We start from the raw sequence: 144179 nt of genomic DNA on the forward strand, positions 1-144179 counted from the left end.
TTAACTTGGCACTCTTGGCAGTTTAGTACGTACTCTTGAACATCATGATGTAAGCCCGGCCAATAAAATTGCAGTTGAACTAAGGCATACGTCTTACGAATACATGGATGACCAGCACTTGGACTATCGTGACACTCAAAGAAGATTTGGCGCCTAGTGTCTGAGTCCTTTGGCACACATACTCTACCTTTGTGGAGTAAGTAGCCATCATCAATGGAAAAATTCTTCCATCGCTTAAGCTCTTCTTGAGTAGGGGTGGAGCTCTGTGTGTTGGAGTTTCTATCTGGGCGTGCAGAGACATGTTGATTTGTCTGTTTAGAGACATGTGAGTATGAGGGATCCCTTTTTAAAACTGCACTCCACACTTTAGCCTATGATTGATCTTGTGTACACTTGCCACGTAATGAGTCTAAAAATCCACTCTTTATTTTTGTGAAAGCAAGTAAATTAATCTGAGGCATCCGCTACTACATTATATCTCCCCTTGCGATATCGTAGCTTACAATCATAATCTTAAAGGATTTAGGCCCATCTAGCTTTAGGGCCCTTCAAGTCCGTTTGAGTAGTAAACCATTTGATACTCTCATGGTCAAGAACTACTTCAAACTCGACACCATATAAATAGTGTCGCCACTTTCGTAAAGCGTGAATTATGGCATAGAGCTCTCTCTCATAGACAGAATAATTCTGTTGAGCTCTATCTAACTTTTTACTTTCAAAGGCTATAGGTCTTCCCTCCAGGAGAAGTACCGCACCAATTGCTTTATCACTAGCATCAGTCTCTACCACAAACGGCTTAAGTGGGTCGACAATTGCTAGGATGGGAGCAGTGGCTATAGCTACCTTGAGCTGTTCGAAACTGTGTTTTTGGGCTTCTTCCCAAGAAAAGGTCTTACCTTTTGCTTTAAGTTGATCCGTCATAGGAACAACAATTTTGGCATAATCACGGGTATACTGTCGATAAAATCCAGCCATGCCTAAAAATATTTGAAGCTCCTCAACTGTGTTGGGATGTGGCCATCGAAGAATGGCAGTGACCTTGTCAGTGTCCATTTTGATGCCAGAATAAGAGATCACATGACCGAGGTAATGTATCTCTATTTTAAAGAAATCGCACTTGCTTTGCTTAGCATACAGCACATGAGCTCGTAGCTGTTCGAACACTAATCATTAGTGTTCTATGTGTTCATCTTCAGTCTTATTGTAAATGAGAATGTCATCAAGGAAAACCACAAAAAAATTTCCAAGATAGGAACGTAAGACACTATCCATGAGTGTCATAAATGTAGTTGGAGCATTGGTTAGACCAAAAGGCATAACCAAAAATTCAAAATGCCCGAACTGTGTTCTAAAGGCATTTTTAGAGATATCTTATAGTAGGATACGCACCTGGTGGTATCATGAACGACGATCTATCTTTGTATAGTATCTTGCCCCATGGAGTTGATCAAACAACTCATCCACTCGAGGCAGAGGATACTTGTTCTTGATGGTTATCGCATTTAATCCGTGATAATCTATGCACAAGCGCATAGTACCATCTTTCTTTTTTACCAATAGAATTGGTGATGCCCAAGGCGAAGTGCTAGGTCTAATGAAACCACAAGTGAGGTAGTCAGCCAACTGACTCTCAACCTCCTTGGCTTCTTTAGCACTCATACGATAAGGTGGTTTACTCATCGGTTTAGTGCCTAGCAAGACATCTATGCCATGCTGCACATCACGTGTAGGGGGTAAACCCGGTAGTAAATCACTTGAGAACAAATCACTATACTCCGTGAGTGAGTGAGTTAGCTTTTGCTGTGCAAAAGAAGAAAATAAACTAGAGTTATGATGGGATGGAGAATCTTGTAATTCCTATAATGTTTGTTTTACAACAGTTGCACGTTGCTCTATAGAATTAAAATTGAGAGCACTTTGCTCATTAGATTTGTTAACACTTTGTTTATCAGTAGAATACATTGCACTTTGCATACCATTGCTAGAATTCACCGCACTTTGCTCTTAAGAATTCACAAGACTTGGAGACAAGCAGTAACACAAAAAGAATTCATCTATTAAATCTGCTTTCTGCAAAATAGAAAGCTCGGCTGTACATATAAGAGGTGCAGATGGCATATTTTTCTCACCAATCAAAAGCACATGTTTACCATTGGCCATAAAGGATAAGGAGTTGTGTTCATAACTAGTGTGCAATGTGTTTCCTAACCCATGCAGCCATTCCTGTCCTAAAACTACATCAGCACGGTCCATGCTCATAACTTGGAAGTCAAGGGTCATCGTATGATCTTGAACAATAAGCTCAGTCCCTTGAACTATTGTGTCCCATACTTCTTTATCATTCCTAGACATCTGCTCCACCACATACTTGTGAGAGCAGGGAGTCTGTGTAAGCTTCAATTTCTTGACTAGCTTATAGTTCAAGAAGTTATGAGTTGCACCATCATCCACTAAAATGCAAACACGTTGTCCGTTAATAGTGCCATGCATGTGAATTAAATCATGGGGGCCAAAGGTGGGCTGCCACATTGAAGTAGGCACACAACACTTGTGCTTTTCTTCCATATAAAGAACCTCTACAACACAATATTTAGGAGATGAATCTAATGTGAGGTGTTGCACCGTGTGCATGGCCTTTTCTTTGCCTTGCAAAAAAAGACAATCTTCCTTGTTATGTTGGTCCGAAAGACATCTAAAACACAAATTGTGTTTCTTTGCACGCTCAAAATCAGCAGTGCTGAGAGATCCACGTGGAGTATCTCGTGATTGCTTAGGCTTCTTAGCCTCTTCTGGGAGTGGAGAGGTAGATTGTCTCTTATTCCTCTTGGAACGTGTGGAAGATCTACCTCGCCATTAGCTCTTAGCCACATTGCTCTTAGCAAAAGTATTCTTAGAGTAGGGAACATTTCCTTTCCTCTCTTGGTCATCATCATATATGTGGGCATGACTGATGGCTTCTTCCAAAGTTTTTGGATGTTGGGTCTTGACATGAAGATGATAGTCTTTGTCAAGATCCCCATTAAAACCCCGTATCTTTTGGAATTCCTCTAGACCTTCTAGTTTTAATATGATTTCCCGATACTTCGAAAGGTACTGTGTGAGAGAGAGGCTAGACATGCGGCATGCATCCCATGCTAACCAATTCTTATCTTCTTCATTAGAGTCCAAAAACTCTTTGGAGAAAAAAGCTTGAAACGCAGCCCAAGACGGAGGATGAGCATCTATTGGAAATGTCATCCACCACTTATAGGCCTTGCCTTTAAGAGATAGACTTGTTTCCACAACCGTCTATATATCCGGGGTGTGTCTCAATCTATGAATATCACTCCATTTGTGTAAGAACGTATTGACACATCCTTGTTGCGATCACGCTCTTCCTCGTGAAACTCAGGAATGGTGATATTCTTAAGTAATGCATTGCTACCTTCTGCATCTTCTGCAGCACTTGTCTCTTGGACTCCTTGAGTCGTGCGAGCTTAGTTCCCTTGAACCGTGCCACTTGTGGCTCCTTGAGTCGTCTGTGAATTCATAAATTTCACAAGTAACTCCGTAAGATTGGTAACATTTCCATTGAGTGCAGAGAGGTTGCTTTCAAGTACGCTTTGGCGATGTTCCAAAGTCTTGAAAGAAGCCATATCTACAAGCCCATGATCTCCTAGATCATCATCATCATGCATATTAGTGTCAACAGCACCCGTGGTGCCCTGATTTTGATCTACGTGCTCAAAATCAAAAGTGTGTGTAGGTGAGATATCCTCAATGGCCATGGTAAACACACACTAATGTAAAGAGAGAGAAAACGTCAACTTGTACCTTGAGAAATTGAAGTCTTTGTGTTTTGTATGCTTCGCGATTTGCGTTGCATGCGAACCTTGCCTTGCGAGAATTGTAGCGCTTCACGTATCATTCGTCATAAGAACACCTTTGTTGCCTCTTCACAAAAACTCGTCGTTTTTGTGAAGGCTTTTGCTCACTTTGAAGCTACCCTCCTTGAGGAAAAAAGAATTTTTAGAGGAAAACTTGCCTTCCACCAAGAAGTTAAAAGGAAGGGTGAAACTACTTCCTTGAAGTTTGAAGCTTTCCCTTTCCTTCTAGCTTTCCTTTCAACACAAGTATGCTATCTTTCCTCGATGTGTATAACAAGGGTCAATATCTTGATGGTAAAGTGTTGGCCTCTTACCCTCATGGGGTGAGTTCAATCCTCCTTCATACAAGGGTTAAGCGGGTCTTCCTACGTGTGCAACCAACGGAAGCCTTCGGAGCCTCAGTGCTGTCGAGTTTGCCTTGGTTTCCCGCCTTGGGGGGCGTAGGTGGGGCGTCCACGATTGATTGTCGTTGTCTGTCTGCGCGCTTCGCACAAGAAATTGTGTTTGTCTTCTTTTTGCTGCACAGTGGAGACGTCCCTGTCTGTGGAACGTGGGAGAGAAGCAGTGCGTCGCACGCACATACAACCCACTTTTTGTCTCCTCCCAAAAATAGCTCGGATACTAGTGAAAGGGCGGTGGTAATGTGTGTGCTAGTCTCCACCCAACCGTGCTATCTTATAGCCTCCCCCTAACGTACACACTGTCCGGCTGTGCCGGTGGCTTTGCCCATAGGACCCATGTCCTTACACTTCAAAATAGCACTGGTGCACATACACAATCTGTCCTTACATATACCTGCACAATTTTTATTGTATCACAATCAAGCTTATTACATGAATCTATTGACTCTATACCAATGCCACATGCAAGCATTTACTAAAATTTTGTTCACACAAGATCTTCTCTTCCTCAATTCTAAAATCTGAATTCTTCTCTTATCATCAAAGCTATAAATAACAAAGTTACAATGCTAGAAAAAGAACCATTGACTCTATTGGCAACAAGCAAATGCATGCACAAAGGGTTAAGGTTAGAACTATTATATCCACAAACTAAGTATACCTCGATTAGTTATCTGTTAATGTTTTTGACATGTGTAGCCTCTACTTGGGGTGCAAGAGAACTACAAGAATGAAGAAAACACATTTATAGTACTTCGTTTTAAATCTCAGCAACTATCATGGATCAATTATGGATGCTCATTTACCCAAGGACCCCGGTCGGCCACTGTTTAGAATGTGTATGATATCATGTGATTTAGCCGGAGAGGATTATTAAAAGTTCAAAATGTGTACTTTTATGCATACATTAGAGGGGGTGGGGTTTTTTAAATATTCCAACAATGTAAGTATAGTATGTATATTGGGTTATTATTAATTACCTTTTTTTTAATGATCATTTGAGCTTGAATTGCATTAACTCAACAAAATACATCAAACCCTGCCACATCCTTTACACAGGGGTAATCCAGTGTGTATAAAGAAGACGCACTGGGCGTGAAGCCCCAAGGAATTTGACACCTCTACTTACCCTTACTCCATGTTACAAAATTTCTTACAACCGACCGAGGTACCCATGGAGTTCATATCTTCATCTTTTCAACAAGCCGTTTCCTCTTGCTAAAGAGAAACCGACCACAAGTTTCTAGCACTAGTGCTGCATGCAGTACTCCGTCCTTTTTTTGGAATAGTTGTTCATTCCTAGAAACACATATAGCTTCAAGACTATACATGTAGTGATACAAATTTTTGTCATTAGATATTCATTGACCAATCATCTAGATCCTAGCACCAGGTTTCTTCTAAAGAAGGGTGTGCCTAGTTGAATGAAGACCCATCTGCAGACTTTTCCAGTCCAAATGAGGTGGGATATGGTCTCGGTTTGTTGGTTACATCTGATGCAGGTGCCATCGCCAAGACCTCTTCGACAAAAAACCAAACAACATTCTCCACAAGAAAACCTTCTCAAAATATGATCCTCTTCGCACTTAGAGTGTCAAATGTTTTCCAGTTGTTGCTGGCTCCATTTGATCCCGCTCCACCTTCCGGACCAAGTTTTTTTGAGATGTCCAACCCACGGTGTTAGAAAGTTGTGCGCGCAAGCTGGAAAGACACCGGGTCTCTGGCTGAGGGAGCTCTTGACAAAGAGAAGAAGACTAAACTGCTCATAGCTATTTTGTATCGAAGGAAAAGCGCAAAGATAGATTTAACTTAAGGTCGTAGAGAGAATATCACCCTTCTTCATTCTGCTCTCGGAGTGAATTGTGTAGATTAGAAGTGGCAAGGTCTCTTGCCTCTCACGTCACTCCAGCTACCCAATCGCTCCACCATTTGGCCTGAAGTAACCATATTAGAATCGACACTAGGTAGTAGGTGACCTGAGCTCTTTGTATCTCCTTTTTCCCTTGCTTGATCTCCCTCCTTAAGTTTTTGCATTTTCCTCTCTAGCTCTCCATGCCGCTCACCAGTTCTCGCCAAACCAACCAGTCAATCCCTCTCATCATGTGCCCACACATGGGATGCCAATTATTGCACATACTATAGGAGAAGCTTAATGGCCAGCAACCTTGAAGCATTATAGACACGTACATTTTAGAAGCATTATCTATGGCATTAGAAGGAGAAAAGCAATAACATCCTTAGCTATAACATAAAAGCAAATATTTACATACTAGCAACCCTTGGCCAAACAAGGTTATGCATAGAACTTGCGCCACACATGGAAAATTATGAGGATGATATTGTGCCCCATATTCATGTTGTGAGCGGGATGGAAACACACAGAATGCCTCTATAATGACCCGACACACACTCTTGGAATGATACACACACACACACACACTATGGGGCACCACTCGGCTTACACAACCCACCTGGCCGAGACAGGGAACACATCGATGGAGTGAGAGGAGAGAGACTACCCATTTACCCACTCCACACAGAGAGAGACACACACACACACCCAAAAAACTGAACTCAAAAGAGGAGAATTTATGATGTTTAGATACAACTGAGCTTGTGCCAACACCAATGGGGCAAAAATAGCTCACACAATATGGGTAAAATAAGCCAGATACAATCACAAATTGGAGCAGAAGCTTCGCTCATAGGAGAAACTTACACAGCCAAAAAAAGCAAAAAAATAGTGAGGAATTTGGAAAAATGGACAGCACCATCGCGTCCGGAACGGCCCAAAACCTTAGACTGCAATGTCAAAGTGCTCAAATCCAACCTCGGATTAGCAATTTATGGCCAAACAGTCTCGAAAAACCCCAAAAAGACAGTTGCGGTTGTTCCTCCTCTCTTCCCCACATTTTTTCTGGTCTTCTCTCTATTTTTTCAGTTCCCACACTTAACTTTATTACTTGGGCACCCTTGGCCTTTTAGTTGACCTCAAACGAACCCCGAACAGGCCAAAAACTGACCTCGCAGTGCATAGTTGTCACTTTGTTGCATCCATCCGCACACCTGGCACTCAACTTTTTCCAATAACTCATCCCGCCACTACGTGAAGTGGACCCAAAATATGGTCCTCATGATGACCTTTATGCATAATTATCACAAGAAAACACCCACGTTGTGTCCGTACTCATCCACGTGCAAATATTGACCCCATTCGACCTCTTGACGCCACTAGATGCCATCTGACGCACCTGCTTACCTCATGTCGTCGGCCCGCGGATAGATTTTCTCGAGAATTTTTACACGCTACCAACTCCTCATTATTATATAGAAAACACACTGGTACTGGTAATAGTGAAAATCGATGCACTATGTACACCCTGTCCTACCTATACACACATGGGCCGCACATAACCACCTGGCTCTGGAAAATGGGCAATTCTGTATTTTATGCACCATGCATGTGTATATACATATGTGCAATCCCTTGATCCAAAAAACTCCTGACATAAGTTGCCCATCCCCTAGCCTGCTAGATCATTCATGATCAGCAGCAGCAAAAAGAGATATGAGACTCGCCTCATCACAGGTCTCCTCATCCCTCTCAGACATTAGTTGCTCCACAGACAGCTCATCTTTCTCCACCATCATTAACCTGGCATGATATAATTTAAGACGCAATCCATTTACCCTTGACTTATGTAGAACACCATCCAGGTTAGCCAGCTGATATGTACCATTCGAAAAACACTCCACTACCTTGAAAGGACCTTCCCACTTAATTTGGAACTTCTTTTGGAAGGTGTTGTCCATCTTAATGTTGTAGCGCAAAACCAAGCCATGCTTCTTGATACCCTTACTTTTGACCTTTTCATTTATCTTTGCCAAAGCCCTATCCTGCATATGCCCATAATGTTCCAATGCACTCATTCTATCCAGCTGAACCTCTTGTAACTGTAAGAGCCTCTCTTTGAATGCATCACTAGGCGGCCCAAGCAACTTCTCTAGCATCTTTACTACAGGCAACTCTACTTCCACAGGCAATAGTGCTTCCTTTCCATACACCAAATGATATGGAGTAAACCCTGTACCTGTCTTCACCGAAGTACGGTAAGCCCATAATGCACTAGGCAGTTCCAAGTCCCAATTCTTTCTTTGGTGCTCTGTCACTTTTGAAAGAATTTGCACCAACTCACCATTGAATCTTTCATTCAAACCATTACACTGCGGGTAGTAAGGAGTGGTATGCTGGTGCCTAATCTTCATCTTTGCGCATAAAAAGTCTAGTAGTTTAGCTCTAAATCCTGGCTGCTTATCTGAAAGTAGCTCCAGTGGCACCCCAAACTTGCAACAGATTTCATCGTACACAAATTTTGCCACATCCTTTGCAGTGATTTGTTTTACTGCTATAGCCTCTGGCCATCTATAGAGATAGTCCACTGCAGTCAAAATACAGCTTTTGCCCCTGCTTGTGATAGGTAACGGGCCTATTGCATCAATTCCCCACTTTTCAAACACATCAAATGCCATACTGGCTTTTCGTAGCTCTGGCTTCAACACTCTCTTCCCAAATGCTTGACACCTATTGCAAGACCTACACCAATGGTGAACATCCTTGTGCAAACTAGGCCATACATAACCTTCTGCAAAATCTTATGCAAGGTGATCTTTAAAGCAAAATGGCCGCCACATGCGCCTTCATGATTCTCTTCCAACAGTCTGTAAAGCTCCTCTCACCAAGGTACACATCTCAACACGAGATCAACCCCTTTCATGTATAAGACATCACCAATCAATTTGTACCTGGCTGCTCTACACACAAAGCCATACTTCTTAGACTTATGAATGTCCTTCGGAATGCTTCCTGTTAGCGAAAACTCCTCTTGTTGAGCCAAACTTTCCCGGCCATGATAAAGAGGTAAGGTGGTCCTCAACACAAATAGCTCCCCAATCATGCTTTGAGCTGCTTCATGTGCCTCTCCATTTAGAGCACGTTCAATGTGTCTGATGCTCCATGCCTCAAACTTTTTTAACAGGCCTTTAATTCTAAAACACATTTCCTTCAATGAGGTGCTCTTGCTCTTCCACACACCCAGCACTTGCTTCACAACTAACAAGGCATCACCTTTTATACTCAACCTTCTAATCCCATGCTTCAAACAAATGTGTAATCCGGCTTCCAACGTAGCATATTCAGCCTCATTGTTACTATGCGCATCCAATTTGAACCCTCTCTTGCATACTAGCTTTCCCTATGGATCATAAAGTGCTATACCCCCTGAAGCCGCATCATGGCTCTTCCTGTATGAGCCATCAAAGAACAAAACATGTGCATTGCTGATTTGTGGCACTTCTTCAACCACCTTTCTCACCACCTCTTCCTTAACAAGAAGGGGATTCTCCTTGTAAGTCAACAAATCAACTAGGGTAGCTCTTGTACTGTCTTTCACTAGAAAAGAGAACTCAAACTCTTGCAGCTCAATTACTCATTTCTTCACCACATTTGACATGTTAGTGCCATTAATTAGCTGTGGCAAAAAAGGCATAACTCGTCAAGAAAACAAAAGGTCGTGGTAGCAAGTAATGACAAAATTGTCTACAAGCAAATATTACACTGGCCATCACTAGCTCTACTTCCGAGAATTTCTCTCTGCTACCAACTTCACTCTGCTTGCACAATACACTGGCCTCATGTAATGGCTACCCTTCCCCTTTTGCAATAGCATGGCTCCAATGGCATCATCCCCTACTGATGGATTTACATAATACACTTTTTCCCAATCAGGAGCCTGCATGGCTGACAAACCCCCTAACACCTCCTTGACCTCTTGAAACACTTCTTCACACTTGTCATCCCATTGCAATGGATCATGCTTTGCCACTTGTTGTAATGGATAAAGAAGCTGAGAAGACAATGGAATAAACCTCGCCATGTACTTCACTTTGTGTATAAAGGTTGCCTATTGCTTTGTACTCGTAGGTGATGGAAGAAGAATAATAGACTTAACCTTGTCTGGATCAGCCTCAATGCCATTTTCTGACACCATGTGGCCCAATAACTTCACCCTTGGCTGTGCTAAATGACATTTCTTTGGATTTAGTTATCCTCCACATTCATCATATCGATCCAATACCATCTGCAACTTCTCATGGTGTTCAACCCTACTGCTGTAGACACAGAAGTCGTCCATAAAAGCTTTAACACAACTGCCAATGAATGGTGCCAATACCCAATTTTCTCTCTCTTGATAGAAAGATGGTCCATTTGACAACCCAAATGGCAATACCGTGTAGCAATAGCAACCCCATGGCGTAATGAAAGTTGTCTTTGTTCGGTCTTTAAGAGCAATCTTCAATTGAAAATAGCCTGAAAAACCATCACACACACTACACCTCTCATAACCTGCCAATGAATCCAAGATTTGATCGATGAATGGAAGAGCTTATGGGTTCTTCTTAGTGGCTGCGTTTAAGGGTTTAAAATCTACACAAATCCTCCACTTCCCATCCTTCTTTGGGTTGACTACTACTGGACTCACCCATTCTGTGGTTTCCACAGGGACTATGAACCCTGCCTTCAATAACTTGTCCACCTCTTCCCTCAAGGCTTTCATTTGCTCTTGACCCATCCTTCTTAACCTTTGTCGCACTGGCTTAGCACCTTCTTTCAGCTCTATATGCATATCTTCACCTTTGAACCCTCTAATCTCTTCATAGGAAGTAATGAACAAATCAGGGAAATTAGCCAGCATGTGCAAATATATCTCCTTCTCCGTAGCTGAGAGGTCTCCACTGATCATTTGTGTCATCAATTCTTGCTTCTTTGACAATTCAACCTTGGTTTGCATCAGTCCTTCAATCACTTCATAAGGTCCTTCACTTTCATCTTCAACCTCATTTGCAAATGCAACTAAACCAGACTCCTGGATTGCTTTGTCCATTAAAAAAAAATGCAACATCAGCATCCTCATCACTGCTGGTAGTACTATCATTGTCCTCATCGGTCACTGTGGAATAGTCTTCATCACTAGACTCATCCTCATCTTCATAAAGCTCTTCCAATCGTTTCCTTGTGTCCATATTATATAGCTTCTTGGCACCTGTCTTTCCATAGAGGCTAATCGTACCACGTCTCCAATCTTGAACAGCTCCCACTGCATGTAGCCATGGTCGGATATGCTCCCAATCCCACTGGCATCACATGAAAATCAACCACTGCCTTTGCATCATATGCTTCCACTTCTAAGATCTTTACAACACCCAAACATTTTACTTTTTGATTGTTTGCCAATCTAATCCAGAAGCCTGACACCCCAGTCACTGTAAGGACCATCTTCAATGTGTTATGACACATATTTGGGCTTCCACCATCCACATAGCCTTGTCCCATATTTTTTCTTTTGTGCCACACATCTACCATTGTGCAAATGTCTGGTAGCTCATCCATTGCCACCACCTTCACTGAACCTCTCTCTGGCTCTTTCTGCATTGGGTTAACCATCCTCTTCCACTATCGCTTTAACTTAGGCACCATCTCTATAAGCTGCCCAAAAGTAACATCTGCCTTCCTGCTTATCAAATCCTCCTTCAAGTCATAGCTTAATTGCCCATCCCCTAGTGGAAAATCTAAAACATGAAACTTGCGACGAGCTCTCCTTTTCCTCTTGGCCTTGACATCCTCGCCTTCGTGGCTCTTTCCCTTCTTCTTACTAGGACCTAGGGCACTTCTTCCTTCCCTTTCCTCTGTGGTCCTCTTCCCAATAGGCATCACTAATGTATCCTCTAGCTTTGATGCCTTCTCCAAGGTGACTACACTTATCACTTTTGTCTTTCCCTTTTCCTCCTGGGTTAATCCACTTGTTCCTTCTTCTCCTTTAATTTCGATGCCATAATCATTTGACCTAGTTAGAACGTGTCTTGGTAATGGATACATGTCTCCCCCCATCCTTGGTGGCTTATCACATTGTGGGCTGATGTGACCCAACTCTCCGCAATTACAACATGTGGGCCTCTGCCTCCAGAACCTACCATTGCTTTGTCCTACACCATTCCTAGGCCTTTCTTCACCTCCTGGCTGATTTGCAAACCTCCCTTGACCTCGATTATTTCCCACTTGACCTAGCATGTTTAGGTTGAGATTCTTCATTAAATCTACCACTTGCCTCATGTCTTGCCTTAGCCCATCATCTTGCACTATTGTAGTGACTACTGCTGGCATAACCTGAGAAGGAGTAACAGAAACCACTGGTTCATGATGAACCCCTGGCATACGACCTTGTGAAGAATCCATAGGCTGAAATTCAGACCTCATGGGCAAAGACTCTACTCCTAGCTGACTCATTTTCCTCAGCTTCCACTCTTTGTTCCTTGCTACCTCTAGTGCATCTTCATATGTCCTAGGCTTCTTTAGCTCCACTCTCCAACGTATATTCTCCCAAAGACCAGCCAAGAATCTGTCCTTCTTCATCATGTCAGGTGGGGGTACTTGTGGTGGTAAGGCCTTGCACATCCATTCCCATGCCAATGAAAACTTTCGTATGTACGCATCTACTGGCTCACCTTCCTTTTGCACCAAACCTTGTACTTCTTGCCACACTTTGTCAGGATCTTCTATCTTCACAAACTCCACTTCCAATCCATGCCTTAGATTGTCCCAACTCAATCTTACAGGTGGATCCGCAGCACGCAACTCCTCTTCAAATGCTTTGGACCAAACTCGTGCATCACTCTTCAAACAAATTTGGAGAAGACGTAACATCTGCGCAGGGTCATGAATCTGGTTGCTAATGCAGGCAACCTCCATCTTTTCCAAAAAGTCTTCCACATCTTCATCACTTCTTCCATGAAACTCCGGATAAGAGAAAGCCATGGCTACCCAAGTTACTATGCTTTGAGAACCCCTTCGAACACACGTGCAAGAACCCAAAACTTTTTACTGACTCAATTCCCAGAAATTTCAATGGAGCTCAACTTTAGATAAGGACAAACACATACACATCAAATGAGTTTTCATAGTTGATCATCGGAATGACAACAGGCAAAGGACATTCCAGTATCTCTCTTAATCTTCTTGGCCCGAACATAAAGACTATGCGCTGCTGGAAAAAAAATCTTCCTGGACACATGAACATTTATCTGGATTCTTTGAGTTAAATGAAAAGGAGTGAATTGAGGGCCATTTTGATCATCCATTAAAGTCCATCATGCAGCTCCCAAGAAAGCACACTTGTCTTATCCTCTGATTTTGCCAAAATTTCAGCAGCATAACAGCATAAATGGCTCAAAAGACCAAAAAAACAGCCATCACAACTTTGAAAAATTTTGGCAGAGTTTCCCCAGAAGTAGAGCAGTAAGAAACCAAAATATAGACTGTATATGTATGGATAAACTGCCAACAATAGAACCCGAGCATCAAGTAGGACTCACTAGGACATAGCCTATGGCGAGGTCACGAAAAGGGTGCTCCAGCTACTTGTATCACCGAAAGGATATCGACATTTGAGAATTCCCCAGCTCAATAAAACCTCACTCTATCAACCCTCACACGAAGGCTTATGCAAATCTCGTATAGTCAAGTCTCAGAAATGACTATCTTCCAGACCAAGTCTTAGAAATGGCTGGGACTGCCAAATAAAACCAAGTATGGCTCCACAAAGGCGTACAATGGCAGTTTCCACAAGTAACGTACAATCCAGCAGACAATGCGCTCAAACAAGCGCCAAATGATGCATACCCACAACAACTGCAAGTGACACCACTTCTAGTATATCACTGTACTCGAGCTACCTGTACTTGTGTGAATCACATGTACCTGTCCCTGTAACCTGTAACCTGTAACCTGTAATCCCGAATCTCGAAGCTTGAAGCTCGAAGCAGAAGGTACTCGAAGAAGATCCTCCATGGGGGCACCAAAAGAATGTGAGCGAGATGGAAACACACAGAACGCCTTTATAATGACCCGACACACACTCTTGGAATGATACACACACACACACACACACACACACACACACTATGGGGCACCACTCGGCTTACACAACCCACATGGCCGAGACAGGGAACACACCGATGGAGTGAGAGGAGAGAGACTACCCATTTACCCACTCCACAGAGAGAGAGAGACACACACACACACCCAAAAAACTCAGCTCAAAAGAGGAGAATTTATGATGTTTATATACAACTGAGCTTGGGCCAACACCAATGGGGCAAATAGCTCACACAATATGGGTAAAATAAGCCAGATACAATCACAAATTGGAGCAGAAGCTTCGCTCATAGGATAAACTTACACAGCAAAAAACCAATGAGGAATTTGGCAAAATGGACAGCGCCATCGCATCCGGAACGGCCCAAAACCCCAGTCTACAATGTCAAAGTGCTCAAATCCGACCTCGGATGAGCAGTTTACGGCCAAAACAGTCTCCAAAAACCCCAAAAACTCAGTTGCGGATGTTCCTCCTCTCTTCTCTATGTTTTTCCTGGTCTTCTCTCTATTTTTTTAGTTCCCACACTTAGCTTTATTACTTGGGCACCCTTGGCCTTTTAGTTGACCTGAAACGGAGAACCGGCCAAAAACTAACCTCGCAGTGCATAGTTGTCACCCTGCTGCATCCATCCGCACACTTGGCACTCAACTTTTGCCAATAATGCATCCCGCCACCTCGTGAAGTGGACCCAAAATATGGTCCTCATGATGAACTTTCTGCATAATTATCACAAGAAAACACCCACGTTGTGTCCGTACTCATCCACGTGCAAATATTGACCCCATTAGACCTCTTGACGCCCGCCACTAGATGCCATCTGACGTACGTGCTTAGCTCATGTCGTCGGCCCACGGATAGCTTCCTCGAGAAGTTTTACACGCTACCAACTCCTCAATATTATATAGAAAACACACTAGTACTGGTAATAGTGAAAATCGATGCACTATGTACACCCTGTCCTACCTATACACACGTGGGCCCCACATAACCACCTGGCTCTGAAAAATGGGCAATTCTTTATTTTATGCACCATGCATGTGTATATACATATGTGCAATCCCTTGATCCAAAAAACTCCTAACAATGTTGTGGACGTGCCACAACACGACATCCACCCCCTCAAAACCTGCACATCCTCCGGCATGTGCCATCCTCAACAAAATCTAGCATATACACCATCCTTTGTATGCCTCATCTTAACTTACGGCTCGTGCATAATGAGCGTCGTATACATTTGATCGATTGACAAACCTATCAAGGCTTGCTTTATGCCATGCTCAGTCTCTAGGCTTTTATCAAAGTGACGTCATTTGGAACACAATTATCTTCTTGTAGAGTTTGACCATTAACCAAGTCCATGGCATCGATACTTGTGGATTCTTTCTCTGTCTAAAAGATTGAATGTCTAGTGAGAGCACGTGCTCTACCAATTATTGGTAATATTCTTTAGGACCTGAATACATGGCAAATTTCGCAATGACTTCCCAGAATTTTGAAAGGTTCTCCTTGAAAGTTGAAGAAAACTCTTCACCCATTGTGGAGCTGTGGCATGTGGACCGATATCACAGAAAGGGACGTATGGTTTCACATCAAGCACTGGTGTGCCATGAATAAGGTCCACCCCTGAGATTAATAGCATGCATTCATGAATTTTGCTACGCATGATCATTGCAATTCATCAGCCGATTATTCTTGGCAATGGGATTTCGCCCCACTCTGCGTGCAGGTAGCACAATTGATTGTATAGATGTCACTCAACATCTGTAGCTTTCTGCACGTTTACATATGCGTCTCTAGAGACACAAGGAGATGCTATTTGAATCGCATGTTTTTCTGACACATTTTGACATATGCATAAGACCACTGCCAACTCAAGATAAGCTCAGCTAAACACTAAAAATTCCAAGAATTATCCTTTGATCACTCATACTCATGAATTGCCACCATTTGTCATCAATATAACCTAATGAATTGGCTCAAAACGACCACAATTTGCATGCATATCAACCAAAGATCGTCAAGCATGACAATTTTTACCAAAAATCCAATTCTACGAACGTTGTGGTATATTTTTATCCTTCCTGTGAGGTGCCCCAGTACTATCACAAGTTTTCAGTATGCTCAAAAAGTTCATTGCATCTGGAAAGTGTAACCTCATCTTTCTATAGTATCTGAATGCTTCCTCGTTATGCTTGTACTGCACGTACCCTGCATTCCCTGTAATCAAAGTTGTCCAAGAAACAATATCACTATTTGGCTCCATGCATAACTCTTGACTTTCCTCTATTGTCCCCAGCACCCTAGAGACTTTTAGGACATGAACAAATGTAATTTGGCTTATTTGTGTTGCATGCACAAAAGCAAACAAGCTCGTCAAAATGTGTTGCAATTTTAGAAGGATACCACAGTTCGCATACATATCAATCAATCAATGCATTCCTGATCGTAACCTCAGCCGCCGAAACCAAACCCCTTTGAAAATTTCAACATCCACTTTCTTTGCTTTTATGAGGCCCTTATATAACTACCCTTATGCTGCATTTTCACAGAAAGAAAAAGGGAACTCGGCCCAATCCCATGCTGACTACATCCAGCAAACAATGCGCCCCATGAAACCACGTTCTGATTAAGCTATTCACCAAGGACCTTGTATGTCTCATACCTCCCATATTTGATTGCTCACAAAAATTTCTGAGAACTTAATCTACATATGTCCCAAATTTCCCATAACCCGTCACGTTCCTTGAGATCGCCCCTCGAAGATACATATGGATCTTGCCCTTAGCTTGGGTTCCTGCACCCGGATCAAAAGGCTCCAAAAGATGATGTAGCACAAACCATTGACTTGCATCCTTTCAATGTAGCACCAGGCTTTTTCACCATGACTATGTTCAACATATCCTGCAATCAGTGTAGTCGACAAGACCACATTTTGAAATGGAATTGTTAAACACTCTCTATTAGCCTCTGAGCTTCTGCAAGGGCATTGCACTTTGCATACATGTCTATGAGGGAATTATACTTCTCTGGCAAGTCTTGTCTCTTAGTTTGAAGATGTATTTCTACACCTTGCTCTAAAGCTTGTATGCTGCCAAAAACTCCCATAACACATGTAAAAGTTACTGCATTTGAAGAGATGCCCCTCACTAGGCATTTTCTTGAAAATATGAAATGCTTGCCCGCCATGATCACCCTTGACAAACAAGGGAGCTGCCAATAAAGGCATCCACCTTAAGACACCCTGCATAAACTTCCAACATCCCCAAAAGCAACCCAGTAATTGACCAATTGTCATACGTTTAGGGCTCTTATCTTGGCATTGGATTCCACCTGGATCAAACGGCATTAGAAGAGTCTTCATTACATTATAACCCACATTGATTCCTCCTACATCAAAGGGAATATGCAGCAACCTGGCATCTCCTAACTTGCTTTCATCATTGCCCAAAAGTTTTATAGACTGCATGTCAACCTCAACCTCATATACACATTCTGCTGCATAAAAAATATGATTCATACCCTCCTGAACCTGGATTTGCAATCCATCATGGCTTAGCTCCCGAATTTTCTACACAGCTTGTAATTGCTTTTGATAATCCTCGACAACTTTCCCATTCTTGTACTCATATATATCCTTCTTCTCTTTGACCATGTCTACTTTATATGGCTCCTCGTATATGACATCAAGTATGCCCTTATCTACTGATTGCACTAGCTCACTCTTTTGCAGTAGACACTCACTTGTTTCAGTGTCAATTGTTACCAAAATGCATTTATGACTTGCACAGCTTGATACATCCTGCAAAGTTTGAGTACTATGATCATATTCTTCAGATTTTGATGCGGAAACTTCACTTATTACCAATAGATATGTACAACCAAGATCCTTTGATTGAAACTCGTATTCTTCCTCCAAAAAGTAATCCGTATACTCACATTTGAGAGCCGCTTCAAAGTCTTTCCAACTCTCTGCATGTTGTGTCTGAAGCTATCCACATGGTTTTCAAAATAGTCCAAATGAGAGCACTTTGTATGTCAAGTGAGTAGATGGTGTTGTTGTATTTATTTTTCTCTAGATTGATGACATTATGCTTATTGGTCTAAGGACATATTGCTGATTTTTAGGTGTATTTGAATTCCTCTTTTGAAATGTTTGATTTGAATCTTTCACATCATTATTTGGGCATACAATTTAAGTAAAGTGATGGAGATATTGTGACAAGGTATACTGAGACATTGGTGCACAGATTTGGCCTTGAGGAATGCATGCCTATTGCTAATCTATGGAAACAATTTTGAAGCTTAGAATTCATGATGCTGAAGAGAGTACTTTGATGTCACGTTCTATCAGCAAAGCATTGGTGGCCTGATTATGTATGCATTACAAGGCCAAAAGTTCAATAGCAATCTTGAAAGTCATCATATATATGGATAACCCAAAGTCAAAGCATTGGAATGTAGTTAAGCGTATCTTTCACTACTTGAGTGGTACTACACATATTTGGTTGAGGTTCATTGCCACTAGCTTTGCATGCTTTAATGGACTCGAATTGGGCTAGTTGCTACGACACACAAGTGGCCACTAGTGGTTCTTGTTTCATGCTTGGAAACTTATGTATATCTTGGTTGGGCAACATGCAATTACAATGGCCACTACTAGTTGTGAGGCTGAATACATAATAGCTTTGGTAGCTACATGTATTATGACTGACTTGGTTTTGGACAACATTCTTCCAAATCACTATCTTCACTAACAATCAGAGTGCTTTGCTGGTTGCAAAGAGCCCAATGTTCCATGTGTTAACCGACCACGGAGACCCTTGTTATGATGTGATTACAGGTCAGGCAGTGGAGTCAGCACCAAGGAAATATGAGACTTGGTGACTGCCCAACGCTCCCCATCGCTTGGTACTGACCTTGGTGTTAAAGTCATCACAAGCAGCAATGGAGTCAGCACCAGGTGAATAGGAGGCTTGGTGACTGCCCAATGCTCCTCATCGCTCGGTTCTGACCTTGGCAAATGGACGCCATATCACATTGTTGTGAGTCAGGAATCGGGCTTGTCAGTCCTATAGGTGCTTGGGTGATCGCCGATGAGAGGCACACACACATATCTCATTTGACACTATTTTTACTTTGACTGGCCAGTGTGGACGCCTATGTGTGAATGGGCCAGTCTCATATAAGAAGGCCATTGTAACCTAAATCTTGTATTCTGAAAGGGTGCATGCTAAAGAAGAGTGCTCTTGCCTTATCTCCATCCTCTTCTCCATCGTGTACGCATGAGTGTGTGTGTATGTGTCTGTGTGTATGCTTGAGAGAGGGGGATAGAGAGTGTATATGCAATTGAGCATTACGGCGGCATCGACAGTGGCAAAGCACGGTGGTGGCATCTCCCTCCTCTTCGCGGCCAGGAATCCTTCATGGCAACGAGTGTAGAGCGGTGAGTGACACACCCTTGCTCCCTTTGAGCTTGCTAGGTTAGCCTAGTTGAGTGCTTGGAGCCCTCTGTGGCTCGCACACGATGCTCGGCAAGTCCCTAGCTCCGACACGTGTGGCAAACATGCACATTTTTGGCACCGTTTTCGGGGAGTTTCCTTGCACCAAGCTTGAGAAGCACTCTGGGCTACCCCATGAAGTCATTTAGTGTATGTAGGAAAGGTAGAGAAATGTGGTGCATGTGTGTGTTTTTGGTGTAATTCTGTCAAAAATGCTATGTTCTATTGTTGTATCCTGTTAATTTCTGCCGTGTTTTGTTGTTCAATCAAGTTATATGTTTTGTTGTGCAGTCAAGCTCTTGTTTTAGTTTTGTCTCACACGATTCTGGAAACAGGTCCATTATCCCAAGGCAGTACCACTCAAGACCCTCCTATCGCATCTAGTGACTCTTCCTTTGACTTACAACATCATGGAGGGCAACATAAACCTGGGACATAAGTGGATTTTTGCAACCAAGTGTACTATCGATTGGGGAACGAGGAGTATCACGACACAGAAACAAACTCTCAGCTCTGCCACTCAAGCGATAGTCCCTGAGTTATCATCCTCCTGAGGGAACACAAAGTAGAACATTGCATATCCAAGAGGTTGAAACATCCGTCCCTATAGCACAACCCTCTAGAGCTTCAACTCTCCTGGTTGAAACAAAGAATGAAGCACCCAAGACTCCGCGTGAATTGTCAAGGGCAACATACAAATGGGTCCCTAAAGCTTTGTTGACAACCACTTTTGATGTTCAATTTGGTTAAAAACAGAAGCCTTGTAAGAGACGCCCCACTTGCCTCAAGAAATGTAAGGAAACGTTATGTTGGATTCCTAAGCGACTATTAGAAGCCCAAGGCTACTATGACAGGAATGATCAAATCTGGGTGTCTAAATGTAAATTGTGTCCTGCCTTGTCACCTATCGGCCCATGTGAGTCGGATCTTGTATCTATGGAGACGATTGAAGATAACGGGAAGGGAAAGATCACAGATACTACACACATCTTCCATAGCTAGCTTGGGTACCAAAGTGAAACGATTTGTATTACTTAGCTTAGGAATAGGGAACTCAAATGAAGATTCATGTAGTTCATCCACGGATATACAAGCTTCTACACAACCTTCACCTACTGCTGTAAATATCCAAAAAAACAAGAAAGAATTAGCACCTCCCATTGTGAGTTCACCACCTAAAGCAAAGTTACAAGTGAGATCGTGGGAGAGTACCTTACCACCCTTGCAACTTGATGAAGTTCTTAGGATGGTGGAAAACTATTGGTCAAAGTCTTCACCCATTACAACTTGGAACAATTGATTTCAAAAAGTGACGAAAACCTTCCAAAAAGTATGATCTATCCAAGGAAGGGGGGAGTGTTTATTGACATCCATCATTCGATTACTTCCCTTTTAACCTCATCCATATGAACCTTGACTAGCTCAATGTGCTTGCTAGCCAATATGTCTCGTATCACATGATAACGGACTTCTATGTGTTTTGCCTTCCTCCCTGGCCTCTCCACTCTCCAATTGCGGGACTGTATATATATAGCTTTATACTTAACCAAAAAAAAAGTAGTAAAAGAGCAAGAGTGACTAGCAACGATAGTGCACCCTATCGGACCCAACATATAGCCCAAATGCACCATGTCACGACAAGCAGCACCAGAAAACAATACTCATGTTTTAGAGACCTAACCAAATCTATCTGTGTTCCCAGAGATGGCTAGTTCACCAGAGACATGCGCTTCTATTTTTCATGAAAGGTACCCTTTTTACTTTTCTCAAGTGTTTCACATATGCTACCCTGTACCTTCTTGTGAATGGGATTTGATAGAGAGACTTGCGTGTGAGAAAAATTTTGAGGAGTTAGAATGGATGATACGTCTATGGACTACTAGTGATCTCTACCCAATAACGTCTGTTTCTTCAGTGACACATGCCTATTCTTTTGCACAAAATGAGTATCAATGCATTGTGAGGTTCTTGATTAACATATGTGTACAAGAAGATGATGAAGAATCCATAATAGAAACTGAGGAAGACTATGGCCTCATTGCAAATGATTTTGTTTATCTAGATGATGAGGATAGAGGCCTAGCCTTAGGGATACCACCCGGTCTATATAATATCCTCTTCCCTTGACTACATAAGTGGTAATGGATAGGTAGGTTAGGGGTCTAGATTTTGTTTCAGCTTGTTTTTATTGATTTTTTTTTGTCTTTTCATACTAACATGCCTCTTGGAGGTATAGTGCCTTGTTGCTTGATATTGTTGTGTAGGCTTATATGGCTCTCCATCCACATGGCTGAGGGTATCTTCTTGAACAAAATGAGCAACTCCATACCTCCAAGTGTACTACTTTCCATGATTCATGCTTGTGGATAGTTATATTTGCTGATTGTGGTTTTCCATGGTTTGATTAAATGTATTTAGTTATGTCTTATTATCTGCCATTACAGATGTATAAATTTGCCTTTGCTTAAGTTGATAAACTGGAGTTTAGTCATATAGATGAGCCTTGAGGTTAGGAGGCCGTGACTTTAGGTTAACTCATTTACTTGAGTACTAGTCCTTGTTGATAAAATTATCCGATTGTCTGAAACCTTAGGAGTGTTTTAGGCATAGAGAATCTTGCTCACTTAAACAACAAAAGACGCTAGTAAGAATACAAAGGAAATGGAAGAAAAAAGAAAGAGTTCCATAAAGTAAACTCTTAAGATGGAAGAGAAATCTCGGCTTGATTTGACACTTCACTCACATGTATTGTCTATCGTATTAGAGCCCTAAAGGTTCCCAATGTGGACGCTTTTCTTTGAGAAGCAAAAAGCCCCGGGCAGACAAAATAAGCACATATGGCAAAAAAATTTGAATTAAAAAAACAAAAGCAAAATGACATGAAAAAGACTTCCATTAAGCTTAAAGTGAAAAATTCAAGCTCTTGTTTGGAGTTGTGAGAGTTAGTTGACATCAAAGCTGAAAGGCACAATTAGGGAATCTTGCATTTAGATAATCTTCCTAACTTCGCTACTACTAAAGTAGTTGTTTTAACCTTAGCCATAACTAACTAATTGATAGACTCATCCATAAGCCCAAAACTCTGAATTGATTACTTTCATCAAAGTGCAATTTATTTGTCCTTAATGGCAGTGTAGCATTTCCGAGATTTTTGCATCTACTCATTTCCTCATGTACTTTACATTCCCCTCATGCTTTATTGCCATATAGTTTCACTTGTATACTCTCACGCTGAACTTGTTGTGCAGACAATCTATCCTAAATGGTCTATCACCTCAACAAATGGGCTTCACCTCACTAGCTTTCGAGGACTGAATCTACATCAGGAAGGGGGGCATGTTAGCCGACGATGGAGACCCTTGTTATGATGTGATTGCAAGTCAGGCAGTGGAGTCAACACCGGGCGAATATGAGACTTGGTGACTGCCCAACGCTCCATATCGCTTAGTGCTGACCTTGGTGTTAAAGTCATCTCACAAGCGGTATTGAATTCAAAATAGGAGTCTTGGCGACTGTCCAACGCTTGGTTCTGACCTTGGCAAATGGACGCCAGCTCAGTTAACACCCACGAACGCCATATCACATTGTTATGAGTCAGGGACCGGGCTTGTCGGTCCTATAGGTGCTTTGGTGATTGCCGATGAGAGACGCACCACACATCTCATTTGACACTATTTTTACTTTGACCGGCTAGTGTGGACGCCTATGTGTGAATGGACCAAAATCATATAAGAGGGCCATTGTAACCTAAATCCCGTATTCTGAAAGGGTGCATGCTAAAGAAGAGTGCTCTTGCCTTATCTCTGTGTGCTCACGAGTGTGTGTATGCTTGAGAGAGGGGGAGAGAGAGTGTATGTGCGATTGAGAATTGCACCGGTATCGGCAACGGCGAGGCGGGTGAGTGCGGTGGCAACGGCTCCCTCTTCTTCGCGACTAGGAATCCTTCACGATGGCGAGCGTGGAGCGGTGAGGGACACACCCTTGCTCCCATTGAGCTTGCTAGGTTAGCTTGGTTGAGTGCTTGGAGTCCTCTGTGGCTCGCACACGGTGCTCGGCAAGTCCCTAGCTCCGACATGTGCGGCAAATGCGCACACGATGCTTGCACAAAAAACATTGCGGTGCATTACCATTATATCAGGGAGAGACTCTTTCTAGGAGAGGCCACCTTGGCTTATGTGCCTGCACGAGCCAACCTTGACGATCGTTTCACAAAGGCTTTGCCTCATGAGAAGTTTGAAGCCTCTTGCAAAGCTTTGGGGTTACTCCCCTTTGTGGACTGATCACATAGGGTCTAGCACTTCCCTATACATGAGTCTAGGTCATGTTCATCGCATCACTCCTAAAGGGAATTTGCGACCATATTATGATAGTGAAGTGGGTGAACACACTTAGGACCCACCAAGGCACTCTTTTCCCTTGTTAAAAGGTTTTTTCTTTTTGGCCATGAACAACTAGATCAGTCTCTTGTATATCATATATAATTTCAATCTAACTACTCTCCTAGAAGTCTTTATAGGAGGCACATTGTACATCTTTCATTAGAGATTGTAGTAGCATGATAACCCAGTATTCAATTTCTTGTTTGAATAATCCTTTTTTATCATTGAAGTCTCTTTAATGATCATGAATTGTACATTTAATTACCACCTTATTCTCAACAAGTCACATGCATTTTAACTATGCATTTTCCCATTTGTGTTATACATACCACTATACTGGGTAGTCTCAAAATAGTTTTGCTAATCACTATTCTTGCCTAGGTGAAGACCAAAACCACTTTGTTCCTTGAAGAATCCATAGTGATGCACCTCTAATCTCTAATCACATCAAGGTAGTGCCCTACTTAGGATCTAGACCCCAAATATCTTGATTGGACTAGCCTACTAAGGGCTTCTTGCCTTTTAGGCCCCTTCAATTTTAGCAAGATTTCAAGCTCCTTGGTCCTTGCTCCCTTTGTCTCCATGCTCTTTCCACCCAACTAAGTAGTTTAGGTTTTCTCTTCATTTGCGCATTGATAGACGCTTGTTGACTCATGACTTTCTCTTGAGGTGAAAGTGATACTTGTACTCAAAATTGTAGGACTTGTACAGTTTCACTTCCATCGAATTCTTTCCAAAATGTCCAACACCATCACATTGAAGCAAGCAATTGGGAAGAATTGGAAACCACTATAAGGCAACAACCTCTCATATTTCATGCTTAAACTCGACCACTAAGCAAACACACATAAAAGTAGATTGTGGAGCATTTGGATGGAAACACGAGACATGCATTAGAAAGCTAATGATCACCAATATAGTAATAGAGCGAAAAACTAAGCGTTGCATTAGGAGCCATAATCACAAATCTATAGAAAATCTCTAGAGCTCCAAATAAATTGTCTCTCTTAGGCAAGGTTAGATAGTGCTACACATGTTCAAATGTTATATCCTACTTTTATCCACACTTTACATGCTACTGTAAGAACCATGTTTCTACTTTTGCGTCGTTGTCTGGATGCCAAAGGTCTTGAGGGCTCTTGTATTCACTTTATTTATTACCTAGGCTCACTAATGGACAAGGGCAATACAATCTCCAACTGAGCTCTTTCAACTATACATCTCATCTATGGATTGTATCCGATACATTCTTCATGTAGTCCACCTTCAATCTTCATAACTTAGGACAAATTCAAATTTTACAAAGCGTTTTCACTTTGCAATGATGTCTGTTTCACACGAAAAAACTGCTAGAAGCAATAATACTTATTGTTAAAGTGTTTCCCAATAAGAAAGTTCTACTACTCTTCGACGGTGCGTTTGTGCTCATGTGGAATTGCGCAAACTTTTTGCTTCCCTTTCTTCCCTGACTTGGGAGGGGAGCGACTCCTTGCCCTTTTTTCCTTTCCGTTCCCTCTTCTAACGCTAAGAGGCGGTTTTCGTTTTTTGGGCCTCTAAGCCGAGGCAGAGCCAAAATAAAGTGAAAATGAAAATGAGTGATGATGTGAGGGCTATACGAAGTGGCCCCTAAAGGACACAAGCTTGGCTATGAACTATGCACCGTGTGACCAATATCTAATAAGAAATCCAATCGAAGTGGTGGCTTGTAATAAAATGATGCTCGTCAGGGGTGGGAGAGGTTAAACTATATGTGGGATTATTAAAAGGGGCCGGGGCAGGCAACAGCGAGAGTCCAGAGGCAGGCTCGATACGAATTAAAAATGGGCCGCTTCAAAGTTCAGCCTTCAGGCTTTCTCTCTCTCTATCTGTGAATGGTATCCTCGAAAATGATGCCTGGAGAGCAGGTCGTACAAAACCGACCCAATTTTGTGTGCCACGTGGGCCCGCATCAACGGCTCTACGTCACCGTATTGGCCCCCAGCACGTGGGCGCCCATGCACCCCTACCGTTCATCGGCTTCTCAGTTGACGTGGCAGCAACCGATTGGTTTCGGGGCCTGGTTCATTGCAATCAGTGAGAGCGCATTTTTACAGGTGGCTCTTGATTTTGTCAGGGGATTGTCGACACGTCGGCCCCCCATTTCCAAACCTTTCCTTTTCTTTCTTTTAAATCATTGCCCTCAACTTAAGCCTTTGTTTATTTGCAAAGAGAAACCTTATACGGTTCCTCTACTTATTATATATCTTAATTTTATTAATCAATCCCCCTCCTCGGGACCCCAAGCCTATCCAAATTGCCTATCTATCTATTTCTCTATTACTATTTTTGCCTTGAACTTCTACTCTACATTATCCTTCTTGCACCTTGTCCCACAATTTCCCACACCCACACTCCCCCCCAAAACCCTTGACCTTGGGACTTGCATCTCTCTCTCTCTCTCTCTCTCTCTCTCTCTCTCTCTCTCTTTTTGGTGAAAATCCTTTTGTTACATATTTACATTCTCTCTCTCTCTCTCTCTCTCTCTCTCTCTTTTGTGAAAATCCTTTATATTTACATTCTCTCTCTCTCTCTCTCTTTTTTTTGTGAAAATCCTTTTGTTACATATTTACATTCTCTCTCTCTCTCTCTCTCTCTCTCTCTCTCTCTCTCTCTCTCTCTCTCTCTAGTGCGTGCGCGCGCATACACACACACACCTCCCCCCTCCACTCCTCATCACCTCTCTTTGCACTCTTCCTCCAGGCTCCAAGTTCCCACACGCCCATGCTAATTGCAAGTGCAAAACTACAATTCTTCTAGAAGACTCTAGCCATGTGTTGTGCCTCAGTCGCAACTTGGCTTGCATTGACCATCTATATGTGTACCATTTTTAGAGTGGACTCCAATTGATTTTGCTAGAACTCCAAATTTCCAAAGACACTCTATGAGCTATGTGGTTGCAAGTTGCCCTTTTAACAAACTAAAAGCTCTTCAAAAATCTTGTCTAGTGCCCACATGCCCCCTAAGCTTACGACACTGTGGTTAGGTATTTCACTAACTTCATCATCATTGACCCCCTGCTAGCATCTTCTGTAAGGCAACAAGGCCTGTGCTGGAAAGGCTCTTTTGATGTGCAAAAACTCATATTACATCCTGCATTGAAACTATATATATATGGGAGCACCATGGGAGTGGTAATAACTGACTATAGTTTACTCTATTGCAATCATCTGTAGCATCTCAAGAAGCTCCGAGCGCAGCTCTTCTCGAGATTCATATTACTTGAGGCCCAAAAATAAGTACCAAAGGGTTGTTTACTTTATTGAAACCCATGAACCACTTGTGAGCGTGCACTTGCAAATTGGTAAAGAAACAGATCCCAATTATAAAGCAAGAGGTGCCCATATTGGGAGACAATGCACCATATGGAGCCTCAAACCTCTAGTAAGCTTATGGCCTTTATTTAGGCTTTCACCTTGCTCTTTTAGCCACAAACCACGACATGGACAATGCAAAAGTGTTGGAATCTTTAAAAATTAACAAGTACAAAGGTAGAAGGGACAAATCTCTTTGATTGGCTTTCCTTTGATTGTTGTCAACTTGTCAAATCATGATATAGGCACATAACAGTGCTTGAGCGTGCACTTGAAATCATTAACATCAACCTTAATACATTGAAACTAGACTCTACATCAACTTCTCCCCTTAAAACATTTCCTTCCCAGTACTTAAGCGTTATGTTGAAAGGAAACAACAACCCCCCCCCCCCCCCCCCCCCAAAAAAAAAACAAAAAAACAAAAAAGAAAAAAAAAGAAAAAAAACACACACACACACACGTGCATGCGTGCATGCGCACTCACACACAGACACCCCCATCAAGATGATAGTTTTTGAGTATATCTAGTTCTCAAGTACCTAGCTCTAAAGAAGAATGGCCTACATCTATGAAGGTTCAACAAGTCACAAGAAAGGCTCTAAAACCCAACCAACAACCCCCCCCCCCCCCCCCCCCCCCCCCACCACCACAAAAACAAAACCACCCAAAACCCAAAAAAAACTCACAATTGTGAGTGATTGTATTATATAGTCACCAACATATATACAAATTAGCCTCAAGCTAAGGTAGAGCCTTGAGGTACAAAGGGTTACAATCAAGCTTAGTTAGAAGTACCTAGTAGCTTACTATTGCGCATGGCTCAACCGGATGGCGAGGGTTGCTTTAAGTCAATCTTCCACGCTATGCCTTTTAACAACCACAAAAATTAAGTCTTTGCTTTCTTGTACAATCTCTGAGAAGTTAGCCGCAGAGAGGTCGCTATCGAAGACACGACAATTCTTGGCATACCAGATGGATGAAAGCAAGGGATGGTGGTACAAATTTGGTTTTCCTTGACAATACCTTCGACAAGTCTTTGTAGTGAAAATTATCAAAGTCCCAAAAGAAATCACTTATCATATTGTATATCATTGGATGATCTTAAAAAGAAGAATTAAAAAAAACAAACTCCGACAAGTTTTGACACAAACTACAAAAATTTTACCGGTCCCCACTTTTTCATTAGTACCAATAAGGTGGAAAAAAATTGGTCCTTTTTTGTACCACCAAACCATGTTTCAACTAGATATTACTAAAGAAATAACATCTAACAATTTGAGTACAAATTAACAATGGCCCGAGGAGGTCAAGAGGGTGAGACGGTGGCCCTCCCGAGGCTCTAAACTTAATCCCAATAGATAGTGTAATCATGTTATGATCTTTCTCCGATGGAGTACAAATTAACAATGGCCCGAGGAGGTCAAGAGGGCGAGACGGTGGCCCTCCGGAGGCTCTAAACTTAATCCCAATAGATAGTGTAATCATGTTATATGATCTTTCTCCAATGGAGAGTTCTCATTGCAATCAAAATGTTGTGTATGGTTTCCTCTATTTTCCTTCATATACTTTTTTTATTAAAAAAAAAGTATTTGAGCTTGTTTTGAATTAACTCAAAATAATACATGCAAACCCTAGCATATCCTTTGCAAAGGGGCTTCCAACATGTACAAAAAAGGTATGTTACGTCAATGGTCTTAAATCCCTTGGAATTTTCCTTCATATATCTTTTTTATTTTGGGGCAAACTCACAAATAGTGAGTGTTAGAAGAAAATAAAAACTCAAAAAATTTACAAGCACAACCCTGCTCCAATCGAGCAAGGGCAACAACTGTCCCATAGAAAGCATCATCAACAAATAAGAGCATAAAGAGAACCTGGGGTTTTACAGGGAGCCGCCAGACCCACAAAACAAAGGAGGAAAGTAGACACACCTTGGATCCCACCATTTGAAAAGGCCCTGCCACCGCCTTCCACAATGTCCAAAGGAGTCGGGAAGAGAGCAGAGTTGAAAGAAGATTGGCAAGCAACACATCAATAGAAAGATCGCCTGCCACATAGAAGCATTGGATCAATAGAGCCAAAAGAAGGGCGAAGCCCGATAGTCTCCATCACTGGCCAAGTGGCCAAGAACACGGCGCCCCACAAGTCGATTCACCAGTAGGATTCCACCACTCTGATGAACCAAGATTTGGGAAAGGGAGCCATGCCCCATCATAAGAAACCGAGGCTATTGAGGGGACCCAAGCCCTTATGATGGTCCAAACTCGTTGCCACAAACCAGGTCGAATATGCCACACCCCACCTGATTACTCAACAAAGACCGCCATGGGATCTGGCCTCCATTTCCACCTCAAAAGGGGCGGTGGGAGGGAAGACCACTCTTGCTTCAAAAAAGTTGGAGTCGATTCGGTGCGTGCAGATGCATGGGAGGGCTTTTGAGTTCCGAAATGTGTATGGCCCTTGCAATGCAAAGGATAAAGCTCAATTGTGGATGCATCTTAGGGATACTCTGATAGAGGGGGAGTGGCTATTGGTTGGGGATTTCAATATGGTAGAGAAGAGTAAGGACAGTACAGGTTCCACCAATATGCTAACTGGCATTGAAAAATCTAAATGGATGAGCTTGTGTGAGAAGTGGGCTATGGTTGATTTGTTCACCTACACAAGTCTCCAGTATGATCGAACTGCCTCCATGCTTGACAGATGTAATTGCTCTCACCAAACTAACTGGATCCCGTCAATGCTAGAGATGAAGGCGATCTCCACAAAAAGCCTTTTGGATCATATGCTCCTACACATACAACTCAAGAAAGAGAAACGGGAGGGGCAGACCACGAAAGGGGAGAATAAGATTCTTATAATAGGGTCACACATGTTCAAAGACCATCTTTTCAGAAGCCTCACCAAGAAAGCATTGGGTAATCTCGCGAAAAATGTGGATCTCAATAAACCTAAGGCTTGGGATCTATTCACTCAAAGCATTCAAAACGCGATCAAAAGCTCAAGCCCTTGGATTAAAAAAGCAAGTGAGGTGCACCCCAAGCATCTCACAATGGAGGTGGTTTTGCTAACCTCAAGAAACTTTGCTAGGGTAGCTATTGAGAATGAGCACAAGTGTTGGCTTAAAGATAAATCTAACCTAGATAATGAACAACTTGAGGAAATTAAGAAGGCAAGATTGCTCTTGAGGGAAGCACATTGAGGGCTAGAAGCCAGTTAGAGCTCCTGTTTAATGATAGAATTGTGAACTCCTTTGAAATCAAAAGGTCTATAAGCAGGGATGCCCTTTGGACCTGCTGCTTTTAGCCATCAAATCGCATCCTTTTATTACGATGCTCGAAGCTAGTGCTGCACAAGGGGAGTTACAAGGCCCGACTCTACCGAGCAATCACTAGCTCCTGGAAAAATTGTTTGCAAAATATTTGCTCCTCTTGTTGAAGGTGTGCCCCCAGGTTGTCAGGAAAGCTCTGGAGATTGTGCAAACATTTGCCATGGCCTCAGGTTCCAAGTGTAATATTGAGAAGTCAAGGCTGATCTCCCTATAAAAAAACGACTCCTTCCACCCTTTTGTCTAGTTAGGGGAGATTGTCTCAAAAGGGAATATCTTCAGGCACTCGGGGGCCCCCTTGGGGGTGGATGTAACACAAACAAAGATTTCATTGGGTCCTTGAAAAATTCTAAACAAAAATGAGATGGTGGGAGTATGCTCTTCTCCCATTCCCAAGCTGGACCAAATTGATAAATTCATTTATGCTCCCCTATATTGCTTTCACCAGCCCACTTCTCAAGATGGCTAAGTGTCACTAGAAAGAGTCCTTAAAACCTTTAAAGTTATTTTTATGGAAAAACAACACGAAATCCTCTACACCATAGTGGGCCAGATGGGAGTCAGTTGCTCGACCAATGGACCAAGGAGGTCTCGGAATTCTTAACCCAGTTGCTAATGCTGAGGCCCGCTGCACCAACATTGTGGTCTCATTGGCTAAACATGACCAAGCTTGGGTTATGACCAAATATATGATAGATGTAGCTAAACTTGGTTCAAAAGGTGGTAAGCGGAAAGGAGTAGAGTTTCACAACAAACTCTTAGCCCCGACGTGGACTATCCTAAGTCTGGGGGTGATCTTAGGGGAATTGGTAATGAAGTACAAAAGAGCAGTTGGGGTTTTGATGTGGGGGGAAGAAACCAGGTACTTTAAGAACTCCATCTTGCACTGCTCTCTTTGGATCTCTAAAGTTGTGGGACCACCACAAAAGCCCCTATTACTGCCAAAAAAGTGAATAATAAGGGTCCGAATCGGCTAGCTCACTTCTGGGACAGTAACAAGAGCTGAAAAACCATTGACCTTCTGGCAACCCAGTATCAACTAAATGGCTACAAGATATTGTTAGTCAATAGAGTGATAAAAGAGCTTGATAATGTTGTAATGCCAATCTGTGCATCCGAGTTTGAGTGGAATGCCTGGAGATGGCTCGGAAGTAGTCTTTTATGGAAACCCCATTCTAAAGGCATATATCATGAAATTATACATGAGAATAATCGATTAGTAGCCCCCTCAACAAAATATGGAAGAGATAATGGCAGGAAGAACGGTGGGAGGAAGTCATGGAGAACATCTAGAAGCCAAAGTGGCCGCAATTTATGAAGATATTTTTATGGAAGATAATGTGGGGTGCTCTACCAAGGGGTATAAAGATCCAGAGGAGAGTAATTGGGTTAAGTTAATGCTTGGGGTGCAAGATAGATAGTGAGGATCTGGCCCACCTATTCATGGAATGCCAGTCGATCAGAGGCTTGGCATGAAAATCTCTGCAAGTGGGTCCAAAGGACATGGAATATCAGATTCTTCAAGACTCATCTCTTCCTTGGTGGCAAGAAGTTGGAAAGTCCCGCTCTTCTCATCTGCACTCAAACTATCATGTACTTCTTATTTCACCATATATGGCAGGCAAGGCACCGCCATGTGTTTGAAGAAGATCTTGATGTGGCAAGCTTCTCTCACACACACACACTTACACAGGCTGTCTTTTGGTGTGGATGACTTGCACACCTAGTTGACAATATACCTTTTAGATGATTTTGCCTTATCTTGGGCGTAAGGCCTTTCCTTTTGTCTATCTTTATTTGCCCCTCTCTATGCTCATGTACCAAAATTGCCTTTTTTTTTTTTGCTTGCTTGTGAGCCACACTCCTTACTAGCCCATCTCTACCCCCCATCTACGTTCCTTGGAGGCTCGGGTGCATATCAATCACGAATAGACATCAACTAGATTATAATCTTAGGATTCCCTTTATGAGTTGACATATCTAGGTTTCTCGGAGGCTTGGGTACATATCGATCACAAAATGACATCAATTGGCTTATAAACTCACAATTCCTTTTACAAGCTGACATATCTAATATCTTAACCATCATCTGGGGTACACACACACACACACACACACACACACACACACACACACACACACACACACACACACACACACACACACACACACACACACACACACACACTCTTAAGTACGGGTACAATTGTGGCTCTACACTAGAACAAGACCAGCTTACAAACAAAGTCTCACTACCTGACAGAATTGGCAATTTTTTCAAAAAAAAACTCCCATGGGTTGGGCAAGTACTCTATACACATAAGCAATCTGGGACCCCTTTGGACTTAAGCTTAATTTTTTCCCCCTTAAAGGGCATCCGCTTGATTTTGGTGGGATAATCTCCTTCACTAATTGAGTTTCTTAACTCTAAGTCCCCATATGCTAGGGCCCTTCAATAGACGCTTGGCCTCCCCTTGTAAATTCTACGTGTAAAAATGTCTTCCCAAATAGGGATCTTGGCTCATTTATGAGACACATCATACTGGCATGTGTGCACTCTGCACCTCCTACTCCCCGCCCTTCTCTCTTAAAGAACTCTCTCTCTCTAAGGTGAGGGAGGCTCTATACCCCTCACTTAGCCTTGTCTTTTGTGTATTGTGTGTGTATGTGAAAGGGAGTTGTTTTTTGAGGGCTTCCTCTGTTTGGCTGATTACTGTATAGCTATGGAGTTGGTGGAAATTGGGGGTACTTCTCAGGTCAGTAACTTACCAATAACTTCTCATTTTTTATTTTCAACCATAAGACCTATTCTCACTTGGGTGGTGACATGATTAAATTGAGCTTGTTTTTTTTCCCGATGCACTGCCTTGTTTTATATGGTATACCTTGGTTTTGCAGGAAAACGTTTTAATTATTGGTTGGGATTGTTTGGCTTGGGGTTTATTGGCCACGAGCAATAGACCAGCCCGCTCATTTTTTTCATTTTCTCCACCTTTCTCAGACAACTCCGTTGTACCAAGCTCTATAAATAAACCAATTTTTTGACAGACTAGCTCGATATGATTTGACTTGGGAAAAAAACCATGTGGCCTGAGTTGGTAAGTGAGGATTGGGTGATTAGACCCTTGTTGTTGGCAAGATTAAACTAAGTGAATAAGTATCTTTGATACTCCCGACCCAAAAAGACGCCTGTCATGGATTTTTGATTGTTGGTTTTTGTGCACTATGTATGTCATTTCTTGCTGTGGGTGGTTGTTATTGCATCAAGTACCAGGATGTGTTGCTAAATGTGATGATGTTTCCACCTTTAGGATATTCTACTGCTCACTATGGTTTCGATCATAAAACTGTTGCTTATGGATTTTTTAGGCTGGCGGGTATATGCCTATTGATGCAATCTCTGTTTTTAAGGGATATATGTTGGCTTGATAGGCCTAGCTGTGCTTGATACCCGAACCTAAACAGGAGGCATGTATGGTTATGATTAGAGTTGTATCTAATGGTGAAGTATAGGCTACTATGTTCTGCCTGTGATGGTTTTTTTTATAAAGTCATGCACACTTGGTTAAAGCTAGATGTGGTGTTTAGTTTGCTACAACAAGAAAGAGCATGCCAAATTTGCAAAGGGTGTTATGGTGTTATAAGGCTGAGACATAAGTACAAAAAAATCTTTGGGGTTTAAAAAAAGCGGGATATTAGGACACTTGGATCGAAAGGGGTGATGGCCTTCCGATTAGAGTGACATATATATTATTATCTATTTAAGGTCTATTAAAAAATAGGGCTATATAAAAACGTTACATATAACTACGACGGTAATTCAAAAGGATAATACACACCTTGTACCTTACAAAAACACTTTGAACATTTGTTTTAAGTTGAAAAAGCTATAAGATGGACAATGGATAACAACTGATATAGTCTGTTGACACCTGTAAAATGCATTCAAGGCTTACATGCTTGTTGTCTTGTTTGGATGGATGCACGTGAGGACTCTATCCTTTCTTGGAATTTTTTTGGCTTAAAGCAAATCTCTGCCCTTGACATACCAGGATCTTGTCACCTCATGAAACATACACTATACTTCTACACTAGAATGAGACCTTATTCTTATAGCAATGTACAAAAATAGTTCTAAGACTGTGTTATTTTTGTACTAATCATTGTCACTTGTCTAAAGCCAACTATCCTTTGAATTGAAATGTTCATTGATGTTGTATTTTGACATTGGCTTCCTTGACTTCAACATCAATTTTTCTCATTATTGCTCGAAGCATGCATGGGTCTATCCGTGTAAATCTAAGTATGCCAGTGCTCATGTGCTTCAAGACATTTATTGGTTATGGCTAGAAAAGTCTTTAAATGTACTATGGACAACCTCCATTCAAATCGAGGTAGTATATGTCTCATGAGTTCAACGCATTTCTAGAGCCCTAATTGTGGGATAAAACACCAATGTTGTGTACACCTCAGCAAAATGGTGTTGCTCAAAAAACAAAATAGGTCACTTACGAAGATGGCATGATGTATGGTCAAGAGTCAAGCTTTAACACATTCGTTTTGGCTTGAAGCTATCATGTGTGCTACTTATGTACTTAATAGGTGTCCTACCAAAGCTTTGTATTCCAAGACTCCTTGAAGCATGGTATGATAAGAAACCATCTATTGATCACATGTGCATCTTTGGTTGCTTAGCTTATGCTTTGGTACCACAAAAGCAACACAATAAATTGGATGATAAGGCTTTCAAATGCTTTTTTTTTTAACACTCCTGAAGTAAGGGAAACAATTTGTCCCAATTACAAAGAAAGAATATCTTGGTTTCATGAGATGTTGTATTTGTGGAGGATTTTGCTCAACCATTGCTATCATGTACCAGAGATAGTAATGTAAGCTCACATGACATTATGACACTCTGTTATCTAATTTTTAATAATGGAAACTTGAATGTAAGTTCTAGTGAGGCAAATGTATAGCCAATGGGGTTTTTTGAAAATATCACAGATTAGCCTATAACTCATGTAGATGTACATGTTGTACTTGATGTGGAAAGGCCTGAGAATGAAGCTAGGGGTATGTCTAATGGATGGTGCATACTTTGCCTGATTACAAGTTGGATGCATCTATGTCGAGTCCTACTTGTTAAAGTTCTCACCATCCATCATATGCATCGGATTGTTTTTATTCTTTATCTATTTCAATTTTCTAGTTTATGTGATGAAGATGAACCTAGAAAATAAAACATGGACTTTATGTGATTTGCCTCCTAGCAAACATGTCATTAGTACAAAGTGGGTTTACAAGCTAAAACAACGTAAGCTAGATGGTGAGATTAAAGCAGTCTCCTCGTGCTTGGTATGAGAAAGATGACACTCATTTGGCTAAACAAGGATTTTGTAACAATCTAATTAAAATCACTTTGTATATGTCAAACGTGAGGGTGATGTATGCCATTACTATGTAAGTTTGGACTTGATGACTACAAACCTATTGCTACTCCAATGAAAACATGTTTGAAATTGAATCTTCATGATGCTGGAGATCTTGCAAACGTCACTCTTTATTAGACTGTTGTTGGATTCCTTATTTATGTATGCAATACTTGGTTGGATATTCAATTTGTAATCTCACAAGTCATGCTTGCACAAAGTACATTGAGGTGCATTATCACTATGTCAGGGAAAGACTCTCAACAAGAGAGAGCAGCTTGGCTTATGTGTTGACACAGGAAAACCATGCAGATCTGCTCGCAAAGGCATTGCCTCGTGAGAAGTTGGAAGATTTTTGTAAAGCTTTGGGCTTGCTTCTCTTTGTAAATTGATCATGTCCTTAGGGCATGCCACTTCCCTAAAAACTATGTGCTAGCTCTCATTCACCACATCACTCTGAGGAGGGATTTTTTACCATATACGTGGTAGTGATGTGTGGGACACACTTAGAGGCGGTGGGGCACTTTTTCCCTTAGTAGGCTCTTGTTGTGTGCCTTGAGCTTCTTCATCTTCTATACGATCTCTGCAACCCTAATTCCAACATGACAAAAATTATGTAAGAAGAAATAGGATTCTATATTGACTTATCAAAAAGCATAATGAGATACAATATGAATAGTGTTTCCTCTCTCATTTATATGGATATTCACGTATCTACCTTTGTGGATATTCACGTATCTACCTTTGTGCTGAAATTAAATGAATTTATCCAAAACACATAAAGAGGCTACCATACAATCAAACTATGGAGCCCCTGAAATCTTCCTTTTTTTAGTGGAGAAAGAAAATCTTCTTTGTCTATATTCATTTTCACAGGTAGTCTTAGCTTACCAATCAAGAGAGTGAACGAAACATTTTCGCCTTTGAGGGCTTCATCACATCGCATGCCTTCTCCCATCTCATGGTCATGCAATACGCTTGTCTAGCTCCATAGATATGAAGTTAAGTGTAGACCTAGTGTCAAAGTCAAAATCATATAGAGAAAAACACGTGCATTCATAAAATTGGGATTTTTTTGAGCTATGATTTTTTTTTTGGGGGTAGAACTCACAGCGGTGAGTGGATTATATTATCATGACCAAAAAACTATAAATTTTAGTCATGCTCATGTCGAGCCATGACATTGTTAGCGTGCAAACAAACAAGGAAAATGAGTGCATCTATAGCCTTGCACGAGTCACACCGTCGGAAGGAAGAACTATTTTACTGTTGAAACCACTTGTGATAAGCACCTGTAAAGATGTATAAAGAACCCTTCTACCATGAATCACACTTGGAATTAGGAGAACCAAGGACATAAAGATGCAGCTCGTCTTGAGTAGATGTCCATGGAGCATCCATAGGCTAAAAACAAATAAAAGATGAGAGAGATATGGCCACTCGAAGTTGGGGGTGCACTCTCTCTTGCTAAAAAATGAGCTCTCTCAAAAGTTTGTAGGTGTTGCAGCTATAAAATGGGGCCTCTGTTGATCTTTTATTTGAAATATTTCTTCTCTCTCCTCAACCGACAAGGCTCTCTTGCAAGGCTCCATTCAATTGGTCCAATTTTGGCTTCATTTGGGTAAGAAATGGGCAGCCGATGACTTTTGGTCCAAGGGAAGGAATGGGCTTAGTGTTCAGGGGACCAAAATGGATGGCTGGTGCTTGGGTAGCTGAGTGGGAAATCAAAATTGCACCCCTTCTTCCCCAAGAGTCCATGAGTCCCCATAGCCAAGCCTCTCCCAAGCTCCTCTCTCCTTTGATACACCCTAAATGGGCACCCATTCCCCCTCTTATACCCCTTGCTTTGAGCCCAAGCTCCCCTATGTGGGATTATCCCATTGCCATATGGCACATTCCTCCCACACTTCTCAAACTCCCTCCTTTCCCCAAGAAATTCTCAGCCCCACCAAAGTCCTTTCAGGACCAAATTCCCAGGAGTATGGTGCACCGCTCCAGCCACCAAATGCGACGCAGTAAAGCACGGCTTGGAGCCCATCACTTCGGCTATTTCTAAAAATTTAAAGTCTTTAGCATTTCTAATTTAAATCATAACGTCGGTCCAGTTGTCTTTGTCTCATGCATCTGCAACCACTTTCTAAGTCAAGACCACTCACTTCGGATGCACATAACTCATCATGTACAAGTCTGATTCACAAGCTATAAAGCACGGCTGAAAATACTTATTGAAAACCATGTTTTGGGGACTCGAACAACCCAAAACACTAGTACCCATGCCCGCCAAAACCAAACCTTTGTAAATAAATTTTTACATGGTCTATGTACACATATATACATGAGGTTAGTTAACAAGATTTTTGGCATGATCTACTGGCTTTATGCTCATCCAAAAAATCCATGACATAGCTTGCCAACCCCCCCTAGCCTGCTTGATCATTCATGTGACAATCAGAGGTCTCTAGGGTGAACAACTACTATAGCTCATTCCTAGAAACCTCATTCACATTTTTAGATGTCTTCACACTGTCTTCCTCCATTGATAGTATCTCATATGTCACAATTGTCATCAAACGTGCTAGATATTTCTTCAATCTGTAACCATTAACATGGTATTTATGCTAAGCACCACCCAAATTTTCCAACTGATATGTCCCATTATCAAACTTGTTTACAGCAGTAAAAGGACCTTCCCACTTAATTTGAAACTTTTTATGAAAGGTATTGTCCAACTTACTATTGTATCGCAACACACAAGATCACCCTTTTCAATTCCCTTATCCTTCACACATTCATTAGCCTTTATCTGATCGTTCTTTGACACTTCCTCATAGTAGCTCAAAGCTAAAACTCTGTCCAATTGTAAACATTGTAAATCCAACAACCTTTATGCCAAGTATCTCTGTGCTCTTCATCTCCCAATAACAACAATTTAAGTGCAGGAATCTCCACTTCAATTGCAAATAAAGCTTCCTTGCCATAGACCAAGTGGTAAGGAGAAAACCCAGTGCTCGTTTTGATAGCAGTTTTATAGGCCCATAATGGACAAGGCAACTCTAAATCTCAAGTTTTCCCATGTGTCTGGGTCATCTTTGTCAAGATTTTCACCAACTCTCCATTGAAACTTTCATTGAGACCATTGCATCGTGGATAATAAGGAGAACTATACCTGTGCTGTATATTGAGCTTTTCACACAGGAAATCAAACAAATCTCCTCTAAATTCCAATCCTCTATCACAAAATAGTTCTAATGGCACACCAAATTTGCAGCATATATGTTCATATACAAACTTTCACATTTCCTTGCGTAATCTGTTTGACAACTTTAGTTTCTACCCAACGTAACAAATAATCCAATAGCATCAAGACCCCATTTTTCAAACACATCAAAAGCTAGAATTTTCTTTCGTAATTCAGGCTTCAAAATTCTCTTCCCCATTTTCTCACAGGATAAACAAGATTTCCACCAATGGTTAACGTCCCGCTGGATACTTGGCCACACATAGCCTTCTTGCATAATCTTATGTAACGTAATTTTCATGGCAAAATGACCTCCATAAGATCCCTCATGATTTTCTTCCAAAACCTTGTAAATTTCTTCTTTCCGGGCACACGACCAAATACTAAATCATTTCCTTTTATGTAAATCACATTATCAAGCGTTTTGTAATTTTTAGCTTTTCTTATAAAAGCATACTTTTTTGGATGATGGTAGACCCTCAGGTAAAACACCTGTGAACAGAAAATCCACCTCCTTTTATAACACTTCCCTTCCATGATATATAGGGGCATTAGCCTTCGGGACAAACACACAGGTAATCATTTCTTGGGCAGCATCATGAGCTTCTTCATTTTGAGACCTTTCAATATACTGCAAACTCCATGGTTTGAACTTTTTGAGTAATGATTTCACCTTGGAGCATAAATTTTTCAGTTTAGGATTCATATTCTTCCATACTCCCAATACTTGCTTCACAACCAACAAGGCATCTCCTTTGATTGGTAGACGTTGTCGAGAAATTTGCGGTCTTGCCAGGAAAGCACCGGGCTTTTGGCTGTGAGAGTTTGTGAGAGAACTCTAAAAACTATATGAAGGAGTTAAACCATAGATGCCATGAAGTCTAGGGTTTGGAAGGAAGTGCAATCAAAGAAGCCCCACTCTTTCTCCCTTGCACTCACACACTCAAAGAAAGAACACAAAAGAGAATATCAAAACAACAGAAAGATGAAAACATCAAGGCTATGGTCATATCGTATCATGGGTAATATGAAAGGGTTAATATATGAGTTAATGGCGTTCAATATTTGCCGACCAAACAGGCTACGAATTGTTCTTTGGAATTGTAGTTTTGTGCTTACCATAATATATATGTTTTGTCTAGTGATTGGGATTAATTGTGTGTACAAATCCTCTTGGTTCATAGCAAGATAACTACACTTACGTCAAAAGAAACGTTATAGTCTATAAGAGGTAGTATGATGGGATCCGGTGAAAGAAGTATTTCATTGAGCTTTTTTGGGCCAAAGAGAAACACTATACGTTGTTGGAAATGTATTTTTACGGTTAATCCATACGTTAATTCTAATAGATCACACAGAGTGGAAGCGATAGAAATTCTCATCATTTGGATTATTCATATAGGATAGTATGTGAGAAATGTAGATATGAGAGAAGTGAAGAGATGAGAAATTTCCCTCCCAAGCCCTATTCTTGCCCGTATGCAATAAGGATACTGTGGGGAGAGGTGTACCTGTAGCAAGGAGGACCTATAATTTGTAGAGAGAATGAATTTCTAGAGTGAGAGAGATAGGTTTGGTTAGAGAGGGAGATGAAATTAGAGATATATGTTGGATTAGAGATATAAGGTTATATTAGAGATGAAAAAGAAAACAACAAGAAACCAACAAAATATCAAAGTAAAACACATCTTACTTGACAAACTCTTTGGGAGTTGTTCACCATTATGATGGAGAGAGAAGAAGATAGGAGAATTCACTTTTGATTGATACACCAAGTTCAAGACCTTCTTTGAATATATTTGATCTTCCAAGGATAGCCTACAAGTATGGCTAGTTTTCCTCTAGGAGCAAGTGTAGGCTTAGGCTTATGTTAATGGCTAAGTACAATTAGCCAACAATCCGCTCACTCACTCATGGATCATCTCATGAATTGCTTGAATAATTTTCAAGGAAAAAGAGGTCCCATTTTCTAGGTGAAGGGAATACACAAGAAGAGAAGAGCCAGTGTGAGCAGAAACTGAAAAAGTTTGAAATGAGCTATGGCTACATGATGTGGGCAGGCTGGGGTTTATTATTTTGATCATATCTCCTCAACCGTGGCTTCAAATAAAAAAGTTAAAATATGGGAAAAAAATTCATCTCATTAGCTACGACTCCCATTTTATATACTTTTTCCAATTTGGATTAGAACCTTGTGTAACAAAACAATCAAAATAGGGTATAGTTTTGGCAGCAAAAGTCTTCTTGTGGTTCCCTTAGCCTAGAATTTCATTTGATTCCAATGGACGCCTCATGCAATATGAAAGCATGACATTGCTCCTTGACAAAGTTTTGTAATCATGTTTGCAATAATGCATTAAAATAGGGGTATCTTTGAGAATCATGCAAGCTAATGTCCCACTAGAATATGATTCCTTTCTAGTAGCTATTAAAATAAATATAAGAAATATATGAAAAATACATAGAATATATATATATATATTGGAAGTTACCCTAGATAGAAAATCTAGCTAGGGTGTAAGATGATAATGAGATAGTTGCCCCAAGTTAAAGAGACGGAGCTATTGACGCGTTTTCCATAGTACTTTTTGACAGTAAAGTAAGAATACGTTACCCTTGAGATAAATAATAGGATGAGATAGAGAGCTTATTATTATACTTAGTTATACATATGTACATTATAAGAAATATAATTATGTAGCTACAAAGTTACAAGATAGATCTTGTAGCACGCGTTCCCACTATGTACGTGTCACAGCACGACATCCACCCCCTCTAAACCTGCACATCCTCTGGTATGTGCCACATTTTTTCTTTGTAAAATCAGCCCTCTTGTGCATCTTCCTTGCTTTCTTCTTCACTGGATGATTCCAAAGCTTCATCGTCACTTTGATCTTCACCTGTGTTTTGTTCTTCCTCCTCATCAACATCTTCTGGATCATTGTCTCCTCTTCTCTTAAACATTTTGATCCTTTTTCCTGCAATGGGAATCTTTACTTCTGTACCATTTAGTTCAAACAAGCTGTAAGTAGCATTTTCATGCACATGTTTTACAACATACGGTCCAAACCATCTTTTGAGAACTTACGCATGACTGTGTGCTGGTTATCAAGGCTACTATCATACACTAAAACCCAGTCATCTTTGTTAATTGATTTTCTCCTAAGCTGATGTCGCTTATCAAAGTAGTCCTTGTTTTTCAACCTTGCATTTCTGAGTTGTTCTTTTGCAACCTCAATGTCTCCAGGTCTTCTCTCTAGTTGCCTTATGCGCAATGCAAGCAGACCTTCCTTGTTGAGCGCCTCTTGCTTGTAAAGAATGAGGATGCAAGAGAGCTACACAAAACAAGCACAAAGCACACAGAGATGGAAAGGTTCTTCTTCTTCTCACAGAAAAGAGAGTACAAAATGACTAAGTGCTAAAGCTGAAAAATAGCACATATGTACATGCAGTCACTAAGTGTGAACACGCTAGAAGCATACTAGGCTGGCACTATAAGTGTAGTCCAGCTGTAGAATCACTGGCAGAGATCCTCCGTGTCGGTCACCTAACGCGCCAGTGAGTAAATGCCGTAAGCGGCCAAGACCCGTAGTGGATGCCAGCTCAAGATGTAGAGCTCGACATCTCAACACTCCCCCTCGAGCTCTGCATGTCGCAGAGTCCAAGCATAGTCCGGAAACGTCGAAGCTTCTCAGCTCCGAGGGCCTTGGTAAAGATATCCGCTATCTGCTCCTCTGTGCTGACGTAGACCAAGTCGATGTCGCCCGCCAACACTCGCTCTCAAACGTAGTGGTAATGGACCTCTATGTGCTTGGTCCTGGCATGGAACACTGGGTTCCTAGCCACCTGCATGCTGCTGAGTTTGTCACAATGGATGACAATCTGCTGGTCCACCTGCACTCCCAAGTCCGCAAGTAATGTGTGTAGCCAAGCTACCTCGCACGCCGCAACTGCCGCACCTCTGTACTCGGCCTCTGTGCTCAATAAAGCAATCGTAGGCTACTTTTTGCTGCTCCAAGTAACAACAGCACTCCCAAAAGAGAACATGAAGCCACTTGTAGATCTCTTATCAACAATGCTACTTGCCCAATCTGCATCTGTATACCCATACAATGCTAATGGAGCATCTGCTGCATAGAACAATGCGTAGTCAAGAGTCCCTTGCACATACCGAAGTGTGCGTCGTACTCCATCAAAATATGGCTTCCTCGGAAGCTGCATGAACTAACTCTCCAAGCCTACTGTGTAGCTCAAGTCTGGCCTCGTGATAGTCAAGTAGATTAGACTACCCACAATCTTCCTGTACATCTTGACATCCTCAACAACATCACCTTTCTCTACACTCAGCTTTGCATTCACATCCAAGGGAATAGAAATTGGCTTACAATCAGCCATACCATACTTTGACAACATGTCCAAAGCATACTGTCTCTGTGACAGCCATACACCCTATGGAGTCCTGATCACCTCAATGCCAAGAAAGTAGCGCAACTCGCCCAAATCTTTCATTTCAAACTCCTATTTGAGAAGACCCTTCACATGGTCAATCTCCATAGCATTGTCACCCACAATAATAAGGTCATCTCCATATATGGTAATGACCACAATCCCCACATCACTCTCACGTACATAGAGTGAATGATCAGCATGAGCTCTCCTAAAACCAATACTGACAAGATACTTGGCAATCGTGTCATACCATGCTCTAGAGCCCTGCTTCAAACCATACAAAGCTTTCAGAAGCCTGCAATAATCTGGGTATCCTGGATCGACATAACCAGGTGGCTGATCCATATACACTTCCTCTTGCAACTCACCATTCAAGAAGGCATTCTTTACATCCATTTGATGCATAATCCATCCTCTAGATGCAGCCACTGCTATGACAGCTCTCACAGTCGTCATCTTTGCCACTGGAGCAAAGGTCTCCTCATAGTCTATGCCATACGTCTGTGCATAACCCTTTGCGACCAGCCTTGCCTTGTGACGCTCAATGTTACTGAGGCGGTCCGGGGTGGGCAACAAGAAGAGCAACCTCTAGACACCCTTCAAGGCTCCCGTGCTGCTCAATTGGGTTGGGGTTGGAACAAACAACAAACACACACACAAACCTGCAACCTAACCCTACACAAATTTGGGGCACCACCTAGTTTTGGATGCGAACTAGGACGCGTAGAGAGAGAGAGAGAGAGAGAGAGAGAGAGAGAGAGAGAGAGAGAGAGAGAGAGAGAGAGAGAGAGAGAGAGAGAGAGAGAGAGAGAGAGAGAGAGAGAGAGAGAGAGTGCTCGGGCTGCTTTGAAACGTATCGGCAATGATCAAGCAAACACAACTATATATTTAAGAAAGAGAGAGAAAGGGGGAGGGGGTGCTTGTTGCATTAATACCTTCTTACAAATCTGTCATGACAAATCAAAGTGAGAGAGAGATAGAGATAGAGAGAGAGAGAGAGAGAGAGAGAGAGAGAGAGAGAGAGAGAGAGAGAGAGAGAGAGAGAGAGAGAGAGAGAGAGAGAGAGAGAGAGAGTGCTCGGGCTGCTTTGAAACGTATCGGCAATGATCAAGCAAACACAACTATATATTTAAGAAAGAGAGAGAAAGGGGGAGGGGGTGCTTGTTGCATTAATACCTTCTTACAAATCTGTCATGACAAATCAAAGTGAGATTAGTATTTGTTCAACATAGCTTGCGTAAATTTCACCACAACACATCACAAGAAAAGCCACCCCAATCACTGTCTTAAGGCCAGGGGAGTCCTCTCCACCCTGTCGCCCTCTTACAGTATGTGGGATTTATGGCTAGATTGATGTCAACACCAGAGACAAGCTATCAAGAACTTTCAAAAAAACACCAAGACACTTACGCATCATTGTTGTCCATTACTTCACGTTGGAAGGGAGACAAAGTATCCAAGCTTAGTCCAAATCCACCCTGCTTGATTCAGCAAATGTTGGCCTTACACTAGTAGGAGAAATGATAGATTTCCTACTCTCAATTGAATTATCACTCTCTCTCTTACAATGGCATAGAGTTCCCTTGCTAATCCCCTATTACAACACATGCACATGCATAAGACAATGAGCTTCCACTCAAGAGCTCCTTCTAGAGAGGTTGAGCTTAGCTTCTCAAGCTATAGCATAGTGCTCTTGCTTATGGCTCCCCCCTTTTGTGCTAGCTACACCCTCCTTTTATAGCAATTTTGAAGGCTAGGGTTACTCCTCTAACCATGGTTGGGTTAGATTTTCAGCAATTTATCTAATTTCTTTTGCTTGGAATTATCAAGAAGTTGGTGGGGAAAGAGAGAGGAGAGAAATGGAGGTGATAGGACTTTTCATAGTGTGTTAGTGTTAGTAGAGTTAGTATTAATTTACAAATGGAATTGGATATTTACAATGAGAGTATCCATGTAGGATACAAATAAGGAAGAAAAACTCTTAAGAGGTAAGAAAGGGTGGATTTCTTACAAGGTTGATGCTCCAAGTGTCTTGAGTAGGGCCAATTTTGACGCTTGTTGACGGTCCACTAGCTTTGACGGTACATTTTTTCTCCACTCTTGACCTTCCTTGAGAGACAAGGTAATTGAAGCTGAGTAATCAACCACCATGATGCTGTCTTTTAAGAGAAGAGGCTGAATTTTGTGGTTTTTTAATAGATATGGGTAATTTGGAGGAGGAAAAATGAAACTAGGTGGTCAATTTTGGAATGGAATTGTGTGTGGGAGGTATGAGTTCACCATGGTGTCTCTTATTCTTCAAGGTTGAGGAGAAGGTGAGTAGGGTGCAGAGAGGAGTGGTGAGAGAGGTGGGGATGATGAGTGGAGAAGTGTGTGTGAAAGAGGAAAATGATAAAGTGGAAGAGAGAGTGTGGTTGCATAGCATGGGAAAACTGGGGTCCACTAATAAAATCATAGCTCATAGCTCGTAGCTCAAAAAAATATGAAAAAATTTGAGGCAAAAGTTCAGTTCACGAGCTACAACTTTTGTTTGTATCACCTTTTCAAATTCGGAGAGCAAGTGAACTTTAAAAATTCAGCAAAACCGACCGTTTTTTTCCACTGCACAAGGTCCTTGTGGGGTCCTTCCTTGGATGATTCTTTTGAATACCTCCAAGAGTGAGCCCTCCATAGTGCATGTATGCATGCCACCTACCCTTGACCTTATTTGGTAGGTCTATAATTGAAGATATTGTTGAGATCATGATATAAGTGAATAGTACAAGTAAGAAAATCAAATATTGAGGGGTCTAAAAAATATGTACATGTCAAATATAAATAATATAAGTGGAAAAAATACAAAGGGGTCAAAAGAAATCTCTCTCATTATGAGGCTACCATAAAAAGATAAATATTTTTGGTGTTCTAATTTTTTTAGAAAAAAAACAAAATAGATGTAGGAAGGGAAAAGTCACAATAGTGAAAAAATATACACATAAATAAAACTAGTTTTTTTGGATTTTTGTTGGGGTGGAGTTACACCAAATATAAGAGAAGCTTACATGAAAATATGTCTATATGGAATAAAGAGTATGAAAAATGGTAAGAAAAATTGTGGTAATGGTGAGGCAATGTACAGAGCATAAATAACACACACCTAGGTAGAAATATTTAAATAAATACCAAAATAATTATGAAAAAATCTTTTATTTAGGCCCTATATACAAAGAAATATTTACATATGCATGGACCATAATATACTTATATTTTTTATTTTTTTGGCTCAACTAGCCCAATGACTAGCTAATTGAGGGTTTTTTATTTCAGTAAGGAGATATGGGAAAAGTCCCCTAACTCAGACGCACCTATATACAGTGAAATGGTAGGGATAGCCATAGCGTTTGGGTGATTTGATAGGGTGAGATAACTCACTATGGCAATTACAGAGAGCCGAAAAAACGACTATCATTACCATCAGCCTTATGCTTGGTTTTATACACCCATTTATAGCCAATAGCTTTCTTGCCACTTGGCAATGGCACCAACTCCCATGTGTCGTTTGCTTCCAATGCAGCCATCTCTTCACTCATTGCATCATCCCAATGCACATTTCCAACTGCATCCTCAAAACATGTGGGCTCCACATCCTGTATCACCTTAGCCATGTAGGCTTGGTGATGCGCTAGATACCCATCATAAGTCAATTTCTGAACTGGATTTCTGACTCTGTTAGATCTGCGCGGTCCTGGGTCACTCCTTTGCCCTCTAGCATCTTCTTGTACTTTCCTTACACCAGGTGTCCTGACAGCCGGAATTCCAAATTCCTCATCAAGACTTTGTTTAGAACCATTTGAATCCATGTCTACATGTGAAAACCCTGATGATGCATCAGCCATAAAGGAAGGTTCATCAACCTTTTCCTTTCCTTTTCGTGATACATTCCCTGTACCTACTGATGGAGTAACCTGCGTACGTAGTCTACCATTCCATGGCTTCTCAACAGAGCCACGAGAAGACGACTCTTGTGGTTCACTCAAAACCTGTGACTGTGGCTTCACATTTTGTACAACCAAGTCATCTTTTACATCAGCCCCAATAGTGCCATGTGCATTACTGTACCAGCTGCTCATCTCATCAAAGACTACATCTCTGCTCACTCGTAATTCTCGTGTAGTAGGATTGTAGCACCTTTGCCCCTTTTGTTCAAGGGAATATCCCACAAGAATACATTTCTCTGCTTTAGGATCCAATTTCCTACGTAACTCATCTGGTACATGCTCGTAAGCTATGCAACCAAACACTTTGAAGTGTGACAAATCAGGCTTTGTACCTGTAAACTTTTCCTGAGGTGTTACATCATGCACCGCAGCTGTAGGTGTCCTGTTCATAATGTACACAGATGTATTTACAGCTTCAGCCCAGAAATGATGAGGCATGTTCTTCTCATTCATCAATGCACGTGCAACCTCTGCAATGTACCTGTTTTTCCTTTCTGCGACCCCATTCTGCTGTGGAGTATATCTGCATGTAAACTGCCTGCGTATACCATGCATTCGCAAAAAATCTGAAAAATGGTTGGAGCAGTACTCTCCCCCTCCATCTGACCTCAATGTCTTGATTTACATATCTGTCTCCTTCTCAATCATGACTTTGAAGTCCTGAAAGTGACCAAACACTTCACTTTTGTTACGCATGAAGTAGACCCATACTTTCCTTGTATGGTCATCAATGAAAGAGACATAATACCTGCAACCATGTATACTTGCAGTATCGGTTGGACCCCAAACATCTGTGCGCACCACCTCAAGTGGCTTTTTACATACATTGCGCTCATGTAGAAATGAGCCCTTTGACTTTTTCCAAACTGGCATGCTGCACACACTTTATGCATACCATCGACCTTGAATTTGGGCAAACCTTTTACAATCTGTTTTGATTGCATGCTGCGCAATCTCTGCTCATTGACATGGCCAATGCGTTTGTGCCAAATGTCAACATCAGCCACAACACCTGTGCCCTGTGAAAATAATGCAGCTTTTGCCTCAGGCATGTCTACATTCAGCGTAAACATTTTGCCCACACATTTTTCCTCTGTGATCAGCTTACAGCCATTCTGAAAATCTTCTACATAACAGCCATTGGGATTGAAGCGAACCTGCAAACCCTGCTCAACCATTTGTCCAACAGAAACAAGATTCTTTGTAATGTTTGGGACATGAAGTACATCTGCTAAGTACTTTGATTTCCCACTCTTCGTATTTAGAGGTATGTCCCCTACATGATCAATGGGGTGAGCTGTGTCATCTCCTGTCTGCACATAGCCTGACACATCTGGTTTGCGCATATCTCTAAACCACTCTCCACGAGATGTCATGTGATTAGAGGCACCTGAATCCACATACCAAACATAATCTTGGATGGAATTCTCTGCAGTCATTGTATTCATTACATGCTGCATAACAAACATGCGCTCGTTTTTGCTGTCATCTGCATCTCTGCTAGTAGATGCATAGTTGCCCAGTTCTCTCTTTCCACTTGCTTTTCCCTTTGGACAGTCACGTGACATGTGACCTCTTTCACCACAAGTCCAACATTCTCTGCTATCTGCAGTATGTTGCTGCCTGCTTGATCCTGCACCACGACCTCTTTGACTCCCCCTGCCTTGAGACTGGTTTCCCCTGCCACCTGTATTGTTTTGATTTGATTGACCTTCTTGAAATTGGCCCCTGCAACCCCTTGGGCCTCGACCACGACCTCTAACTCTACCTCTGTTGGAGTTAGAATAGAAGGCCTGTTCAGAATTATTTCTGCCATGAGAAGAAGATGTGTCAAGGTTCTTCTCCTCAAGAATAAGCATAGAAATCAAATCTTGGAACACGGGGATGTCGTCTCTTGTATTCATGGAAGACCTGAAATGTACATACTCATCTCCTAGACCATCCAAGCATGTACGGACAATGTCATCGTCTTCCACTGAGACTTTAATAGATCCAAGAGCCTCAATGATACTCTTGATCTTCAAGGCATAATCATTGATGGAGAGGTTGTTCCTCTTAACCTGATTTAGCTCCGACTTTAGTTGAAGCTTCCTCGCCTTGGTGTTCACCTCGAACACTCTGCCTAAGTTTTTCCATGCAATGGCGGGGGTTTCAGCATCCTGTAGATAGCCCATCATGCCATCTGTGATACTCATAGAAAGCCAATACATCACTTTGCTCTGGCCTTGTTGCTAGTCCCTCAAAGCTTTCCTTTGTTCTGTTGTAGTATTTGCCTCAGGAATCTCTGGTTCCTTTTCATTGTCTCCTTCTACATAGTCCCAATAACCTTTTCCTTTTTGGAAATTTGTTATTCTGAACTTCCATGCTGGGTAGTTATTTTTCTCAAGCTTCTCAGTAACAATATGACTGAAACCGTCAGACATCTTGAAGCACCAAGACAAAATAGCTGCAATCTGCAAAAACCTGTAAATCTGTTGAACCAGCTATCGTGGTACCTGTAACGCTTTCTATACTCAACAAGTGTCCACAATCAAGCGTACATACAACCACTGTACTTGTACAGTAAATCTCTGTGTAATGCACTTTGGAGACCTGTTCAAAAACTTGTACGAAAAACCCCTAAAAATTGCGAACGAAGGGATTGTGATGCTCTTGCTCTTAGCCTCTCTTGCCTGCACCAGGCTCTGATACCATGTAAATAATGAAGATGCAAGAGAGCTACACAAAACAAGCACAAAGCACATAGAGATGGAAAGCTTCTTCTTCTTCTCACAGAAAAGAGAGTACAAAATGACTAAGTGCTAAAGCTGAAAAATAGCACATATGTACATGCGGTCACTAAGTGTGAACACGCTAGAAGCGTACTAGGCTGGCCCTATAAGTGTAGTCCAGCTGTAGAATCACTGGCAGAGATCCTCCGTGTCGGCCACCTAACATGCCAGTGAGTAAATGCCGTAAGCGGCCAAGACCCGTAGTGGATGCCAGCTCAAGATGTAGAGCTCGACATCTCAACATTGCCAAGGTAGTACATTCCATGTGGGAAGTGTATCTTCAATCGGCATCACTTGCTTTTGACCATACATTAGCTCCACCGATATATAGCCAGTTACTGAGCTATGTGTTGTACGATCAGCCCATAAAGCATATGGTGATAGTTTTGGCCACTCACCAACTCTTCCTTCACAAGTCTTGGCCAAAGCTTTGATGATAGGAGGATGCCCTCTTTCACTCTTTCCATTGCCTTCAGGGTTGTAAGTTGTAGTAAGAGAAAGCTTGATTCCTAATCTGAAAAAGAACTCCCTTGCTTCCTTGGCATCCAGTCCACCTCTGTCTGCAGTGATCTTTCCCACACAACCATAACGGAAAATCACCTCATCAAGAAGGAATTTGCACACAGATTCTGTGGTTTTATCTCTTAAGCTCTTCCTTCAACTTGGTTAGTTAGGTCCTCTCGTGCAAGAACCAAGTATCTCATCTGCTACAGTCCTACATGCATTGTGACTAGATCCACAACCCATTTATAGTGCATGGCTAGTGGATATGTAGGGTGCAATCCATCATGATGTCGGACATTTGAATACATTTGACAAGTTACACATGACTCTACAAATTGATATACATCTTTATACATACCCTTCCACCAATATTTTTCTTTCAGCTTGAAGAAGCTTGCCCACACACCCCTGTGCCAACCCATAGACTCTCATGAAACTCTTGCATGAGCTTTACTCGAGTCTCTTTTTTTACATATAACCCACTGTGGTGTAGCACCCTTTTGTTTAGGATGCTTCCACAAGTAACCATCCTTCAAAAAGTACCCATATGCTTTCCTGCGTATCCTCTTGAATTCTTGTTCAGACTAATCATCATGTTTTGCTAGAGTACTCAAATAGCTTCCAATAAGAAGTCAATCACCTTCAATAAGCTCTTTCAAGAAAAATTCAAGTATATTAGTCATACATATATTGTTACCTTTGACATGAGAGATAGAATAGAACTTTGTGCCTACATCATCTCCCTTGTCATGTTGGAATTAGGGTTGCAGAGAAACACACACAGCTTGGAGAAGACGAAGGAAGCTCAAGGCACACGATAGAGAGTATGTTACTTAGTGTGCAATGGAAAGATAGATATCCCTAGAGTGATGGGCGTATATACAATGCACGGGGGAAAAAACCTCCTAAAGAGGGAAAAAATGCCCCAGCGGTCCTAGTGTGTTCACACACATCACTACCACATGTATATGGTAACAAATCCCCCCTGGAGTGATGCGGTGAACGAGAGCAGGCACATGAGTAAAGGGAAGTGCCATGCCCTGAGGACAGGATCAGTCCACAAAGGGGAGTAAGCCCAAAGCTTTGCGGAAAGCTTCAAGCTTCTCACGAGACAATGCCTTTGTGAAAAGATCTGCAAGGTTGTCCTGTGTTGGCACATAAGCCAGGTGATCTCTCCTGCTGAGAGCCTCTCCCTAACATAGTGGTAATGCACCTCAATGTGCTTTGTGCGAGCATGAAAAACTGGGTTCCTCGCAACTGCCAATGCGCTCTGACTGTCAGTGTAGATAGTGTTGGCAGTGTCCTGTCCAACACCCAAGTCAGCCATAAGGCGTCTGAGCCATACACACTCAACCGTAGCTGTGAAGACTGCCCTGTACTCAGCCTCACTACTTGAAGTGGCCACAGTAGGTTGCTTCTTGCTCAACCATGATATACATGAACTGCCAAGCATGAAACAAAAACCACTTGTGGACACTCGCGTGTCAAAACAACCAGCCCAATCTGAGTCCGAAAAAGCATGTAAGTCTGGCGGCAATGATCCCCCCTTGGGATAAAACAAGCCAAGATGTAAAGTGCCACTAAGGTAGCGGAAAATCCTCTTGACAGCCTGCCAATGCTTAGACCCTGGGCTATGCATAAATCTGCTGACCTGCGAGACTGCAAACTGAATATCTGGCCTCGTGTTGCATACATAAATGAGGCAGCCAACAGCAGTTTGGTAAAGAGTGACATCAGCAGGATCGCCAGCATCATGTAGACTCAACTTCAAACTTGTTTCCATGGGAGTGGCAATAGGTTTGCAATCCTCAAGTCCAAACTTACATAGCAATGTCTCTATGTAACTTTTCTGACACAAGGCAATACCACCATCACACTGCTTAAACTGTATACCCAAGTAATGATGCAACAGCCCCAAATCTTTCATCTTGAAAGTAGAATTCAAATCAGCCTTAAATTCAGCAATATGTCTCTCATTTGGTCCAGTGATCAGCAAATCATCAACATAAAGAACCACAATGAGAAATACATCATCCTCACGCTTTACATACAATGTGCTTTCTGCTGGACTGTTACGAAAGCCTCGTTTAACCAAATGAGTGTCAGCTTTCTCATACCAAGCACGAGGAGATTGCTTCAACCCATACAAAGCCTTCTTACATTTGCACACTTTGTCCTCTTGTCCTTTTATGACAAAACCGCGAGGCTGCGTTACATAAACTTCCTCAAATATGTCACCATTCAAGAAAGCAGTAACAATGTCTGATTGATGTACATCCCAACCAAAATGAGCTGCCAATGCACATAGAAAACGCACAGTAGTCATACGACAAGTGGGAGAAAAAGTCTCTTCATAATCTATGCTTTTTTGTTGTGCATAACCCTTTGCAACAAGTCGAGCCTTATGGCGATCGATCTCACCATCCGGCTTGCCTTTCAACTTGTAAACCCACTTCGTACCAATGGCCTTTTTGCCAGGAGGCAAATCACATAAAGTCCATGTGTCATTCTCTATAAGTGCATCATATTCTGATTTCATGGCAGCAATCCAATTTTCTGAATTCTGTTCTTCATCAAAAGACAGAGGCTCCTCAACATCATGTAAACTAGACACAGCCAAGGCATAACAATCTGATGCATAAGATGCATGGCGAGAGCCTGAACGAGTACGACTAGATAAAGGTGCATCCAATTTACTGTCACGCAAAGTGTGCACCAGCCATTTTGGCATACCTCTAGCCTGCTCATTTTCAGCCCTTTCCTCATCAAGTACATCATGTACATCTGCATCAGTAATAGGCTATTCTAAAACATTTTCAGAAACCCCCATAGGCTGTACATTTGCCTCATTGGAACTTACATTCGTATTTCCACCACTGAAAAGAGGCAACAAAGTGTCATAAATGTCCTGTGAGCTTACATTACTGTCTCTAGTACATGACAACAACGGCTGAACAGAATCTTCCACAAACACTACATCCCGTGAAACTAGAATATGTTTTGTTTGCGGATGATAAAACCTGTAACCTTTGCTTTCAGCACTATAACCAACAAAAATACATTTGACAGCCTTATCATCCAATTTTCTGCGCTGCACTTGTGGCACCAAAGCATATGCCAAACACCCAAAAACACGCATGTGCTCAATAGAAGGCTTTCTATCATGCCATGCTTCATATGGAGTAATAGACTGCAAAGCTTTCGTAGGACACCTGTTAAGTACATAAGTGGCACACATGATGGCCTCAAGCCAAAAAGAATGCGGCAAAGCTTGACTTTTGACCATACATCGTGCCATTTCCGTTAGTGACCTGTTTTTCCTCTCAGCAACACCATTTTGCTGAGGTGTATAAGGCACTGTACATTGGTGTTTTATCCCACGACTAGCCAGAAATGCATTAAATTCATGAGACATATACTCCCCCCCTCGATCGGAACGGAGGGTGCCCATAGTACATTTTGAGACATTTTCAGCCATAGCCAAAAATTGTTTGAAGCACATAAAAACTTCGGACTTCGCTTTAAGCGGAAATACCCATGCATGCCTGGAGTAACGCTGCATTTTACCCAGAATACAGCCTTCACAAACATGTTTGACAGGTGCTTCAAGAGGCGGCAAAGAAGCAACCATATCAGATTTTTGCAAACGCAGCAAACTGGCAAAATTCAGATGACCAAAACGTGCATGCCAAAGTTCTGCATCTGAAATAGCCCTTGAATCTGCAACAGCATTTGCAAAATTTTGTCCACACTTGTCATACAAAGTGAGCTTATACAGCCCACGGCACAAAAGCCCAGATGCAACAATTTCATCACCAAAACTGAGATCATGAACTGTACATCTGTCATCCACAAATTTTACTACAAGTCCAAGTCTAGCAAGTGCGTATATAGACAAGAGATTCTTCTTGATCCCAGGTACATAAAGTGCATCAACAAGTGTGAAGGAACTGCCATTAGCAGCAGTGAGCACAATCTTTCCAACTCCCTGAACTGGATAAGAGGCGTTGTTGGCACAAGTGACTGAATTCCCATGAGGGACAGACTCGAGAGAGGTAAACAATTCACGATGTGAGGTAATGTGCTTTGTAGCACCACTGTCGAAATACCACACATGTGAATCTGTAGCAACTGACAAGCATGCATCATGGACAGCAGGATTGTAAGTGCACTCTGCGCTAAAAGCCCATTCTGCATCAACATCAGCATCACAATCTCCTTTCACATAAGACTCAACAATGGCTGCATTTGTAGTGGAACCAGCATTTGCAGTGGAACCACCCTCTTTCTTCTTAGCCTCTTTGGCCTTCAACTTAGGACACGACTTGATCAAGTGATCATTGGCTTTACAATAATGGCAACGCATCTTCTTTTTGCCCTTATCACCAGAATTGCCAGACGAAGTGCTGCCAGCAGAAGCATTAGGAACAGAATTTTTGCCACTCGCAGCAGAACCATAAGAAGTGGCTGCATTACTGTTACCACCCTTTCCTTGAGAAGCAATAAAAGCCTGTTCAACTGCACGCTGCCTAGTCCTGTTTTTTCTAGAAAGTGACTCTTGCAACAGCAATGTGCATAATGCATCAAACTTGACAACTTCAGGATTTCCTTGGGTCATCAGTCTCCAAGTACTAGCAAAAGTCTGGTAGGAATCTGGTAAGGCATCAAGAACAGTCTGCACAAGAGAACTGTCCGAAATGACTTCACCTGCAGAAATGAGTTGCTCATTGATATCCTTGACACTAGCAAGGAAAGTGTCCATATCATCTTCCTCATGCATAATCTTCGACTCTAGCTCTTTACGCAGCAAAGCAATTTTAGCCTCATTGCGGCTTGCATAAAGACCTGCTAGAATATCCCAAGCCTGTTTTGCAGATTTTGTTGAACGGATGTGAGGAATAATGGTGCGCTTCACAGACAATGCAATCAATGCATGAGCCTACGCATCCTTAACATCCCAACGAGCTTGTTCTGCCGTAGGCAAAACAACTCTAACAGCTACAATCCTTGCAGCAAGACCTGCAACATCCTCAATATCGCCTACATCTTCAGTACCAGGACGTACATCAATGCCTTGCACATTGTTCTAGACACCTTTTGACACAAGAACATGTTGCATCATATAAGCCCACATAGGATAGTTGTCCCCATCCAACCTGTCCTCAGCAGCAAACATCTTGAACACATCTGTGTTGTTGTTGTCAGCCATGGTAAATGCTGCACCTTATGTGAAAACTGCCCGAAAATAGGAGAAATGGAGCGGGAACAACTTGTGCTATATAGCACAAACCGTAGAAGACTATAAGGCACCTGTTATGCAGAAAACGGCACTGACAGAAAATCTGCACAAAATGACGAAATAGCCTGTGCAGTACTGCCCGTAGTGGAAACGGAGGCCGAAATGAGCCCAAATCAAAATTCTAAGCAGACCTAGCTCTTAGAGCTAGCCCAAAATATTTGTCGACCTGCGAACGCTCGCCAAAGCTCACTGAAATCGGAGAAAGTGAGCAGGCGTGTGCTGGAGCAGCTGGCGACTAAGCCCGGGAGGACGTGACCTGCTCTGATACCAATTGTTGGAATTAGGGTTGCAGAGAAACACACACAGCTTGGAGAAGACGAAGGAAGCTCAAGGCACACGATAGAGAGTATGTTACTTAGTGTGCAATGGAAAGATAGATAGCCCTAGAGTGATGGGCGTATATACAATGCACGAGGGAAAAAACCTCCTAAAGAGGGAAAAAATGCCCCGGCGGTCCTAGTGTATTCACACACATCACTACCACATGTATATCGTAACACGTCAATCATCTGTGACTGATCTTTATACCTTGCCCTTGATAGAATATCTACCACTGTATTGTCTTTACCTGCAATGTGCTTAAACTCGAGATTTAAGGACTTAATGTATGCAATCCACCACAACATAGCAATGTCTGGCGTTGAGCAACTTGTATTCATCCCAAGAAGTGGCATACAATCTGTTTCTACAACCACACATGCACCAATTAGGTACTCTTTCCCATTTTTCAAAGATGTACCGTACCCCATAACTCTCTCTTTATATGTGGATAGTTTCTTTGGCGAGCACTTAGTACCTTTGCTCCAAATCTCACCACATACCTATGTCCTTTTTTGTCATCTTTCCCTATTGCCCATCCAATCCCTGTAGGACTGGTGTCTATTGTCACAATTACTGGCCTTTGACACTCATAGTCTACCTTTCTCAAAGTTGGTGTTGATTGGAGCAACTCCTTTAGCTTTCTCATGGCTTTTACATGTGCTTCTGTCCATTTAAACTTTTGATTCTTTCTAAGCAATTGATAAAGAGGATCAACTACATGTGCATAATGTGGAATCCAAATAACATAAAAGATACGTGCTCCCAAAAACCTTCTAACATCAGTGATGCTAGTGCATGTTTCTTTCATTCTTTGGATGGCATCTACCTTTGTCGAACAAGGTTTCCTACCATATGGCCTGCACATGTGCCCCACAATGAGCACTTCATTGACACCAAACATAGACTTTTTCCTTGAAAATGTAAGATTCACTTCTTCCAACCTAGACATCATTTTATCACAATCATTTATGTGATTTATCACAAACCTGTGATATCCCTTGAGATATAAAGCTTCATCTTTCTCACTTTCTTCACGTCCTTTGATATACAAATCATCAATGAAAGGCATTGTGATTTGATGAATAAAGTCACGTAAGACCTTATTCATTCCATTCATCATATGTGCAACCGAGTTGGTTGCTCCCTGTGGCAAGGTACACATCCTTACCAAACCCAAAGGTGTTCTCATGGTTGTCAAGTTTCTGCTTTCAATCGCAAGCTAAAATTGATCATACCTTGAGTAGAGATCCCCCATTGAGTAGATTGCCCTCCCTGCAAACGCCTCTGCAAAATCATCCACAATTGGACATGTACCTACGTTTCTAATTGTCACCTTGTTCACTGATTGCATATCTTGGATGAAGCGTAGAGAACCATTCTTTTTTTGAGCTGTGAACCACCTGTTTGAGTATGGAGCACAAGAAGGCTCCAAGATTCCCATTTTGATTTTCTCATTCAGTAGCTCTACTAACTTTGGCAAATGTGCCTTTGGAACCTGAATAGGCCGCAGATTCCAAGGCACATGAGGTATTGTGAAAATTACCATAGGAGCTACAACAGAAGGATCAACACATCCTATCTCATGTGGCTCAAATGCAAAAGCCTTACCATGCTTTGAAAGCATTCCTTTGAAGCACTTTGTCTCCTCCTGTGTTAGAAACTCCTCGCAACCAATTTGCAACTCTTGAAAAGACTCCTTTGTGAAGGTATGCCCAATCTTTTTAGGATCCCTCAAACTTGGTTGCAAAGAAACCTGCTCAATCTTTTCCTTATTGTTGGCTGGTAAGGGCAAAGCTACTGGTTTCACCTTTTTTGCTACACTCTTGTATTTAGTTTCGACATGGACTTCTGGGCCAAATTTTTGATCTTCTTTGAAGGCTTCTATGACCTGATACATTTCCATAGAGCATACTTCCACAACACTATTTTCAAGATGCAAACTAGACTCCATTATAGCATCAAGCTCACCCATAGTATCTTACACAAACCCAAAACATTTTTAGTAGGCTCTAGCAACCCACTCTCTTTCATGCCTATTTGTACATTATGTACATATTGCCTCTCACATCTCTTCAAATCTTCAAGTTTTGTAAAACATACTGATCCATTCCTTGTTACCAAGGAGCCCGTTGGAAAAGTTTCACCTACTTTTGGATCATTCGAGACCCTTTTTCTTCCTGTACCACTACAATCCCGCTTTACAATGGTACTTGGCCAAAACCCAGCATTTCCCTACGGTTATGAAACTCTTTTCTCACCTTTGGTAGAGGATGATCTCTGAGGTTGTCACGATTTCTTCATGGCTTACACAAACTGTGAGAAATTGGACAGCACGTTTACCATCTTTGCTTTGTATCCTGGCATATGCTGAACCATCGTCCATTACCTTTGTTTCCATTCGAACTCCCACAATGTAGGGCTGTCCAAGGATGAGATGATATGAAGATGTATCATGTACAAAGAAGTTTTGGTCAATCTTTATGTCACCTATTGTAACCTTCACACCTGGACATGCTGCATACAATTCACCGAATGAATTGTTTGCTACTTTTGCCATCCAACCATTATCTGTGTCCATCAGCCATTTGCACTTGTTCTAGAGACTCTTTTGCATTATGTTTATTTCTGAACCATGGTCAATCAAGGCAACAAATGGCTCTTCAAGATCACCTACCTTGACCAAAGTTTCTGTAGTAGCCCTTGCCCAGTGACTTCGTGAATAGTAGCTCCTAGGAATAGCTTCAACTTCTTCATCATCATTTGATAAATGCACTTGCTTCACTCTCCCACTAGGTTGGTAGCATCCTAGCATAGCTCCATCATCCTCCTTATTTTGCAACTGTGTCCCTTGTGTCTTCAAGTTTTCTCCGTCAACCTGTGGACGAGCAACCTCAGTAAGAGTTTGCCTCTTTCTCTTGATGATGTCAATGATCTCCTCGTGGAATTCACGCTTTGCAATGCCAAGGACTTCTCCCAGAGTGAACTCAATCTTGCTATTCAAAATCCTTTCCTCCAAGACTTTCTTTAAATCCGTAGCAACCTCAATATCAGATTGTAGTTTATAGATTGGGCCTTTTGTCTTACCTTTTGTTGGCTCTTTCTTCTTTTCTGTGTGGACTCCTCCATGAGTACTTCAGGTGGAGACGCTCCTTGTGTCAGGGGTGTTTGGGAAGGCATCAATTCACTTCTTCCCCACTTCTAGAAGCTCTTTTTGATGGTCCTTCATCAGCATTCTCACATTTCTCTTCTACAATAGCCTCATTTTGTTGGCATTTTGTAATGTAGGAATGCATTGACAATGAGTCCATTGGATCATTCCATCATGTTTCTAGATGTATGCAATCACCTGCTTCATGTAGAATCTCTTTTGTAAGCTTTCCCTTTTTAGCTAATTGCATGACATTTGGCCAAATTTGACCATGATGGTCACTGTCATAAAATCTAATATCTAACCAACCCAAATGATTTTCTCATATTAAATTGATCACTTAATGTGGGAGAATAAACGGGAACAAGTGTTAAGATATAGATATGTGCTTATAGATCTATCTCAACACGGGGCCAATAGTAAAGGGGCCCAAATGGGAGATGGTCTATCAAGAGCAAGGCTAACCAATGGAGCATAAGACCTTAGGGTTAGCTTCATTGAAGACCTCCAATAATGTGTGTAAAAGTCCTTTGACCTTAGGTAAGCTAGAGCTGAGCTTGAGGTGGGAACCCGGCCCAAACGCGAGGTGCTTGTCGTGCTTGAGGTGCTTGTCATGCTTGAGGTGCTTGATTAAGATGCTTGAGGTGCTTGACTGGCTCCATGCTTGAGGTGCTTGACTTGGTGCATGATTAAGGTGCTTGAGGTGCCTTGAGAAGCTTGCCTGAGATGCTTGTGGGAACACCCCCTACTTCAAGTGCTTAGTCATGCTTGATGACTAAGGGGCTTGCTCATCCAAAGTCAAAGAGATCCCTACAAGGAGGGGGGCGAGCCTACAAGGGGGGGGGGATGAGAGAGAACACACACACACACACACACACACACACACACACACACACACAAGGGAAGCCCCAACTTGAAGAGGCAGCAAGGACACTTGTCAAGTTCCTCCTCATGTTGCCCTCATGGTGTGCGTGAAACCTATTGCTTGGCCACCCAAGGGGTCCAATGATAATAAAGGATATTTAATTAATTGATTTTCCATTTATCAAGTCCTCTCTCTCAAAGGGGAAAGGGGGACACTTTTCCCAAGGCTATCCCTGTTGCTTGTAATGGCTCCTGCTTGTGATTGGCTAGGCCTGGAGGGGTCCAATGAGCTTCAAGCATGAGCTACAAGGGGGGGTCGACCCAAGCAAGCTAGGGGGGTGCTTAGGGGGTATACTCACCCACACACACTCACAAACACTCTCATTGTGTACTATGCAAAGTGCAAGAGCTCCCTCTCTTTCTCCAAGCAAGTAGAGGTTGAGAGCCTACACCAACACTCTTGGCTATGGAGTGCAAATCCATCCAAGAGCCATGCTTCAATGCTTGAGCTTGCCATCTATTTCTTCTTCATTACTATGATATTATGTATGCTAGCACAAGAGTTATGATAAGTGAGGAACTAGCTCTTTCTCGTATGAAATGTTTCTTCTTCCTCTTCCCTACCCTCATTCCCTGCTAGCTCTCTCCACCTTCGAAGGTTTTTGAGGTCTTGGGACTGAGGCTTGGTATAGTTAAAGCTTTCTTCAAGTTTAGGTTATACTATGATGGTGATGCATGAAGCTTTCCATCTTCATTGCTTCACCTAGGTCACAAGGAACACAAAGAATGTATTGTAACAAGTCTCTCTTTATGGGAGAAATCATAATACAAATGCCTATTGGAGGGGGGAGTGGATCCACATAAATCCGGTCCTCAACTGTTGTCATGTTCTCTAAATTCTCTCTCTTGCAAAAGTATTGTCTATGCCAAGTTAACTAATTGCTATGATTATGTTGCTATCTTCAATTATGTCAACCCGCTATGCTCACAAAATCATTTCTTGAAAGTACTCTCATTAAATTCCGCTACTCTCAAATTGAATAGGCAAATTCCATTACATTGGTATCAGAGCATTTGGTTTCTCTTTTGTTGCTTAAGAAGAGAGGTCCTTAAGTAGCCTATAAATGGTTGATGTTGTTAATTATAATAGAGTAAGTGGAACTGGGATCTAATATCGGTTTTGTTAAGCCCACTATGTGGGGGATGGTGCACACCTCGAGAGCTTTGGACTTAATAATGGAGTCATTTTAGACTTGCCTACGGCTTTACCATTATTGAGCCATAAGAAGTCCGAAAGGAGCTAGCCCTTGGCAACTCTGCTATGTTAGACCTACTCCTCTACTCTCTATAATTAACCACTTTGAGCTGTGGGTGTAGATACTTAAGAGCCGATTTTCAAAGGCTAAGAGGAGTGGCAACTAAGGTTTTGTATTGCCAAAGCATACACTAAGTATAAACATAAATTTTGTTAACATGGCTGACAATAATCAAGAGAGTAGAATGAACATTGATAGCTTTGATTTTGCACATGAAGGTGCTAATGATGATGCTCCCATGTTTGTGAATTATCTCGTCACTAGGTTGCAACAAGCTATGGGCAACCCTGTTTTGCAAGCCGAAGTTACTCAACAACTTCGTGCTTATGGAATTTCCGTTCCTCTCCCAGAGGAGAGAGAGTTTAGGAGGCCTCTTGAAGAGACCCCCAAAAGAATACTCTCTCCCATTCGAGAGGAGGAATCCAAAGAGAAAGAAAGCAATGACAGTCTAAGTTCTTCTGAAGATGTGGCTCCACGAAGACGGCGGTCTAGACGATCGCCTACTCCTCCCAAGAGGAAAAGAGCAACCCATAGTCCTTCTCCTCATCATTCTGAAAGGCAAGAGAGGAAACAAAGGAAGAAAAGGGCTAGAAAGAGGTCACCCTCTTCTCCTTCTTCTTCACCTTCCTCCTCTTTCGATGAAAGTTATGGCTATTCTCCTAGAGAATACAAGAGGGGAGGACATCGCAAATCATTTCCTGCATGGCGAAGGTCACAAAAGGTAAAGAAGTTCAAGGAGGGAGGAAAGAGTATCTCTTTTCTCACATATGATGGCACCTTTGGTGCTACCGACAAAGTGTTGGCCTTCATCCAGCAATTTGATGCGGCCTTTGGGGACGAGGGCTTCATAGAGTCCTCCAAGCTACGCCATGTAGCTATGCACTTCCAAAAATCAGCTCGTCAATGGTGGGCTAGCCTTCGTGGCAATGGAGAAGCCCCAAAGACATGGAAAACTCTACGAGTTTTCATCATTAAGCAATTTCTTCCAAGTGATACTAAAGATAAAGTTCTTACCGAATGGCGTGGCTTGAAGCTTCTCTCTCATGAGTCTATCAACAAGTATGTAGACAAGTTTTGGGATTTACATCTCAAAGCTACTATCTTTCAAAAGATAGACTTTGCCGAGCAAAGACAGCAATTCTGTGCCGGATTACCTGAAGAGATGGCCGAATACATCAACTCTCAACGCCCCGGTACTATTACCGAAGTAATCCACCACACCATGGTTGCTTCACGCATCAATTTCTATCAAGGGGCTAGACGTAATGTCAAGCCCATGGAAAACAAAGATAAAAATGATGCAAAGGGGAAATCCAATGCTCAAAATAATTCCCAAGGCACTTCCAACAACAACAATAACAACAACAACAATCGGTCCAAGGAGAAGGGAGTTTACAAAGGTAAAAACAAACTCTCTCCTGAAGAGCTTAAAGCTTTTCGCAAGGACCATAAGTGTTTCAAGTGTGGGGAGCAAGGACATGGCTATCGTTCTCGCCCCAAGAAGAATACTCGCAATGAGACTCCTAGGGCTTCCACCATCGAAGCTCCAAAAGAAAATGCTCATTGCAAAGGATCATCACTTTCCTATGCGTGGGGAAAGGTAAGAGAGCATGATGCCTTCATCTTGTTTGACCCAGGCTCTACTCTCAACTTCATATTGATAGCCGTTTTTCGGCTCTTTGTAATTGCCATAGTGAGTTATCTCACCCTATCAAATCACTCAAACACTGTGGTTACCCTCACCCTTTCACTGTATATAGGTGCGTGTGAGTTAGGGGACTTTTCCCATATCTCCTTACTGAAATAAAAAACCCTCAATTAGCTAGTCATTGGGCTAGTTGAGCCAAAAAAAAAAAATAAAAAAAAAAATATAAGTATATTATGGCCCATGCGTATGTAAATATTTCTTTGTATATAGGACCTAAATAAAAGATTTTTTCATAATTATTTTGGTATTTATTTAAATATTTCTACCTAGGTGTGTGTTATTTATGCTCTGTACATTGCCTCACCATTACCACAATTTTTCTTACCATTTTTCATACTCTTTATTCCATATAGAAATAATTTCATGTAAGCTTCTCTTATATTTGGTGTAACTCCATCCCAACAAAAATCCAAAAAAAAACTAGTTCTATTTATGTGTATATTTTTTTCACTATTGTGATTTTTTCCTTCCTACATATATTCTCTATTACTCTCATAAATTAGACCACCAAAATATTCATCTTTTTATGGTAGACTTATAATGAGAGAGATTTATTTTGACCCCTTTATATTTTTCCACCTATATTATTTATATTTGACATGTACATATTTTTTAGACTCCTCAATATTTGATTTTCTTAGTTGTACTATTCACTTATATCATGATCTCAACAATATCTTCAATTATAGACCTACCAAATAAGGTCAAGGGTAGGTGGCATGCATACATGCACTATGGAGGGCTCACTCTTGGAGGTATTCAAAAGAATCATCCAAAGAAGGACCCCACAAGGACCTTGTGCAGTGGAAAAAAACGGTCGGTTTTGCTGAATTTTTAAAGTTCACTTGCTCTCCGAATTTGAAAAGGTGATACAAACAAAAGTTGTAGCTCGTGGGCTGAACTTTTGCCTCAAAGTTTCTCATATTTTTTTGAGCTACAAGTTGTGAGCTATGATTTTATTAGTGGACCCCAGTTTTCCCATGTTATGCAGCCACACTCTCTCTTCCACTTTATCATTTTCCTCTTTCACACACACTTCTCCACTCATCATCCCCACCTCTCTCACCCCTCCTCTCTGCACCCTACTCACCTTCTCCTCAACCTTGAAGAATAAGAGAAACCATGGTGAACTCATACCTCCCACACACAACTCCATTCCAAAATTGACCACCTAGTCTCATTTTTCCTCCTCCAAATTACCCATATCTATCAAAAAAACCACAAAATTCAGCCTCTTCTCTTAAAAGACAGCATCATGGTGGTTGATTACTCAGCTTCAATTACCTTGTCTCTCAAGGAAGGTCAAGAGTGGAGAAAAAATGTACCGTCAAAGCTAGTGGACCGTCAACAAGCGTCAAAATTGGCCCTACTCAAGACACTTGGAGCTTCAACCTTGTAAGAAATCCACCTTTTCTTACCTCTTAAGAGTTTTTCTTCCTTTTTTGTATCCTACATGGATACTCCCATTGTAAATATCCAATTCCATTTGTAAATTAATACTAACTCTACTAACACTAACCCACTATGAAAAGTCCTATCACCTCCATTTCTCTCCTCTCTCTTTCCCCACCAACTTCTTGATAATTCCAAGCAAAAGAAATTAGATAAATTGCTGAAAATCTAACCCAACCATGGTTAGAGGAGTAACCCTAGCCTTCAAAATTGCTATAAAAGGAGGGTGTAGCTAGCACAAAAAGGGGGGAGCCATAAGCAAGAGCACTATGCTATAGCTTGAGAAGCCAAGCTCAACCTCTCTAGAAGGAGCTCTTGAGTGGAAGCTCATTGTCTTATGCATGTGCATGTGTTGTAATAGGGGATTAGCAAGGGAACTCTATGCCATTGTAAGAGAGAGAGTGATCATTCAATTGAGAGTAGGAAATCTATCATTTCTCCTACTAGTGTAAGCCCAACATTTGGTGAATCAAGGAGGGTGGATTTGGACTAAGCTTGGATACTTTGTCTCCCTTCCAACGTGAAGTAATGGACAACAATGATGCGTAAGTGTCTTGGTGTTTTTTGTTAAGTTCTTGATAGCTTGTCTCTGGTGTTGTCATCAATCTAGCCATAAATCCCACATACTGTAAGAGGGCGACAGGGTGGAGAGGACTCCCCTGGCCTTAAGACAGTGATTGGGGTGGCTTTTCTTGTGATGTGTTGTGGTGAAATTTACGCAAGCTATGTTGAACAAATACTAATCTCACTTTGATTTGTCATGACAGATTTGTAAGAAGGTATTAATGCAACAAGCACCCCCTCCCCCTTTCTCTCTCTTTCTTAAATATATATTTGTGTTTGCTTGATCATTAACGATACACTTCAAAGCAGCCCGAGCACCAACTCTCTCTCTCTCTCTCTCTATCGTGTTTTAGTGTGTAAGAGTGTTCCATTGGTGTTAGGGTTAGTGTAAATTCTTTGCTTGTTTGTGGGTTGCTCTAACGATTCTCCTCTTTTGCGTCCTAGTTCGCTCTTAAACTAGGTGGTGCCCCTTGTGTAGTTGGGATTTGGCTGTGGGTTTGTTGTTTTGGTTTGTGTTGTGTTGTGCCCCAGCCCCATTGAGTAGCACGGGAGTCTTGAAGGGTGTCTAGAGGCCACTCTTCTTGTTGCCCGCCCCGGACCGCCTCAATATCAATAGAGTTGGCCACCAAGTTGGGCATTCAAGCTTTTGAGATGGGAGATATAGTAACAGCTGATGCAGCTTTCAAGGGACAACAAGCCTCCGTTACTCCCTTGATTGGGAAGTTGAGGCTTCATGTCCAAAGCTATGTCGACAAAGAAGACTTCTTCATCTCTCCTCTCCAACATCAGGATGTTATCCTAGGGGCACCATGGTTTGATCGCATGGCTGCCAACATGAAGTTCCCTAAAAGGAGAATTTACTTCACCTACAGGGGAAAGAACATGTATATAGATGCTAGTGAGCGTGGTCGCACTATTCCACTTGTAAATCCTCTTTCTTTTTATATATCAATGAAGAGCTCAGTTTCTGCGTACATGATTTATGTCAAAGAGTCTCTAAAAGCTAATAATGTTTCATCAAATGAAAATGATAAGAATCAAGAAGAGTTAGACTTGTCTACTTTTCTAAAAGGATTCCAAGATGTTTTCATCGATGATATCCCTATGGACCTACCTCCAAAACGAGGGGATGATGACCATCGTATTGAGCTCCTTCCAGGAAGCTCACCGCCTAACAAACCTCCTTATCGAGTCTCATAAGCTCAACAAGAGGAGATTATGAGGCAAGTACAGGAATTGGTAGACAAAGGGATGGTGAGGCCTAGTTCCTCTCCGTTTTGTTCTCCAGTCCTTGTAGTGCAAAAGAAAGATGGTACATACCGTATGTGTGTGGACTATCGAGCACTAAACCATATCACTATCAAAAACAGATTTCCCGTGCCTCGGGTAGAAGATCTGTTTGATAAGCTACAAGGCTCTACCTACTTCAGTAGGATTGACCTTAAGAGTGGCTATCATCAAATAAGGATAGTGGATGAAGATATCCTAAAGACCGCGTTTCGCACAACATTTGGTCTTTATGAATATCTAGTCATGCCTTTTGGCTTGACTAATGCACCAGCTACTTTCAATCGTCTCATGGAGAAAATTTTTAGACCGTATCGTAAATTCACTACAGTGTTCTTTGATGATATCATCATCTACTCCAAGTCTTTGGAGGAACATAAGCAACATCTCCAAGTGATTTTTCAAGCCTTGAAGGAGAACAAACTTTTTCTCAACCAAAAGAAAAGTGAATTCTTCCTTCAAGAGATTCAATATCTAGGTCATATTATCTCTCACGATGGTATTCGTATGGATCCATCAAAGTTAGAGGTAATAAAATCATGGCCTAACCCAAGGAATCTACATGAGCTAAGAAGCTTTATTGGTATGTGTGCATACTATAGACACTTCATAGCAAAATTCTATCAAGTAGCAGGACCACTACACGACTTAACAAAGAAGAACGTTAAGTTTGTATGGACTGCTAAGGAGTAAAATGCTTTTGAGAAACTCAAAGAGAAGCTTACTTCCCAACCAGTCCTCGTGCTTCCGGATCTCTCAAAGCCATTTGAGGTCCAATGTGATGCTTGTGGTGATTGCCTTGGAGCGGTTTTGCTTCAAGAAGGGCATGCCATAGCATATGAGAGCCGAAGGCTCAATAGTGATGAACGGGTCTTGGGCATTTATGAGAAAGAGCTTTTAGCTGTTCTACACGCCCTAGACACATGGAAGCACTACCTATTGGGGACTCCATTTATCCTACGAACCGACCACCAAAGTCTCAAGTATTTCATGACGCAGACCAAGCTTTCTGACAAACAAATGAGGTGGGCAAATTTTCTTTCGCAATTTAATTTCCATATTGCTCACATAGCTGGTAAGCACAATCAAGTTGCCGATGCACTTTCACAACGACCAAAAGTTAATGCGGTGGCTATAGCTATGCACAATGATCTATCCTCTATGATAGATAAGTATGCTACTGACCCTGACTTTAGAGACATAATGTCAACCCTTGCTTTGGGGAAGAAAGAGGAACCATTCACCTTGCAGGATGGTTATCTTCTCCACGGCAATAGGCTATGTGTTACCCATTCCCTTCGTGAGAAGGTTATGTATGAATCCCATGCTCCTCCATATGTAGAGCATAGAGGTATTCAACCTACTCTTCGAGGAGTAGAGACGTATTTCTATTGGCCTACCATGAAAGTGGACATACAAGAGTATGTTTCAAAATGTGTAGTATGCCAAAAGACCAAGTATGATAGAGGGAAGCAACCTGGATTACTCCAGCCATTGCCTATTCCAAATTCACCATGGGAGAGTATATCCATGGATTTCATCTTTGGATTACCCAAGTCTATCCATGGGAATACAGGAATATGGACAATAGTCGACAGGTTTAGCAAGCAAGCACATTTTATTCCTGTCAAAAAGACTATTAAGGCACATCAAACGGCAACTCTCTGCATATCTCAGATTTTCAAGCACCATGGATTACCCACATCCATCGTGTCAGATAGAGATCCTAGAATGACCAGTAATTTCTGGAAAGGTCTCTTTGAAAATCTAGGAACAATATTGAATTTCTCTTCGGCCTATCACCCACAAACGGATGGCCAAAGTGAGATAGCCAATCTTACGATACTCGATCTACTCAAGACTTATGTTACCGAAGTAGATCAACGCTCACAATGGGAAAAGTATTTACCTCTAGTAGAGTATGCCTACAATAATACTGTCCATACTTCTACGGGGAAAGCACCTTTTGAGATCATAGAGGGAAGACCTAAAAGTCCCTTGCTACTCAAAGTACATGGGAAGATCTTCGCTGCCGATGAGTATAGCCGTGACCTACAACAATCTTTTCAAAAGATTAGGGAGGCTATAGCCATCTCTCAACAAAGGCAAAAAGCTGCTGCTGATAAGCATAGAAGAGCCTTAATGTTCAAAGAAAATTATTGGGTCTTACTCAAGTTTCCTAAGGCTCGATTAAGGCAAACGACGGGCAAAAATCCTACGGGCTATCAAAAGTATTATGCTAAACTAACAAAAAGATACTATGGTCCTTTCCAAATCTTGAAGCCCATCAATGCGACGGCTTATCAACTCAAGTTGCCCAACCATTGGCTTATACACAATGCCTTTCATGTAAGCCTACTTAAGCCTTACAAAGGAGAGCCACCAATTGAACCAATTATTGAAGACTGTCCCGAAGTTGAAGACCAAGAAGAGGTGCTACAACCCGAAGCTGTCCTTCGGCATGAAGACAAGGTACTACGACATGGTAAGATAATCCGACGGTATCTTATTAAGTTCAAAAATTATCCTTTTGAAGATGCTAGATGGATGCAAGGAGTACAACTTAAGGATAGTATGAACCTTGTCAATGCTTACAATGCTACATTAGAGTAAGCAAATATACAAATTTCTTTTAAATGACTCATGTTGTTGTCTTATAAGACTAGTCCTCTTTTTAATTGTGCAAAAATTTAACTAGTATGCATGCTTAGAATCATGTTTGTGATGACGACGTCTCTCAAACACCAAGTAGAATTTGTCACTCTACTTTGGGAGAATGAAATGGACTAAAGAGCAGACATGCTTGCGGTAGCTATGTCTCCCAAGCACCAAATGGATTAGTCATCCATCTTGGAAAGATGTCGTAGGGTAAAAAAGGGATCCTCTACCCGCTAAGTACGATTGACTAATGACTAAGACTTTATCTCTTCTACCTCATAGTCGAGGACGACTATGATTTCAAGAGAGAGGTAATGTCATAAAATCTAATATCTAACCAACCCAAATGATTTTCTCATATTAAATTGATCACTTAATGTGGGAGAATAAACGAGAACAAGTGTTAAGATATAGATATGTGCTTATAGATCTATCTCAACACGGGGCCAATAGTAAAGGGGCCCAAATGGGAGATGGTCTATCAAGAGCAAGGCTAACCAATGGAGCATAAGACCTTAGGGTTAGCTTCATTGAAGACCTCCAATAATGTGTGTAAAAGTCCTTTGACCTTAGGTAAGCTAGGGCTGAGCTTGAGGTGGGAACCCGGCCCAAACGCGAGGTGCTTGTCGTGCTTGAGGTGCTTGTCATGCTTGAGGTGCTTGATTAAGATGCTTGAGGTGCTTGACTTGGTGCATGATTAAGGTGCTTGAGGTTCCTTGAGAAGCTTGCCTGAGATGCTTGTGGGAACACCCCCTACTTCAAGTGCTTAGTCATGCTTGATGACTAAGGGGCTTGCTCATCCAAAGTCAAAAAGATCCCTACAAGGAGGGGGGCGAGCCTACAAGGCGGGGGGGGGGGATGAGAGAGAACACACACACACACACACACACACACACAAGGGAAGCCCCAGCTTGAAGAGGCAGCAAGGACACTTGTCAAGTTCCTCCTCATGTTGCCCTCATGGTGTGCCTGAAACCTATTGCTTGGCCACCCAAGGGGTCCAATGATAATAAGGGATATTTAATTAATTGATTTTGCATTTATCAAGTCCTCTGTCTCAAAGGGGAAAGGGGGACACTTGTCCCAAGGCTATCCCTGTTGCTTGTAATGGCTCCTGCTTGTGATTGGCTAGGCCTGGAGGGGTCCAATGAGCTTCAAGCATGAGCTACAAGGGGGGGTCGACCCAAGCAAGCTAGGGGGGTGCTAAGGGGGTATACTCACCCACACACACTCACAAACACTCTCATTGTGTACTATGCAAAGTGCAAGAGCTCCCTCTCTTTCTCCAAGCAAGTAGAGGTTGAGAGTCTACACCAACACTCTTGGCTATGGAGTGCAAATCCATCCAAGAGCCATGCTTCAATGCTTGAGCTTGCCATCTATTTCTTCTTCATTACTATGATATTATGTATGCTAGCACAAGAGTTATGATAAGTGAGGAACTAGCTCTTTCTCGTATGAAATGTTTCTTCTTCCTCTTCCCTACCCTCATTCCCTGCTAGCTCTCTCCACCTTCGAAGGTGTTTGAGGTCTTGGGACTGAGGCTTGGTATAGTTAAAGCTTTCTTCAAGTTTAGGTTATGCTATGATGGTGATGCATGAAGCTTTCCATCTTTATTGCTTCACCTAGGTCACAAGGAACACAAAGAATGTATTGTAACAAGTCTCTCTTTATGGGAGAAATCATAATACAAATGCCTATTGGAGGGGGGACCGGCTCCACATAAATCCGGTCCTCAACTGTTGTCATGTTCTCTAAATTCTCTCTCTTGCAAAAGTATTGTCTATGCCAAGTTAACTAATTGTTATGATTATGTTGCTATCTTCAATTATGTCAACCCGCTATGCTCACAAAATCATTTCTTGAAAGTACTCTCATTAAATTCTGCTACTCTCAAATTGAATAGGCAAATTCCATTACAGTCACTCATCTCTTCATCCCATAAGTAGCTACCTCAACTGAAGAGGTAGCATGGTTAGTTGCCATATCTTCAGCTAAGCTTTGCATTCCCCCCTTCCCAGAGTTAGTTCTCAAGGGTAGACCTGTCTCTCTTAAGTCGGTTTTACCATCCTTAAAAAATACAATATCTTTTGTCAAAGCATCACTAAAATCATCACAATCCCTTCTTACATGGTCCGTACTATCACACCAAATGCATCTATTAACAAACCCTTCTTTGGTCTGTTGTCTTTGCCTAGGAAGTGGCCCTAATGGTTGGCCTTTTTTTTCAAGCTTTGCAAGCTTCACCTTCAAGTCACACATTCCCTTCACAAGCTCATCTAGCATAGACTCATCAAACTTAGGAGCTATAAAAGTAGGCTTTACCATTTTGGCAGAAGTTGAGGTGAAGGACTTGTAGTGTTTACTACCATCTTGTCCCTTCTTCTTTGTTGTTTGGCAAGCAATGACACAGCACCTTCAGCTTCATTCGAGTCGGTCTTTAGTCCTTGCTCAGCATCTTTATCTTCAAGAAGGAGCTCCAAATTTTCTTGAAACTCTTTACCTGCAGCTTGTAAGAAAAGATCTGTCTTCTCTGCATCTAGTGTGGCCCTTTCTGTCCTGGTGAGTTGTGCATAGCGCCACTCAAATTCCCTAAGTAGCTCTGTTATTGATATTCCTTGCTTTGGCTTGACTACCCATTCTAAGAATGTCCTTTTGGTCACTCTCTCAGAGTCCTCCATGAAATATTCCTCCTTTAAAGCTACTTTGAGTTCTTCCCAATTTCTCCCCTGTCCATCTTTAATTGCCCTAACATGTTCCCTAATTTTTTAAGCAACAACTAGCTCAAAGCTTTGAATCATCTCATTTTCTAATACACGATGTAGCTCCATCTCCTTCACATATTTGCATAAGTACTTGGTTACATCTTTGCCATTGAACTCATCCATTCTGTTGACGACTACTTGTATGGCCTTCGTTGTTGAAATATCCCTTCTTTCAGTGGCATGTTGTTTTTGCATGAGCATTGCAAATGCTTGAAACATTTGCATTGTTGATGGGTCAAAATGCATACCTTGTTGCTCAACATGATCACCCATGGTTACCCAAAAACTCTTACCCTGGTAGATTCGCGTCGGGTTCACCAAAAATATGTCAAGAAATTTGCGTTCTTGCAAGGAAAGCGCCGAGCTTCTGGCTGTGAGAGTTTGTAAGAGAACTCTAAAAACTATATAAAGGAGTTAAACCATAGATGCCATGAAGTCTAGGGTTTGGAAGGAAGTGCAATCAAAGAAGCCCCACTCTTTCTCCCTTGCACTTACACACTCAAAGAAAGAACACAAAAGAGAATATCAAAACAACAGAAAGATGAAAACATCAAGGCTATGGTCATATCGTATCATGGGTAATATGAAAGGGTTAATAGATGAGTTGATGGCGTTCAATATTTTCCGATCAAACAGGCTACGAATTGTTCTTTGGAATCGTAGTTTTGTGCTAACCATAATATATATGTTTTGTCTAGTGATTGGGATTAATTGTGTGTACAAATCCTCTTGGTTCATAGCAAGATAGCTATACTTACGTCAAAAGAAAAGTTATAGTCTATAAGAGGTAGTATGATGGGATCTGGTGAAAGAAGTATTTAATTGAGCCTTTCTGAGCCAAAGAGAAACACTATACGTTGTTGAAAATATATTTTACGGCTAATCCATACGTTGATTCGAATAGATCACACATAGTGGAAGCGATAGAAATTCTCATCATGTGGATTATTCATCTAGGATAGTATGAGAGAAGTGAAGAGATGAGAATTTTCCCTCCCAAGCCCTATTCTTGCCCGTAGGCAATGAAGATACTGCGGGGAGAGGTGTACTTGTAGCAAGGAGGACCTATAATTCAAGTAGAGAGAATGAATTTCTAGAGTGATAGAGATAGGTTTGGTTAGAGAGGGAGATGGAATTAGAGATATATGTTGGATTAGAGATATAAGGTTGTATTAGAGATGAAAAAGAAAACAACAAGAAACCAACAAAATATCAAAGTAAAACACATCTAACTTGACAAACTCTTCGGGAGTTGTTCACCATTATGATGGAGAGAGAAGAAGAGGGGAGAATTCAGCTTTGATTGATGCACCAAGTTCAAGACCTTCTTTGATTATAGTTGATCTTCCAAGGATAGCTTTCCTCTAGGATCAAGTATAAGCTTAGGCTTATGTTAATGGCTAAGTACAATTAGGCAACAATCCTCTCACTCACTCATGGATCATCTCATGAATTGCTTGAATGGTTTTCAAGGAAGAAGAGGTCCCCTTTTACAGTTGAAGGGAATACACAAGAAGAGAAGAGCCAGTGTGAACAGAAACTAGAGAAGTTTGAAATGAGCTATCCCTACATGATGTGGGCAGACTGGGGTCCAGTATTTTGATCATATCTCCCTAACCGTGGATCCAAATAAAAGTTAAAATATGGGCAAAAAATTCAGCTCATTAGCTACGACTCCCATTTTATATACTTTTTCACTTCGGATTGGAACTTTGTGTTAGAAAATCATCAAAATAGGGTACAGTTTTGGCAGCAAAAGTCTTCTTGTGGTCCCCTTAGACTAAACTTTCATTTGATTCCAATGGACACCTCATGCAATATGAAATCATGACATTGCTCCTTGACAAATTTTTGTAATCATGCTTGAAATAATGCATTAAAATAGGGGTATCTTTAAGAATCATGCAAGCCAATGTCCCACTAGGATATGATTCCTTCCTAGTAGCTATTAATATAAATATAAGAAATATATGAAAAATACATAGAATATATATATATATTGGATGTTACCCTAGATATAGCATCTAGCTAGGGTGTAAGATGATAATGAGATAGTTGCCCCAAGTTAAAGAGACGGAGCTATTGACGCTTTTTCCATAGTACTTTTTGATAGTAAAATAAGAATATGTTATCCTTGAGATAAATAATAGGATGAGATAGAAAGATTATTATTATACTTAGTCATACCTATGTACATTATAGGAAATATAATTATGCATGTAAAAAGTTACAAGATAGATCTTGTAGCATGCGTTCCCACTATGTACGTGTCACAACATGACATCCACCCCCTCTTAACCTGCACATCCTCCGGTATGTGCCACATTATCTCTTTGTAAGATCAGCCCTCTTGTGCATCTTCCTTACTTTCTTCTTCACTGGATGATCCCAAAGCTTCATCTTCACTTTGATCTTCCACTGTGTTTTGTTCTTCCTCCTCATCAACATCTTCTAGATCATTGTCTCCTCTTCTCTGAAATATTATGATCGTTTTTCTTGCAATGGGAATCTTTACTTCTGTACCATTTAGTTCAAACAAGCTGTAAGTAGCATTTTCATGCACATGTTTTACAACATACGGTCCAAACCATCTTTTGAGAACGTACGCATGACTGTGTACTGGTTATCAATGCTACTATCATACACTAAAACTTAGTCACCTTTGTTAATTTCTTTGCTTCTAAGCCGATGTCGCTTATCAAAGTAGTCCTTGTTTTTCAACCTTGCATTTTTGAGTCGTTCTTTTGCAGACTCAATGTGTCCAGGTCTTCTCTCTAGTTGCCTTATGCGCAATGCATGGAGACCTTCCCTATTCAACACCTCTTGCCAAGGTAGTACATTCCATGTGGGAATTGTATCTTCAATCGGCATCATTGGCTTTTGACCACACATTAGCTTTGTAGGCATATAGCCATTTACTAGCTATGAGTTGTACGATCAGCCCATAAAGCATATGGTAATAGTTTTGGCCACTCACCAACTCTTCCTTTGCAAGCCTTGGCCAAAGCTTTGATGATAGGAGGATGCCCTCTTTCACTCTTTCCATTGCCTTCAGGGTTGTAAGCTGTAGTAAGAGAAAGCTTGATTTCTAATCTGGAAAAGAACTCCCTTGCTTCCTTGGCATCCAGTCCACCTCTGTCTGCAGTGATCTTTCCCACACAACCATAACGACAAATCACCTCATCAAGAAGGAATTTGCACACAGCTTCTGTGGTTTTAGCTCTTAATGCTCTTCCTTCAACTTGGTTAGTTAGGTCCTCTCATGCAAGAACCAAGTATCTCATCTTCTAGAGTCCTAAAGGCATTGTGACTAGATTCACAACCCATTTATAGTGCATGGCTTGTGGATATGTAAGGCGCAATCCATCAAGATGTTGGATATTTGAATACATTTGACACGTTACACATGACTCTACAAATTGATACATCTTTATGCATACCCTTCCACTAGTATTTTTCTTTCAGCTTGGAGAAGCTTGCCCACACACCCCTGTGTCTAGCCCATAGACTCTCATGAAACTCTTGCATGAGCTTTACTTGAGTATATTTTCTACATATAACCCATTGTGGTGCAACACCCTTTTGTTTAGGATGCTTCCACAAGTAACCATCCCTCAAAAAGTACCCATATGATTTCCTGTGTATCCTCCTGAATTCTTGTTTAGACTAATCATCATGTTTTGCTAGAGTACTCAAATAGCTTCCAATAAGAAGCCAATCACCTTCAATAAGCTCTTTCAAGAACAATTCAAGTAGATTAGTCATACAGACATTGTTACCTTTGACATGAGAGATAGAATAGAACTTTGTGCCTACATCATCTGCCACGTCAATCATATGTGACTCATCTTCATACCTTGCCCTTGATAGAATATCTACCACTGTATTGTCTTTACCTGCAATGTGCTTAAACTCCGGATTTAAGGACTTAATGTATGCAATCCACCACAACATAGCAATGTCTGGCGTTGAGCAGCTTGTAATCATCCCAAGAAGTGGTAGAAAATCTCTCTCTACAACCACACATGCACCAATTAGGTACTCTTTCTCATTTTTCAAACCTGTAACCATACCCCATAACTCTCTCTTTATCTGTGAATAGTTTCTTTGGCGAGCACTTAGTAAGTTTGCTCCAAATCTCACCACATACTTGTGTCATTTTTTGTCATCTTCCCCTATTGCCCATCCAATCCCTGTAGGATTGGTGTCTATTGTCACAATTACTGGCCTTTGACACTCATAGTCTACCTTTCTCAAAGTTGGTGCTAATTGGAGCAACTCCTTTAGCTTTCTCATGGCTTTTACATGTGCTTCTATCCATTTAAACTTTTGATTCTTTCTAAGCAATTGATAAAGAGGATTAGCTAGATGTGCATAATGTGGAATCCAAATAACACAACAAATACGTGCTCCCAGAAACCTTCTAACATCAGTGATGCTAGTGCATGTTTCTTTCATTCTTTGGATGGCATCTATCTTTGTCGGACATGGTTTCCTACAATATGGCCCGCACATGTGCCCCACAATGAGCACTTCATTGACACCAAACATAGACTTTTTCCCTGACAATGTAAGATTCACTTCTTCCAGCCTAAACAACATTGTATCACAATCATTTATGTGATTTATCACAAACCTATGATATCCCTTGAGATCCAAAGATTCATCTTTCTCACTTTCTTCACATCCTTTGATAGGCAAATCATCAATGAAAGGCATTGTGATTTGAGGAATAAAGTCACGTAAGACCTTATTCATTCCATTCATCATATGTGCAACTGAGTTGGTTGCTCCCTGTGGCAAGGTACACATCCTTACCAAACCCAAAGGTGTTCTCATGGTTGTCAAGTTTTTGCTTTCAATCGCAAGCTAAGATTGATCATACCCTGAGTAGAGATCCCCCATTGAGTAGATTTCCCTCCCTACAAATGCCTCCACAAACTCATCCACAATTGGACCCTACAAAGTTAATGAGGAAGGTGCTTGAGAAGCTTCCCATGCTTGGGGGGTAAGGTGCTTGAGTAAAAAAGATACCCTACAAACTTAATGAGGAAGGTGCTCGAGAAGCTTCCTATGCATGAAAGTCCCAAATTTATGGGAATATTTGACTTAACCTTCCACTCACCCAAAGGGCACTCCTTTTCTCAAAGGGCAAATGGGACACATTTCATACTCTCCCTAAGCATTACCACATGGTGTGCTTGAATGCTATTGGTTGGGCTAAAGAGGGGTCCAATGAGCTTCTAGTTCCATCCAACAAATATCTAGATATTTTCAAGCTCTCTCTCTCTTCAAGGGGTAAGGAGGACACATGTCCAAAGACTACCCATGTACTTGAATGCATGCTGCATGTGATTGGCTAGGGGGGAGAGGGGTCCAATGAGCTTGAAACATGTGTTAAAGCTACAACTCACCCCAAGCAAGCAAGGGGGGTGCTTGGGGGATATACACCACACACACACACACACACACACACACACACACACACACACACACACACACACACACACACACACACACACACACACACACACACACACTCATTTTGTAGATTCATTCTCACTTGGTGAAAGTTGAGGAACTCCACCTCCTTCTCCAAGTTTGTGAGAAGCGAGAGCCTACACCAACACTCTTGGCTATGGAATGCAAATCCAACCAAGAGCCATTCTTGAATGCTTAACCTTTCCATATTCTCCATCTTCATTACTATGCTATTATGTATGCTAGCAAGAAGAGTGATGATCAGTGAGGAACTGGTTCTTTCTCCTAGGGAATGTTACTTCTTCCTCTTCCCTACCCTCATTCCCCGCTAGCTCTCTCCACCTTCGAAGGTGTTTGAGGCCTTGGGACTGAGGCTTGGGATAGTTAATGCTTTCTACAAAGTTTATGTTATGCTTGTGATGCATGAAGCTTCCCATATTCATTGCATCACCAAGGTCACAAGGAACACAAAGATTGTATTGTACCAAGTCTCTCTTGATGGGATAAACTATAATACAAATTCCTATTGGAGGGAGACCAGCTCCGTATGAATCTGGTCCTCAATTGTTGTCATATTCTCTAAACTCTCTCTCTTGCAAATGGTACCAAGTTAACTAAGTACAATGTTTATGTTGCTACCATCAATTTAAGTTCACCCGCTATGCTCACAAAGTAATCTCACAAAAGTGATTTATCTAAATTCCTAATTCTGCTACTCTCAAAGTTCATAGGCCATTTCCATTAAATTGGTATCAGAGCATTTGGTTTCTCCTTTCTTGCTTAGTAAGAGAAGTCCTTAAGTAGCCTATAAATGGTTGATTTTGTTAATTATATTAGGGTAAGTGGGACTGGGATCTATTATCGGTTTTGTTGAGCCCACTATGTGGGATATGGTGCACACCTTGGGAGCTTTGCTCTTAATAATGGGGTCTTTTTAGACTTGCCTATGGCTTTACCATTATTGAGCCATAAGAAGTCCAAAAGGAGCTATCCCTCGACAACTTTGTTATGTTAGACTCACTCTCTCTATAATTAACCAATTTGAACCGTGGGTGTAGATACTTAAGGGCCTATTTTCAAAGGCTAAGAGGAGTAGAAACTAAGGTTTTGAATCGCCAAAGCATACACTAAGTAAACATGTAAGTTCAATAAACATGGATGATAATAACCAAGAGAGTAGAATGAACATTGATAACTTTGATTTTGCACATGAAGGTGCTAGTGATGATGACCCCATGTTTGTTAATTATCTTGTCACTAGGTTGCAACAAGCTATGGGCAACCCCTCTTTGCAAGCCAAAGTTACTCAACAACTTTGTGCTTATGGGATTTCCTTTCCTCTCCAAGAGGAGAGAGAGCTTAGGAGGCCTCTTGATAAGACCACCAAAGGAAGACTCTGTCCCATACAAGAGGAGGAATCCAAAGAACAAGAAAGTAATGAATCCCTATGTTCCTTCGAAGATGTGGCTCCACAAAGATGGCGGACTAAGCGATTGCCAACTCCTCCCAAGAGGAAATGGTTAACCCATAGTCCTTCTCCTCATCACTTCAAAAAGGGAAGAGAGGAAACAAAGGAAGAAAAGGACAAGAAAGAGGTCACCCTCTTCTCCTTCTTCTTCACCTTCCTCTCTTCCCGACGAAAGGAATATCGCCAACTCCTCCCAAGAGGAAATGGTTAACCCATAGTCCTTCTCCTCATCACTTCAAAAAGGGAAGAGAGGAAACAAGGGAAGACAAGGAAAAGAAAGAGGTCACCCTCTTCTCCTTCTTCTTCACCTTCCTCTCTTCCCGACGAAAGCAATAGTTATTCTCCTAGAGAATACAAGAGGGGAGGACATCACAAATCTTATCCTGCATGGCGAAGGTCACAAAAGCTCAATAAGTTCAAAGAGGGAGGAAAGAGTATCTCTTTTCTCACCTATGATGGCACCTTTGGTCCTACTGACAAAGTATTGGCCTTCATCCAACAATTTGATGCGGCTTTGGAGACGAGGGCTTCACGGAGTCCTCCAAGCTACACCATGTAGCTATGCACTTCCAAAAATTGGATTGTCAGTGGTGGTGGGCTAGACTTCGTGGCAACGGCAAAGCCCCAAAGACATGGAAAACTCTACGAGTTTCCATCATGAAGCAATTCCTTGCAAGTGATGCAAAGGACCAAGTGCTTACCAAATGGTGAAGTTGAAATATTCTCTCTCACGATTCTATCCACAAATATGTGGAAAAGTTTTGGGATTTACATCTCAAGGCTACTATCTTTCAAAAGATAGACTTTGTCAAGCAAAAGCACCAATTCTATGCGGGATTACCCAAAGAGATGACCGAGTATGTCAACTCTCAACGGCCTGGTTCTAGCACCAAAGTAATCCACCACACCATGGTTGCTTCGCACATCAATTTCCAACAAGGGGCTAGATGAAATGTCAAGCCCATGGAAAATAAAGACAAAAGTGATGCCAAGGGGAAAACCAATGCCCAAAATTCTTACCAAGGCTATTCCAACAACAATTGGTCCAAGGAGAAGGAAATTTACAATATAAACTCTCTCCTAAAGAGCTAGAAGATTTTCGTAAGGACCACAAATGTTTAAAGTGTGAAGAGCAAGGCCATGGTTATCGTCCTTGTCCCAAGAGAATTGCCAGTAATAAGACTTCTAAAGCCTCTATGTTTGAAGCTCCAAAAGAGGATGCTCATTTCCAAGGATTTGTCCTTTCCTATGCTTGGGGAAAGATGCAAAAGCATGATTCCTTTATTTTGTTTTTACCTTGGTTCAACTCACACCTTCATATCCATGGAGTTGACCACTAAGCTAGGCATACAAGCCCACGAGATGGGAGATGCATTGAATGCCAATAAAGCTATCAAGGGACAAGGCGTTTTAGTTACTTCCTTAATTGGAAAATTAAGGCTTTATGTCCAAATCTATGTGAAAAAAAAAGGATTTCTTCATCTCCCCTCTCAAACATGATAATTTTATCATTGGGGCACCATGGTTTAACCCTATGGCTTCCAACATGAAGTTCCCTGAAAGGAGAATCTACTTCACCTACAAGAAAAAAATCATGTACATAGATGCTAATGAGTTGGGGAACACCATATCCTTGCAAAGAAGGGAATCAAGAGGAATTAGAGTTGTCTAATTTCCTAAATGGATCCCAAGATGTTTTCATTTGATGACATCCCTAGTGAGCTACCTCTAAAATGAGGAATGACAGGCTTAACATGCAAACACACTCTATGCCTATCAAAAAGACTATTAAGGCACATCAATTGCAACCCTCTTCAGATCTCAAATTTTCAAGCATCATGGCTTTCCAACACCCATAGTGTCGGACAAAGATCCTAGAATGACCAGTAAGTTCTAGAAGGGTCTCTTTGAGAATCTAAGAAGTAGCCTAAATTTCTCTTTCGGCCTATCATCCACAAATGGATGACCAAAGTGAAATAACTAATCTAGCAATTCTTGATATACTAAAAGCCTATGTCATGGAAGTAGATCAATGTTCTCAATGATAAAAGTGACTACCTCTTATAGAGTATGCGTACAATGATATTGTACATACTTCCATGGGGAAAGTACCTTTTGAGGTTAAAGAAGGAAGATCCAAAAGTTCCTTACTACTTAAAGTACATAGGAAGATCTTCACTGCTGATGAATATAGCCGAGACCTATTCCAAAGATTAAAGGGGTTATATCCATCTCACAGGAAAGACAAAAAGGCCTGCTGCTAATAAGCACATAAGAGCCTTAGCCTTTAAGGAAAATGATTGGGTCTTGCTAAAGTTTCTCAAGGCTCATCTGAGGCATACTACGGGCAAGAGTCCTATGGACCACCAAGAGTATGATGCTAAACTAGCAAACAGATACTACGGTCCTTAAAATTATTAAGCCAGTCAATGAGATGGCTTATCAATTGAAATTGCCCAACCATTGGCTCATGCACAATGTTTTCCATGAGAACCTACATTAAGCCTTACAAAGGAGCACCATCAAAAGAAGCAATAGTTGTAGACCCTCCAAAAATCAAAGATCCAAAAGAAGTACTTCAATCTAAGTCCATCCTATGACATGAAGACAAGGTATTTAGAAACGATAAGATAATATGACGATATCTTATTAAGTTAAAGAATTATCCTTTTAAAGATGCTAAATGCATGCAAGGAACCTAGCTTAAGGATAATATGAACCTTGTAAATGCTCTGCACTAGAGTAAGCATATGAAAATGCATTTTAAATGAATTTTTTTTTTGTCTTATAAGACTAGTTCTCTTTTTATTGTGCACAAATTCAAATAGTATGCATGCTTAGAATCATGTTTGTGGTGACGACGTCTCCCAAACACCAAGTAGAACTTGTCACTCTACTTTGGAAGTATGATATGGACTCAAGAGCAGACATACTTGCGACAGGTATGTCTCCCAAGTACCAAATGGATTAGTCATCCATCTTGGAATGATGTCATAGGGTAAAAAGGGATCCTCTACTTGCTAAGAAACATGGACTAATGACTAGGCTCTATCTTCTCTACCTCATAGTCGAGGACGACTACGATTTCAAGAGAGAGGTAATGTCATAAAATATAATATCTAACTTTACCAAATGATTTTCTCATATTAAACCGATCATTTAATGTGGGAGAATAAATGGGAACAAGATTTAGAATAGAGACATGTGCTTTTAGACCTATCTCAACACGGGACCAAAAGGAGAGATGGTTGCATCATCTCAATAGGGGTCCAAAAGGAGATGGTCTATCAAAGAGCAATGTGCGGGCTTACCTTAGCAGGGGACCAAGAGGAGAGATGGTTACATCTCAATAGGGGTCCAGAAGGAGGTAGTCTATCAAAGAGCAATGTGCATTTAATGGAGCTTAAAAGACCTTAGGGTTAGCTTCATTAAAGACCTCCAATGGTTACTGTTAAAAGTCCTTTGAACTTAGGCAAGCTAGGGCTGATGGGAACCCGACCTAAGCTTGAGGTGTTTGTCGTGCTTGATGACTAAGGTGCGTGCTTGATGACTGAGGTGCTTGAGGTTCTTGCCATGCTTGATGACTAAGGTACTTGAGGTTCTTGAGAAGCTTCCCATGCTTGGGGAGTAAGGTGCTTGAGTCAAAAAGAGACCCTACAAACTTAATGAGGAAGGTGCTTGAGAAGCTTCCCATGCTTGGTGGGTAAGGTGCTTGAGTCAAAAAGAGACCCTACAAAGTTAATGAGGAAGGTGCTTGAGAAGCTTCCCATGCTTGGGGGGTAAGGTGCTTGAGTCAAAAAGAGACCCTACAAACTTAATGAGGAAGGTGCTTGAGAAGCTTCCTATGCATGAAAGTCCCAAATTTAGAGGAATCTTTGACTTAACCTTCCACTCACCCAAAGGGCACTCCTTTCTCAAAGGGCACATGGGACACATGTCAGACTCTCCCTAAGCATAACCACATGGTGTGCTTGAATGCTATTGGTTGGGCTAAAGAGGAGTCCAATGAGCTTCTAGTTCCATCCAACAAATATCTAGATATTTTCAAGCTCTCTCTCTCTAAGGGGTAAGGAGGACACTTGTCCAAATACTACCCATGTACTTGAATGCATGCTGCATGTGATTGGCTAGGGGGGAGAGGGGTCCAATGAGCTTGAAAAATGTGTAAAATCTACAACTCACCCCAAGCAAGCAAGGGGGGTGCTGGGGGGATATAGACACCACACACACACACACTCAGTTTGTGGATTCATTCTCACTTGGTGAAAGTTGAGGAACTCCACCTCCTTCTCCAAGCTTGTGAGAAGTGAGAGCCTACACCAACACTCTTGGCTATGGAATGCAAATCCAACCACGAGCCATGCTACAATGCTTAACCTTTCCATCTTCATTACTATGCTATTATGTATGCTAGAAAGAAGAGTGATGATAAGTGAGGAACTATTTCTTTCTCCTAGGGAATGTTACTTCTTCCTCTTCCCTACCCTCATTCCCCGCTAGCTCTCTCCACCTTTGAAGGTGTTTGAGGCCTTGGGACTGAGGCTTGGGATAGTTAATGCTTTCTACAAAGTTTATGTTATGCTTATGATGCATGAAGCTTTCCATCTTCATTGCATCACCAAGGTCACAAGGAACACAAAGATTGTATTGTACTGAGTCTCTCTTGATGGGAGAATCTATAATACAAATGCCTATTGGAGGGGGGACCGGCTCCGTATGAATCCGATCCTCAATTGTTGCCCTGTTCTCTAAACTCTCTCTCTTTCAAAAGTATTGTGCATGCCAAGTTAACTAAGTACCATGTTTATGTTGCTACCATCAATTAAGTTCACCCGCTATGCTCACAAAGTAATCTCATAAAAGTGCTTTATCTAAATTCCTAATTCTGCTACTCTCAAAGTTCATAGGCCATTTCCATTACATCTTTAGTCCATATCATACTCCCAAAGTAGAGTGACAAATTCTACTTGGTGTTTGAGTGATGGTGTCATCACAAACATGTTTCTAAGCATGCATTCTATTTAAATTTGTGCACAAAAGAGGATTAGTATTATAAGACAAAAACATTGTTCATTTAGAAAGCATTTACATTTGCTTACTCTAGTGCAGCATTGTAAGCATTGACAAGGTTCATACTATCCTTAAGTTGTATTTCTTGCATCCATCTAGCATCTTCAAAAGGATAACTTTTGAACCTAATAGGATGCCATCGGATAATCTTCCCATGCCATAGTACCTTGTCTTCATGCCAAAGGATACCTTTGGGTTGTAGCACCTCTTCTTGGTCTTTGATTTTTGGAGGGTCTTCAAGAATTGGTTCTCTTTGTGGCTCTCCTTTGGAGGGCTTAAGTAGGCTCACATGGAAAAGCATTGGGCAACCTGAGTTGATAAGCCATGTCATTGATTGGCTTCAAGATTTGAAAAGGACCATAGTATCTTTTTACTAATTTAGCATAATACTTTTGATGGCCTGTAGGATTCTGCCCATGGTTTGCTTCAATCGAGCCTTGGGAAACTTAAGTAAGACCCAATCATTTTCTTTGAATGTTAAGGCCCTTCTGTGCTTGTCAGTAGTAGCTCTTTGCCTTTGTTGAGAGATGGATATAGCCTCCTTAACCTTTTGAAAAGATTCTTGTAGGTCACGGCTATACTCATCAGCAACGAAAATCTTCCCATGTACTTTAAGTAGTAAAGGACTTTTAGGTCTTCCCTCTATGATCTCAAAAGGCGCTTTTCCCTAGTAGTATGGACAGTATTATTGTACACATACTCTACAAGGGGTAAGTACTTTTGCCATTCTGAGCGTTGATCTACTTCTATAACATAAGTCTTTAGGAGATCGAGTATTGTAAGATTGGCTATCTCAATTTGGCCATCCGTTTGTGGGTGATAGTTCAAGAGAAATTCAATCTTGTACCTAGATTTTTTAAGAGACCTTTCTAAAAATTAATGGTCTTTCTAGGAGCATTATTTGTCACGATGGATGTCGGTAATCCATGGTGTTTGAAAATCTGAGATATGAAGATGGTTGCCATTTGGTGTGCCTTAATTTATCTTTTTGACCGGAATAAAGTGTGCTTGCTTGCTAAACCTATCAACTATTGTCCATATTCCCGTATTCCCATGGATAGACTAGGGTAATCCAAAGATAAAATCCATGGATATACTCTCCCATGGTGAATTAGGGATTGGCAATGGCTGGGGTAATCCAGGTCTCTTCCCTCTATCATACTTAGTCTTTTGGTATACCACACATTTTGAAATATACTCTTGTATGTCCACTTTCATGGTAGGCCAATAGTCGTCCCTACTCCTCAAAGAGTAGGTTGAATGCCTCTATGCCTCGGTAAGGAAGGAGGATGGATTCATACATGAATTACTCACGAAGGGAGTGGGTAACACATAGCCTATGGCCATGGAGAAGATAACCATCCTACAAGGGGAATGGTTTCTCTTTCTTCCCCAAAGCAAGGGCTGACATTACATCTTTAAAGTCAAGGTCAATAGCATACTGATCTATCATAGTAGTTAGATCATTGTGAGTTGCTATAGACACCGCATTGACTTTTGGTCATCGTGAAAGTGCATCGGACACTTGATTGTGCTTACTAGCAATGTGAGCAATATGAAAATAAAATTGCAAAAGAAAATTTGCCCACCTCATTTGTTTGTCAAAAAGCTTGGTTTGCATCATGAAGTACTTGGGACTTTGGTGGTCTGTTTATAAAATGAATGGAGTCCCCAATAAATAGTGCTTCCACGTATTTAGGGCATGTAGAATAGCTAAAAGCTCTTTCTCATAAATGCCCAAGACTCATTCATCCATATTGAGCCTTTGGATCTCATATGCTATCGTATGCCCTTCTTGAAGCAAGACTGCTCCAAGACAATCACCACAAGCATCACATTGGACCTCAAATGGCTTTGAGAGATTCGGAAGCATGAGGACTGGTTGAGAGGTAAGCTTCTTTTTGAGATTGTTAGAAGATTTTTTCTCCTTAGCAGTCCATGAAAACTTAGCGTTCTTCTTTGTTAAGTTATGTAATGGTCCTGCTATTTGAGAAAAATATTATATGAAGCGTCTATAGTATGCACACATACCAATAAAGTCATGTAGATTCCTTGGATTAGGCCATGCTTTTATTACCTCTAACTTTGATGCATCCAAACGGATACCATCTTGAGAGATAATATGACCTAAGTATTGAATCTCTTGAAGGAAAAATTCGCTTTTCTTTTGGTTGAGAAAAGGCTTGTTCTCCTCAATGCTTGAAAAATCACTTGGAGATGTTGCTTATGTTCCTCCAAGGACTTGGAGTAGATGATGTTATCATCAAAGAAAACTCTAGTGAACTTGCAGTAGGGTCTAAATATTTTCTCCATCAAATGATTGAATGTGGTTGTGCATCGGTCAAGCCAAAAGGCATGACTAGATCTTCATAAAGACCAAAGATTGCACGAAACGTGGTATTTAGGATATCTTTATCCACTATCCTTATTTGATGATAGACACTTTTGAGGTCAATCATACTGAAGTAGGTTGAGACTTGTAGCTTCTCAAACAGATCTTTTACCCGAAGCTTGGGAAATCTATTTTTGATAGTGATATGCTTTAGTGCTCGATAGTGCACACACATACGGTATGTACCATCTTTCTTTTGCACTAAAATGACTGGAGAACAAAAGGGAAAGGAACTAGGCCTCACCATCCCTTTGTCTACCAATTCTTGTACTTGCCTCATGATCTCCTCTTGTTGAGCTTGGGAAACTCGATAAGGAGGCTTGTTAGGTGGTGAGCTTCCTAGTAGGAGCTCAATTCGATGGTCATCATCCCCTCATTTTGGAGGTATGCCATAGGGATATCATCGATGAAAACATCTTGGAATCCATTTAGAAAAGTAGACAAGTCTAACTCTTCTTGATTTCTACCCCTTTCATTTGATAAATCCTTAGCGTCATTAGTGGATTCTTTGACAAAAATCATGTACGCAAAAATCGAGCTTTTCATTGACTTATCAAAGATGGTGAATTTACAAGTGGTATAGTACGACCAGACTCATTAGCATCTATATACATGCTCTTTCTCTTGTATGTGAAGTAGATTCTCCTTTCATGGAACTTCATGTTGGCAACCATGCGGTTGAACCATAGTGCCCCTAGGATAGCATCCTCATATTGGAGAGGAGAGATGAAAAAGTATTCTTTGTTGACATAGCTTTGGACATGAAGTATCAACTTCCCAATCAAGGGAGTAATGGAGGGCTGTTGTCCCTTGAAAGCTGTGTCAGCAGTTATAGTATTTCCCATCTCATAAGCTTGAATGCCCAACTAGGTGGCCAACTCCATTGATATGAAGTTGTGAGTAGAGCTAGGGTCAAACAAGATAAAGAAATCATGTTCCCTCACCTTTTCCCAAGCATAGGAGAGAGGTGATCCTTTGCAATGAGAATCCTCTTTTGGAGATTCGATGGTGAAAGCTCTAGGAATCTCAGTGCGAACATTTCTCTTGGGGCAAGAACGATAGCCATGTCCTTGCTTCCCACACTTAAAACACTTATGGTCCTTGCAAAAACCTTCAAGCTCTCCATGAGAGAGTTTGTTTTGACCTTTGTAAATTCCCTTCTCCTTGGACTGATTGTTGTTGTTATTGTTCTTGGAATTTCCTTCGGAAGAATTTTGGGCATTGGTTTTTACCTTTGCATCACTTCTGTTTTCCATGGGCTTGACATTTTGTCTAGCCCCTTGTTGGAAATTGATGCGAAGCAACCATGGTGTGGTGGATTACTTTGGTGAAAGAACCAGGCCATTGAGAGTTGACATACTCGGTCATCTCTTTGGGTAATCCCACACAGACTTGTTGCTTTTGCTCGACAAAGTCTATCTTTTGAAAGATAGTAGCCTTGAGATGTAATCCCAAAACTTGTCCACATATTTGTGATAGACTCATGAGAGAGAATCTTGAAACTTCACCATTTGGTAAGCACTTTGTCCTTTGTAACACTTGCAAGGAATTGCTTCATGATGGAAACTTGTAGAGTTTTCCATGTCTTGGGGGCTTCACCATTGCCACGACGGCTAGCCCACCACCATTGACGAGCCGATTTTTGGAAGTGCATAACTACATGGTGTAGTTTGGGGGGCTCCGTGAAGCCCTCCTCTCCAAAGGCCGCATCAAATTGTTGGATGAAGGCCAATACTTTGTCAGTAGCACCAAAGGTGCCATCATAGGTGAGAAAAGAGATACTCTTTCTTCCCTCTTTGAACTTCTTGAGATTTTGTGACCTTCGCCATGCAGGATAAGATTTGCGATGTCCTCCCCTCTTGTATTCTCTAGGAGAATAACTATTGCTTTCGTCGGGAAGAGAGGAAGGTGAAGAAGAAGGAGAAGAGGGTGACCTCTTCTTGTCCCTTTCTTCCTTTGTTTCCTCTCTTCCCTTTTTGAAGTGATGAGGGGAAGGACTATGGGTTAACCATTTCCTCTTGGGAGGAGTTGGTGATCGTTTAGTCCACCATCTTCGTGGAGCCACATCTTCGGAGGAACATAGGGATTCATTACTTTCTTGTTCTTTGGATTACTCCTCTCATATGGGAGAGAGTCTTCTTTTGGGGGTCTTACCAAGTGGCCTCCTAAGCTCTCTCTCCCCTTGGAGAGGAAGGGAAATCCCATAAGCACGAAGTTGTTGAGTAAATTCGGCTTGCAAAGTAGGGTTGCCCATAGCCTCATGCAGCCTGCTATCAAGATAATTGATAAACATAGGGGCATCATCATTAGAAACCTTCATGTGCAAAATCAAAGTTATCAATGTTCATTCTACTCTCTTGGTTATTGTCTGCCATGCTAATTATACTTATGTGTTTACTTAGTGTATCCTTTGGCAACTCAAAACCTTATTTGCTACTCCTCTTAGCCTTTGAAAATAAGCACTTAAGTATCTACACCCACGGTTTGAATTGGCTAATTATAGAGAGTAGTGGGGTGGGTCTGTAAAGCAAAATTGCCAAGGGGTAGCTCCTTTTGGACTTCTTATGGCTCAATAATGGTAAATCCATAGGCAAGTCTAAAAAGACCCCATTAGTGGGCTCAACAAAACCGATAATAGATCCAATCCCACTTACCCTAATATAATTAACAAAATCAACCATTAATAGACTACTTAAGGACCTCTCTTTTTAAGCAAGAAAGGAGAAACCAAATTCTTTGATACCAATGTAGTGGAATGGCCAATGAACTTTGAGAATAGTGGCATTAAGAGAATTAGAGTGAGCATTTTTGTGAGATCACTTTGAGAACATAGAGGGTGAACTTAATTGATGGTTGCAACATAAACATAGTACTTAATTAACTTGACATGAACAATACTTTTGCAAGAGAGAGAGAGAGTATTAGAAAACATGACGATAGTTGAGGACCAAATTTACTTGGAGCCGCGGTCCCTCCTCCAAAAGGCATTTGTATTATAGATTCCCCCATCAAGAGAGACTTGATACAATACAATCTTTGTGTTCCTTGTGACCTAGGTGATGCAATGAAGATGGAAAGATTTATGCATCACAAGCATAACATAAACTTTGCAAAAAGCATTAACTATCCCAAGGCCTCAAACACCTTGGAAGGTGGAGAGATCTAGTGGGGAATCATGGGTAGGGAAGAGGAAGAAGAATCGTCCATAGGAGAAAGCAATAGTTCCTCACTTATCATCACTCTTCTTGCTTAGCATAGCATAATAGCATAGTAATGAAGATGAAGAAGATGGCAAGCTTAAGCATTGAAGCATGGATCTTGGTAGGATTTGCATTCCATAGCCAAGAGTGTTGGTGTAGGCTCTCCACTTCTCAACAAGCTTGGAGAAGGAGATGGAGCTCTTGCACTTTGCACTCCACACAATGAGAGAATGTGTGTGTGTGTGTGTGGGAGAGTATACACCTCTCTCATGCTTGGTCCTCTCTCTCTCTCTCTCTCTCTCTCTCTCTCTCTCTCTCGTATTATTTAATTATTTCATTTGGACATGTGTCCTCTTTTCTCTCTTTGAGAGAAAAAACTTAATTATTTATTTTTATGCATCTAAATTCTCATTGGACCCTTTTAAAGCCTATCCAATAGGATTCAAGCACATCATGAGGGCCACATGTGGAGGATCATTTGGACATGTGTCTTTTATGCTTCTTAAGATATCATGTTTGGATTGAACACTTCAAGCACCTAGTCAATTAAGCATGGAAACCGTTTATGCCTCTTGAGAGTTAATTATGTTTGAATTGAACACTTCAAGAACCTTAGTCATTTAAGCATGAGAATCACCTCAAGCTTGGGCAAGGTTCCCACAAACAATTTAAGCACTTTAGTTAGCAAGCCGACAAGCACCTCATGCTTGGGTAGGGTTCCCACCTCAAGATCAGCCCTAGCTTGGGTAGGGTTCCCACCTCAAGGTCAGCTTTAGCTTGCCTAAGGTCAAATGACTTTTTAACACTAACTTTTGGCGGTCTTTAATAAAGCTAACCCTAAGGTCTTTAAGCTCTATTAGGTAGCATTGCTCGTTAGTAGAACATATCTCATTTGGACCCCTTTAACATTGGCCCCATGTTGAGACAAATCCATAAGCACATGTCTATATTCTAACCCTTGTTCCAGTTTATTCTCCCACATTAAATGATCAGTTTAATATGAGAAAATCATTTGGGTTGGTTAGATATTAGATTTTATGACAAGTTTTCCTTGTGCATCATAAATAACAATGCCTCTTGACGCATCCTCATGACTTCTTCGATAAGAGCCATCAAAATATAACAATGAAGCATTGAATATGGCAAGAGGTTCCACCTTCTTCCTTCACACCACCTCTTTTTTAACCAAAACAAGAGTCTCTTTATAAGTGAGTAAATTTGCTAGCGTAGCCCAAGTACTCTCTTCCACCAAAAAAGTGAACTCAAACTCCTGAAGTTCAGTAACCCATTTCATCACTGTTTTTGATATATTCACATTATTAAACAGCTGAGAAAACAATGAATAACTGGTGAGAAAAGTGAATGACTTTTGAAACAAGTAATGTCTAAATTGTCTACAAGCATAAACGATACTGGTCATCACCAATTCAATTTCTGATTAATCTCTTTCATGAGGAGTCTTCACTCTGCTAACATAATGACCCGGCTTTATATACTGAGATTCCTTCCTTCTTTGCAACAACATGGCCCCAATGGCATCATTTCCCACCGATGGGTTAACATAAAACTCTGTATCCCAGTCAGGAGCTTTCATAATGGGTAGTGTACTCAAAACTTATTTGACTCTATCAAAAACATCTTCACAATCACGTGTCCACTCCAATGAATCATTCTTAACCACTTGTTGCAATGGATACAATAAGTGTGATGCCAAAGGTATGAATTGAGAGAGATATTTAACCTTCTGTATGAAAGTGGCCAATTGTCTCGTATCCTTTGGAGATGACAACAATAACAAGGCTTCTACTTTTTTTGAATCTGCTTCAATCCCATTTTCAGAGATCACATGTCCAAGAAGCCGAATCCTTGGTTGCGCCAAATGACACTTCTTAGGGTTCAACTGACCCCTGCATTCATCATACCTTGCAACAGTCATTTCAAGCTTCTGAACATGCTCTTTCCTTGAACCGTATACACAAAAATCATCTATGAAGCTTTTGACAAACTTCCCAAGGAACGGGGTAAGGACCCAATCCACTTTTCTTTCAAAATCTCCAGGCCCATTTGTTAACCCAAAAGGAAGGCAGCAAAAGCAGAAACAACCGCATGGGGTGATAAAAGTAGTCTTTTTCTGGTCTTCAGGAGCAAGGATAAGTTGAAAATACCCTGAATAATCATCACAGACGCTATATCTTTCAAAGCCAGTCATTGCATCCAAAAGTTGATCAATGAAAGGTAAGGGATATGTATCTTTCTTCGTCACTGTATTTAATGGCTTATAATCAACACAAACTCTCCAACGCCCATCTTTCTTTGGAGTGACCACTACAGCGCTCACCCATTCAACATTATCAACTCGCACAATGAACCCTACATCCAAAAGTTTATCCACTTATTCCTTTAAAGCATTCATTTTATCCTTACACGTCCTTCTTAATTTCTGTCTTATTAGTTTGGCCCCTTCAACTATTTCAATCTTCACAGAGTCTCCAACAAAACCCCTTATTTCTTGATATGAAGTGATGAAAAGATTTGGAAACCTGTCCAACATTGTTAAGCACTTCTTTCTTTCTCCTTGTGTCAAATCAATAGTCAGCATGTTTTGAATCAACCCCTTCTTCACTGGAAATTCTTTCTTAGGCTGCATCAACTCCTCAAGTTGCTCTAAACGACTCGAAGCATTTACATCCCTTGACACTTGTAATACATCACCAATTTATCTCTTCTCCTCGTCCAACAGCAAGAATGACACTTCACCCTCATCATTGGAACTAGTAGTGCTATTTCCTGAATCTTCAGAACTGTCTTCATTGGTGACTTCGGATTCATCATTTTCACTCACATCTTCTAGTGCCAAAGGTTGCTTGGTAGTCATATCAAACACTCTCTTCTCACCATTCTTGCAATACACACAGATTGTTCCCTTGCTCCAATCTTGCACAGCACCAAAAACTCTCAAAGATCGTCCCAAAATGAGAGGAAAAGCTCCCAACCTAGCTGGCATGACATGAAAGTTTACTATAACCTCCACGTTAAAGACTTCAACTTCCAAATTCTTAATCAGTCCCAAACACTTCACTTTGGCATGGTTTGCTAGTCGACTTGAACCCAAAGCTTCCGCATGTAATGAGACCCAGTCTCTCGACACATGATTGTGTGATCACAAAAACTTGAGCACTTCCATCAATGTAGGCCTCTCCCATGCCCACACCTTTGTGCCAAGCGTTCACCACAGGACAAATGTCGGGTAACTCTCCCATAGCCAACACTCTAACTTGACCATGCTTTGGCTCTTTCTTTGGATTCACTAATGACTTCCACTGCCTCCTGAGTTTGGGCACCATATTCATCAATTGTCCAAAAGTACAATCTACTTTCCTCCCAATCAGGTCTTCCTTTAAACTGTAAGCTTTTTGGCCTTCTCCCAAAGGTAAATCTGCTACTTCAAATTGTCTACAAGGTCTTGTCTTCCTCTTAACTTTCGCATCTTCATCCTCTTTCTCTTTCCCTTTCTTCTTTCTGGGACCTGAAGCAGCATAGCCTTCCCTCTCTCTCTTTTGCCTATGAGCATCATATTTGCTTCTTTCTTTTCAACCCGCACAATACCCACATGACCATCGGAGGTTGAGGCCCGATTTTTCTGTTCAATACCTTGATCTCCCCGTATATCCACTGCATAATCATTAGCCCTATTAGGAATCTGTTGAGGAAGTGGAAACATATCACCTCCCATCCTTGTTGGCCTTGGACAATGAGTGCTGACATGACCAAGTTCACCACAATTATAACATCTAGGAATGAACCTCCTTTGTGGCTCACAGACACCTTGTCCACGACCCACATTATCATTAGGTTGAGCCTCATATGGTTGGGCCATTCCTCTTCCTCTACCACGACCATGACCACCTCCAAAAAAACTGAGCCGCAATTCTTGCATCATGGACATCATGCCTTGCATTTTTTGTTGTAATTGTCCAATGTTTGCAACCCTTTGAGTAGGTTGGGCTTCAGCCTCTGCTTGATTTCCCACATTTTTGGCCACCATTACCTTGCACATGGACCGCTTTCCCATACTCATTGAGTCTTTGATCTTACCATTCTTTCTCTCTGGCAATAGTAACTGCTTCCTCAAAAGTAGCGGGCCTTGTCAGCTCAACTTTGAACGTCAGACTTTCCTTTAAGTTTGGCACAAAACGGTCGTTTTTTAACATGACTCAAGGGATTTCATTTCCCAAAGCTAGGGCCCATTTATCCCATAAACCGGTGAACTACATGACAAAATCATCAACACTTTGATTGGCCTTTTGTGTGTACCCCAGAATTTCATGCCACACTTCATTTGATACTTCAATGAATTTGTACTATGCCAAAAAAGCTTGCTTCACACGATTGTAGTCCAAAACCACCCCTGGAGTTTGTGCCTTTGTCACCTCTTCATAATTTTGTAACCAAACTTTTGCCTCATCCTATAAACTGTATTGTAGCAACCGCAATAATATAGCTTAATCTAGTATATTTCACAGTAAGCAATTAACCTCCAATTTCTCAATAAAATTCCGTGCATTTCCATTTGGCAATCCATGAAACTGTGGAAACTCGTTCACCATGTTCGATTTCCACAAAAGCACTTACATATGACGTCGTAAGTTCAAGGGATGTTGATGGATTACTCCAGTACCTAATCCACGTCACACTGGATAACTCGGCCCCTAGTGCTTGGATTCATAAAACCTCACGACCCTCTAAAGGCTGCAATCCAATTATACGATCGCCTCAAGTGATGTCCACAATGTGCACATACATAGGTGGTTGTCGATAAGGACCCACATCCCTTTTACATTCTCTGCCTATAGAAAAGACATATTTAACAAGAATTGGAGCACATGAGCACTGCTCCTCCGTGGGGGCCCCAAAACAATGTTAGCGTGCAAACGACAAGGAAAATGAGTGCCTCTATAGCCTTGCATGAGTCACATCGTCGAAAGGAAGAACTATTGCACCACAAAAATGCTTCTAGCATGAAGCACACTTGGAATTAGGAGAAACCAAGGACATAAAGACGTAGCTTGTCTCGAGTAGAGTCCATAGAGCATCCATAGGCTAGAGCATCCAGAGGAGAGAGATATAGCCACTTAAAGTTCAGGATGTACTCTCTCTTGCTCAAAAACGAGCTCTCTGGAAAGTTTGCAGGTGTTGTAGCTATAAAATGGGGCCTCTTTTGATCTTTTATTTGAAACTATTTCTTCTCTCTCCTAAGCCAACAAGGATCTCTTGCAAGGCTCCATTTAATTGGTCCAATTTTTGGGTTCATTTGGGTAAGAAATGGGCAACCGGTGACTTTTGGTCCGAGGGAAGGGGTGGGGTTAGTTTTCAGGGGACCAAAATGGATGGCCAGGAGCTTGGGAAGCTAAGTGGGAACTCAAAATTGTGCCCCTTCTTCCCCAGGAGTTCACAAGCCCCCATAGCCAAGCCTCTCCCAAGTTCCTCTCTCCTTTGATACACCCCAAATGGGCACCCATTCCCCCTCTTATACCCCTTGCTTTGAGCCCAAGCTCCCCTATGCGGGATTATCCAATTGCCAATGGCATATCTCCCCCACACATCTCCAACTCCCTCCTTTTCCCACAAGAAATTCTCAGCCCCAACTCCTTTCAGGACCAAATTCCCAGGAGCATGGTGCACCGCTCCGGCCACCAAATGCAACACAGTAAAGCACGGCTCGAAGCCCATCACTTTGGCTATTTCTAGAATTTAAAATCTCAACATTTCTAATTTAAATCATCAAGTCGGCCCATTTGTCTTTGTCGCATGCATTTGCAACCACTTTCTAAGTTGAGACCACCTACTTCAGATGCACATAACTCATGATGTACAAGTCCGATTCACAAGCTATAAAGCACGGCTGAAAATACTTATTAAAAACCATGTCTTGGGGACTTGAACAACCCAAAAAAAATAGTACCCAAGCCCGAAAAAACCAAACCTTTGTACATAAATTTTTACATGGTCACTCCCAAGACTCGAAGCACTATGTACACATATATACATGAGGCTAGTTAGCAAGCTTTTTGGCATGATCTATTGACTTTATGCTCATCGAAAAAATGCATGACAATGTCTCCTTGCACCCAAATATACATCGGTTGATAGGGGAGCCACCCCATGGAATTCGAGTTTAGCCTCAAAAACCTTAAGGTTTCTAGACTTCTAGACATGATTAAGATAATAAAATCTTGTGATTTGAGTGCAGACTAGAACAGCCTGCCTTTGGAACATATGCCCTCCATGATCAAGTCATCCGTAAAAGATATAATTTTACATGTCTTTCATATCCTGACATAAAAATTAATATCTAATTCTCCCAAATGATTTTCTCATGTTAATCTGATCATTTAATTTGGGGAAGTACCAGCGGAGTACAAGCTAGAATATTGGTAAGGCTGCCAGACTGGTCTCTGCAGGGATCCAAAGGAGGGAAAATAGGGAATCCAAAGCCAATCTCTGCAGGGATCCAAAGGAGGGAAAATAGGGAATCCAAAGCCAATCTCTGCAGGGATCCAAAGGAGGGAAAATAGGGGATCCAAAGGGGGATCGTCTGCAAAAGATCAATTTGCTTCAATGGGGCTTGAAAGACCTAAGGTTCAGCTCCATTAAGACATCCATAGGCTAAAGTTCCTAAAATTAACTCAATTGTCCAATGGCTAAAGTAGAGGAAAATTGGATGGCCATGGGAAGACTAAAAAGTCTTCCCACATCCCTAGGAAGGAGGGGGCGAGTCCTAATAGTAGGGGATGAGAGAGAAACACGCACACCCACTCCAAAGCTTCCCCTTTACACAAAGATAATGTTGGACACATGTAAAGCTCCTAGGCCAATTTCCCTCAATTTCCCCTCAAATCAATTCAAAAATGCCTGATAAAAGAATCAATAGAAATAAGACTATTGGACAGTCTACCAAGGGGTCCAATGAGCATCGAGCAGCCTAATGGCTTGCCTGATTCCTATTGGCCAGAAGACTAAAAGGTCCAATGAGAGTTTAAATGAATTATTTAATTACCTAAAGCTCTCACAAAAGGGAAAAGGGGGACACATGTCACAAGACTATCAATTATCTTCTAATTTGTGATTGGCTAAGCTTTGCAGGAGCCAATAGGATGCCAGCAAGAGCAAAAAGCAAGAGGGGTCGACCAAGAGAGAGGTAGCTTGGCATTTTAGTCTATCTTTTATGCTACACACACACACACACACACACACACACACACACACACTAAGCATTGAGAAGTAGAGGCCTACACCAACAACTCTTGGCTATGGAATGGAAATCCAACCAAGAGCCAAGCTTCAATGGCATGCTCATCTCCTCCACCATACTAATTACTAAGCTAAGCTATGCTAATAATTGATTATGTGAGGAGGATACTTCTTTCTCGTAAGATACATTTTCTTTCTCTCAATCTATCCTCATTTCCTACTAGCTCTCACCATTTTTGAAGGTGTGTGAGGTCTTGGGACTGAGGCTAGGGACACTAGGTGTGTTTTTCAAGCATAATTAGGTGCATGAAGCCTCCATCTTCATTGCACCAATGAGTTTTGTAAGGAACACAAGAATTGTATTGTACAAAAGTCTCCTTTGATGGGAGAAGCTATAATACAAAGCCTTTATGGAGGGGGAACCGGCTCCAAGTAAATCCGGTCCTCAACTGTTGTCAGTTGTTCTATTTCCCTCTCTTTTCAAGTATTATCAATGCCAAATTAGCTAGGTGTAAATTGCTATGTTTCTTTCTCAAATTAAGTACTCTCTCTATGCTCATTAGGAACTTGTTCTTAACACTAGGTTGGTAACCTAACAGGACATAAAAGTGTCCTTTCAGGGTTTTGAAAAAAACCTCCAAAACCATAGTAGATCCACTCATTTTGTAAAATCCTTTCATGAGGTTATAGTTCAAGGCCTACTACACATGGAAAAAATAAGAAACTTGTAAAATTTCTCATCTTTTGGTCACACCAAGCCTCTAAAGTTGATGGACCAGTACATTTTCATCAAAACAGTCATTTCTTATGTTTTGTTGCATAAAAATAAGATTAGGGATTTTTGTAGGACTTGAGATAAATTCCCTAGTTAACTTCAATGGGTTGGTGATCAGAATATATGAGTGATTCTCACTCACTATTTTTTGTTTTGCCAAAAGAAATAGGCACAAAAAAGTTGAATTTTTACCAATCTGCAAACCTATCATCAAAGTTTCTATAGCCACGCTCAATACAAATAATATATGCATGTTTTCTTAGTTCCTTGTTGTCCTTTAGGTTCATAAGGATCCATGGAGAATGTCAAAAGAATAATACATCTCTTGCCAAGGGGAATCTTGGGGACAAAGATGAAGTGCTAAATACAGCAAACATGAAAAAACTGGGTTCAACATTATGAGTTGTAGAATCCCATAGAAACTATTCAATATCTAGGCAAATTTGATCCTTATGAGTAGATATGGTTACTACCTACAAAATGCATATAGTTGTCACAAGAAACTAGAAATATTGAAAAAGCTATACTTGATATACTAGAATGTTTCGTTTTCTTCTATAATTGAAAAAATCAACCATCGTTGTGTACTATGCAAAATAGGGTATTAGGTGCCCCAAAACTCAGGGAATATTAGCTTTATGTTACTATATGCGACATAGAAAATCAAAACTGAATTTGGATATCATGAAAGCCACCAAAAAAATCATAGAAGAGCTAAAATTGGCTAAAAAACAGGATTTGACGATTTTTGTAATTTGGTCATAACTTACAACTTTAACATTTATTTATCCCTAGAAGCATCAAGACATGTTGAGGACTACTAAAGATAGTTCTCTAGCATTATAGACCTCACAAACATGAATTCTAGAGTGGTATAGTTGCAAAAAGTTGAAAAAAGCCAAAAACAGGACCCGTTTTTTCACACAGTTTAGGTTGTGAAATGTTGTGCAAGGACAAGCTTAAAGATGGAATTGATATTCCAAAAAAATGTCAAGTTTTTTTCAGCTCATGAGACAACTTTCTAGATAGATAGAACCTCAAAATACATTTTGAAACTCTTGATATAATTCAAGGAAAATGGTCACTTAACAGGACATAAAAGTGTCCCATTACCAACCTAGTGTTAATGAAATGCTCACTATGTTATCAATTTCCGCTACACACAAGTTACTAGTGCATTAAATGTTACATATTTGTGGAATTTTAGCGGCTAATCCCTGCAAGGTAGGGCACTTATTAAGTATATGTAATGGGGTCCTTAGAAGCTGATCTATAACCAAAGCAAGGTAGGGCACTTATTAAATATATGTAATGGGGTCCTTAGAAGCTGATCTATAACCAAAGCAAGTATCAATGTCAATCCCTCTAGCGCGAACCTTAATCCCGGTAGGCATAGATTCCCAAAGGACCTTCCAGATAAAAGACTTCATGTATTTAGGCCATTTGATTTCCCAGATGGCACTAACATTTCTTTGCCAATGCTCTTCAGACCAATTTTTCTTCCATACTTTGGTGACTGGGGCAAACTAGGCCGGTTTGTATACCAGCTCACTATAGGTGTCCTGGGCCTTGGGGAGCAAGAACACTCTATCTTTTAGCCAATGCCAGGCTTTCAAGTCTAGCTCTGGCCCGAAGACAGGTGAAGGTGATCATGGCAACATTTCCGAGATTATACTGATTAGAAGCCTTTTGTACAAATCCAAATTATGTTGAAATGTTAATAGCACCACATCCTTTCGACAGAGGTTTTTGTCATCCCAAAGGCATGATAGTTTAGAGATACATTTTTTGCTTATCTATTGTGCAACTTCCCTCCAAAAGGAGTTCAAGGAATCCCTTCCAAGTTTAGGGATCTAGGGGGCCCAATGGAGAGAGGATTCCTTGAAGTATCTAAACTTCTACCCCCATTCTAGGGTTGAAGCCGCTTTATTACACTTTTTTGCAAGTTCCCCTATGCTACTACCATGATTTAGGAGTGTCAAAGGAGGCGCCAAAATATTATAGTGGATTGTGACCTCCTTCCATGTGCCCCCTTTAGAGGCAATCTTTGATTTTCTTATCATATCCCAAGCCATGATGGCCCATTCTTGCTATTGATTTGTCAACAAAATAACTAATTTGGCACTCAATGCTTTCGCATGTAGCAAGGGGTCAATGGTTCTGATGTTGCCTTATTTCTTTGGTCTCGCTATCCATTCCCATTTCCCCCCATTGGCAAGGGATTGTGGCTTTCGTGTTGCTCTTCCATAAGAATCATTTGATAAGCTTTAAAAATTATTTCCAATAAGATCTGCTCAATTTAAGCAGTGGAGACACAAAAGAAATGTAAGGGATCATAAAAGCATTGATCACAGTAACTTTGTTATAAAAGGGGAGAAACACAAAAATCCATCTTCTCATTTCACTATTTATCTTGTTCAGGAACCAATGGAATCTCTTCTTATCCAATATGCCCACCCCAAGTGGCACGCCTAGGTGCCTGAACACACTGCCCTTGCCAATAACTTCTCTCGACCAATTTGTAAGGTCAAACGAGTCTCTTTCAGAAGAGAGACCAGTCTTGATCTCTCAATATTGCACATTGATTTGGCTCTAGCCTACGAGGGGTAGGAAGGTTGGTGCAAAAAGAGGAAGGGCACTGGGAAAGGTTAATAAGTGTACTGATTATGTATATAGAATAAAAGGCTAAATAGCACACTACACCCAAAGGCGGGCTTTAATATAAGTTACTTATATAAACATAATATGGCAGAAGTATGTGCCCTTTACATGTGTCCATAACTACATGCCTCTCCACATTTCTAGATATTTTTAGTGTTCCTCTCTCAAAGGCCGCTGCCTACCTTGGACACTTCTCAATCATTAAGAGCGCTATCTCAAAATCTTTGAAATGTTGTTGCCAAGCCTCTAGGTACGACTCTTATCATCTATGGTTCCAACCTCGACATTATGTGTGTGTGTGTGTGTGTGTGTGTGTGTGTGTGTGTGTGTGTGTGTGTGTGTGTGTGTGTGTGTGTGTGTGTGTGTGTGTGTGTGAGAGAGAGAGAGAGAGAGAGAGAGAGAGAGAGAGACCACCCATAGGTGATCATGGTAGAGAGACTAGTAGAGAGACAGAGGTGAATTGCGGGTGCAACCGCTGCCATGGTTAGAGCCATTATGGATCTCGCATTGCATTGGGATGGGTTTCCATGGTTGGAGTAAGAAGGTGTGCATTGAGTAGGATGCTATACCAAGCTATAGTAACAAGGTAGACCTGACAACAATGAAGAAGCTGATGGAGGTGAAGATGCAGAAGCCGATGATGTGAGGTTTGGATGTAGCCATAATTTTGAATGGCTATGCCAGACATGGCATTGATGTGTAATGCTAGAGATGTACGGAAGAGCATAGGCTTGGTATTTTCCCCTATAACCCTATTCTTACTTTGGAGCCATTTTTGCTCACGCTGTCAGGAGTTTTTTGGAGCAAGGGATTGTGCATATGTACATACACATGCATGGTGCATCGAATAAAGGATTGCCCATTTTTCAGAGCCAGGTGGTTACGTGGGGCCCACATGTGTACAGGTAGGACAGGGTGTACATAGTGCATCGATTTTCACTATTACCAGTACCACTGTGTTTTTTCTACAATAAGGAGGAGTTGGTAGCACGTAAAACGTCTCGAGGAAGCTATCCGCGGGCCAATGACATGAGGTAAACAGGTGCGTCAGATGGCATCTAGTGGCGTCAGGAGGCCGAACGGGGTCAATACTTGCACGTGGATGAGTACGGACACAACGTGGATGTTTTCTTGTGATAATTATGCAGAAAGGTCATAATGAGGAACATATTTTGGGGCCACTTCACGTGGTGGCGGGATGCATTATTGAAAAAATTTGAGTGCGAGGTGTGCGCATGGATGCAGCAGGGTGACAACTATGCACTGCGAGGTCAGTTTTTGGCCTGTTCGGGGTCCGTTTGAGGTCATCTAAAAGGCCAAGGGTGCCCAACTAATAAAGCTAAGTGTGGGAACTGAAAAAAAAGAGAGAAGACCAGAAAAAACGTGGAGAAGAGAGGAGGAACATCCGCAACTGTGTTTTTGGGGTTTTTGGAGCCTGTTTTGGCCGTAAACTGCTCATCCGAGGTCAGATTTGAGCACTTTGACATCGTAGACGCGATGGCGCTGTACATTTTGCCAAATTCCTCACTCTTTTTTTGTTGTTTTGGCTGTGTAAGTTTCTCCTATGATCGAAGCTTCTTCTCCAATTTGTGATTGTATCTGGTATATTTTACCCATTTTGTGTGAGCTATTTGCCCCATTGGTGTTGGCCCAAGCTCACTTGTATCTAAACATCATAAATTCTCCTCTTTTGAGCTGAGTTTTTTAGGTGTGTGTGTGTGAGTGTGTGTCTCTGTGTGGAGTGGGCAAGTGGATAGTCTCTCTCCTCTCACTCCATTGGTGTGTTCCCTATCTCGGCCAGGTGGGCTGTATAAGCCGAGTGGTGCCCCATAGTGTGTGTGTGTGTGTGTATCTTCCCAAGAGTGTGTGTCGGGTCGTTATAGAGGCGCTGTGTGTGTTTTCATCCAGCTCACAACGCCTAGCCTAAAAAACAGATGTCTTCATGCTTATCACTCTTATTAGTTATCTTTGCCTCGTAAACTTCTCTCTGGGTCAGCCTACTCATGCTAGACATTCCTCCCCTCATCTTGCTACTCATGAGAGTTATCTTCATAGTCAACCTGAAAAAAGATGCCCTTGCTTGTTAGGTCACACTATCCCTCCCATGCTCTCGATCAACCCTCCTTCTAGATGAACCTCTCTTGGCTAGCCTCTCCCTGTATCTCTTGCCCTTGACATAATCTCTCTCTCTCTCTCTCTCTCTCTCTCTCTCTCTCTCTCTCTCTCTCTCTCTCTCTCTCTCTCTCTCTCTCTCTCTCTCTCTCTCTCTCTCTCTCTCTGTTCAGGAGTCTCCCCCAGGGCGAGGGACAGCCCTGTGGGGGGGCGTTAGCCCAGACCTGTCCTGCTCGAGCACTAGAGAGCGCGTGCTTTAGCAGCTTGTTATCGCGCTTCAGCAGCCTGTTAAGAGGCTCTACATTTCAGCAGGCCTGTGGGCGCAACACTTCAACAGCCAGTCTGCATTTCAGCCCTGTAGCGCCTCAAGCACTGTGTAGAACGGCGGATTCTGGCTCTGCAGGTCTTGGCGTTTTTTCAGGCAATACTCGGTAGAGGACAAGCTTTCAACAGCCCGGCAGGGGTTTTCGACAGCAGCTCGCTCTCGACAGCAGCTCTCCACAGCGTTAACGCAACTTTGAGCATTCTTCAAAGGTTGAAATCTTGAGCAATCTCAAAGCTTTCTACCTTCAAATTTGCAAACCAGAGGTTGGTTACTTTGTACCTCCTCAAGCACAGGGATGACTACCCCAAAGACCCCCGCCAAAACAAAACCGAGCTTTGCATCAGTGCTGGCAGCCCCTAGCAAACTTGATCGCATCACGCAGTTGCAAGCAAGTCTTGATCGAGTCCTAGAAGAAAACCTCGAACTCAAATATCGCCTCAGCAAATTAGAAGATCAATTCAACCCTATGGTTAACCTCACCACCCACAAGGTAAAAGAGGTTGAGGCTAAGGTTAGCCAAGCTCACTCAACAACCATCGCCCAAGTGAAGACGTGTGTAACAAATGAAATCTCCGAACAAAAATCTCAAGAAGATAATGCCCTCAAGGTACGCATCGGTGGGCTCCCCTTGCAGTGGTGCACTGTTGAGGACACCCTTGAAGAGGCAATCATCAAACTCAACGACATTATTGAGCCAGTCAACATCAAGCCAGAGAATGTCGCTTGGATCAATGACACACATCGCCATGTGCGTCCCGAGCATTGTGTCCTTACTTTCAAGAACAAAGAGGAGCGGGTGAATCTTCTACGCCAGTCCCGCCTTCTCAAAGAAACCAAGCTTTGGATTGCAGAAGAATTGACCATGAATCAACTCAAGAGTAAAGCGAGCGAGCTTAAGAAGGTGCACGAAGCGTGTAAGCAAGGCAAATGGGCAGTCTACCGAAGTGGCAAAGCGATCATCCAGGAGTTTCGAAATCCCAAACGAGCTCTCCTCCCAGCCGACCCTTAGGCTTTTGATTTCTCCTTTTTCCTACTCTACCCTCTTGATGGACCCTCGGTCCTTAACTGATATGTACCAGCCCACGCTGAGAATGAATCATTGTAATGTTGTGTTTTTGGTCCCATAGGTCATATGTGACCTCCGCGGACGATAATCCAATCTATCTATCTATCTATCTATCTATCTCTCTCTCTCTCTCTCTCTCTCTCTCTCTCTCTCTCTCTCTCTCTCTCTCTCTCTCTCTCTCTCTCTCTCTCTCTCTCTCTCTCTCTCTCTCTCTCTCTCTCTCTCTCTCTGTGTCTGGTGAAGTTCTTTGAATTGTAAAACGGGCTGGCTATCTCATAACCATATTCCCTGAGGCGAGCAACTTACCAGTTGAGTAATAGGTGTGTGTTGTGCCATTTTGTCTTCTCCAAGCCTTGAGCAGGTGTATTTTGGGAACCAATGGGAGCCCATGGCAACACTTCAACATAGTTATTGATCTAGGGAAAATTGAAGAAGTACCTTAGATATGTCATAGCTTCCAAAATCTACCGAGGGTGCTTAATGAATCACCATGAGTGTTGTGGAAGGAAATTAAGGAGGAGTAGAGGGAGAAAAGAGCCAAAAAATCCTATGACCACCACGAAGCAGTATTGTGGTGATGGTAGACTCATGCGAAAGAGTGTACGAGCAACGGTAAGGGCCAGGATTAATTGGAGGTCAAAGGTCTGGTAGAGATATGGGTATGCCCAAGAGGTCATTAATGTTGGCAATGTTGAGATTATCAAGGAAGTGAAAAGGTGGCTGCCATCGGAACAAGCTCCATGTAGGCTATTTGTGGACATGAGGGATGATGTGTTCATTGGTTCTATAACCTTGCTAGCTGGCATGTGCAGCTGAAGCAAGCCCGTCCCCCCCCCCCCCCCCCCCCCCCCCCCCCCCCCCTTCTTCCCCCCTCATGATTGTGTCTTGCACTTTTTTGTATACAAAATGTTTATCGTGTATGTATTATTGAAAGTTTAATGAAGGTTGGGGTTTAATTTAGCGTAAGAACTACTTATCATATCATATCATTAAGCCCTTATGCCATGCTGCAGTAGAAGAACGTTGCTCCTCGTTCACCAAGCTTGACAAGCTCATCCAAAAGATGCCTATGTTGTAGCACGACATCATAAACGTCGTTCTTCATTTGTAGCTACGAGGCATAGCCATACTGGCTCATTCCTTTTGTCAAAAATAAAGAGTACTCTGCCACATGGCTTGAACACACACACACACACACACACACATATATATAGAGAGAGAGAGAGCTGGCTTGCATCAAGAGAGAGGAGTAGATATCAGACTGTGTGTGTGTGTGTGTGTGTGAGTGAGAGAGAGAACTTTTTGACCTACGTCAAGAGAGAAAAGAAGGAGGAAGGGAAGTTTTTCCCAAAGAGACCTCAAGGTCTATCTAGAACTGAAGACCTTTTATTAAAGAGGGAATTGGGATAACCATGAGAAAGTTGCTTTTTTACAAACAAAATCGAAGGATACCAATGAGAAAGCCATAGCAACCTTGATCATTTGTTTTGGGGGGGGGGGGGGGGGGGGGGGGGGGGGGGAGGAGAGAGAGAGAGAGAGAGAGAGAGAGAGAGTACAACCTTTTCAAGTATGGAGTCAACCGCTTGCCCCAGGGAGTCCACTATGTAAAAAATGCATATAGCATATGCAAACAAGAGGTATTTAACTAATCCCTTACCTGTATATTCTCAAGTATTATGTGTGCCCCTTATGTATGCATTTTTGTTAAAAAAACTAGCCCTTATGGATGAAACTTTTCACTTTCTCAATCAAAAAACCCTTTATGTAAGTACATTTTTTTGTAAAAGTACCTAATTATAGCTCCCTGATTATTTTCGCACGTGCTATCTGACATATTTCCTAGTGGATGCCCCAGACCGCCTGCAGCAAGTACTTTGCGTGCTTCTCAGTTTAGTTTGTCAACTTTGTGTGACATGGCTACTTGGTAGGTTTCCAATAGACTCTAGGGGTTGACCAATTCCCATAGTCTAGGTTAGTAGTAGATTTCCATTGCCCAGTGTTGAATTAGTCTCTACTTCCTCAAGTACTAAACACCCATGATAATTTTGTGTCCATCCAAAGTGGCATGCAAGGTCCAAAGCATGGAAGATTCAAAACCAAATCTATTATATAATGGCAAAGAGAATGCACTTTACACGCATTAGCATATGCCAACTCTGCATCGTTTAGTGAAAGCAAGCTTGGTCTCCCGCTCACACTCAATGATATGGCCTCCATGAGAATTTCGCGAGAGCGAATGACATTGGAAAGGGGGAATGGGGAACACACCCAACACACACAAAAATACCTCTTTATAGCTTAGGGTATTCACAACACCTCTATCCTCTTAAAAATCACCTTCGAACAACACACTCGCACAAGCAAATCTCTTTTTCCACACCAAACAACACACCAACACGTTCATGAAGACCAAACATGCACGCACTCCTCACAACATCCACACAATTTCCATCTCACAAACCACCCTCATAGACCACCAACGCACACGAAACCTCTCTCTCTCTCTCTCTCTCTCTCTCTCTCTCTCTCTCTCTCTCTCTCTCTCTCTCTCTCTCTCTCTCTCTCTCTCTCTCTCTCTCTCTACCACACAAAGTGATCCGTGGGCACGCACATCCACCGCAAAAAGACGTAGTATAAAAGAGAGACCCCTTCATTCCTCACACGCTGGAGAGGGGGAATGGGGAACACGCCCAACACAAACACAAGGGCCTCTCTATAGCTCAGGGTATTCATAGCACCCCTATCCTCTCAAAAAACACCTTCAAAGAAACACTCTACACTAGCAGACCACCACCTGCTCAATTGCCTCTGCTCACACACTTTACAAACCACCACACCAGATACACCTACTACCACTGCCTGTCTCCACCCTTACACACACACACACACCCGCTCAATCTCACTCTCTCAATCAAAACACCATCGGTCCGGGGGGGCACACACTTCCACACAACCGGCACTGAGGAGGGACATGAAAGCAGAAGAAAGAGAAGGGGGGAAGGGGAAACAACAGCACAGGAGGCAACTGTGGCTTGATTGCACTTCGAAAAACATATACACCGGCTTGCAATGCCATCACCATGACCATTTTCAAGCAAAAGTTACAAAGGGGCTAGCTTGCTTGAGAACTCCACTTTGCGGGCTTCAAACGGCACTCCAAAAGGCCAAAAAAAAGCCCTTAATTTGATCCATTTTTGACTTTTATAGGGGGCGCCTTTAATTTGGGAATTTACAATTTAATAGGTCCACTTGGCATCTTGAATTGGTATCTTTTGGGAAGGGGGGCACCGCCTTGCTCTACCTCTCTCTCTTCACTCTTTGCACTTGGGGGGGGGGGCATTAGCGATGTCGCTATTGCCTCTTGGCTTTTTCATTTTTTTTAAAAATTTTACCTTTCACTTTTACCCTTTGGAGCTCCTCTTTGCACTGCACTCTTGATTTGACTTTAATTTACCTGTCCAGCTCCTCTTGCCCTTTTCCTCTTTTCACTTGGTCCCCTCTTTGGTCAGCCCGGCCTTTGCTCTGCCCTTGCTCCTTTGGTCTTTCCTTTTTTCCAACCACTTGGCCTTGCTTTGCACCATTTGGAGGCCTCCGTATTCTCTCTCTATGCTTCCTACCGCGGGATCCTTCTCTTACCTGAGGGGGGGAGGCAATAGCGATATCGCTATTGCCCCCTCTCTCTCCTTTAAAATTTCGGGGCCCCATGGGCCGTGGGAACTGCCCCATGCCGGGTGCGCCAGGTCATCACTGGGTCTCACTGCCACGCCGGCGTGCCGCTGCGCCACCTCGCCAACTGCCGCCAAAACCGCCACGGACCGCCACCACAGCAGCGCCCGGCAGGGCCTGCCATAGCCACGATAACGGGAGCTCACTCCCTTGCTTCACACTTGCAGAATGGGCCACGCCCCAGCTCTTCTACCCCGAACTCAGCAACCGTGCGACCGCATGTGGGGTAATGGGAGATGCCACGTGGCGGTCTCTCTTCAGCTGCCTCCAAGGGCCCTCAAAAAAATTTATAAAAAAAACTTCCATGAAAAGACCAACTTCCCCCCCCTCCTTGCCTTGTCTGCCGATTGGTACCTAGTGACCCAATCACCGAGTCGAAAAGTGGTGCCGAGTCCCCACTTTGCCGATCCCTGGCCGTGTAAACTTTGCTACATTCCGACTTCCCGGAGTTCGCTATCCAAGGCGACCAAAAACTTGAAAAATCATTTGCAATTGTCCACTGCCCAAATGCTCCCAACTTCGTCTCGATGTATCTGGCCGACCGAATATCCGATTGACGTGCAGTCGATCCGTGCTAGCTTCACATGACTCACTCTATCACCGAGAACCTTGGCGAGGCCGCAAAACTGCCAGACAGCATATTTCCCAGTGCGGTCAAATGAGCTCAGACCCGGCCCCTGAAAAATCTTCAACTCACCATATCTTGCTATCCAAAGCTCCAATTCGCAATCCGAGAAGACAGGCATGCTCCACAACTTGAGCACTACACACATATGTACTGACATCAGCCTGGGCCACTTGTCCCTACCTGCCCGATCCGTGAGGGATCTGCTCCACACTCTTTCTTTAAACTGCAATATCTAGAGCACCGGGGCTCCGTTTGACGAGCCGTCTGGACTGGCCTCTAGAGCGCACTGAGCACTACATTGTAGGACACTAATTTGGCATTTCAGATACCTTGATCTACCATCCCATCTGGACTATTCCACTACACTTTTGGCCTAAAAAACCGCATCAGGCACACATTCTCGGTACCCATTGGCTGCCTAGGGCCTTGGCACCTGCCCTAGCCTTCTGCACTGCACTCGACTACACCCTTTGCCTAGCATAGACCACCACTTAGCTTCGACCAACTTTAGCTGCACCATCATTGCCCAGCCCCCTCGTCGAACATTTATGTTTGACCAAAAGCATATGTACAAAACTTTAAAACTGGCACACCAAACCGATGATAAAAAGCACTCACAAAACCACAACTATATGTACAGGCTATGTACAAAGCTTCATCTTCTTTCTTTCACACACCGCATGCTTTAGGTGGGTTGCCCATCCCCGTTGACTATAATTTGTTGCACTTCAAGCACTAGATCCCTCTTGAAATACAATTTGAGCCGCACGCCATTCACCCTGTTCCTAAGAAGCTTGCCATTTGCTCTTACCAGTTGATAGGTCCCATTCGGAAAGGCTTTCTTCACTTTATACGGACCCGTCCACTTCTTCTTGATTTTCTTCTAGAATGTGAAATCCAGGTAGCTTTCATACTTCATGACCAGGTCTCCTTCTATCTTCTTGTCCGACAGATTCTGATTGAATTTGGCAACTCACTTCTCTCTCTGCTTCACATAGTAGTCTGTTGTTGCCTCTCTGTCCATCTGCAAAGCTTCCAAGCTGGCTATCCTATCCTGTAGAACTCCTTGTTGGGTGGCATTGACAGGCCACATACCCTTTAAAGCACCTAGTTGTGCATGCATTGGCAACACAACCTCCTTACCATAGACAAGCTCGAATGGAGTGAAGTTTCTAGCCACTTTATAAGATGTTCTATACGCCCACATACACTTCTCTAGATTTGCTTCCCACTTAGCTTCTTGCTTGTACACATACTTCGTTAACATCTTCACAATTTGACCATTAGCACTCTCGACTAGACCATTGCATTGGGGGTGATAGGGTGAGGAAAACCTATGTTGAATCTTTAACTTTTCCACTAATGCGCTCTGAGCTTGCTTCTAAACCCCTGACCCCTATCAAAAACTAACACCCATGGAACACCAAAACGGCAACATATGTTATCAAAACACAAACTGAGCCACCACATTAGCATTTACTTCTTTCATTGCTTTGGCCTCGACCCACCTTGTAAGGTAGTCAATGGCTACCACCACGTACTTCGTACCACTTGTAGACTTTGGGAGAGGGCCTATAGCATCCAGACCCCATTTCTTGAAAGCACTTTGTGTGATGATGGTGCCTTGTGACTCCGCTACCAGTCGTCTTTCACATATAGTCTGACACTCATGGCACGTCTTGCACCAGTAATGCACGTCCTTCACAATGGAAGGCCACCAAAAGCCTGCTCTAAGCACTCGAAATAGAACCTGATCTTTTCCCTGGTGTCCGCTTTCTTCATGGCATTGCTCCAGCACCATCCCTTTCTCTTCTTTGTACAGCACCCTTCTAAGCACTCCGTCACGCCCATAGTTCATGAGATCTTCACCTACCAATGTGAATTTGCAGGCCTTTTGCACCACTCTTCTCTTTTGTAGCTTGGCAAAACCTTCTGAACATTGCCCTGTACCCAAAAAACCTTCAATCTCTTTAAGAGTCTCCCTACCTGCATAAGTGGCTGGGGCCACATACAGACCTGCAACATGCACCTATACTTTGCTGCTAGCTATTGATCCGCCTCTTGATTCTGCTCTCTTCTCACATGCTTGAATTGAACTTCTTCAAAAGACTTCAACATCTTCTTGATGGAAAAAAACCAATGCTACAAAAAATCACGCTTTACCTGCCATTGGCCTAACATTTGCTTGATGACTAGCAATGCATCTCCCTTCACCACCAACCTTGAAATGCCAAACTCTATGCACTGCTTAAGACCCAAATGCAGAGTGAGATACTCCACCTCATTGTTGGTGTGGACATCCTCTAGATCATACGCCTTCGAAAATATAGCTTTGCCGTGTGGGTCGTGTATCACCACACCTCCTCCTTCTTTCTGCACTACCCTTCGATATGCTCCTTCGAACCACATTGTAAAAGCATCTTCCAAGTCGGGTTCCTCCTTAGCTTCATCTCGTACCACTCTTGGATAGGCCGGTAAATCAATGGCCTTGCTGACAAGACTGTCTGCCAGGTGAGACCGACTCGTGTGATCCACCTTGAACTCGAACTCAAACTCTTGTAGCTCTAACACCCACTTCATAATTCTCCTGTCTGGCTTCAAATGTAGCACTACCGTTGGCAATAGATTATTAGCCGTCAGCACAAAAAACTTACACACAATCAAATGGACTTTGAACTTCCTGCAAGCGAAGACTAGAGCCATCACCCACTGCTCCGCCTCGGTGTAGGTAGCCTCTCTTGGGCTAATCACTCTGCTCTCGAAGTATATCGGCTTGTAGCTTCTCCCTACCTTTTGCAGCAGAACTGCTCCAATAGCAACTGTGCCCACCATCATCAACACATAGAAGTCGTCCTCTCGATTGGGAGGACACACCGCTGGCAAATGACAAAAAATCTCCTTAACTCTATCAAAAGCCTCCTGAGCTTCCCCATCCCACTCATAACCATGCACTTGCTGAGCCTTCTTTTGAAGAGGATGCACATATTGCAACAACATCCAAAAGAAACGTGACAAATACTTCAACTTATGAACAAATGAAGCCAAACCTTGAGCATCTGATGGCGGCTCCATCAACACCAACACCTTCACCTTTTCGGGATCAGCCTCTATAACGTTTTGCGACACCACATGACCCAACAGCTGCGCTCGAGGCTATGCTAGCTTGCAATTTTTGGGATTCAGCTGACCTCCTTCTTCATCAAGCCTTTGAAAGAATAATTGTAGCTTCGATAGGTGCTCTATTCTTGAACTGTAGCAGATGATATCATCCATGAAGAGCCTAATAAAACGGCCCAAGTATGGACCAAATACCCTGTTCATCCAACCTTGGAAGGTGGCATATGCATTCACTAATCCAAATGGCATCCTGCGGTAAGCGAAGCAACCCCACGAAGATATGAATGTGGTCTTCAGCTGGTCTTCAAGCACAATCCCTATCTGAAAGTATCCCGAAAATCCATCCATAATCGAGTACCTCTCATGCCCAGCCACCTGGTTTAGGATTTCATCTTGAAACGGCAAGGGGTAGTGATTCCTCTTGGTTGCGGAATTCAATGGCTTGTAGTCAACACACACTCTCCATTTCCCATTCTTCTTAGGGGTTATGACCACTGGCGAGACCCACTCTGACTCCTTCACACAGGATATATGATGCCTGCATCCAGTAGCTTATTGATCTTCTGCCAAAGGGATTCTTTTTTAATCTCTCCTAGTGTTCTCAGCTTTTGTGCTCTAGGCTTATGTCCCTCCTTAAGAACAATCTTGTGCTCCACCCCTTTTGCACCTCGCAAATGCTTGTACTCCGTCGCAAATAGATTTGGATAGGACTCGCACAGTTGAATATAGCCTTCCTTTTCACCCTTGGTTAAGTCTTCACTTAACATGCTTGAAACCTCCTCTATGCTTAAACCATGAGCTTGAGACTGCACACCTTCTTCTTTAGGTGGGGAGTCGTATATGGTGACCCCAAATAAGTCTGCATCTATCTTCAACATGTCGTCCTCGCTCTCCTCTTCCTTTGTGCTAGTATAGCCTTCATCATAGCCCGTCTCGGTTTCGTACTAATAGCTCGTCATGTCATCCTCATCTTTAACTGTCATAGGACAAGAACTACTCTCTTTGGTCTTCAAATCAAGCACAATTTGTCTGCCTCTCTCTTTGTGAGGCAAAGTGAACACTTTGCTCTCCCAATCTTGCTTTGCACCTATTTCCAAAATCCATGGCCTACCCAAAATGATTGGATAAGCATTATCCCCTGCCTTCATCACGAAAAAGTCGATCAGGCAATCTATGCCCATCACCTTTACCTTCACATCTTGCGCCACACCCAAACACCTGGCTTTAGTATGGTTGGCCATCCTCATGCGTACATTTGGATTGACTATTGCCTTGACTCCCGTCTCTTTCATGGCTGCTTCCATCATGACACAAACCTGTGCTCCACCGTCTATGTAGGCTTGTACCTGCATTCTCTTCTCTATAATCACATCCACCAACGAAAGAACATCAATGGGGCTACCTACCCTCAAAGCCATGTTTTGCACTGCCTGGACATTTCCCTTAGCTCTTGGCAGCCTGGTGCTAACACTTGTGGACCACTGCCTTCTTAATTTTGGATTTAAAGCTAGCAACTGACCAAAAGTAATATTTGCCTTTTGATTTTGAACGTCACTTACCAGATTGTACTCGGGATAGCCACGTCCTAGCTGGAAATCCGCTTGTTTGATCTTACAACGCCTCCTTCTTTTGCTAGGCTCGGGCTGCTCTCTACCTTCGTACACCTTCTCTTTGCCCTTGCGATCTCTAGTTTCCCACTTTGTCTCTATCTCCCTCTCAGCCCTTGCCCTCTTATTGGCCAAAACTTTGACATCCTGCTTATCCACCCCTATGATGTTTACTCTTGGGACCTCACCTCCGTATTGTGGAGCTGGCTGCACGGGATTCTCCACCGCTTGCTCTCTTGGACCATTGTATTGCCCCTAACCTCAACCTCTACCAAAAAGCGGGTACATACCTCCTCGTTCTCTCTGTGGTTAAGGACAATCGGGTGCATAGTGCCCTTCTTCTCCACAATTATAACACCTACCAGGGAGTGGTCGTGCCCTGCCCCTAGCTCCTCTTGGATGTCCTCTATCCATCACACTGAGTTGCAACTCCTGAATCTGCTCGGACAAATCTTGCACTATGCGCACCCAATTGTGCGGCACAACAGCTACACCTTGATTCCCATGATTATCTTCATGTCCAGTCTCTCTCGGACTCTGCGGTTGAACGTGGGCCATCGTCTCGTAGCCTAACATTCCCTGCTCTATCTTATTCTTTATCTTTCTGCTCTTTGATCGTGCAATGGCTACTGCACCATTGTAATTCTCTGGGCTCTCAAAATCGACTCTCTCTCTCACCTTGGGATGCAGACACGCCATGAATTTTTCCAGGTCGAAGTAGTCTCTATTAGCCAACTGCATGGTTGCCGCTAGCTCTGCCCAACACTCTTCAAAATGACCCAAAAACAGATTGAATTCTTCACTTACATCTTGCTTAAGCGCCTTCAGCTTTGCATCCATCTCGACTGGGGAAGTCTCCTTGCGGAAGTCGTGAAGAAACCTCGCCCGTAGAGCCGGCCATGCTTGCTTCGGCTGACCTTCCAATGCGTCGTACCATGCATCACCAGAGGAAAATTCTGCATTTTTCTATCCTCGTTCGGCATACGCAACGATAGCATGTACAGCTCGAAATCTGACATCCACTCGTCAGGGCTCTCTTCTCCTGTGAAAATCGGTCCATAGCTTCTAGCTGCCATGACTTCCAACGTGAAAAACCGCTTCTTTTCGATTAACTAGGAGCAATCAGTGTGCTCCTCACTGGGGGCACCAGAAGATGAAGAGGGGGAATGGGGAACACTCCCAGCACAAACATAAGGGCCTCTCTATAGCTCAGGGTATTCACAACACCCCTATCCTCTCAGAAAACACCTTCAAAGAAACACTCTACACTAGCAGACCACCGCCTGCTCAATTGCCCCTGCTCACACACTCTACAAACCACCACACAAGATATACCTACTACCATTGCCTATCTCCACCCTTACACACACACACCCCCGCTCAATCTCACTCTCTCACTCAAAACACCATCGGTCCAGGGGGGCACACACTTCCACACAACCGGCACTGAGGAGGGACATGAAAGCAGGAGAAAGAGAAGGGGGGAAGGGGAAACAACAGCACGGGAGGCAACTGTGGCTTGATTGCACTTCGAAAAACATATACACCGGCTTGCAATGCCATCACCATGACCATTTTCAAGCAAAAGTTACAAAGGGGCTAGCTTGCTTGAGAACTCCACTTTGCAGGCTTCAAACGGCACTCCAAAAGGCCAAAAAAAAACCCTTAATTTGATCCATTTTTTACTTTTATAGGGAGGGCCTTTAATTTGGGAATTTACAATTTAATAGGTCCACTTGGCATCTTGAATTGGTATCTTTTGGGAAGGGGGGCACCGCCATGCTCTACCTCTCTCTTCTTCACTCTTTTCACTTGGGTCAGGGGGGGCATTAGCGATGTCGCTATTGCCTCTTGGCTTTTTCATTTTTTTTCAAATTTTTACCTTTCACTTTTACCCTTTGGAGCTCCTCTTTGCACTACACTCTTGATTTGACTTTAATTTACTTAACCGGCTCCTCTTGCCCTTTTCCTCTTTTCACTTGGTCCCCTCTTTGGTCCGCCTGGCCTTTGCTCTGCCCTTTCTCCTTTGGTCTTCCCTTTTGTCCCCCCACTTGGCCTTGCTTTGCACCATTTGGAGGCCTCCGTATTCTCTCTCTATGCTTCCTACCACGGGATCCTTCTCTTACCTGAGGGGGGGGGGCCATAGCGATATCGCTATTGCCCCCTCTCTCTCCTTTAAAATTTCAAGCCCCATGGGCCGTGGGAACTGCCCCATGCCGGGCGCACCACATCATCACTGGGTCTCACCGCCACGCGGGCGTGCCGCCGCCCCACCCCGCCCCGCCATAGCCACGGTAACGGGAGCTCAGTCCCTTGCTTCACACTTGCACAATGGGCCACGCCCCAGCTCTTCTACCCCGAACTCAGAAACCGCGCGCCCGCATGTGGGGTAATGGGGGATGCCACGTGGCGGTCGCTCTTGAGCTGCCTTCAACGGCCCTCAAAAAAATTTATAAAAAAAACTTCCATGAAAAGACCAACTTCCCTCCCCTCCTTGCCTTGTCTGCTGCCGATTGGTAGCTGGTGACCCAATCACCGAGTCGGAAAGTGGTGCCGAGTCTTCACTTTGCCGTTCCCTGGCCGTGTAAACTTTGCTACATTCCAACTTCCCGGAGTTCGCTATCCAAGGCGACCAAAAACTTGAAAAATCATTTGCAATTGTCCACTGCCCAAATGCTTCGAACTTCGTCTCGCTGTATCTGGCCGACCGAATATCCGATTGACGTGCAATCGATCCATGCTAGCTTCACATGACTCACTCTATCACCGAGAACCTTGGCAAGGCCGCAAAACTGCCAGACGGCGTATTTCCCAATGTGGTCAAATGAGCTCAGACCCGTCTCCTGAAAAATCTTCAACTGACCATATCTTGCTATCCAGAGCTCCGATTCGCAATCCGAGAAGAGAGGCATACTCCACAACTAGAGCACTACACACATATGTACTGACATCAGACTGGGCCACCTGTCCCCAGCTGCCTGATCCGTTGGGAATCTACTCCACACTCTTTCTTTAAATTGCAATACCTAGAGCACCGAGGCTCCGTTTGACGAGCCGTCTGGACCGGCCTTTAGAGCGCATTGAGCACTCTTGTCTAGGCATTTTGGCCACGAGGGGTAGCACAGGCGGTGCGCGCCCGCATGAGGAGCCGGTGGTGACTGAGTGGCTGTTGTGCAATGGTGACATGGCGGTATAGCAAGGGGGCTGATCCCGCGGCCCTAGGGGCCCCAACCCTTTTTTGAAGAGAGTCCCCCCCCCCCCCCCCCCCCCCCCCCAATTAGCGAGGTCGCTAATGCTCAAGGGTAGGGGCAGGGGATGGTTCCCACAGAGACAAGGAGAGAGGGAGAGTAGCCGGCCTCAGGCCACTCCAAGGCCGAACCCAAAGGTGAAAAGGAGGGGTTAGAGAAGAGGCCATCCGAGCAGAGGCAAATGGCAAAGGCAAGGCCAGGACCAAAGAGAAGGAGAGGAGAGAGAAAAGAGAGAGAGAGAGAGAGAGAGAGAGAGAGAGAGAGAGAGAGAGAGGAGCCAGGTATGAACTAGACAAGAGGTGGTCAAAGGGTAAAAAGAGGTGCAGTGAAAAGCTAAGCTCTCCAAAAGGGGTTAAAAAATGAAGGAAAAATAAAAATAATAATAAAGAAGCCTAGGGGGCAATAGCGACCTCGCTAATGCCCCCCCCCCCCCCCCCCTTTTTATCAAAAAAGGGGCTTTTTTCTGGGCTTTTTTGTGCCGTTTGAAGCTTGCAAAGTGGAACTCTCTGACATAGAAGTGTGCCTGTCAAAGCCCTTTATATTTGCTCGTGAAAATGGCCATGGTGATGGTGTTGCTAGCCTGTGTACATGTTTTGTGAAGTGCAATCGAGCCACTGTTGCCCTATCTTGTTGCTATTTCCCCTTCCCGCCTTCTCTTTCTCCTACTCTGGTGTTTTTCCTTGATGCCGGCAGTGCGGATGTGTATGCCGCCCCAAACCGACGGTGTTTTGTGTGAGAGAGTGAGATTGAGCGGCTGTGTGCATAAGGGTGGAGATAGATCGTGGCAGTAGGTGTGCTTCATGTGGCGGATTCGTGGAGTGTGAGAAGTGGAAATTGGGCAGGCGGTGGTCTACTAGTGTGAAGTGTGTTATTTGAAAGTGTTTTTCGAGAGGATAGGGGTGTTGTGGATACCTTGAGCTATAGAGAGGCCCTTGTGTTTGTGCAGGGTGTGTTCCCCCATTCCCCCTCTCCATCTTCTGGTGCCCCCACTGAGGAGTGTGTTGATGCTCCTAGTTGATGTCAAAGTGGTGATTTCGGTGATGCCAATGGTGCGGCCTTTGAAGAGCAGGTACTGCTAGTGATGGCTTGGACGGGATTTCCCATTTTCACTGGGGTTGAAGATGAGAAAACCTATCTTCAAGATTATGGATTGTTTGTGTTCGAAAGCGGTTTATCGAGAGAAGATGGTGTCGTACAGGTGTTCCCGCTCCTGGTTTGTGGTAAAGCGAGGCTATGGTTCGATAGCCTTGGTGAAGAAGAAAAGGCAAATTGTGAAGCCCTGGAGGTGGCTTTTTGAAGTAAATTTGTTGCGGATGCGCAGCTGGATGAAGTAAAGCGGAAGCTGGACGGGTTGAAGCAAAGCTTGGAGGGTGATTCTCAAGCATTCAAACGGGAGTTTGAAGCCCTTTGGGGGAAATTGATCAAGGTAACTGCGGCAAAAAATGCCAATTTTTTGAAGTTGAGTAAATTCATGGGTTGACTGCATGAGGAAGTGCGAGATAAGGTGGAGATAGATGGCCCGATGTCGTATGAGGAGGCGGTAGCTCTAGAGAAAGGGCGAACCAAAAAGATTTTGAAGAAGCACAAGGCTAAGTAGGTTTTGTCAGGAGCAATGATGCCAAGGCAGTGTAATGTGGTGGTAGCCGAGCCACAGGTGGTGCAAAGAGAAGTGCAAGTACAAGAAGAACCAAGGGTTCTTTGGCTACAAAGAGACAGGGTGGTTCCTATGCCAAAGATACCGGCTAGAGCGCTTCCAATTGTGGAGGAAGTGCAAGTGGTTCCAGAGTGGACAAAGGATGTGATGCCAAGTTCGAGTGCGGTTGTTGAAGCTCCATTGGAGTGTGGTAAAGGCCAAAGAGTGCGGTTTGCAGACGAGGTCAAAGCAGTGAAGCTAGAGGAGATTCCCGAGCTTGAAACAGAGGAAGAGATTGAGTCAAATGACAGTAGTTCTATGGATGCAGATACGAGTTGGGAGACCGAGTCGTCTCAATCCAGGTATGATGAGTTTGACCTCTTATATGTGAGTGGAGAGGTAGATAATGTGTGCAAGGAGCAGCATAAAGTCCAAGCCGAGATGCCTAGTGAAGATCAAGTGGAGCAGTCTAGGCCTAAAGGTGATTATGTGCAGGTAAAGGTGATGTGTGGTGCTATGCTAATGGCCATGTTGATGAAGGTAGCAATGGAGTATGCCATAGTGGTGAAACAGGTGTAAAGTTTTGCCAAAAGGCGTAAAGCAGTTGTGCCGGTGGAAGAGGACAAGGCTGATGCAATAGAGAACGAGTTTCTCTCTTCCTTGGCAAAGCTTGATGATGCAACGATAGAAGAGCAAGTAGTTGCAGTCGACAAACAGATGGTGCTTATCGACCTTGAAGGACCAGTCAAAGAGGAGGAGCTCAATGATGCTGAAATTGAGTGCATGACAGGTGAGAAGGGCAGAGCAAAGTGAGAGATAGAGGTGCTTCCTATGCTATCAATGCACTCTATGATAGGTGATACGGATTCCAAGGTGGTATCCAAGATTTCTAAGGAGGTCTGTGAGTGGTGGTTGAAAGAAATAGTGATAAAAGTAGCTGTGCAGTGTTCTGTTGAGCAGTACAAGATTTGCTAGATGAGGATCTAGCTTTACATGGTTGGGAGGGTGGGTTAAGTATGTCAGGTATGTCAGGTCTATTTGGTGTGAGTGATGGTGCAAGTATGTTTTTGGATGGTGAGCACCATGGTGATCCATTTGGTGTTCTTGGAGGTGCTTTGTTGCAAGTGGGCAGTTTGCCGATGAGTGCTTGGAGTGGTAGAAGTATGATGCTGACAGTTTGGCTATGTAGTTGGTTGTGTGCCTTGGTGTGGACTATGCAAAGTTATTACAGGTGGACGAAGGAGACCAATGCAAGGTGTTTGACCCAGGAGGTTGATGACAGGTAAAGCAGGGGGTTGGGCAACCCACATGAACAAAAGCAGCGGGTAGTAGATGATAGTTTTGTACATATGCTAGGTGTTTTGTGGTGTACAAAGAGTGTGTTTGGTGTGCAGTTTGTTAGTGCAGTAATCCTATGTGTGGTTGAACATAAATGTTCAACGAGGGGGTGGGCGATGATGGTGCAACCAAAGTTGGTTCGAGCTAGAAAGTGGTCTATGCCAAGCAGAGGTTGCAGGCAAGTGCAGTGCAGAAGGCTAGGGCAGGTACCAAGATCCTGGGCAGCCAAAGGGTAGCGGGAGTGTATGCCCAATGCAGCTTTTTAGGCTAAAAATAGATCCAAGTTGGCTCAATTGGAATGGTAGATCAAGGTGTCTAAAGTGCTCTATCAGTGTCCTAGAGTATTGTGTTCGATGTGCTCTAGAAACTGGTCCAGACGGCTCATCAAACGGAGCCCCCAGGTGTGCAAGTTATTGAAGTGCAAAGATAGAAAGTGTAGCAAATCCCCGACGGGCAGGGCAGATGGGGACACGTGGCCCATGCTGATTTTGGTGGATACATGCATAGAGCTCAAACTATGGAGCGTGCCTGTCTTCTGGGAATGCAAATCAGAGACCCGGTTAGCAAGTTATGATCCATTGAAGATTTTTCGGGGGCTAGGTTTGAGCCCACTTGCCCGCATTGAAGAATGTGTCGTCTGGCATTTTCTAGGCCTCAACAGGGTTCAAGCACGTAGAACATGCCGAGTGGAGTCAACAGGAAGTCACGGTTCATGATTCTGAGTTCCAATAACTGAGTTACGTATGGCCAAGCCTGAGCAGTTGAGGGTGAAGTATTTGCAGATGTTTTTTTCAAGTTTTGGTGGCCTCGGCTAGTGGGCTCGAAGAAGTCAAAAGTCAATGAAAATTGCATAGAACGGAGCTGGGGATACGGGCTTCTGACAAGGCTTCGCAGCTCCGAGATTGGATCTCTGAGTAGAGAATGGGAGTGGAGCCAAGTTGGCACCCCAAGAGGGGGCTCTCTCTCATAAAGTGGATTTTTTAGAAGGCCTTGGAAGGCTAATGGTGCGTCGGGCGACTTAATCCCACATGCAAGAGGTGGAGCTGGAAATTTGGGGTATTTAGCCTAGCCCATGGGCTCATTGAGGGAAGTGAAGCGTGAGGTGAGATGTGGTGATGGCAAGCCGGTGGCGTTGCGTTGGCAAGCCATGGTGGCACGTGGCCGCCCTGGGGGGCAGAGCTCGGTGGTGTTTTGGCCAAGAGGAGCGGCACAGGTGATGCGCGCCCGCGTGAGGAGCTGGTGGTGATTGGGCGGCTGTTGTCCAATGGTGATGTGGCGATATAGCAAGGGGTCTGATCCCGCAACCCTTGGGGCCCCAACCCTTTTATGAAGAGAAACCACCCCCCCCCCCATTAACGAGGTCGGTAATGGTCAAGGGAAAGGGGCAGGGGATGGTTCCCACAGAGACAAGGAGAGAGGGAGTGTAGCAAGGCCGAACCCAAAGGTGAAAAGGAGGGGTTAGAGAAGAGGCCATCCGAGCACAGGCAAAGGGCAAAGGCAAGGCCAGGACCAAAGAGAAGGAGAGGAGAGAGAAAAGAGAGAGAGAGGAGGCAAGTATGAACCGAACAAGAGGTGGTCAAAGGGTAAAAAGAGGTGCAGTACAAAGCTAAGCTCCCCAAAAGGGGTTAAAAAATAAAGGAAAAATAAAAATAATAATAAAGAAGCCTAGGGGGCAATAGCGACCTCGCTAATGCCCCCCCAAGTGCAAAAGAGGGAGATTGAGCAGATGAAGCAAGGTGGCTACCCCTTCCAAAAGATGCTAAAATTGAGATGCCAGATGTTCAAATGTGAGAGCAGTTTCCAAAGTTGAAGACCCCCCCTATAAAAGTCAAATTTTTATCAAATTAGGGGCTTTTTTGTGCCGTTTGAAGCCTACAAAGTGGAACTCTCTGACAGAGGAGTGTGCCTGTCAAAGCCCTTTGTATTTTCTCATGAAAATGGCCATAGTGATGGTAGTGCAAGCCTGTGTACATGTTTTATGAAGTGCAATCGAGCCACTGTTCCCCCGTCTAGTTGTTCTTTCCCCTTCCCCCCTTCTCTTTCTCTTGCTCTGGTGTTTTCCCTTGGTGTTGGTTGTGTGGAAGTGTGTGCCCCCCTTGACCGACGGTGTTTTGTTTGAGAGAGTGAGATTGAGCAGCTGCGTGCATGTGAAAGGGTGGAGACAGACCGTGGCAGCAGGTGTGCGTTGTGTGGTGGATTTGTGGACTGTGTAAGCAGTGGAAATTGAGCAGGCGGTGGTTTGCTAGTGTAAAGTGTGTTTTTGAAGGTGTTTTCCGGGAGGATAGGGGTGTTGTGGATACCCAGAGCTATAGAGAGGCCCTTGTGTTTGTGCCGGGTGTGTTCCCCCATTCCCCCTCTCTAACGTGGATAAAGCCTCTATTAAGCTTGGATTGCAACAAATTCTTGAAACTAATGCGTCCAACCTTATTGAAAACACCTTGATACATACATCATTTGCCATGTCCTGTTTTGAAACACACAGGTGTAAGGCTATGTTTGGCTATACACTAACTATACTACACAAATATGGAATGTGCATCGACCCTTCATAAAATTCAGGTGCAAGCACGTAGGCAAGGAGAGTTATGCCGAGACAACAATGTCCTATGGTTTGACCACGCATTTGGCTGATTCAATAACTCCCCTCTTTCTTTCCCACCCCATCTCTCAAAAAATTGACAATTGCCTTCCTTAGTTGGATGGCAAAGGAGGCACAAGAGGTCATTAAGGCCCTCTTGCTACATTTTTTCTACAGAGACAAAAACTCAAAGAAGCAATTTCACACTCTATATTATTTAACCAAGCCCCTCCTACTCATAACCCCAACTCTAAGGTGGATGGTTTTATACAGGTAGCTGTATTTGCACGAAAAACGCCACAAGAAACCCGTCCACATAAGAAAGCAAGAGGTGATGGTGGCTAAGGTGATCGTGGATGTGGTCGTAACCACACACCACAACGGACCTACTCATCATCAAATTAGTGGGTTGCCTCATCATTGAAAATCTCATTCGGAAGCAGCCGCTCACCTTTCCCAACTCCTACCTTTCCCCCTCACTCCACTCAAGCCCCCCTGCTTGCCTACTAGCTACCCAACCTACTCGCTCTAAGATTACGGCAAATCCAAATTGACTTACAAGCACTATAGCACTGCTCTATGACTGATGCAGGTAACCACGTACATATAGGGATGCTATTGACTAGCCCCCACCACCGCAAAGAAGGCTTCTTTATCTCTATCTTTTTTGTAAACCCTCTCATGGATTTGAAAATTGTTGCCTCGTTCTTCACTTTGTTTTTCTTCAGGCTATGCCTCACTACTACTCAGTTGTGGGATGAATGCATGTTTACTTGTGCTTTTGACCCCCCACTCAAGGTAACCCTCTCCAATGATAAAGAGCTTTTTACCTCAAAACATGATGTTACTTGCATTTGTAATATATTTTTGGATCATGACCTTGGTGATGAACATATAATTACTTTGAAATTGCATAATTTTATGACCCAGGCATTAGCAAACTTATGCAATAATGGGCTAGGACACATACCTACTAAGCCCCCAATAATGGAACATGCATGTGAAGAACTTAAACGAGTACTTCAAGTAATTCTAGAGCGTGGATGTGTGATGCGCCCACCACACCTTAACATGGAGATGATATTCTCCTTGTTTCACTCCTATTGCATCCTACACCTCCCCGTGAAGAAACAACATAACACTCACCCCATTATCACGACCGAGATTGCAGACATTCAATCTACTTTTTTTATTACATACATTAACAAAGCCCCCAATAACGTAGTTCTCATATGTAAAAGCCTCATCACATTAGAGGTCAGAAAAGTATTACAAGGAACAGACTTCACTCTTTCGCAAAAAGCCACCAGGAGATCACACAATACCTCATCGATTTCCTAACCAAGATCATCACCCCACTTCACCCAACACTCCCTTACCTTAGTTCCATATACAAGCTCCACAAGGCATCTAGATGGATCACTTGTGGATCCTCGTCTTGTTATTCCAAGGCTTCACTTCTTATGGCCTGCCTCTGAAAGAGATGCATCCCAACTCAAGTCTCGAGCCAGGAATCTTAATCAGAAGGCATTACTATGCCATAATATTCACTTACAATCCTGGTGGATCATTGAATCCGTCTATGATTGTGTCATAAAACTACCCCAAAATGCAACAACCCTTTTTGCGGGGGACATCAAATTGGGCCAAGCGTGATTCTTAATACGCTAGCCACTTCACAAATATTTAAATGCTTCACCAAAAACAAAGGTATTAAGCCAAAACAATTGAAACTTTGGAGATACATGCTTATTGTGACGAAGCCATTGGTCCATAAAAGGGCCAAAGTTGCTTTTAGAAGATGAGCATTTTTAAATAACGCGTTGATAGTCAAGGGTCGGATGCCCTGTACTAGTGTACTGGGTATATAAAGATCCTTGAAGTCTTGCATTTTTCACCATTATAGATTTGAATTGATATACATTGTCATTACACAATATGAGAGCTATAATCCTTAATTGGGCGAAATTAGCTTTTATATATGAATTGGATGCATAAGGGGCTACAATCTTTGATTGGGTACAAGTAGTCTTGTAATTGTAATTGTAGTTTTGATTTCATTGCCTTCTTTCATGCATTGGTTTATATAGAGAGTGCATTATGTATTATGAAAGATTGTTAGTGAATGAGATGGCAAAATCATCGACATTATTGCTTTCATGTGTGTTTTACAAATAATTATCATTGTTTCAATGTAAAAGTTGATTATTCTTTGTAGCATGTGAAAAGAGTTGTGTCTTATTGTTTTCAAATTTAAAAGGATGTATAAACAATCATATTATCTATAATTGCATTGACAATTTCATATCATTGTTGTATGTATAATTCCATGTAGAGAGTGCATTGCAATGTGTATGTTCGCTCACAACATATGAGATCGATATGTGGAATTGACTAGAGTGCATTGCAAATTTCATATTGTGTAGATTTGATTGCTTTCTTAGTGGTTGTTTTTCTAATATATATTGAAAAGAAAAAAAATAAGATTAAACATCTAGTTAATTGTCTTTAGCATTAAATTGAAAGCAATGGAGAAAAATGTCGGCACAAGTGATACGATAAAAAAGGCCCTAGAAAACATGGGTTTTGAGCCTCATATCATAAAAATTATCTCCTAGATTCAGCCTGACAGACAAACTTATTATTGGAGTATAACTTGGCCTAAAGAAGTTGAAGGTTTAGCCAGACAATTTCTACAAAATTCTTACAAAGTTGTCATTGGTTCATAAGCTCTAAAAGCCAATCATTCAATTCTACAGATTGTAGAATTTTTTTTTGAGAATGAGAAATGAGAAATACTCAAAATTGGCAGATTTACTGGAGCAAATGATGGATGGAAGTAAAGTGATCATATTCATGGAAAAAAAGAGAGGTTGTGATCAAGTTACTAGACAACTTTGAATGGATGAATTTGTAGCTTTATCTATCCATGATGATAAGAGTCAAGTGGAACAAGATTAGCTTCTTTTTTAATTCAGATATGGAAATATCTCTATAATGGCAGCAACAGATATTTCAACTTAGGGTTTGGATGTGAAGGACATAAAGCACAAGAAAGCAAAACGACAACAAAGACCGCATCGACATTGACAATCAGGTCATGTCAAGGAAGAATTGAATTTGGATGGAGGGAGTGTTGACCCATGGGTCAACAACATGAAATAACTCAATTTTTCGTACCAAAGTCTTATTTTTTGAGAGCTATGAAATGATACGGATTATGGTTAAAAACATCACTTATAATGAGTATTTATTCTAGTTGTAGAATCCGGGGTGCAATGGCACTTCGAGATTGTAAATACAAAGCCATTTGACCCCTTGAACTCTATTTTGGTTTAACCTATGGTAGCCTTAGTGTATAAGGTACCTAGGTCATTTGGTAAGAGAACTTAATCATAATCAAAGTTTTAAGTTGACACTGACTATGTGTGAGAGAGAAAGAGAGAGTATGAGCTTCATCCTGGCGCTACTTCCTCCTCGTTCATCACATTGGAGATTCAACTGCACCATCATGATTGGCTTGGAGAGAGCTACACAACAATGCTAAGCATTTCTCGCAAACAGGAGCACACGTGCTAGAGCATCTACAAGCTATTTGTGGTTGTAAGTGTATCAAACAATGTCTATTTTCTGCGTGCAAGTAGTCATTATAATCGTGGTGACACTAGGTAGCTCTCAAAACAAAGCAATCGTCTCTCTCTCTCTCTCTCTCTCTCTCTCTCTCTCTCTCTCTCTCTCTCTCTCTCTCGGAAGAATGCTTTGCCATAAAGCATCTCCATGGTATCAACAAAGATAGATCACGCAAAAGGTGGTTTGATAAAGAATGTCAAGATGCTCGAAAGTCCTTGATAAAGCTTGATGCAACTATGGACAAAGACAACTATCAAAGTCATTTGCATACATACAAGGCATTGATTCAAAAGAAGAGAAGAAGATGGGAAGTAAAGCAACAAGAATTTCAAGTCCAAGAAAAGGCACATGCATGTGGAAGATTTTGGAGAAACTTGAGAGGCAAGCGGGTTGAGAATTTTGGTAACTTGAGTTTAGTGGATATGTACACACATTGTAGGCAATTATATGAGCAAGAAAATACTGAAAAAATGCCATTTTATGGTTCACTCCCATGTATGCCGTCTTTTTTTACTATTGAGGATGTATGCGGTGGGCTTGAAAAGTTGGCCACTCGCAAAGCGGGAGATCTTCAAGGTATCAAGCCGGAGATGATCAAATGGACGGGAGATTTTACCCATGAGTGGATGTGTGATATGTTCAACCTTGCACTTCAACATGGTATGCCTTATGATTGGAGTACTAATTGGGTTAAGCCTTTGCATAAAGGAGGGGATGTAAAGAATGTAAGCAACTACCGGACTATAATGATTGGGTCTCTTATGGAAAAGTTGTTTGGGTGCATAATGGAGATGAAATTGAGTGATTGGGCTGAAGAGAATGACAAGCGTGCAAAGGGACAAGCGGGTTTTCGTCGATGCCATAGCACCATTGATCATCTTGTCACTCTTCGTGTTCTCATGGAGGAAAGTCGGTTGAAAGGCAAGCGATTGTATTGTTGTTTTGTGGACTTTAAGAAAGCCTTTGATATGATTCCACGTAACAATTTGTGGAGAAGGAGGGAAGAACTCCAAGTGCCAAGTGAGTTTATGCTTGCGGTTTCTCGAATCTATGAGAAGGTGATTTGTCAATTGCGCATGGGAAGAGAAATTTCAGAAATTTTTGTAAGCACTATTGGGGTTAAACAAGGATGTCCATTGTCACCAACTCTCTTTGGTCTATGCATCGATCAATTGGAACAAATGGTACTTGACTTTATGCAAGAAGAAGGCATTGAAGAGGTCACTATTTGCAATGCGGTAATCATGCTTTTGTTGTATGCGGATGATGTAGTGCTTCTAGCACACACTTTAGAAGATGCACAAAAGCTTATGGTTGTCCTTGAGAACTTTTGCTTGCATAGTGGGCTGATTGTAAATGAATCCAAAACAAAGGTTATGCTTGTGAAAACCAACCATAAGGAGAAGCCATGCATTGTGTACAACAAGGAGACACTTGAAGTTGTTGAGAGCTTTAAGTACCTTGGCCTTGAGGTTCCATCCAATCACAAGTGGCATGAATGTGCTGTGCGTCGTTTGGAAGCGGGAAAGAGAGCATATTATGCATTTGAGAACATGTGTAATGCGGGAAACATCAAGTGTTGGGTTCTCAAGAAGTATCTTTTTGATGCATTGGTGACACCGGTTCTTCTTTATGGAGTTGAAGTGTGGGGCGGGAGCATCTCAAAGTCTACTTGGAAAGAGTTTGAGAATGTCCAAAAGCGTTTTCTTACAAACTTTCTCCAAGTTAAGACACAAACACCATATATGCTCCTACTTCTTGAGTCGGGATCTCTTCCAATTGAGGTTATGGGCATGGAAAGGGTTGTGGAGTACATGATAAAGATGCGTCAAAACCCCTCACATCGACTTCCTACAATTGCATGGGAAGCAAGCAAAAAAGTTCAAAAGACGCATAAAAGCAAGATCTTGAGCACGGGATGGATGCAAGACATAAAGAAGTGGTTTGGGAGATGGGATGCATTACACTTGCTACATGATGCTTCAATTGACTCTCAAGTGAATGAAGCTTTTCTACAACACCAATGTATTACGGCTTGGGAGAAATCCGGTGGGTCACGCTTCATACATTACACCACCTATATTGCCCCCAACTACAAAACCATGTTCTTCGCTGAGAGAGGAAACCGTACTCACACTTACATGCTTGAGCCTATTCCCTTGTCCGCGATACGCACTATCGCAGCAATTCGGCTTAGCTCCCATTTCCTTCGATGCGAGATAGGGCGTTGGGGCAATGGAGAAGAGTCAAGTCGATTGTACACATTATGCTCATTGCAAGTTCGAGAGTCTGAGTACCACACACTACTAGAGTGCTCAGCTTTTGATCACATCCGAACTTGCTTCTCTCACATTTTCAGCCATAACTTAGACCTACACACTTTCCTCTCCCAGCCAAAGTGTGGGCTCTCCATTGCGACTCTCATCACTACAATTTTGGAGCATCGAGAGTCACTCATCAGCCATACACATACTACATCACATGTAACTTTGGTCCCATAGGTCATATTTGACCTCCGAGGACGATAATAAAATCTATCTATCTATCTATCTATCTCTGTGTGTGTGTGTGTGTGTGTGTGTGTGTGTGTGTGTGTGTGTGTGTGTGTGTGTGTGTGTGTGTGTGTGTGTGTGTGTGTGTGTGTGTGTGTGTGTGTGTGTGTGTGTGTGTGTGTGAAAAAATGCTTGCACTTGATGTCAATGGAGAAGCTTTGCACTCCTAAATGCCTAGGTGGACTTAATATCTTGGATTTGCATAGGCATGTTCTTGCTAGGAAAGCTATATTGTTGCCTACACTTGCGCAACAAATTCAGCCTTGAACTCTCATGTTTGCACACCTTGGTCAGCATGTTGCTACTTCCTCTTTTGGCCATTGGCAACCATCTATTTGGGAGGTGGTTTGTGGCAAGATGGAAGGGCACATTCCTGGATGTCCTCTTCCTTCCACTTTGGTGTCTGCCTGGAAAGAGGTTACGATTCATCTTTTGTGGAATCCTCGGCAGGAAGGTGATTCGATTCGCTTGGAGAGTCTCCATTGGAGCCGAGTATTTTCTCTTACTTTGGTCGACCGCTCCCCTCGCCATACTTACTTTCTCTCTGGCCATGACATTCGTGTGGTTAAGGATGTAGTCGATGAGGCTGGATATACTTTTGAATTTCCCTTTGCCGCTCACCATTTTGGATTGGGCATGCATTATCGTCAGTTTTGAAGAGAATTTCAAAGTATGTTGCTTGAATTTTTGTCAGTTTTACCTTTACACGATGGTGATCTCATGTCTAATTGGGATCTTTGGGAAACGCCTTTTTGAGATATTTTTGCGGGTCGCATTTATGCTCTTCTTCTACCACAATCATGGCTTGCTGATATTGCAATGCCCTTTGGCACATGCACAAATCTAATCTCTTGTGGAGGAAGCTTCTCTGTGCCTCGTGGAAAATCCATTTGCCTTTGAAGGAGTGATTGTTTCTTTGGTGATGTTTGCTTAGAGTGATTCCTATTGGCACTTTTCTTAGGGTGCGTCATATTCTCCCCTCCTCTTGCATCCGTTGCTCCACTGTAGAAAAGGATATTTGCCACTTGTTGTGGGATTGCTGCATTACTAGAGACTTCCTTCTCCGTGTATCAGCCTGTATGTGGCTCCGCTTTCTTGGGGTTGTTTTTCACAAAAGGTTCTGGGCATTTGGCATTTTCTCACCGACATTACAGCGTTTTGTGGTCTTCTTTATGTGAATTAGATACTGGGCTTATTGGACCCTGTGGTGTCAACGTAATGCTTACATGTTTCATCGTACTCATGCAGACCTGTTCCCACTCTTCAAGATTTCCCTTATGCAATCGTTACAATTTGCTTTGGAAGTTGGTGATACCACCACAGAGATACATCGGCTTTCTTATGAATGTTTCTAGCTACTATGTACAGCTGAGTAGTTCTGTGTTCTTCCCCTTATACATTACCCTTTCGGTGGGTTTTCCTCGCTTTCCCACTAGTAAATTAATCAAATAGATTTACAAAAAGAAAAAGAAGTGTGTGTGTGTGTGTGTGTGTGTGTGTGTGTGTGTGTGTGTGTGTGTGTGTGTGTGTGTGTGTGTGTGTGTGTGTAGCTCAACAAAAAACACCCAGCGGGCTAGATCAAGGCCCTCTATATATTAAGTTGCGGGCCCACCGAGCTTTTGGGTTTTGCCGATGGGCCCTTAACAAAAACGCAAAAGCCCGACGGGCATTTTGTGGGTTTCCAGGTCGCTCTGAACCGGCTTGTTTGTGATGATGCTAACTATGATTAAGGTAAATATGTCAATAAGACCCTGCGATCACACAAATTTTTGGTAATGATGTAAATATCAAATCCCTAATATTAACTTTGCCAATGCGCACATCAACACCGGTACTGTGTGGAACTTCTATCACCATATGCATCAATATCATCCATCGATCAAAATTCGCTACCCAATCTTCAGGGTCTTCAACACCTGTGAAAATGGGGCCAACCTTGGCTCCACCATCTCTGTAAACTTTGAATTTGATCACCGCATATTTCACTCGACCATCCGTCAATCGTCTGTCAGCGTCAAAGATCGCTTTCAGTTTCAAACAGGAGCATCAGTGGGATCCATATTGGGGGCACCAAAAGATGGAGAGGGGGAATGTGGATCACACCCATCGTACACACAAATTCCTCTCTATAGCTCAAGGTATTCAAAACATCCCCATCCTCTTTAAAAACACCTTTGAACAACACAGTTGCAAAAGAAAACCTCTGTTTGCACACCAAACAACGCACCAACACGTTCACCAAGACCAAACATGCATGCACTCACAACATCCACACAATTTCCATCCGACAGACCACGAACACACACAAAACCTCCCTCTCTCTCTCTCTCTCTCTCTCTCTCTCTCTCTCTCTCCTCTCTCTCTCTCTCTCTCTCTCTCTCTCTCTCTCTCTCTCTCTCTCTCTCTCTCTCTCTCTTCGCACCACATAAAGCGGTCCCCGAACAGGCACATCCACTGGCACCGACACACACACACAAAGAGACGCAACAGAAAAGAAAGAGGGTGGGGGATAAACACATAATTATCGAGCAACACGATGGTCCATTCAATTAAAAAATACTTGACACACTTGCTCATCCACATTGACGGTGCCTCCTCTTGATCACTGGGAAAGAAGCCTTCTTGGTATGAGATAAGACCCCAAAAATGGGTACAAAATGTAATTTTATAGAGCTCTATTGGGTATTTTTAGCAAGTGAATGAGAGTCAGAAAAGTGTTCGCTTGATTTGAAAATATTTGCATGTAAATATACCTCTTCTAGGCCTCATGTTGACTCCCTCTCTCTCCTACTGCCTTCGTACCACCGTGGGAAGGCCCCCCCTAAGCACTAGCTCTAGTGCTAGTGGGAGGTCCCCCCTAGCCTTCAAAGATAATTGGGGGGCTTACGGGCCGTGAGATAGCACCCTTACAGGTGCCACATCACCAGATCCACAATTGCGGCCCAGACCATTTCTCAACACCACGACATTGCAGTAGCAAACCCAAAACCGGCCAAGACCGCCCAGAGCGCCACCTCGCACATCACCTACAACACCCACACCAAGGGGATGGCGGCATCGCCATAGCTAAGCCAAGAGCTCTCTCTCTCTCTCTCTCTCTCTCTCTCTCTCTCTCTCTCTCTCTCTCTCTCTCTCTCTCTCTCTCTCTCTCTCTCTCTCTCTCTCTCTCTCTCTCTCTCTCTCTCTCTCTCAACCATTTTGCTTAATGGGGGCACTCACATTAGCTCAAGTACTCCCCCCTCCTAGCTAAAAAATCCGCATGTGAACTGACACGTGGCACTCGATGGGCTGACATGCCTTCCAAGGCTTCAAAAAGTCCATTAAAACTTTCAAAATAACCCTTTTTTTTAGCCTCCTTCCAAGATTTTTCATTTATTGCTCTATGATCTAGTTCCCCAACCAAAAAGCCATGTCTGTAGACCTTGTCCCCGGCTACAACCCGTACCAACCGCCTTGCACTTTGACTCCCCGATAACCTCAAACCAAGTACCCCAAAATGGGAAAAACTGCTAGATTGCCCCGGCCATCACCAATTGCCAGCTTCAAACAACTATAACTTTGCCCTCTAATCTTTGATTAACATGCCACCTCTTCTTGCTAGCTCCATATGTTGTCCACCACCTTTGCAAACCCTCTCAAGCTCCAAGAATTCGCGTGATGGCACATTTCCCAATGCAATCAACTTGGCATACACCCGACCCTCTGCAAATTTTCAAACCCCTGTATCTTGGCAATCGGGACTCCGATCATCGATCCATAAAGACTGACATTCTCCACTCTTCAAGCACTTTAGACATACACTTGAAGATCTCCCTTCCCAAACTTGCACTTCATACTTCCTTAACTGCATATGCCTGCACCTGCTTACATACATATCCCTGTTTGTGCCCTCTGCTATGGTCGACACACTTTGGTTGCACCAACGTAAGCGATCCTACCTAGTGTGATGTCTTGCTCCATGTTTGAAGTTTGAACTTTGAAGCTAGGCCTTAGGAGTTCTCTCTCTCTCTCTCTCTCTCTCTCTCTCTCTCTCTCTCTCTCTCTCTCTCTCTCTCTCTCTCTCTCTCTCTCTCTCTCTCTCTCTCTCTCTCTCTCTCTCTCTCTCTCTCTCTCTCTCTCTCTCTCTCTCTCTCTCTCTATCTATCTATCTATCTATCTCTAGTTATCAGAAGACAGAGAGCTTGAGGCAGGTCTTAATGGTCCTGTTACTAGTTGCTACTTAGGTGGGACTCATCTGCTTCACCTAGTGGAGACTATAGTTTGTTCCTTGCCCCATTGCCAATTGGTGCTCAATAGGAATTTAGGTGCCACTTTTGGTGCTAGGTGTTGAATCTGTCTCTACTTCCTCAAGAACACCCATGATAATTTGGAGTCACATCCAAAGTTGCATGCAAGGTTTGGAGTTGCATGGAAGATTCAAATCTAACTTTATTCTATAATGGCAAAGAGAATGCACTTTACATGCATTAGCATATGCTAGCTTCAGGTTATTCAATGTTGAAAGCAAGCTTGGTCTCCCTCTCACACTCAATGATATGGCCTCCCACCCAATGTGATTTCTTGCTCCACGTTTGGAGTTTAAACGTTGAAGCTAGGCTTAGGAAGTCTCTCTCTCTCTCTCTCTCTCTCTCTCTCTCTCTCTCTCTCTCTCTCTCTCTCTCTCTCTCTCTCTCTCTCTCTCTCTCTCTCTCTCTCTCTCTCTCAACAGTTTGTAGCCAGCACCTCAGTGTTTACTCCCCTTAAAAAACCTTTTTTTCACTCTATCTTTGGATGACATTGGCCGACATACAAACACCAGCAAAGGATCTAAAGAAGAAGAAGAATTTTCTTGTCTTTGTTATATAATTTTCTTTGTCCATCTCACTCTCTCTAAGGTAATCCTTGCCGAGATGTGGAGAAAATATATGTCAATACTTTTTGGAAAATGTTTCTTGGGGTGGTAATGATGTTATTACATCCACTTCTCTCTCTCTCTCTCTCTCTCTCTCTCTCTCTCTCTCTCTCTCTCTCTCTCTCTCTCTCTCTCTCTCTCACACACATTGGAAATCCAAGCTAAATAGGGAATGGAACCTACCTCAAAGAGGCTTAGTTACTATAAGCATTGAACGTGGATGGGGACAAACAAAAAAACATTTAAAAATATTGAAGACACCATGAGGTGCATGCCTGAAACTGAAAAGCTGGCGTCTTACACTGAGTATATGACCACATAGTTGTATTGAAGGCACTGAATGAGGATCTGGTGCGCTATACTTATAAAAACGCAGGTTTGGAAATCAAAAATCCACCAAACATACGCATATGCATAGCACTCTTCACACAGTAAGGTGATGCCCGCGGGCTCCCATCTAACCTATGCATATAGCAGTGTCCTCCTTATACACAACACACACACACACGCACAAGGTAGTTTGCTACCCGTTTCTTCTCATACATTGTGCATAAACTGCACACACACAAACACACACCTCTTACGACACACTACCCCATCGCACAAAGGCTATGGATCGTCCCATGTCGTGGTTGGTGGCATCTTTGGGTGGCGGTAAAGCAACACATAACAAAGGCTTAGTGCTACTCTTCATCTCAAAAAACGATAATCAGACACTGTTTATTTATGTTTTTTTGTTTAAAAGCTTTGCTTTTGATGGATTTTTAGTATAAGAAATGTGATACACGTATTTTAAAATTGTGATCAACTAGTAGTATGATTCTTTTCTGCATAGCAGTCCTTATACTTGTTGAGCATAAATATAAAAGCATAGGAGAGGAGAACTATTCTAAAAGGAAAAAACCACATAGTTTGGAACACTATATAATCTACCAACTAGCATGGAATGAACCATGTGAGTCTTTAGGCTCAAAAAATAGACAAATTTGTGGGAAACTTTTAATACATTATGAAGTATCTCATGTGCATAACAGTAGACACTGGTTGGGTATATGGGTTTGATAAAAAAACAAGCAAATAGCAGGTCGAACTAGCTCTTGATTTTCCATTAAAACATTTAGCAATAAAAACAAAACTGAGGCTATGAAAAACTGATCAGCATAGTACTTGGATATATGTTTTTAACTCCATAAGCATACAGATGATATACCAAAGGTTTTTTTTTGGGATAATACATAGTCTGAAAGTTAGTACATATTGTATTGAGAAGAACTTGGGAATTAGGTATGTACATAATATGTCTTACTTAAAGGGATTTGTATACATATAATTAAACAGTGTTTAACTGTTAGTCGCATAATAGTGAACATCCGCTCATGAAATAGCATTTTGTATGGTCTTCTTTGGCAGCCTTACATCGGATATCATTTGGCGCAGTCTCAACACAAAGCATACAAATGACAACCCCGAGCTTTCAGGTAGACTTTCAGTCTACTGAGAGGATGTCCAACCAAAATTTGGCATAAGTTTGTTTTTATTATTTTAGACACTAAAGTAAATAAGTTTATAAACAAAGTTACTCTTGAGTATTAAGAAGAATTGGTCTTGAAACAGTGAAAATGGTTTGTTGTACATTTTAGTGATTGAACTAAGAACTTGTACAAGAAGTTGGTATGGAAATGGTATGTTGACTGGTATGCGTATTGAAGAAGAGCTTTTCTTTTTTATATATTCAAAAGGAAATCCTCATGTGAGGCTCCTCAGAGAGGAGGACATGTTTAATTTGAAAAACGGACCTAATTATAAACAAAACTCTGCCAAAATTTTGGCAAAATAGAAAAGATAGAAAAATATGTTTTTTTGTCAAGTCCTGCATAAACCATATCCATGAAGTGAGATATGTATACTAAGGTAAAATTTGTCGAGTAGTTATGGGCTTATCATTTAAATCCTCATGTGAGGCTCCTAAAGAAGGAGGACAAGGTTACTTTTTGAAAAATGTGTCACCTTACAAACAAAACTCTGCCAAAATTCTAGTAAAACATAGTACTTCTAGATTAAAGGTAGTATACATATAATCTTTTGAAAAGATCATCTATAGATTTTATGGCCCCAAACTTGATATCTTTCCTTCTCTCTCTCTATCTTTCTGTCTCCCTATATTCTCTCAAGATCTCACTCTTTCTAACTATGGGATAGGTCTTCCAGGTTCAAATATAATCTCTATACAAAAATGCTGCTTCCCTCCTTAATTGTCTCCATCTATTCTTAGAAGATATCATTTCTAGCATAGACCACTAATAGACAATAATTGGTTTATGAAATTGTACTACAGGGTATGGTGCTTTCTATCAGAAGCCCACCTGTGGTGGAGATATCGTCCTTTGAGAATGCGAGCCCTAAAACTCGCAAGCGATGTTACCTTTCAAATGGAAAGCCACATCCCTCCGCCATATGTGATTTTTTGGAAGGATGCAAACCACTTTTTCTCATCAAACCGGAAACAACCATTGTACCAATTGAAACTATGATAGAGAAAAATCTACCATACAAGCCTATTGTAGAAAATAACGTTAAAAAATGGATCATGCCCGATAGAGTAGCAAAGAAAAAACTCCCTCGAAATGCATATAAGGAGAGTGAAGGGGTTTAAGGCTATGTGACAGCAATAACAAGCAGAATAGACTGTTTGGATACCTGCCTTCCCATCAAAGTTGCCCATGTGCTAACTAGATGCTTGTGTTGGATGGCGGCAGGTATAGGTCTATTCTTTCATGGATTCTGAGGCTCAATTAGTCTCCTACTAGAACAGGATGTACCAGCATAAATTAAAGAAATTTAGCTTCTGACTATATTGTATTTCTATATTGTCTATTGTCTTTTATGTCTTGTCTATTTTGGTCAAGTGTCAATATATGGTTCTCTAAGAGGGGATATCAAATTCAATCTCTCTCTCTCTCTCTCTCTCTCTCTCTCTCTCTCTCTCTCTCTCTCTCTCTCTCTCTCTCTCTCTCTCTCTCTCTCTCTCTCTCGTTAGAAAAAGATAGAGAGCTTGAGAGAGGCTTTAATGGTCCTGTTACTAGCCATTACTTAGGTGGGCTTCATCTACTTCAACCAATGGAGAGTACATTTCATATGAAATTCCTTGCCCCATGTCCAAATTTAGTGCTCAAAAGGAATAGTGGCCCAACCCCGACTCTCTCTTTGATCTCTCACTCTCTGTCTCAGGCTATGATAGAGCTCTATATATTTTCCTATGATAGAAATCTGTCCGTTTGCATGCCACCTCAGCTCTATCTCTCTTTTTCTCCGACAACTACAACTCTTTTGATGGGAAGACAGGTTACACCCATCTCCCTTTTAGTTGGCCTTGATCGTTTCTCCGCCAGCTCATTCTGATGGTGGTCATGATGATGCAAGGCATGCACCATTCAAGAAGATCCAAATGTTGGTAGAAGGTGACAAAACATGATGAAAGGAATTGGGATACTACTCACATAAGGTGCTATACATTGTAGAGGATAAGGTTCCCACTCAGGCAAAGTGCAACCCATAATTGTAGTTGTTTTTAAGTTTTCTTAATAACGGGCATTTGCACAAGTACCCAAAAGATTGACCATTGGAACATTACATGGCATGAGGATCCAACATAGCCAAGTTGTGCACGCATTTGACAAAGATCCTTAATGAAGGGGTATGGGGTGTAGTGCCATCAACATGAGTTGCATCGGGGATTGTGTAGGGAAGCCTATTGTATGCAGGGATACAAGGGTAGATGGAGCCTACAACACATAGGGGATGCGAATGAGGGTGGTGAGGCCATTAGATGGTAGCAAAGTGTTAGGCTACATTACACATGCACAAAGTGACAACAAAGCCCATTATGCAATGTGACAATTGTGTTGTAGAGTGGGCGTCTCAACATGCATGGTGGAGGTGGAAGACAACCGTAGGACGAGACATGAGGAGATAGGGAGGGTAAGTTGTAACAATGGAGATTGAGATTGTGGCAAGGTTTAGGGTACGTAGCTGTGTGTGTGTGTGTGTGTGTGGGGGGGGGGGGGGGGGGGAGAGAGAGAGAGAGATATTGTAGGAGGTAAGCAACTCAACTAACTCTGATGGCATATGAGAAATGGTAGTGGGAGGGTAGGGGAGGTGTTGAGGTGCTACACAGAATTTAAAGTGAGTTAGTAAAAAAAAACCCTTCAAGGCAATGCTCCAACAATAATAGTCAATAAAAAAACATAGCCTTCTAAGACTTACAACACCTCTGGTATGAGAGAGAGAGAGAGAGAGAGAGAGAGAGAGAGAGAGAGAGAGAGAGATTTAAGATTGACAATCAAGGTGAGAGAGATAATAGCATGTAGGTGTATTCCAAAGCTTCATTAGTTTAGAAAAGTCTACCCAAGCTGAGGTAAGCCTTATTGCTTTGAATGGATGGACCCTATTCGCCCAAATGGCAGCTCAATATCTCGTTCGGATTTGATAGTCACTTTTTGCATACACGTTTTGCCAAAGATAGGCCTCTCCAAATGCACTACGTGACCTTGACGAGGGATCCAGACTCACTCCCACTACCATTATAATAGAGAAGTAGATTCACATTACCTATCTACAAAAGTTATCAGCTCCCTTCATTTTGTGGTCATTACTTTTTCCTTGAATCCCTATTGTCTTGCTTATGTGCTACCCCATTTGCTTTAAGACCCTATATATGCCCTTTACAACCTCTATCTCACTATAACAAACAAAGCACCCCTTAATCAGCCTTTCTGTTAGCAATGCCCTCATCATCCGTCCCCCTTTGATCACCCTTTGCAATATCACCCATAGGTATTCTAACCTATAAAATTAAAATTTAGAGGAAAACTTCAAATTTTGTAGGTTGGATTACATTAAACCTAGGTTTTTTAATCAAGCACTACCATGTTTTCCACAATGAGACTTAAACCACCTTGACACCTCACTTATCGTTAGCATTGTGCTGACACACTATGGTTTTTGTGCGAAGAATAATGTTTGAGCATGACCTATAGATGTTCCAATTTTAGACAAGACTCATTTCCAGTTGGGAATCAATTGTACACTTCAAGCATTTGAGGTACTTATGAAGGGTCTCACACTTCTACTCACAACACTATGATGATGACAATGAATTTTTTTGCATGCTGATTTATGTGTATTTCTAGCTTGATCCATCAAAGAAAGTAGTAGGGGTAGATAGGGCATTTTGTAAGTTTCAAAAAATCAAAAAATTACAACCATGTCAATATTTTTTACTTAGCAAAGCATGGGTTAACCTCTCCCTGTGTGAATGGTGAAACCTCAAAGATCTATCTAAGGAGAAAAAGACAATTTGCATCAAATGTTTGCAAGCATAGGTGAAAAACTGCAATTCAATTGTATATAATTGACACAAAAGCACAATAACAAAAAAAAAAAAGATGTATGTACATTAACCTCTCCCCCCCCCCCCCCACCCTTCTCTCTCTCTCTCTCTCTCTCTCTCTCTCTCTCTGAAGATGGAATGGGACAAACCGGCCTTTGAGCATGGGTAAACAAGTCTCCATTGTGTGTGGCACATGGGAGATGTATAAAGATACACACACACGCACGCACGCACACACATACTTTTCCAGACTAGACAATCCCTCTACTTGCCCTTGGCCGACTATAGCCAAGCCTTTTATGCCTTCCTTTGGAAGGAAATCTATAATATATTTGCTCTAATTGGCCAAACAAGGTATGACAAACACGATCTATGATCCTTGTCCCACTCAAGGACACATTAAATTGTGCATTTCTACCTTCCATTAGGAAGGGAATGGGGTATAGGAGGGCCTCTTTATTTGGCAGTTTAAGAAACTAATTAAGATTTAATCAAGCTTTGACAAATAATCTTACCCAACAATGCCCCTATGCCAAACCTCCAAAATGATGTGGATGAGTGAGGGGAGATCATTTCAAATCTAGATGAGGAATAATGAATGAGGAAGGTGTTGATGAAGATACTCAAGAAGCAGCTACTGCTTCATATCTATACCTCATGTAGAGGTTTGAAGGTGAGGTTGAGTGATTAACCTCACCTTCACACCTAGATAAGGAAGAAGGACCAAAGAAGGTGTTGATGAAGATACTCCATAAGCAGTTGTGTTGCAGATTTGCAGCTTTCCATAGAGGTGTGAACGTGAGACTGAGTGATCCATGGAGACGGGAGGTGTTGATAAAGATACCTTAGAAGTATCCAATGTTGTAGATCTACAACTTGTTGTAGAGGTGTGAAGGTAAGGCTGAGTGATCAATGGAGAAGGGAGGTTTCAAACCTCTATTTCAAGAGGTGTACCACACGAATTGTTCGCAACTAACTCAACGTCCCATGCTCGTATCCTTGCTTGCAATATCCTATGAATGAACAGGGATTGGAATGTTCCTCTACCCTTGTGCCTCCTCCAATACTTGGAGCTTGTACATAGATAGTTTCTTATAGTTCTGATATAGCTACACATAATGGAGCATACACACAGAAACACACCACCTCACACACTAGTTGGAAATGGATCCATCAAAGAGGAAATATATTGGTACCACAACATGCTTTGCTTAAGCCAGCCTCTACAATCAACAAAACTCTGTTGTCGAGCATGAAAACAATGCATGAAGTCAACCTTCTCACTTCTCCGCGCTGCCCCTTTCCAACATTTGGATGATAAGAATCAGCATCTCTTCACTAGGTCGATGATCCCTGGCTACATCGAGAATGGCATACAGGTTGGTGCTTATGCACCTACTCAATATATTTAAAATTTTTGGTTTTTCTAAAATTGGGTCTGCTGTCTTCAATATTCTACCTACATGTATGAATTCCAAAAAAGATTTGTGTAGACATTTAAAGGAACTTTGACCTTTGTCTGATTGCATTTACTTGACTACCTATCTATACATAGATCATAGCATAGATTCCATGCCATGATATTGAACAAAGCAGTGACTCTACCAGACTTTAGGGTTTGTAAGCGAATATGTTTAACATTTGAACTAGTTTTTGATGCACTTTGTGGGTTCTATTATGTCTTTTGATGATAGTCTACTGGTATTTTTTAGAAAAATGGTCAGAAGCACATGCAAAATGCTAGCATAATTTGTGCTCAGCTGAAAGTTAATGAAAACTATTTTTTTAATAGTTAATCATTTGGATCTACATTCAGTCATAGGAGGATCTGGTAAGTCTCGGCTGAAAATGAATGAAAACTATTTTTTTACTCATTTGGATCCATATTTAGTCATAGGAGGATCAGATACACCGTGGCCGTGAAAAATATGTTAGTTGAACCTTGTTGCGGATATTAGCATAAAACCATTTATTGATGCATCTTTTTTTAAACATGTTACTATGTAGCATGCATAAAATATTCATACTAGATGCAGCACGAACTTGAGGTTTTTCATTGAATGATAATTTGGAATTTAAAATCTATTTTATAAAATCAATTTGCTGGTTTTTTTGAAGGATTATTGGTCCCTTTCTGATGCCCAACTGGCTAGATTGTTTGATCAATTGGAAGGCTACTCAGGCTCGACTACATAGTATTACGGATATATCTTTGAAACATAATTTCTCTTGGTTTTTTGAGAAACTAACACATCTTTTTGGCATAACAGTGATGTTAACCATAGTGATAAGCGCAATGGTATGATTTTTGATGACCAGCTGGCTAGATTGCTTGATCAATTGGAAGGCTACTCAGGTTCAACTACATAGTATTACGGATATATCTTTGAAACATAAGTCTCTTGGTTTTTTGAGAAATTAACACATCTTTTTGGTGTAACAATGATGTTAATCATAGTGATAAGCACAATGGTATGCTTTATGAGGATTTATAGGAGGACTGTTTTTTAGTTGGGAAGTTATGGTCTTTTGCGACTGATGCTGACCTTTTCACATTCATGGTGGTAGGAAGATGCTAACCTTTTTCACATTCATGGTGGTAGGAATATGACTGTAACCTTATGGCTATAGTTGAATATACTCACATTACTAAATTGGGTACTATGAAATTCCTTTAACTCTTCTCTTTTTTGGGGAACAAAGGCATAACTTTTGAAATTAATGCTAGTGTTTTACCTTGAAATCAATCCAATGTTTCTAAAAGAGCCTTAATCCTCATGTGAGGGTCTTGGATGAGATGGCATTAAACTGGAATTTTGAAAATTGATCCATATTACAAAGGAGATGCTGTCCATTTTTTTTAAAAGATGCAAATAAATAACTCAATCTCTAAACATAATACTTGATCTATGCAATGATGTTAGTTATTGTTGTATTTCTTGATACCGATAACAAGGGGAGGGAGTCGTTGATACCTGTGTTCCCAATTATTGCCACGTCCTAATGGACTTGCATTTCTTGGATGGTGGCAGGTAAAAGGTTCCTTCCTTGGGATTTCAGCAAGAACTACATTGATAGCAGGAGATCTTCATCCATTACTCGATTTTATTTTTTATTATTAAAGCATAATTCTTGTAAATTCTCCTAGGATAATTGTATACTCACTCTGTATATTTTCATGTATTTGCTCGGTTTTATCTCTCTATGATTAGTATGTAATCTTTGTAAACTCCTTTGATAAATGTTTACTTCCGTAGTATAATTTCATTCAATTGTAGATTCTAAATTCTTCCATATGTATATGTTTTTTTATGATGCTAGCAGTACTCTCTTGTAAAATTTGAGTTGTCTTTAAGTATATATGTCCTATTTGGTGTCTAGTCTCATTGTATGGTTCAATAATTTGTGAAATCAAACTATTGTTAAATATTGAACCATAAACATACATGTATTGGTGGTAATAGCAAGCCAAACTCGTCGGTAGGTGGGTCACGTGAGCTAGTACTAAATAAGCACTTCGGGACCTCTAACGAGGGCCAAGGGACTGAAGGCAACATTGTGCACTGATGAGCGTGTAATTCCTTCGATAAAAGCCGCTCGCTTACTAAGTCAAGGTGTCCCCACACGATCCGCCTCTGGAAAGCAAGCACAAGCAAGGGGCACCACCCCTCCCAAGCAGCAAATACTCAGCCGCTCACACCCTAGCCATGCTTCTACTCACCTTATCACAACATCAACCCTAGCCCTCCGCCATCGCAACCTTGAAACTGTCTTCTCAACACTACCTAATGGTAAATATTTTAGGAAGTGTTGGTAGACTTGGGGCTACCTTCTCTTGTTTAATATCCCTTCTTTTTTTGGTGAAAACTCACAGATTGTGAGTGTTTGAAATTAATAAACCAAAAAAAAATATAGCATCCAGCCTTGCTCAACACGAGCCACGACATCACCAAGAAGACAAATCAATTCAAAGACATTGTGAGGCTTTACAAGGGCGCCTTACCCATACATCTTTCATGACACGTCGCCTTACCCATACATCTTTCATGACACGTCTACTCATAAAGACAAACTAAAGCTGCCACACACCACTATAGGGCTGCCACCCTAGACAGACACTTCCTTCAGAATGTTTGCAAAAAATGATCTAAGCTTACCGACTAGATTCGTAGCAAGGAGGGTTCGTGAACTGTCATCACCTTGATGAAGTCGAACCAAATGATCCATCGCCGCCAAGACCACCATCACTAACCAGGATTTTTTTAGGGGAGCCATGCCCTTTGGAGAGTAGAGCCGGACGGTGCCACCAGAACCAGACGTCTGCCACATTTGCGGAAGCTGCAGCCCAGACGAACAACAAGCATCAGTCACCGTTTTAGCCCAAGCAGGTCTTGGAGGGAAGGCCTCCACCACCAAACAAGAACCATACTAAACAGACTTTGCGAACAAGCTAGAGTCACCACTAGCACCAAGGGGAGTCGAGTAGCAGAAGCAGACAATCCACATAACCTCCATGCAAAACCAGGCAAGTGAGTGTCCTTCCGAATGAAAGGGGGATAGCCGTCAAACCCCAGATGCAAAAATATAGCCTAGATCTAAGCTATTGTACCTTGTTGATACAAAAAAAGTTAAGATCTCTTGGGCACTTGGGGTTCTTGCTTTGTATTTTTGGCGTGCTAAAGGCCTTAGTGCACTATGTGTGAAGGTCATTCAATTTTCATTGTTTGACAAGTGTCACAAAGGGGCTTGAAAGTCTTGTGAATAGAAAATTATAGTTTTTGGCTTTCTAAAAGAAACCCTTAGTGTTGTGTCGGGTTAGGGAGACTTTCATCGTTTTTAGTGCATGATAGAGACTTACCGTTCATTTCACATGGTGACATGTCTTTACTTCTCTTGCATTCTATTGTTTTAGAATGCTAAAGTGAAGCTTCACCTTGCATAATTTTAGTAAATTTTACACACACACACACACATAATATGTTTTCTTATGCATTCTATTGTTTTAGAATGCTAAAGTGAAGCTTCACCTTGCATAATTCTAATAAATTCTATACACACACACACAAATATTAATTAGTTCTCTTTATTTCACCTTTCATTTCACAACCTCACATGGCTTTACATTTTTTGCATTTTATAGCTTGATTCCACTCAGGGTTAACATTTGAGAAAGTCTCTTTTATTAAGCTGCTGCTGATTGAGTTTCCTCCTCACAAAGAAGAAAACCGAAAATACTAGCAAAAATTTTGAGATTTGCAAAAGTTTTGAACGACTTTCTCACATATTTCATCGGTTTTTCTTTCCTTTACCATGGTTTGCAGCTAGCTAATCTTCATTTTCAATCGGCTCAAGACTAAGCTGAGGCAATCCTCTCCCAAACACTAATACCAGTTTAATTCAACCTAACAATTTTATCACTTTCTTATTGTTTTTGAAAGCTGTCGTGACTCTTTCACTTGTTTAAATGCTATTTTGCA

At 42.1% G+C, this 144179-nt stretch overlaps 1 pseudogene; it reads right to left on the reverse strand.

Annotated features, from left to right (window-relative positions):
- Positions 1–17202: 17202 nt before the first annotated feature.
- On the reverse strand, positions 17203–94782 carry LOC147457650 (uncharacterized; annotated as a pseudogene).
- Positions 94783–144179: the final 49397 nt, after the last annotated feature.

Source organism: Adiantum capillus-veneris, chromosome 5 (genome assembly GCF_014529385.1).
Source record: "Adiantum capillus-veneris isolate H3 chromosome 5, ASM1452938v2, whole genome shotgun sequence".
NCBI lineage: Eukaryota > Viridiplantae > Streptophyta > Polypodiopsida > Polypodiales > Pteridaceae > Adiantum > Adiantum capillus-veneris.